The 144,179-nt window shown below is 39.7% G+C and overlaps 4 protein-coding genes across 14 annotated transcripts; 2 read left to right on the top strand and 2 right to left on the bottom strand.

Annotated features, from left to right (window-relative positions):
- Positions 1-59,270: 59,270 nt before the first annotated feature.
- LOC131240802 (mitogen-activated protein kinase 10-like) lies at positions 59,271-70,941 on the top strand. 3 transcript variants are annotated; one of them, XM_058239283.1, is made up of 11 exons: positions 59,271-59,876; positions 60,879-60,972; positions 61,758-62,166; positions 62,798-62,925; positions 63,181-63,240; positions 66,341-66,490; positions 66,583-66,738; positions 67,213-67,424; positions 67,528-67,629; positions 69,782-69,954; positions 70,169-70,941. In XM_058239283.1, the coding sequence occupies exons 3-11, from the start codon at positions 61,770-61,772 to the stop codon at positions 70,612-70,614; spliced, it is 1,824 nt and encodes a 607-aa protein (XP_058095266.1). In that variant the 5' UTR covers positions 59,271-59,876; positions 60,879-60,972; positions 61,758-61,769; the 3' UTR covers positions 70,615-70,941. The 3 variants fall into 3 exon arrangements, with proteins under 3 accessions (XP_058095266.1, XP_058095265.1, XP_058095267.1); XM_058239282.1 differs by lacking the exon at positions 60,879-60,972 and having other exon boundaries at positions 59,273-59,876; XM_058239284.1 differs by lacking the exons at positions 59,271-59,876; positions 60,879-60,972; positions 63,181-63,240 and having other exon boundaries at positions 61,739-62,166.
- Positions 70,942-72,565: 1,624 nt separating this feature from the next.
- On the bottom strand, positions 72,566-81,172 carry LOC131240800 (large ribosomal subunit protein eL32z-like). Of its 3 annotated transcripts, XM_058239280.1 has the most exons (5): positions 81,017-81,172; positions 80,785-80,890; positions 73,465-73,646; positions 72,794-72,954; positions 72,566-72,761 (listed from the first exon to the last, which is right to left on the bottom strand). In XM_058239280.1, exons 2-4 carry the CDS (start codon positions 80,872-80,874, stop codon positions 72,825-72,827), a joined length of 402 nt encoding a protein of 133 aa, XP_058095263.1. In that variant the 5' UTR covers positions 80,875-80,890; positions 81,017-81,172; the 3' UTR covers positions 72,566-72,761; positions 72,794-72,824. The 3 variants fall into 3 exon arrangements, with proteins under 3 accessions (XP_058095263.1, XP_058095262.1, XP_058095264.1); XM_058239279.1 differs by having other exon boundaries at positions 72,566-72,954; XM_058239281.1 differs by lacking the exon at positions 81,017-81,172 and having other exon boundaries at positions 72,566-72,954; positions 80,785-80,909.
- A 14,501-nt stretch (positions 81,173-95,673) lies between these two features.
- Positions 95,674-112,758, top strand: LOC131240794 (laccase-1-like). Its single transcript, XM_058239265.1, has 5 exons — positions 95,674-95,819; positions 95,941-96,092; positions 98,029-98,267; positions 99,591-99,719; positions 111,512-112,758. Exons 1-5 carry the CDS (start codon positions 95,688-95,690, stop codon positions 112,633-112,635), a joined length of 1,776 nt encoding a protein of 591 aa, XP_058095248.1. The 5' UTR covers positions 95,674-95,687; the 3' UTR covers positions 112,636-112,758.
- A 118-nt stretch (positions 112,759-112,876) lies between these two features.
- Positions 112,877-135,049, bottom strand: LOC131240796 (uncharacterized). 7 transcript variants are annotated; one of them, XM_058239272.1, is made up of 7 exons: positions 135,022-135,049; positions 126,522-126,774; positions 126,044-126,198; positions 124,397-124,499; positions 116,722-117,249; positions 114,216-114,553; positions 112,877-113,402 (listed from the first exon to the last, which is right to left on the bottom strand). In XM_058239272.1, the coding sequence occupies exons 2-7, from the start codon at positions 126,688-126,690 to the stop codon at positions 113,244-113,246; spliced, it is 1,452 nt and encodes a 483-aa protein (XP_058095255.1). In that variant the 5' UTR covers positions 126,691-126,774; positions 135,022-135,049; the 3' UTR covers positions 112,877-113,243. The 7 variants fall into 7 exon arrangements, with proteins under 7 accessions (XP_058095255.1, XP_058095253.1, XP_058095257.1 ...); XM_058239270.1 differs by lacking the exon at positions 135,022-135,049 and adding an exon at positions 134,441-134,503 and having other exon boundaries at positions 126,522-126,701; XM_058239274.1 differs by lacking the exon at positions 135,022-135,049 and adding an exon at positions 134,441-134,486.
- Between the last annotated feature and the right edge of the window lie 9,130 nt (positions 135,050-144,179).

Raw genomic sequence — 144,179 nt, 5'->3', positions numbered from 1 at the left:
CTGGCCATCCATTTACCCATACAAAGGTGGCCCATTGGATGAGTGGACCAGATCCCACCTAATAAATGACGGTGATCTTGCACATATGCTCCAATTTAGCCCGTGTGCTAGAGATGACCTCCTCTCTCTGTCTGTTGTGATGTCTACCAGATTTCTGGCATCAGTTCATCTAGACGGCTGATGTCAGTGGGTTGGTGACCCTTTTCTAAACAATGGATCCAAAGGTGTCATGTGGACAACTTACCTATATTGGTTAGCCTCCACCAAGGGAGTAGTTGTTTGGAATCACATTACATCACCTTTGATTTATTTTAGATTCCATCTAGACTCCCCATACAGCTTACCTTCCATTGTAGACGTGGCAAGTAGGATGGTGAAATGGAGCCATCCATCATACATTTGTTCATCCTCACCATCTGATTAGCGGCCATCGAATGGACGGTCAAAAACTGGTCAGCTGTGGACATTCATTGAGGGGAGAGAGAGGGAAAGTGATGTGGAGAACCTGTCTAATCATTGTACCTGTTGTACTGAGGTACATGTGGGTCCACCAAATGGAAGGTCATGATCCATCAACCCCCTGACATGTTTACGGTGGAAGGTAGGTCTGCCAGAAGATCAGCTGTGCCAAGGATCTTCTATACTAACCACTACGTTTCTCGTTCTACCTCTTACTTCTTAGATTCTCACGTTAAAAATAAAATAAAATAAAATAAAAGCTTTTTAATCGGCTCCTAGATCAGATACGTATTAGGTACTCTCCCACCTCTACCGAGTTCCTTCTCTTCATGACGTGGCTAGATTTGATTGGAAGGTAGTAACGGGCACATGCAAAGTAAAAGTCATCTAAATTGAGTCCTTATCATTAAAGCAACCTACCATTTAATCAAATCTCACCAAATTAAAACAACTTGAACAAGTGCAATACGTCGTCATCGAAGTCATCCAAGATGGCCCGTAACATTGGAGAAAAGATATATATTCCTATATCAGTTTAGCACCATTTTCAAAAGGGTAATGACTCATCCTCCGTACACCTAGCATTGATGTACTTCTATCAATGCAGGTCAAATTGTGGGACCTGTTGGATGGAGAATATATCTACATCATAACGATGAACAGATCCTAACAACTGAATTAATGGCTATCAAATGTAATCTTGAAACTTAAAACTATGTAAATGAATGGTTCAAATTCAAAGAGAAAATCGCAGGGTTAATATTAGCTTCTTAGCACAATCTTTTGATTATGCTCCATTTACCGTTGGGTAAATTTGGGTCTTCTAAATTATCGTACGACCATGCCATGTGTACATTTGAATATTTACTATCACTTTTGAAAGGGATATTTTTATACTTCATTAATTTAGTATTTACTTTCCTGTTCTTATTTAAATTAATTTTTGATTAAGTTATTTTATGAATTAAGCTAAGGGAACATTTGGATAGTAAATCACTTAAGTTATTAATGTGTCAAGTAGCATATATTGATTTCTACTTAATAAATTGAAGTGATTAAGTGACTTTAAATATAAAAAAATTATTTAAAATTGATTTCTACTTTTTTCTTTTTCTTTTTTTTTTCTTTTTTTTTTGTTTTTGTTTTTTTACACACCCCCACACGCTCACACCATAGTGGGCTTTCACCACGTATGGATACTTGAACCCTTGACCGAGTGTTGAAACTCCTAAGAGTCTGCCACCCAAGCAAGAGCAAGGACCTGTCTAAATGGACCTTAAATGTCATGTAGTTTGTTAGAACTAGGGGTGCACAAGGTTCGGTTCGGTCCGGTTTTGGGGTGAAATCGGAACCAAACCATTCCCTACGATTCTAGGATTTTTAGAATCAGAACCGGACAGTTAGCACCTTAGAACTAAACCGGAACCGGTTCAGTTCCAGATCGGTTCCACGGTTCTGAGCATCCTGGTGATTGGGAGTCTGGGACGGCGAGAGAGAGAGAGAGAGAGAGAGAGAGAGATTCGTCTTCTTCTACTGCAGCAGTAAAAGGTTATGGAGATAAAGTAAGGAGTGACATGGATGGATTTAGGGATTAGAGAGGGAGAACAGGGAAAGATCTTAGGTGTCGGAAGATGGAGAAGCAAGAAGAGCTATAGGAGTGACATTATGCCTGCTGATTGCAGGTTAACCCGTAGATGTGTTCTCTGCCGACAGCTCAACCAACGCCAATCCATCTAACCCTCTACATATATCTCAACAGCCTACACAGGTGAGTTACCTAGTTTGATTTCCATGGAAAGAGGTTGTTGCTGTATTTGCTGGGCACTTGGGTCTTGATGTGTTGGTTTTATTTTTTTTAATATCATTCTATATCAATCTTTGAAGGGCCTATAGTAATTGCATCGTGTCATAAGAATCTTCAATTTATCCTATGGAATGGCCTATAATTGCTTGAATGTGTGACTGCTACGAGCTTTATCACAATCCAGGGCATACATCGGATAGACCCTCAGGCAAACCTTTTGTTTTAAGGCAAACTTCGCGCATCCTAGCAAAATTAAAGTGTTTCATGCCAACTTTACCTTTAAAGTGTCTGTAGTTGATAATTTCACCTCATAGATCTGGCTCTTATATCTCTGATATCACCATCGACATCATCTTGATAGCCTTGTCCCAGATATTAGGCACCTCTAATATCCGAACATCTTTTCATAGCTGATTTGGAATCCTGCATCACATCAGTCCAACGAGAGGGCAAGGGCAGGGTAGGGCGAGAGGGCAAGGGGCGCCAAAGCCTAAAGGAGTTATGGTTTTTTATTCTTTATTTTAAACTAAAGCTCGGATCCATGGTTTGTGTCACGGTTTGGGTAACTGTTTGGATCAACGGTTCGGTTCTACGGGGCCCTAAACTGGAACCGAACCATAATCAACGGTTCTGGAAATTTTGGATCCGGAACCAGACCGTTAGCACCCTAGAACCGGACCAAACCGGACCGATCCAACGGTTCCGGTCCAGTTACATGGCTCCAACGGTTCGATGTGCACCCCTAGTTAGAACCCTTTTATTTCGTAAACAGTAAAACTACCCTTGCATATAAAGAGCAGAGCTAGATCGTATGCTGGCTCATGTCTACCTCGAAACACAAAAAATTATGACCATCCAAAACTCAGGAAAGGTTAGGATGGCACACCCACCATTAGTGTTGTGTAACTCCCACCATGGTGTTTATCTGCCATCCAATCCATTCATCTGATGTGTCATCAAGATGAAAGAAATACATGATATACTCTTTGAATTGGACATTTTGGATTGCGTAAATATATCCACCATGTGATCATTTTAAGTATTCCACATGGTAGAGATGGAAGAGAAGCAACAAGCATAGATTCACAGTCCCTCTTTACCCTGCCTCAGCTATTCAACAGTTCCAATGGAACGTAGCACCTTTGGGTAAGATCCAAAAGTAGGCCTGATCCAAGAGTAGGCCCCATCATGATGTTCCTTGGCATGAAAACAAGACTGCTTTTGTGAATTTTATCACTCTATTAACAAAAACCCATTAGATATTTTAGTTCTTATAATTTTAGGTTTTTTTTTTTTTTTTTGGAGAGGTCTTATAATGGACCAAAGCAGGTTTAACCGGTTGAACTAAACTGCCGACAAAAATGGGTCAAAATTCCAGTTAGGGTTTTGAAACATTGACAACAATTTACAAATATTTAATATAATAAATAATATATTTAACTAGAGTTAGGTTGGATTGGCACGCTACGCTTATCAATAGTGACCTGATGTGTCCAATATTTTTTTAATAATGTGATTACTAACCAAGAAGTTGATTGGGTGGTCCATCTCTCATTATTCAATTGACACTGGCATATTTCTTTTATTTGATATTATAATCCCAACTTGCATCACATGCATGGGTATTATGATTGGATTATTGATTTTCAGACATGGCCTAATATACATCCATGAATGTGTATTGACCCTGCCTTTGAATTTTTCATAACTACCATTCTCCATTGGCATTGCAATTTGCATGTTGTATTGAATGGTTGGATATCTAGTCATCGATCTAGACCGTCCATTTGGTCCAAACCACTTTTTCTTAGTGACCCAATCAAAATTATACTGATTGCATAATCCTAACCATCTGATCAAAGGCTTCAAAAATGGACAGTCTGATCAAGTTAAAATAATAAGGGTGCAATCATCAAGTTAGGCATCCTATCCGGTAATTCCCAGCGTTGATTGCTTATGCCTCTCGGGATTAACTTCGATCCAATATCCTAACCATACAATCAGTGCCTTTGACTACAGAAATCTATAACAGAAGAGGACGATATAATAATGGTCCAGGAAGAGTGGGCTGGAGTATCTGAACGCTCCATGTTGACATTTTGGATTTTCTATGACCCCATCAGAGCTCATTTGTACCGTTTAATGGTGCACCGTTTAATGGTGCAGACTAGTTGTACAGATCCTTCCCAACTATTAGAAAGTCTAGACTCCTCTATTAGTTTAGCACCATTTTTTTTAAATGGTGTTGACCCATCCTTCTCACACATTCCACTGACCTACAGCCATCCAGACCATCTAAATTGTGTAAACCACTGTATATAAGTACCATATCTCCAAAATCACACTGATCAAATCATCCTAATCATCCAATTAAACCCTATCAAATTGATGGTTAAAGGTAACATAGTAAGTGGTCCAAATTTGAACAAAAAAATGAGATAGTTAATCAGCATTATTTATAGTTAATCAGCATTATTTCTCGGTTATACTCCATCCATAGCTGCGTCATCAATCTGGATGGTCTAGATTTCTGTACAACTATACCATCTGGACGGTTGAAGAGTTATCACCATTTTATAATTTCTCCTTTCCATGGACAATTTGGAGCCAACCAAACTATTCAATAATGATGCAAGTGGAATAGGCAGTGTGGGAGCACGATACCAACCATATATCTTTTGAATGGCACATGTGTCCTCCCTTTGTTGGAATAGACAAGACACTTATTTAAGTGGTTCTCCTTTTCTGGGTCCCACAAAGGTTAATCAATCAATGTATTTGATGGTAGGCTCACCAATTGATAAGGATTGCCCTATATAAAAAGATAGAAAGGAGTTTAATGTTAAATAAATCATATAATTGGATGGCCCACCTCTTAAGTGGGACCCACTTAGCCACGAAAATATCCTCAGTTAACTTTAGCTCAGTGCCGACATTTTAGTTCTAATAATTGGACGATTTGTAGGTTAAAACAAAGTGATGAGAGGGATACAAGATATATTAATTCGTCTGCAAGATCCAGGCCGTTTATCAGGTGTGACATACTGGGGTCTGATGATTGGGTCAGTTTGGTCATCAGGCCGCGGGATATGTTCATGTAAAACATACAGAAAAGATTGACCAACGGTTCACATTTCTGGTACACTTGTGGCCCACCTGATGAGTGTGATGAACGGACAGGATTGCTTGAACAGTAGGGGAGAACAGGATTCAGAAAGAAAAAAGAAGAATCACTACATCAAAGAGAATGGCAGAAATTTGTGACTTTAGATGATATTGTCAAGATTAGCTGCGCCATTAAGGGTACAGTTGAGGTAGGAAAAGATAGATGAAACCATGCAATGAGAAACGTCATTTGATGACTCCTACGCTCATGGAGATTTTCATGGCCCGCCTAAGTTTCCACGGCACCACTACCTAACAACATGTCGTTTTCAATGCCTTTTTATGTCATTTTCTTCTTAGTGTGCCCCACCCCCAATCAGCCAAATGATGCCATACATCTTGTTTGTGAGCTGTATTGATCAATTTCACACTATGTAGGTTGTGTTTGCTGTATAGGGTAACTTATCATAGCATTTTGATCAATGATCAGACATTGATAAGAAGTGGGCCCCACTTCATCCACCATCTGCCTATTATTTTTGTTTGTAAATCCAACGGTGGAAGTAAGGTCTTCCTATTTTTTATACTTTGCATTTGGAATTTCTTTAAAATGGCAAGGCACGGAGCTGGGAAGTACTTTCGTACTAGATTATGACCAAATGCTGAGTTCTTGTGGAGGGGTTGGATAGAATGCTCTGGGGCCCATGTCACAAAAACCGAGCAGGGCCTCATTCCCACTATTGGATTATGCACCAGTGATCGATTTGGGCCATTCATTAGGTAATCCGCACGGTTAACATGTCAAAAATTACGACAGGACACTCATCAAAAAAAAAAATCAAACACGCCCACACGTGCATTGAACCATAAGTCACAACTCGACTAAGGGCCAATTGAGTCAATATGAGTTGCCGAGCCATTTAGGGCCTGTTTGGCCGGGGAGATTGGAAGGTAAATCCCGGGATTGGCCGGGCGTGCCAAACAAACTTGGGATTCTGATCCCGGGATATAGCAATCCCATGGGATTGCCAGCAATCCACTAAGGGCATGTTTGGACGGGCAGCGTTCGTGGGAGTAGCTTGTATTAAGTTGGATTGGGTACTCAAATCCGACAGCGTCCGAGCAGTTGCTTGTTTGGATGGACAGTGGATTTACGGCTGAATAAAAATCCGCTGGATTGTGAGGGATTTGGACGCTGGATTGTGGTGAGTTTGTGAGCATACGGTGCAATCTTGTAGGATTCAATGCTGAATAAGGGTTTCATCCTTTCCGTTCATCCATTTTTACAGATCATTTTATGGCTTGATCCAAAAAATGAGAGGTATATGCATTTCAGTTGGACCACACCACGTGAAAACAATATTGATTGGACATCCATCATTCAAATCCTTGTAAGGCCCATTGTACTGTTTTTTTGACATCCAATAGGTTGATTAGGTCATACAGCCTCAGATGAAGGGAAAAAACAAAAATGACCTTGATCCAAAACTTTTATGGCCCCAAAATGTTTTTTCAAGGTCGACGCTCATTCAATAATGTTTCCTGTAATGTGGTCCATTGAAGATTGGGATATAACTTATTTTTGTTGTCAAATCATAAAATGATCTGTTAAATTAGATGGACAGCATGGATGTGACACATACATTGTGGTGGGTCCCATGGAGCACCAACCAGCAGCTCGTCCCAACACAATCACTGGATTGCCATCCGCCCCTCCAAACACGCCATACCTGGGCCGCTGGATACAGCAATCCAGTGGGATTGCATGTAATCCACTGACACTGTCTTGAAAAGCGTGCAATCCACCCTAATACTACCCAATCCCATCCAGTGTGCCTGTCCAAACACGCCCTAACATCACCATCATTACCTTAAAATCCTTCCAATCCACCCTAATCTCATTCAATTTTTCCTTGGACATGTTTGGTTCGGCGGATTGGAAGGGATTAGAAGATGCAATCCCGAAATTAGACGGGCGTGTCAAGCAAACTCGGTGATCTAATCCCGAGATATAGCAATCCCATGGATCTTGCACCAATCCACTGATGCAACCATTATTACCTTGAAAGTGATGCCATCCACTCTAATACCATTCAATCTCTTCCAATCCGCCCGGCCAAACATGCCCTTAACCAGATCAGTGAATACCATGTATCGGTTCTGTTTCATACAAGAGTTGTCAACATCTATCTTCGGGATTTTGGGCTACGAGATGTACACCCGGGGGCATGTTTGGGACCGTGGAAGCACACATATATGAATCCAACAAAGTATTTCAATCTTACTATCAAGCCCAAACACAAGGAATTCAAATTTAACGTGGAAAAATCATTGCGAGAAAAAAAAAAAATTATGACACAAGGTGACGGATATTACTAAAAAAGCAGAAATTGCAAGAGATAGAGAGAATATTTGATTTGAACAAGCATCTAATCTCTCCCTACAAGCTCTTGAAAACACTTGAAAATGATAGGAATAAATCTGAGATACCCCATAATCTCAATTACACTATATATATATATATATATATATATATATATATATATATATATATATATATATATATATATAGCTACCAAGTGAATCATAATCGAAATAGGAAATAAATTCCACACTTTCGCAATTCTGTGTATTTGATGGCACTTTCGATGGGACTTCGATGGCATCGACAGACTATTGACGATATCGAACCCACTTCGATGGCTTCGAAGTAAAAACTAAATATTCCAGCGACTAAACATGAATTTTCAAGATATTGCTGATAGCATCGAGCAGGCTTTCAATGTCATCGAACATCCTTCACTGATAGCGAACAAGACACCTAAAGTATCCAGCAACCAACTTAATAAATATCGTATTTTATCGATAGCATTGAGCCAACTTTGATGGCATTGAAGCCTGCCCAATGGTATCAAACTGTCATCAATAGATAAGTTGATTTAAAGATTTAAGACATCAATCATCAGTAAAGCTTACCTGTTGAACCATTTAGACCAGACACAAACATTTTGCAATGGCATGTGATGATGGTATACGCTGCATTTACACGGTCCGTACCAGCTTAACATGCGTTTTTCACTGTAGATAACACGAGAATGGCCGATTCCCGTCTAATGGATGAGCTAATTAGCTGATGCCAGAGTAACCAGCCATGTTTCAGTGACTCGGATTCGGTAGTGGCCCCTCTACTACCAAGGTCGGTATTGCTCGGTCTTTTGTGAACCCCACCATGATATACGTGTTTTATCTGCTCTGTCCATTCATTTCCCTATCTAATTTTTGGGTATGAACCCCAAAAGGAGTTAGATCAAAATCTTAGGTGATTACACCAAATGAAACAGTGGTGATTAAACACCCACCATTAAAAAAATTTAGCTGCCACAAAAAAGTTTTGGATCGAGATGATATTTGTGTCTTCCTTTCATCAAGGTCTTTGCAGCCTTACGAACCGGTTGGATGGCAAATAGTCAGCCCTAAGAAGTCTTTAATTGCAAGTGTTCAATCACCATTGTTTCATGTGGTGTGACTCACCTGAGATTTGGATCTTCCTTATTTTTGGGTCATACCCATGAATGATGGATAAAATACAGACATCATGGTGGGCTGGGTCATACCCATGAATGATGATAAAATACAGACATCATGGTGGGCCCACAGCACCGACCTTGGTACTGGAGGGGTCACTACCAAATCCGAGTCCACGTTTCACTACTAAAATCTCATTGATATCTACTTCGGCCCACGCATCCTTACCGTTTGTATTGTACCACATGTTCTTTAAGGGGTTGGAAGATGGGTCCCATGACGCAACCATTCCTTCTTCTTTTGTGTTTGGTGAGGTGGCAGCTTCGAAGATGGTGGGACCTTCTGACGTCCGGTAGGTGAGCTGGCAATTGCGGGTGCCCCCTCAAGAAATGAACCGGGGGTAGGTAACGATCAGATAACTTACAAGAAGAGAAATGCAACGTAAGAAACCACACGCACGCATGCACCCATCATACAGTGGCATACATATACCTAAAATTCAAAAAGCTAAACTGGTGTTCCCCACTTAGGTAGGACATACATTCAAAATTAGATTGATTACGGAAGTGGATTGCCACCAAATCGCCTGATGTGGATTGTCTTGTCATGACCTAATGTGGCGAGATTTTATTAGGCCATATGCCACTATCATGGTCATTCAAAACATGTTCAAATACCTACATGATCCAATCTATCTCTAATAAGCCCATCATATTTCAATGGGCCATGTGTGGTTGTCACAGATGGGCCCACACAAAACCTGTTAGAAGGCTGTTTAATAGAGTATATAAGTAGAACCAATTATTTTAAATATTAGCATGTGGTCCAATCAAATCATTTCATCTTTATGATTTGGTCACCAAATCAGTTTCTATAATCTTATCTTCAGATCGGTTGACATTTGTTAGTGAAATATCATTCATTGACGACTTTCCATTTAAGTGTTTATTACATGATCCCAATCTTCTAGTTGAGATTGTGGTGTATTGGACGGTTTGGATTGAGGAACACTCGTGCTACTAGGACAGAGTGAAGATACCCTACCTTGGCCGTGGGGCAAAATCCCTTCTTTATGAGTCAGATCTCGCACATTGCACATCCTGCGCAAGAACGATATCCAACCGTTCATCCGTTGGTCCCACCATGGATGGGCAAAACCAATACAACCGGGTCGAATATTCTCCTAAATTCTAACGTGGTTGGGTTGCAAATGGACTAAAACAAAAATTACAGATGGACGGTTAGAATCATCTGACCATTGCATAGCTATTCCGAACCAAGGCGTGGCCACGAGTTGAAAGGTCTGGAACTCGTACACGTGTGACTTGTGTTATATAGCTTTTAATGATGGCTGACGGTGACATGCTCTACAGGGAGCGGATTAGGTGCGGCCCCGCCTCACCTAAGACGGAGCGGCCCTTACCGTGGGCCCCATCATGATGTATGTATTCTATAACGATGCCGCCCATCCGTTTTGACCGATCATTTAACGGCATGAGCTGAAAAATGAAGCAGATCCAATTCTAAGGTCGACCATACCATAGGAAATAGTGGTGATTGACTATTAATGAGCCACATAACTTTTGGATCAGGCTAATATTTATTTTAGCTTCATCTAGATTTATGTGACCTTATCAACGGGTCGGATGGCAAATAAACATTACAAAAACATTAAAGTGAGCCTCGGAAGTTTTTAATGGCAGGGAGTTCAACTAACACTGTTTCCTATATATATGGTACACTTTAGATTTGGATCTTCCCGATTTGTGGGCTCATCTCCTAACAGGATATAGTAAAACAGATGGACGGTGTGGATATAGTATACATGTACGAAGGTCGGTCCCACAGTAAGGGCCGCACCGTTACCCGTAGGAGGGAGGAACGCGGATTTCCTGAAAGCCTCTCCCAGGAAGTTCCTGCGCTGGAAACTTAATTGGGGCCACCGTGAAGTTTGTGAGAAATCTAACCCGTCCATCCGTTTTGTGAGCTAATTTTAAGACTTCTTACCAAAGTTGAGCAGTATCCAAGACTCAAATAGGCCTAACTAAAGTAAAATGTGGGTAGGAAAACTCCTACCATTGAAACCTCCCTCGGGTCAACAGTTATGTTTAAATGCAATTCATACTGTTAATAACGTCACTCCTACTGTTTAAATGCAATTCATACTGTTAATAACGTCACTCCTACTGGATGAGCTGAAAAAACAAATATTACCCTGATTCAAAACTTATGTGACCTCATGAATGTTTCAACTGTGGGAGTTCAATCCTCACTTTTTCCACTTATGTATTGGATCCGGCTCATTTTTTATCCATTTTACTAAAATGAGCTCACAAAACAACGGATGGATGGGATGGATTTCTCACAGACTTCACGGTGGACCTCACCTAGTTTTCCAGTGCCAAACTTTTTTCAGGAAATCCCCGTCCAGGAGGGAGGAAGCCGATTGCGTCCTTCCCCAGCCTGGACGAATCGATCAGGCCGGGATATGTGGGGCCCACCGTAATATATGGGTTTTATACATGCCATTGATTCATTTTTTTTTAAAAAAAAAAATTCATGTAAGGATATGACTCCAAAAATGAGACATGGAAGTTTAAAGTGAACCACAGAGTGTGGATTGAATGCTCACCGATCGAATTGAAAATTTTCGTTTATCCTCCATCCAGGTCTACATGACCTTATGACCTTATGAATGGTTTATATGGCAAATAAACATTACAATGGGCCCTAGGAAGGTTTCAACGTTGGGAATCATTATCACCACTACTTCCTGTGGTGTGGTCTGCTTATGCCTTGGATCTGCCTATAGTTTGGGCTCAAACTCTAAAATGATATGAAACAATGGATGAATGGCATGAATAAAAACTATACATAATGGTGGGCCCCACAGATTCCTTGTATAGCGTCCTGAAAAATTCTATACTAAAACCCTAGTACTTCCATGAGCGAAACCAGCCGAGGACCGTACTAGCCCAACCAGTCACCCTAATATCATAGGGATTGGTAGATTTAGGTTAATTCGAGTTAAATCATGTTTCCATAAATCATGAACAGTTACTGTCTCAAACTTGCTAATCCCGACACAAACCAAAACTTGTCAGAAGTTTTGAGGATTAACTTCCTCCAGAAATGCCCCGATTTGCCAAATTAGATTTAGGCCGCGCGTTGGTGGTCTGCTAGACTTGAAACTATTAAATAACGCCTGCCTTATCAAGCTTGATGTCCATCACGGATGTCGAGCTAGGATAGTGTGTAAGACCTCTCAACTTTGGGCGAAAGCTGAGTGCATGAGTTGTGTAGATGCCTTAGTTAATAGCTTGAACTTATTGAAGTTATGACTTTTGGATCGTTCGATCACAGACAAAATCCCGGGCACCTACTTAAGACATTTCGCTACACATATCTGTACAGTCGCAGCCTCAATCGACCCTTGGTGACCATCGAACTGAGTTTGTACCTTATCCATTGATCGACACATCCGATCATCGGATGGTTTTATCCAAATATAAATCCCTTGATGGGACACTTATTCTATGGCACAGATTGACCCGTAAACCTCCCATTAGGTCTCATTGGTTGAAGACAACCTCCCTTAGAACTAGTATAATGAATAAATGGTCATTGGGGCATTTATGCACATTCTAACACTATAAATAGCCACCAAATTCAGACCCCTTCCCCCATACGAATTTTGAACCCTAACTTAAAGAGAGAGAGAGAGAGAGAGAGAGAGAGAGAGGGGGGGGGGGGTAGAAGAAGAGGGAATTGTGTGTGAGAGGGAGACCGCTTATGAGGGTTGCCTTCTTTCCGTCTGATTGGTGATCTAGCCACGACCGAATCCTTCTTTGGATCTCCTTCATCAAGTCTTGAAGATAAACTTTGAACCAAAATCCTTAAATCTTATGGTTGAGTTGTCACAAACCTTACAAAGGTTTATTTGAATTATTTAGGTTTTGTTTATTCTTCCCAACAACCTAACCTTATAAGCAAATCTAAGTCGGGCAAGCTAATGCAAGGTGCAGACCATTATTCTTAGGTTGTCGTTTATCGACCCTTGGGGGTCTTATTTAATGATTTCTCGATATAGATAGCTTGAAGCATGCTAACATGTCTATATTTTGATTCTTGGTTTAAATTCATACTTCTACTAACTTATGTATCATATGCTTGATGAAATGCTTAAGTGATTAATTTGTTAGATTTAGAATTATTCGAAAGCTCACTTGACTACCTAATGCATGGTTAGTCCGTGTTGATATTTAGAATTGTGTAGGATGTTGGTCAATCGGAAAATTGATCGAATTAAATGGTGGTCCGTGTTTAGTTAGCCATCCCAGGCTTATTCAATCAACTCGCGGTTGAACACGGATGACTGTTAATGGCTGGATTACGTGGGAAGCTTGCACCTAATGCCTGTTGCGTCGAGGTTCCCTTGGTCAATCAAATTATTCCCATAATCGATTGATTGTGTATGTTCACAATGTATGATAACGACCGATTGAATCTAAAATACCCCATTTTCGTTGGATGAGTTTACTGAAAACCATTAGCAAGAGCCGAGCATGATGGTATGAGACACCGTGTTCGTGTTGTTGGCTTATGTTGTGGTGATGAGCATTCCCGTAGTGTCCATTAAGCAACATTTCGACAATCTGTCTATCGTATGTGTTTGATTGGGAGTGACGGACCCAAACGGATTAAGGGACATAGGTAAGGAGTTGCTACAACCGCTTCCTAAGCCTAACGATCTAATTAAGGCCAATGATAAAACGGTAGTACTCTAGCCTTCCTAATATGTTGGATGAATGAGACTTAATAACTATTTGACTAATATACATATCAAACGTATTGCATTAGTTAGGTTATTACGATTTAGCATTGTGGTCTCTTACGAGGGAGTGTAGGCATTTGAGAAATCGGTGTTAAAGTCGCTTATGAGGGAGTACTGGATTTTAAGGGCATGCATCATGTCATAATTTCATACGTACATTTAATAAAAGTATTTAGGAAGTGATTATCTACCAGTGTTGATTGAATTGATAGCATGTGTAACTTAAAACTAATGGAACTATTGAGTTAATCACTCACTCTCACTCTGGGATGGAGTTTTAAAACATCAACCAGACAATATTATAAATACAAGGGTTACTGAAGCGGATGCATTGGAAGACGTGTATATGGATCTAGATGAGTTTTCGTACTTCCAGTTGTCTGACCAACCGATGTAGCAGACGCACTGGTTGGCGAGATGTGGCGGATATTTTGGGTATAGTGTGGACTTTGCAATTGACACATTTTGCTTATTTTTGGAACTGTATATTGGGCTCCAACTGTGGACCCGTGCTCTGGATAGACGCGCATCACATGTTTAGTCAATTTACTTATTTTAGTTGTGTTTATCTCAAAGTATATTACATTGTTTAGTTTATCTCTATGATTATTTGGATATCAGGTTAAACACAATGAAAGATCACGCTTACGCAAAGCATAAGTGACACCCAAAATATCGGTTATCAAGTATGTGCTTGACCCCTAAAATTCAAAGCGACATGGTACCCTTCCCACCAAGATATCTCTGGTGGCATGACATGGCCCAAGTTATGTGGGTTCTACCGCATCATTTTTTCAGCTCATTTTATGGCATGAGCCTAAACATATCCAAAGCAAAAAAATGGACCGTACTAGAAGAAATAGTGGGGATTGAAAGCTCACCTTTCTAAACTTTTGAGGGCCACATATATTTTGGACCAAGCTGATATTTATGGTTTCCCTTCATCTAGGTCCTTATGACCTTATGAGCAGGTGGATGGCAATTAAACATCACCACGGTCAGCCTTTGGAAGGTTCCAACAGTAGGCATCATCATCCCCACTATTTCTTATGGTGTATAGAGGTGTACATGAACCGAGCTAGCCCAGTTAGCTCGCTCGACTCGACTCGAAAAAGCTCGCTTCGACTTGGTTCGAAACTGAGTTCGAGCCGAGTCAAGCTGATTTTTTGAGCTCGAAAATGAGTTCAAGCTGGCTCCAGCACGACTTGACTCGGATCGAACCCAACTCAAATTTAACTTGGATCAAACCAGTTCAGTGACTCAATTACTTTGATATTGATGTTGCTCACCAAGTGTTTGATGAAATGACCCAACGAAGTGTGGCTGGTGGCAAGGAAGGTATGTATATGAAACCAATATCATTTTTTTTTCTTGATTTTTATGTTACTTAGAAGGTGTTTGATAAAATACTTATAAAACTATTGTTGTTGTCTTAAATATAATAAGATTTTGAAAGGTGCAATCCAGGTGTTTGTGAAAATGCTGCACAGATGAACTCGGCTCGATCTTGGCTCAAACTGGCCGGAGCTATTGACCGAACCAAGCCAAGCTGGCCAGTCAGGCTCGAGGACCGAGCCGAGCCAAGTTCGAACTGAGGTCAGTTAATAGCCAAGTCAAGTCAAGTTAAGGCCAGCTCAACTCAATTCGACCCGATGTACACCCCTAATAGTGTAGTCCGTTGGAGTTGTGGATCTACTCATTATTGGGATCACATTTTATTTTTATTTATTTTTATTTTTTTTGGGTTAGCTTGTTAGTGCACACCCATGTCAGTACACACATTCCATGTTAGGATTACATTTAAATGAGCTGGAAAAACAGGTAAACGATGTGGATAGAACACATCACAGTCGGCCTATTCTGCATGGGACGTCGTGCCCCTAGATTTCCCTCATGGGTGTGCGGCAGGTAATCCACTCAAGTCGCGGTTTGGCCAGTGCCCCTACACTAAATAGTTAACTGGTGTCAAACCTATGTGACCCCACCAACGATATATGTGTTTTATCCGATGTCGTTTATCTTTTTCTTCTTTTTTTTAAAGGTCATTTTAAGGTAGGAGTCCAAAAATAAAGCATATCCAAATCTAAGTTGAGCCACATTGTTGACTGATCATTTATCGTTGAAAACTTCTCAGGGCAGAAGTTTTGGATAAAGCTGATATTTATGTTTTCTCTTTGTATAGGTTTATATAACTTTATTGTCGGGTTAGATGACAAATAAACATTACAATGGGTAGTTGTAAGTTTTTAGCGATGAACATTCTATCAATGTTATCAATATTGTTTTTACGTAGTGTGGTCCACCTGTATCCACCTCGGGCCAAACCACAGAAGCTTTAACCTTTTTACGGTTCGAAGCTCGTGATTCCATCGTGTTACAAGCGATTGAAAGAAAGCTATCTTGCTTGTCGGTTCTCCTCGCAAGGAGATATAAAGGGGGGGGGGGGAGGGGGGGCATATAATAGCCCCTGCAATGGACGACTTATATTTCGAAGCTTTCAACTATTAGACGATCCTATCTCCATTTTCTCGAATTTCCTTCATTGAATGTGCACCATTAATCAGTTTTATTTTCTACAGCCAATTTTAATCTCACTTATCAGACGGACTGAATTATCTCATCCATTCATATTTTAAAATATTTTCCATCAACAAACTGGACTACCGTCAGTCCAGAATGAAAAAGTCACCTTCCCACGTGGACGATGGAGAGAGCTCTTCCCATTTATTTCCTTGCATTTCCTTGGAAGTAAGCTTTGTTTCCAGACTGTTTACCAGAAAAATTTTCAACTGAGATAACACTAGCGTGTCCACCTGGACAAACAGAAAACTTTATGTCGTTTGTTCAAAACCGTACATGCGACGCATGTGGATGAGATTCTGACCATTCATTCCTCCGCTATAATGCAGAGCTACAAAATCACGAGTTTGTTTTGCATCTGTCGCTGCTGCTCACCCTCCAGCCTTTATCACCACCCCACGGGGCCAAATAACGACTGGTCTGATGATCCTAACCATTCATGATGTGGACCCAGATTCGGTGGGTCCAGGAACCACCGAGCTTGGTCACCGTTATGTATGTGTTTTATATCACACCGTCCATCCGTTTTGTCCCATCATTTTAGGGCATGGGCCCTAATAGGGTCCAAATCTCATGTGAACCACACCACGGGAAACAGTGGTGAATGAGCACCAAAATATATATATATATAGATAGATAGATAGATAAACTCCCTGGCCGCTTGGATCAGGCTGAAGACGAACGGTATGTGCCTCTTTTACGTAAGTGGATTGGCTGCAGCACCTGCACAGCGATATCGCTTGTGGTGAGACTGAGATGTGGCCTAATCTACCTGTCCTTTTTTTTAAATTCAAGCTTATTTTCTAGCATAAGTTAAAAAATGAAGCAGATTCAAAGCTCCATTCTACTAGAAATAGTGGGGATTGGGTGAGCCTTAGGAAGGTTTCAACACGGCATCATAATTCCCACTGTTTCTTGTGGTGCGGTCCACTCAAGCTTTTGATCTAACTCATTTTTTGGCTCATACGCTAAAATGAGCTAGCAAAATGGATAAACAGCATAGTTGTAAAACACATACATTGTAGTGAGCCCTCGATCCACATATCAAGCTTCATTGGTTCCAGATCCCCCAAAGCTCATGACTATAAAAATCCCTATATTTAGATATCTTTAAAAGAAAGAAAATTTTCAACGGCTGACAATCAACATTAAAAAAACTCAAAGGTTATGATCATCACTCAAGGATGATTGTGAGATGACAGAATATTTACGGTACTAACTAGAATATTATGGGACATTTCAATTAATCAAACTATCTCAGTATGTGGTCTCCAGTTGTCGGCAACATACTCCAAAGTTACAAAAACCCAAAAATCACTCCCATCATTATTACGAAGGTGGGCCATGGAATGGGTCACTTTTCTTTTCATGGTCCTTCAAAGGGCGCGGATTAGCTACTGACAGGTTGAGTAGCAAGACTCACCGTTGACGTGACGTCACTAAGTTCTATGGTTCCCACCATGATGTATATTTTGTATCCATGCCGTCCATCCATTTGGATAGATCATTTTAAGGCCAGATTCAAAGAATGAGTTAAATCCACCCAGCATAGAAAACAGTGGGGACAGTGACACCCACCATTAAAAACTTCTAAAGGCCACAAAAGTTTTAGATCAAGCTGATATTCATGTTTTTCTTTTTTTCATGTATTTTTTTTTTAACTTTTGAACAGGTTGGATTTCAAATAAACATCATGGTGGGCATTAGGATAGTTTCAACGGTGGGAATTACTCTCCCCACTGTTTTCTGTGGAGGGGTTCACTACAGATTTTTATCTACCTCATTCTTTGGCTCATGCCCTAGAATGATATCTCAAAATGGATGGACGGTGTGGATATAACACATACATCATATGTGGCCCACAAAACTCGGTGACATCACTTGAGTCCCGCTGCTCAACCTGTCAGCGGCTAATCCGCATCGTAAACGGATTGGCTGCTCCTCCTGCAACAGCAAATGCTTGATGTTGGGTGCCCTGTGAGCCCACCATGATTTATGTGTTTCATTCGTGTCGTCCATCTATTTTTCTAGATCATTTTATTGTATGAGACAAAAAGTGAGGTATATCAAAATCTAAATCGGACCCCATTGCAGGAAACTGTGCTAAATGAACTTCCACTATTAAAAACTCTTTGGGGGCGTAAAAGTTTTGTATCAAGATGATTTTTTTTTTTCCCTTCATCTGGGTCTATATGACCTAATGAACATATTGGATGTCAAAAAACACTACAGTGGGTCTTAGGAGGATTTTAATGGTGAATATCCAATCATTATTGTTTTCCTGTGGTGTGGTCCACCTAAGACTTATATCCCTCTCATTTTTGGGATCAAACACTAAAATTATATTTAATAATGGATGAACGGGATGGATGAAACACATTCATCATGGTGGGGCCCACAGAGCACCGACCACCTGTGGGCCCCACCATGATGTGTGTGTTTCATCCATTTTTACATATCATTTTATGGGTTGATCTAAAAAATGAGAGGGATATAAATCTCATGGGGACCACACCACAAGAAAACAACAGTGATTGGATATCCACCATTAAAATCCTCCTAAGCCCCATTGTACATTTTGTTTGACATCCAATATGTTGATTAGGTCATACAGGCCCATTTGAAGTGAAAATACAAAAATCAGCTTGATCCAAAACTTTTGTGGCTCTCAAAATTTTTTTAATGGTTGACGCTCATTCAACACTATTTCCTATAATATGGTCCACTTGAGATTGGGATATACCTCATTTTTTATCTCATACAGTAAAATTATCGGTCAAAATAGATGGATGGTATGGATGAAACACATACATCATGGGAGGGCCCACGGAGCACCGGCCATCAGCCATTGTGTCAGGGGTAGTAGCCAATCCGTTTCCTTTTAAATGTATTGTCCATGGAGCCGCCCATAACTCATACGTTGGAAGTAGTTATAGGTCAGTGCCACCTGCGAGAGAATGAATCACCGTCAATCATTAATGGATAGACCAACCTTCTCAGTAAAGTCAGTCTCCACCATAGGACTCCGTTAGTAAAAGTGTCGCCCTCCGCGTGCCATGCTAGGCACGCTAGCGCGGTGCTTTTTGTAACCATGGTCAGCTTGGGTGTAACCATGGTCAGCTTAGGTACCATGGGCTCAACAAGAGGCTACCCCAACATCAAGTAAGGTTAACTCATGGCTAGAGTCAACCCAAGACATAAGTCACGTAACGGAGCTCCGAAACACGAGTCTAATATGGTGTAGGTAGTTTTTGAGCTGCTGGTATCGCTACAAGTTTCATTGGCCGAAGATAAAGATATAATATCGTTATCGCTGATAATATCGCCGATAATCGAAAATGCAGGAAAAAAGGAGAAAATATGGAGAAAATGGTGAAATTTTTTAGTGAAACTTCAGGACATTCCTAAATACACATATTTATATATTCAAGAATAAAAAAATTTAAAAAAAGAATGCATTAAATTAGAAGTTTTTATTTAATGGGGGACCAAAAAACATGCGTTGTCATAAAAAATAACTCAAATAGTAACTAAAATGAGTTCATATAATACAAATACAGCTGGCATACAACAATTAAGACATGTAAAAGTAAATGAGCTCAAAGATGTCAAATCAATGAAGGATTAGATTATCCAAGCAGTGTGGTATCTAATACTTTGGCTGCGTATGACACTTGATACCTAGCATTTGAAAATGATACATGGCAAATTCTAACATAATCTAAACCGTGTTTTCACTTCATCAAGATCTGTGTAACCTAATCAAGAGGTTGGATGGCATAAAAAAATAAAAAATAATAAATAAATAAATAAATAAATAAAAACCATTACAATGGCCCTATGAAGTTTTTAATGGTGGGCATTTAATCACTACTGTTTCCTTTAGTGTGGTCCACCAGAGTTGCAGTCATGTAGATCTATCTCATTTTGGACTCATGCCTTAAAATTATCTATCAAAATAAATGGACGACATTGATAAAATATTTATCATTATGATGGCCCCACATAACATCGACCCATCAATCCACAGATACAAACAAGTGACCCGTGCGCACCCTATTAATCAGTACGCTTATCGTATTGAGTCAACTGTGTGGGGCCCATTATGATTTATGTATTTTATCCACCCCATCCATCATTTTACAAGATAATTTTAAGGCTTAATCCCAAAGATAAAGCATATCCAATGCTCAAATGGACCACACCACAGGAAACAATGTGAATTGAACATGCCTACCATTACAAAATCATTAGGGGCGACAAAAGTTTTAAATCCATGTCATGTTTGTATTTTACCTTCTTCCATCCCCGTGTGATTTTATGAACAACTTGGATGACAAATAAACACCACTATGGGCCATAGAGCCTAGGAAGGTTTCAACGGTAGGAATCATTGTCCCCACTGCCTTGGCGATGTGATCCACCCTAGCTTTGGATCTGCTTAATTTTTGGGTTCACTACCTAAAATGATCTTGCTAATTGGATGGACCATGTGGATATAACACATACATCATGGTGGGGTCCACAGAACTTGGTGACGTCCACACGCCACTTACTTTCGCACCCACACACCTCGCAAAAAGGAAGCGGTGTTATTCGAGTGACTCAATAGGTTAAGCGTACCGAGTTAACTCTGTGAGGTCCACCGTGATTTATGTATTTTATCTACTCCATCCATCCATTTTAATAGATAATTTTTGGGCTTGAGCCTAAAAATGAACTGTATCCAAACCTCAAGTGGAACACACAATGGGAAACATTGTGAATTGAACACCTATCGTTGAAAATGTCTTGGGGGCTACAGAAGTTTTAGACCAAGCTTGTATTTGTGTTTTCCCTTCATCCATGTCTGTGTGATCTTATGAACAGGTTGGATGACAAATAAACATCACCATGGGCCCAAGAAATGTTTCAACGGTGGAAGTTGTTATTCCAACTGTTTCCAATGGTATGGTCCACTTGATCTTTGGGTATGCTTAAATTTTGGTCTCAACCCCTAAAATAATATGGAAAAACGGATGGACGGCGTGGATGGACCAGGTACATTCATGGTGAGCCTAATAGAGTTTACTCAATACAATAAGAGCGTATAACTCAGTACGCAATCTGTTTTTCGTGTAAAAACCGGACGCGGATTAGATACTGACAGGTTGAGCAGTGAGACTCGCTACATGTTACCAAGTTCTGTGGACCCCACTATGATGTATGTGTTATATCCACAATGTCCATTCATTTGGAGATATTATTTTAAGGCATTACCCAGAGAAAGAGGCAGATCCAAAGCTTTAGTGGACCCCACCATACAAAATAGCGGGAAGATTGATGTACACCATTGAAACCTTTCTAAGGACCACCATAATGTTTTCCATCCAATCTGTTCATAAGGTCACAAAGACCTGAACAAAGAGGAAAAACAAATTTCATATTGATCCAAAACTTCTATGACTCAAAAAAGTGTTTCAATGGTAGACGTTCAATTTCCCACTGATTTTTGTAGTGTGGTCCACTTGATAGTTAGATCTGTATTATTTTTCTTCTAAAGCCTTAAGACGAGCTCGCCAAATGGATTGACAATCTGGATATAAGACATAGCTCATGATCAAACCCACTGAACTTGCTGACGTCAATATAGTAGGTATACAACTGGTGTAAGGTACACCAGCCAATCCGTATCCTTATATTGAGCCTGGAAATAAAGAAAAAAGAGAGAGAGAGAGAGAGAGAGAGAAGAAGAAAACCCTGAAATGTCGTTCGCAAGGGATTGTTGCTGAAGAAAGGGGGTTTTTGAGGGAGGGTTTCGAAACCCTATACCATTGCCAAATCGCGAGGAAATTGCCAAAATCACTGATTTTTCGCCGAAATTTCAAGCTTCCAATCGAAAAGGGAAAGAGGATTTTGAGGTTTTTCTTACCGCTTTGCAATGTTCGAAGATCCACAGGAGGCATTCTTTTGAGCTGTGAGTTCCGATTAACCAACTACGCGATCACTCTCACATATTTACAAAAACAGCGAAATCAAAGCGATTTTTTGATTTTTTTTCCCCCTTATTTTTACCTATTTATCGAAAAAATAGGTTGTTGGCTACATGGTTGGTGGCTACGGTTGATATTCTCGGCAATAATTCAAAATTATCGATAATATCTCCGATTTTTCGCCGATAATAGGGAGAGAAATGAAAATTTAGGGTTTTGGTATCACTAGACTAGCGACACCGATATTATTGACATTTCGTCGACAATTTGAACACTGGGTGTAGGTAACAGTTTTGTAGGTGATCCCTTAGAGTGGGGCCCACCTTGATATATGTGTTGTATATCTACTTGGTTTATCAGTTTTTAGAAATCATTTTACAAATTGGTCTAAAAAATGAAGCATATTCAAATCTCTAGTGGACCACACCACAAGAAAAAGTGGTCATCGAATGTTCACTAATAACCAGAATATGCTGGGACAGTTCAATTAATCAAACTATCTCAGCATGTGGTCTCCAGTTGTGGCAACATACTCCAAAGTTACAAAAACCCAAAAATCACTTCCATCATTATCATGAAGGTGGGCCATGGATTGGGCCATTTTTCTTTTTATGATCCTTCAAACTCACACATTGCATAGTTCTATAGATATTTGAACCATCCAATTCTCTTACGTGAAAGGATAATAACAAAATATTACCCGGAAAAGACAATATTGAATTTAATCCGTTCATTACTTCTAACCATCCTTTGGCGGCCATTTATGGATGGTTATGATTGATTGAAGTCGTTTTAAGGACACGTTTGGGAGCGCGGATTCGAAACCCCATGATTGGAAAACCCCTGGATTTGCAATCCTCCCATTGTAATTGGTACTCCGAGTGTGAATCAACTTTAATCCAAAAAGTACCCATGCAATGCATGGTATACTTTAATATCTGTAATTAGTAAGATATGAAATTTTTGATACAATGGTTGTGATGAGCCCATTGAAATATATGCTTTGCCTGAAAATGATGAAATTTCAAGTCTTGGATAGGCCGCAAGCACAAGAACGTGTCTGAGTGACTAACCAATAATTTTTCATCGTTAATTAATATAAACAATGCTTAGACAATGCTGAACAATGTTTGGATAGTACTGATTTACATGAACAATGTCTGGACGGTGCTGATCATCATTAGTAGGCAATGAGATTTGAAACCCCTTGCACTCCACGGTGCCAAACGACCCCTATCCATGGTTCCCATAAGTTATGCGGTGGGGGTAGTTGTAGGTCAGTGTCACGTGCGAGAGAATTGAGTCACCGCCATTTATTAATGGGTAGTCCATCCTTCTCGGCAAAGTCAGTCTCCACCATAGGACTCCATTGGTAAAAGTTGCGCCTGGCACGCTAGCGCGGTGCTTTTTGTAACCATCGTCCGCTAAGGGGCCACTTGGGCTTAACAATAGCCTGCCCCAACATCAAGTTAGGTTAACTCATGGCTAGAGTCAACCCAAGACATAACCTGAGCTCCCCAACCTAAGTCTAATATGGTGTAGGTAACAGCTTTGTGGGTGATCGCTGAAAATGGGGCCCACCTTGATTTATGTGTTCTATATCTACTCCGTCCATCAGTTTTAAGATCTTATTTTACAAATTGGATTAAAAAACAAAGCATATCCAAATCTCTAGTGGACCACACCACAGGAAAAAAGTGGTCATCGAATGTTCACTATTAAAAAATTTCTAGGGGCCGCTGTGATGTTTATTTGCCATCCAACCGATTCATAAGGTCACACGTACCTGGATGAATAAAAACATAAATATCAGCCTGATCCAAAACTTCTTTACCGCACAAGAAGTTTGTAATGATCAATGACCAAAGTTTCTTGTGCTGTGGTCTATGAAAGATTTTAGTCTGCTTCACTTTTGTTACCGTACATTAAAATGATCTGGAAAAACTGATGGACGGAGTGGATATACAACACATACATTAAGGTAGGCCCGTGGTCAGGGACTCACCCACTGAGCTGTTACCACGGACTCACCTAATCCGCGCCCATTTCGGATTGGACGGCGGCCAAGGGTTGGTTTGGTCCGGTTTAGTTGAGCCGGGATGGGTTAGTCGGACGTTGTGTGGGACCCACAGAGATGCCCGTGATGAATCCATTCGGTTCATCAGTTTTTCAAGACTACAATAGAACAGGATTATAAAAATCAATCTGATCCAAAACCATTGTGAGCCACACCACACGCAAACAGTGGTGACGGAAACGTCCGTGTTAAAACCTTCCTGGAGCCGACCATGATATTGTTTGCGATCCAAACCGTTCATAAGATTATTACCACTCAGACAAAACTGTAGGCACAAATCTCATCGTGATCCAAAACTTCTGTAACCCCCACAAAGTTCCAATGATGAGCGTTTGATAACCACTGTTTGGTATGGTGTGGCCCACATGAGTTCTTCATCTGCCTGAATTTTATATTCCTGTCCTATTGTTGTCTTGCACAACTTATGGACGGTGTGGATTTATCACGGGAATCTCTGTGGACCTCACACAGCCTCCTACTACAGGAACTCCTGTGCCTAGGGGCACCAGCAATCCGCGTCCATCAAAATTTGGGATGGGCCAATCAGATCCCTAATCCTTGGCCGACACTGACTTTCCACTAAAATCCCTCCAAAAATAGTAAAAAATTAAAATCTTGCAAGATGAGACCCTTGGCAATGGTGTGGACGGAACGAATGCCACGCCGTACGTTTTGTGGCGACGTGATGTTGCCTCTTTTTTTCTTTTTTTTTTTATCTTCTTCTTAAGTTGCGATGTCTAATCTACATCTGCATCGTCGTACTCGTGGCCCCCATGTGGGATGAATCATACTCAAAGTTCCCATGCATGGGAACAACAGAACCATGTGGTTTTTCTCGTTGAATTTGGACCATTGGCAGTTCTATTTTCATCTTTCCATTTGATGCCCCAGCCATTGTACGGTTAGAATTGTTCAAACCATCTGATTTTTGTGCCAAGCACCATCCCCAGTTGGACCTACGGCTTGGAAGGTCTGGATTGACACGTGTGTATGCCACGTATGCAATGAACGGGAGGGACACCACAACTCTGAAAATGAATGGCTGTTTGTACACCATGTATATGTTAAAGAGAGAAGGTCTTTATGGAATAACTTCCTACCTGTTAAATGCATGTGACATCCAGCCCTTGCAGTAGATTAGCCTCATTGTAAGGATCAAATGTGCAAAAATCAGCCCTATCTACTCGTCAGGTGGGTTATACCTCAATAAACAAATTCTAACTAATGTATCAAAATACAAGTGTGGTCCAAGCGATGAGTGGATGGTGCTGATTTTTTGTAAAGCAATCCTCATGATAAGGCCAATATATTGGACGGATTGGATGTCTCACGAGCATAAAACGTTGGGAGTTATTCGCTGGGTGGACCAGAACTAATGGTCCAACACGTTGGACTTGAGACTTTTATTTTATATATAGTCTATGATGGATAGGGAAACGTTGCCGCGTGATAGGGAGACTTTGCCGCGTGATGTGGAGCCCACGAGAAGCAAGAGAGGCCCTGCAATCCACGTGCTTTGGTTTGGAGGCAGATCACGTGCTCGTCGCATTAGGCATGTGCCTGCGATTCTCACCTCCCACCTTTCGTGACTGTCGAGTTTTATCTTCTTGAAACGTGGAGTTGACTTAGTTGTTAATGCTGTGCCTTTTGTCTCGGACGGTGATTATTATCTGTCGCGCTGGATGGAGAAAATTCATTCGTTGCCTAATACGTGACACATGGCAGGGGAGGGGATAGATCCGGACCATCCGACTAGTGTTCCCTGTTTATATAAAGCCTTCGGTTGAGAATCACATCCAAACACTTGTTGTACCTTAATTTTTTCCTTGTCAATTAAGAAGATACATGTCATTTCGATTTTTATTTTTTTTAAAGCATAACAAAGATCTTCAAAAATATTTGCAGCTGGTGTTATAGTGGATAATTCACATCATATAATGATAAGGCATGACAAATAAGACCAAAAAAAAACAATTAGAAGAAGACGCATCGGGAAGAAATGAATGGACATAAAACATCATGCGTGGCAACGACTAAACTGCTGAAAAGCATTGAAAAAAAAACGTGGATAACCAGAAATTCAGCAAATCGAAACATTGCATACTATCAGAATAAATTAATCACTTTATCTTTTTTAATCATAGCTTTAGTTCTATTTTAAGAGTAGCAATAATTTTGATTATTGATTTTTTCTTGTAATCCAAGCCTACACGCTGGCAATAAAATGTTTTCGTTTTAATATAAATAATTCTTCATTTAAAAAGGCTCATTATATTTTTATTTTAATTATAAATATTTCTTTTTTGTATGATTGTTTCAGATAGCCTAACCTATCAAAAGCCCTTTTATAAGTAAAATAAAATATAACTCATCTTTAGAGGAAGAAACCTATCTTTTATAATCATTTAATCATCTTATAATAATTTTGTGTGAGTTGGTGAATAGATGATTGATTTTTTCAAGTCTCAATCATACGAGATCACATTCGAAATATCTATTTATCTTAATGCATGGGGTTAGTGTTATTTGGCTTGAATCGAGCCACACAATCAATTCTATCACACTTACACATTACTAGCGACGAAAACAAATCAAGAGCCAACAACAGCATCTCCACTGCCATTTTTGGTGGAATTTCCATTTTCTATCTAGACTATCCTTTCGGGCTACCTTCCATTTCGATAGGATCATCTGAACAGTTTGATTTTTGAGTATGTGAACCAGACCCATTAAATGGATGGTACGGATCCATTGTTCACCAAAACCCCTATTTCCAACATGGCAAATTAACCAGTCTTAGACCACCACATCTTAATCTTTGTACGGTATGCCACACCTATCCGTTGCGGGTAACCACACTAATGTGAACCAAGTCCGTACACATCATACTCGCACATTTATTGCGTGGCATACACATGCTTTTCGTGGATGCCACAGGGTGGGGCCCACCGCTACATATCCACATTGTTTGTATCTTCTTGGCATAAAAATCAAACCATTTTACACCACAAATGGCCCGTTGCATGTCAAAATAAATAAACGGCTAGTAAAAAGTTCAACAATTTACTTTGTATAAAGTGGCATACTTGAGAAGTGTAAAAGTCTGATTTTTTTAGACAAATGATATAAGCATAATCTCAAGTTTAAGGGTGTATTTGGATTCATGAGGAGGAAAGTAAAGAAAACATTATTTCTCATGAGATTCACTTGTTTGCCGAGCACCCCTTTGCCGAAATTTGTTGTTTTTTTACTTTTTTTAAAATTAAAATAAATAAATTTTTTCACCTTCACCCTTGTTTCCCCGGTAGAAGAAAGATAAGTTTTTCAAGAATTAAGCTCAATTGAGGATCGTCCAATGAGCTAATGTGTCAAATGAGTCATTGTCCATCTTTTTTTTTAAAAAAATATCTTTTACACACACCCACATCGTAGTGAGATATCACCACCTATGGGTACTTGAACCCTTGACTAGATGTTGAGACTCTTAAGAGTCTACCACCGGAGCAAGAGTAAAGACCCAAATATGTCATTGTCCATCTTTGATTCGACCTAAACATACAACTATGCTATGTATTTCAATATGACATTTGTCAGCATCCATCTTCTTTTTCACTTCACATGTGCAAAGCATCCCAAATGTAGCTCCATATATATTCTCCTGTATTCCACATGTGTTAATGTGGCACCACATCTACCAACATTCATCTTCTCTTGCACCCCTCCATGTGCTAAGTACTTCACATGCGCACAGGTACACCAATGTGCCATCAACCATCTTTAATTACTCCAAATATGCCACATGTGCAATCATGCCAATGCACACAAGTGTTATTATCTACCTTCAAATGTCCCCATGTTAAATATGCCACTGTCTCTTGTGCCACATGTGTCACCGTATATCTTGAAGTATACACCGCATGTACGACATTTGTGAAAATTCATCTTCAACCTCCCACATGTGCTACATATGGCAAATGTGCTACTATCCATCTTCAAATATCACGTGTGTCACACCCATAATTTAACACATTGCCAGTGCTTGCTTGAAATCTTCTCTCTAAGTTTAATTTTTCATTTTTTTTTTTTTAGTACATCTAACAATAAATTTGAAAATAGATTCTACACTTTTTGAAAATAAAGAAAAATAATGTTTCTGAAAAAATATTATTTCCTTTCCCATACTATTCATTGGGAGTGGATTAGCCGGTATTCATTTTATCCAGGTAACGTCTTAGTGGATGTTACCCTAACCATGTGGGGCCCACCTTAATTATTATTTTTTATATCCATGCTGCGTATTTATTTTTCCATCTCAATTTAGGATGCAATCCAAAACCTTAAGGAGATCCGAATCTCTAGTGTTAGAGCTAGTGATGAATGACTATTAAGGCCACAACAGCTTTGTGAAATGAGACTTTACACGCTCGTGGAATTAGCAAACCTTAAATCTTAGATGGAAGCTTACTGGAAAACATGATGACACATAGCTATGGATGCGTCAGGAGTTGAGCCTTTGGCGTCATTCATCCACCGTCCAAACTGTTTGTACGATGAGCATCACTTGGATTATGGATAGCCTCGAGTAGAAACTCTCATGTTCCAATATTTTGATCTTTGAATATCTGACTACTTCTATTGAAAATTAACAATCTTCTTCAACTTTCAAAATCAAAGGGTTGAAATAATCAATCAAAGAACCATCTACGGTTAGGTCCATTGCATGAACCGTTCTGGTCATTCAAAAGGACCCGTTCAAAAGTATAATCAAGGGCCTGTCGTGCTGGAAACCAAAAGCTGCACAGAATCCTGAATACCCACTACCCAGTACGTGGACATCAACGGCATGGAATCGGAAACATCAACGATCCAAATTTAATAAACGACCTCCATAAATAGAACGCTAGAATCTTCCTGTCAATCTGATTCCGTGTACGTATCCCATCTAATCAAATTGAGACACAGGACGATTTGCATTGAGACGAGTGTATGCCACGTGTACTTAGATGTGTCATCTCGATGTCTGTTAGAAATCCACCCCCATCCCACCCATTTTTTTCGGCTGCATTGGTTAGAAATCCACTCCCATCCATTCAATTTTTTGGGCTTAAGACAGGACGTGTGCCTGAAAATGAAGCACATCCAGAACTCAAGTGGAGCACACGACAAGAAAAGTACAGAGAGAAATGCGTACTAATGAAACCTTACGGGTCCGCCATGATGTTTATTTGCCATCCAAACCGATCAGAAGGTCATTCTCCTGGGATGAAATGAAGAAAAATATTAACCTGATTCAAAACTTCTGTGGCACTACAAATATTTTACTAGTGGGTGCTCAATCCCCACTGTTTCTTGTCGTGTGGTCCACTTGAGTTTTGGAAGCATCACTTTAGAATCGGATTGCGTAGTAGAAAGCACACCACAACATCTGAGCTTGAGGATAAGGTAGATCCAAACCTCAACCACAACCTAGGAAGTAGTGCAGGTTGAACACCTACCATTGAAAACTACGTTGGAGCCATAGAGTCTCATGTTTGCTTTTTCCGTTCTTCCAGGTCCATGTGACCTTGCCAACAAGTTAGATGGCAAATAAACTTTAAGATGGACTCTAAGATAAAAAAAAAAAAAAACACATACATTATGGTGGGGTGCATGGAGCCTTTCTACTTATAAATAATAACATCATCAACAAGTTGTGTTCTTAATTGGTGTCCCTCATTTTTTTTTGGCTCATGTCTCAACTTCAACTAGTAAAACGGTTGGATGGGTGGTGTTTCACAAACATCACTGTGTGCCCCCACCTAGCTCCAACTACAGAAAACTTCATGCACTTGAAGTCGTAGGCAATCCATATCTGGTTGTATGCAACTCGTCCATGGTATCAAAAAATACCACTGTGTTCTTTGGGAGTGAATTCAGTGAAGCCCGCTCACCCTCATAATAGACAAAAAATCCCTAACATGGCAAGGTTTGATTGGGCCAAGTCTTCTGAGGTAAGTCGAATACTTACTCCACCGAATCACTTTCAAAGGAGTAGATTGGGTGAGGCTCAGGCCTGACTTGGCGAGATTTAATTAAGATAATCATGTGAATATTTAGGCCACTACCTACTTAACCTAACCACTCTCAAAAAAGCTTTGCATAGCTATCTGGTACATTGCCTAATCAAATCCTGCCGCATCTGTTTTACTGTAACTTCACTTTCATACATGCCTTGTGTGATTATTTTTTTTACCGTAGTATGCGGCCTAGTCAAATCTTACTAAATCAAGACATTGCTTCAGCGCTTGTATTGCGCACTAAAATCGGTATTGTTACCTTTCCTTTTATGATCGGCTGACAGTTGCGTTTTAACGTATTCCTAACCAGGGTCAAGGGTCACCATTTGCTGTTGATCCGTAGGATAAAAGTAAGGAGCGCTAGACAGATCAGTCCCTGAGAATCCTAATCAGGAAAAGCAAAAGCGTTGCTCTACTGGGAATCAAGAAGCGGGTAAGATCGTCATTTTCCGTCTCATACGAATTGAGTATTACGGGTTCCTGATGAGCCAGCTCCTGTTTAGGTGATGATTCAGACCGTTGATGTGATTTCCCCCATTATGCATAAAGAGTTCTATGAAAATTTTCCAAAGCCGGAATATACTGACTGCTGATTATTATCACGCAAACCAGACGGTTAGAACTCAACACAACTGTTCAAAGAGGCCACATATTAGATGTCTAGATCTATAATGTGTAGAAGATTTTCGGGACGCCCTTCATCTGCAGTATTCAATCAAGTCAACGGTCTGGATCACTGAACCAAGGGGCCATTAGGAAGTACTTGGATTATAAGAAACTATTCACGTCCATATGCGACCTAATGAGAAAGTCTCCGGTTTGTCTTTTGTATTTGTATTTTCAAGATCGGGTGTGGATCGTCTGTGTTGAGGGCAAAGGATAATTCAGTGGCGTCTCTTCTCATCGCGTCATCATTAATGTAGCTCACAAAATATGCCAATTTTCTTCTTCAGGAATAGATTGCTTACCACGCGATCCAACTTTTCACGTGCGAAGCTCCCTTAGCCTAGCATGATCTATATATATTAGATACACACCTCTTTTCCCTTTGCTTTATATTATTTTTAAGGAGTGTTTGGCGCATGAAATTGGTTGAGATTAAGTGGGATGGAATTAATTTTTTACAATAATGACATGTTATCAAAGTTTATCTACAAATCACATGGTTTAGAAGATATTGTATGTTGTGTTTGGATTGTAAATATTGAAAAGTTAAATTCTATTTGTTTGAAATTATGTTTGGATTGATATGTGGAATCAGTAAAACCCACCATCTACAAAAAACACAGTTTGGAAATTAATATCGTAGACTTTTCTACTGTGTTGACTTCAACAAGTTACATGGACCCCACTGTGATGTACGTGTTATATCCACATTGTCCATCTATTTTGCGTGATCGTTTAATGGCATGGGCTAACAAAATAAAGAAGATCCAAAGCTTATATGGAGCATACTAGAAATTAATAGAGATAATAACATCGACAGTTGAAACCTTCTTAAGGCCTATCGTGATGTATTTTTATCTATCAAACCTGTTCATAAGATTAGATAGACTTAGATGAAGGGAAAACACAAATATCAGCATGATCCAAAACTTCTGTGGCCCCCAATAAGTTTTCAATAGTATGCGTTCAATCTCCATTGCTTTATGTGGTGTGGTTCATATGAGCTTTCAATCTACCTCATTTTTGGGCTCATGCACTAAAATGATCTTGAAAAATCGATGGATGGCCTGGATATAGTCTATATATCATGGTGGGACCCATAGAACTTGTTGACATCAACATACTCTTGAGTTAAATACACACCGTGCACGGTCGAGGTGGCTTACTACCTTTCAAATTTCAAACTGATTTAAAACGCTTTTGCCATCAATTTCATGATAATGGATTCTGTTCTTGATCCTCCTCCATTGATGAAAAAATTAAAAATCTTAAGAGAATCAAAGCAAAACCCGATGAAAAAATCAAACAAATCTTCAAATCGGATGAGGAAACCTGTAAGAACCGATTTGTTCTTGATCTTCTTCTGAGATAGTTGATTTTAGAGTTTAAACTTAAAACTTATATATATATATATATATATATATATATATATATATATATATATATATATATAAAATATTTATTAATCGAGTCGAGTCGAGCTCGAGTTGAAATGCTCCCTCCCACTTAATTCCATCTAAGTTCTAAGACCATGCGCCCAAACGAACCCCAGAGCATGGCCTAAAGTTCAAGTGGAACATTTAAAGTTCAAGTGGAGCACAAAATGTTGATTGAATGACAAACATTAAAACCAGAATAGGGTACACTGTAAGGTTTATTTGCCACTTAATCCCTTCGAGAAGTTAACATGGACCAAGGAAAAACACAGCGTATGTGGCCTCCGGAAGTTTTTGACTGTAGGCATTCAATTTCCACCGTTTCATGTGGTGTGGCGTAGTTGGCCCATTGATCTGCCTTGCTTTTTTGCCTCATATCCCAAAATGTATGAAAAAATAGATGAAGAGTGTAAATTCAATACACATATCATGATGAGGCTACGGAAGTTCAATGTCTTCTTCTCTCTCAAATGCAACCTAATTTCTTGGCATGTGAAATTTAGGTGAGTCCAAGATGAAGTATCACTTAGATCCACATTGTCTGTTCATTTTTTTAAAGATTATTCTAACATTGGAGCCTAAAAACAAGGCAGATCTAAAGCTAAAGTGGATCACACCACACAAAACAATAGGAATTGATGATACTATTGAAAACTTTCAAGGGACAGATTGTTATATTTGATGTTTTAAATCTAATCAAATTCTGTATAGTTTTTTTGGCACAACTGCAAAGGTGTGGGATTTGTTTTCGATTTTATTAATGATTCTTCCCGATTTTGTTTGAAATTCTTTCTAAAATTATATATATGGGTGTAAACGGGATTATGATGTATTGTTCTAAGGAATTTTAAGACTTTCTAAAAGGGTGGAGCAAGGGAGAGATTTGAGGATCGCTAAGTTTGGTAACTCCTTCCTCTTTATAATTGTTGCTTCATAATGAAGATTTATCACTTCATGTTAAATATCTGTATTATATTGTGTTTACTTAGTGTGCTTGGATTGCTATTATAAATCCATCTATGTGTGACTCCGCAGCACAATCTCCGACACAGACAGCCTCAATCAAGAAGATATTTGTGTTTACCTTCATCCAGGTATGGCTGGCCTTATGAACATGTTAGATGCCTAATAAGCCTCATGGTTGGCCCTTGGAAGGTTTTCGACGGTAATTTGTTTAATCCCTCTATTTTCTATTTTCTATGGTGTAGTCCAATTGAATTTTGGATGCAACTCACTTTTGGGTTTATACTAGAAAATTATTTGGAAAAGTTGATGTACGCTGTGGATCAAATACAAAAATCATGGTTGGTCGGGAAAAGTCAGGCAATCTAATCGAAATTATGGGTATTTTGTGAGATGGTGTCAACGGAAATCAGTGCATCAATGAGACCCCCTACTTACAATCGTCTTCTTTCAAGCTGACCCAATGACAGGAATACCCTTGTTAAGAAATACGGTCACCAAGCATAATCATTATTGGATATTTTGGCCAAACAAAATATCTCCATTGCCCTGTTTACGTGATGGCTGGGCCCAGTTGAACTGAATCAAATGGCTAAAATCTCTAAATCTAGGAGATTTTTTGAGGCATGGTCCATCTTCTGTCAGATGCAACTGACAAATGGTATGGATTACTAAAGCATGGCCCCAGTTTGTACACTACGTATGGCCTCTGGTGGGGTACGTTATAATGGGGCACCATTTTGACGTATACATGAAATCCAAACCATGATCTGGGGTCATTCCTCATGATCACCGTACATTCCAAGAATCATTCTAATTAAATACTCGGGTGGGACACCACAGAGAGAAATGTACAATCACACCTAAAACATATGTATTCACTAGTTATTGTCCAGCTAAATTTTGTAACGGCTAGACTTTCAGCATTTCCATTCTACTGGTGGGTGGCACCCGATGACCGGGTTGGATGACATGCAGAACATGGTGGACCCCGCACATCAGTTAGAAGATTCTACGGTTGGTGCTCCCTCTCCAATTTCTCCCATTGTTCCCAATGGCGCGGCCCACCTAAGTTATTGATCGGGCTGGATTTTGGAATCTAGGCCTATATATCATTGGTTGACGCATCTGATGGACGGGTTAGATGGCAATCACGCATTACAGTGGGACCCACACGCTTGAATGCCAACACGTATTCATGAGGAACCATACGATTTAATCCGTTGGACCCACCCTTGATGGAGCATGCCCCAAAAGTTTCCAGTTTGGAAGATCCTAACCGCAAAAGCAGGCATTTTTTTAAAATTAAACGTGCATTATTTCTTATTCGTCTCTCAGCCCGTCTATTCACACGCTACAGATTTGCACTTTAAAATAGCCCCATCGAGTAGATTTTCTGGTGTAGGGTCCATCCATATCATGCATTAAGGGCGTGTTTGGACCAGCAGCATGTGATGGAGTAGCCCATATTAGGTGGGATAGGGTCCTCGAATCCCACGGCGTCAGAATAGCCGTCTATTTAGACGGGCGGTGGATTTGCGACTAGTGAGAAAATCCCCTGGATTGCGAGGGATTTGGTCGCTAGATTTCGAGGGTTATCGTTAGTACGGTGCAATCCTGTGGGATCAGTGCTGGATAGGGTTTTTTTCTCCCTACCATTCTCCTTCCCGATGTCCATCGTACGACTGAAATTGGATCGGTTTTCAGGTGCTAGGATTTGGTGAGAGGGTCAAGAAGAGATGGTGACGGAAGATGATTATTGTCGGCGCGAAATAGGGTTATAAGAAGCTGTTTCAGGTCGCGATGGCTGTCACCAGTCGAGCCGGCACTACCATCGAGAACTGACAGTCTTCTCGGGCAGTGGTACATCTTCTTCCTCGCCCAAATTCTATGAGTAAACTCCGATTTTCATTGCATGTACCAGTATGACCCGATTTGTGTTGCGCCTGAGAGGGATGATGTGGTTTTGCATGCATGTGATGTATGCGGCTTCGTCACTGGCGAGACATGCCCTTCGATATGGAGTCGGCCTGTGCCGTTGGCTGCAACGGCATTGTTTGACGTTCTGATTTATCCAAGAGTGGATTTTCAGACAATACGTCATATACCCTGATGTTTCGCTTCCTATTGTTATCGCCTTTCATTGCATGCATCTGATTAAGTAAGCCTTCTTGCTGGATTTTCTGCTGTTGGTATATTTCAGATGGGTTTTTGGTTGTTGGTATATCTCAGATAGTTTTACATACATGTATCTCATGTACATTTTCTGTTGTTAGTATATGATATGGAACACCGAAACATTGCTCCACCTATAAAAACTCAAAATCTAATTTATATGTGACTGTCCTCATTCGAGAATCACCAGTAGTTATACGCTACAAGGCCTACATTGTAGTGGACACGAGCTCCCATTTCTGACAAGTGGGGCCACGCATCGATGGAAAATGATCCACGGTCAACAACTCACGGAGGTCTAATATCAGTCTCTGGAAGATTTTTGAGGCATGCCCAATCCACAATGGGACCCACCAAATTAATGGTCTGGATCATGGAATCATGGTTTCACTTTGTTAGAACTGAAATCCTCTATGCACGGTGAAAAGTTGTGAGCCGCCTATTAGACAATTCCTCCAAGGATTATTTAACCGGTGTTCATGTGCATTGATCTAACGGTTAGAATTATTGAAATCTAATAAATGATTGACCGATTAGGTTCATTCATGAAATCAAGGTATTTAATGGCCGATTATTAATGGTGGACCCACCTCTTGAAACGTTGTAATCACCGACCCACGTGGTCCAACCGCTCGAGAACAACGTTTTTGCATGCAAACGGTCGTAATCGACTAAAATTACTCGACCGAGTAAAATAAATGCACGTAAGAGCGTCGGTGGGACGGAAAGCAAGAGTTTTTAATTAAACCGATACCTCCGACGTCTCTTTATAGGAGATTTGGAGACATGTTTCCATCATCCGAACCGTTTATCTGCTGGACCTCGCTATCTATGTAGATGAACTAGTAATAATTAAGATAGTGTATTTCAAACCTTTTATCATTTATATGTACCATTTCTCGACCATTGTTTCGGAGAGCAAGGTTTTTATTTTTCTTCTCATAGTTAAATCTTGATAATTTCGGACAGAGCTGCCGTTAGCTGAGAATCTCTTCATATTTAGCGGTTTTGGCCACTGAAATATGATCATATATCCAGCAGATGTAGTGCTGACGTATACTAAATTGTGGTGTATAAAACATCATTTATTTCTTGTTGAGATTATCTTAAGGGCAAAAGAGTAATTAGAAGCGAAGCTCCGAGGCTTCTTCATATCACGCACGTTTTCTCAACAACTTCACGGGAACACCACAAATACTTTTTTTTTTTTTTTTGTTTAATGACAGTGAAACATCACCTGTATTCGGTTGGCTGAAAGCTCCCTCCAGGTGCGTGCGGACTCGTATTGGGTGCCGCCCTTCCAGTTGCGTGGTGTGCTGCACACCACGTGGTGGGTTGACGTCATCAAGTTCTGTGGTTCTCATCCTGATGTACGTGTTATATCCATGCCGTTCATCTATTCTGCTATATCATTTCATGGCACAGCTTAAAAATGAGATAGATATAAAGCTTAAGTCGGTATTTAATGGCCATCATTGAAAACTTTTTGAGGCCACAAAAGTTTTGGACCAAGTTGATATTTGTGGTTTCTTTAATCAGTTTTATTTGACCTTATCAACATGTTGGATGACAAATATACAACATGGTAAGATGTAATAAGGTTTCAATAGTCGATGTATAGTTATGCCTACCACTTTATGGTACGTAGTTCACTGAACTGTGGATCTCCTTTATTTTTTGTCCCATGCTCTAAAATGATCTTACAAAATTAATGGATCTGCCCACAAGCACCTTCCTACTCCCCGCGGTATGCCACACATCATTGACATATGTGATGTATGTGTTATATCTAGGCTGTCGATCCATTTTTCTAGATCATTTTCGGACCCATGCCCATAAATGAGGTAGATCCAAATCTCACCACGAAAAAAAAAAAAAAGAGTGAGGATTGAATGCTTACCATTGACAAATTCTTAGCATACGAAAAAACTTTGGATCAAGTTGATTTTTGTGTTTTCCCTTCATTCAGGTGCACATGACCTTATGAACTGGTTGGATGTCAAATAATAATTATGATAGAACAAAGAAGGTTTTTGTAATATCTCGGATTTTCGCTATTCGGATTTCAAAAATCTTTTTTTTTTTTAATTGCTATAATTAGTTGATGTTACATACTTGCGCTTAACACTCGATGTTAGTATATATGCAGATGTTACCAGTAAAGAACTATGTGAATTCAATTAATTAGAAGTCAGGAGTGTAAACTATAAAAACATAGCAGCCAAGAGTGTACGCTATAAAAGTGTGTTCTAGATACGGTTTTTTGATTTTGTAAGTCCAAGCCCACATTTCTCTGATTTTGGAGAAGAAGCTTATTATATCATGGATGCGGATTTACCATAACCCTCTTACAAACCGATTTAATCACAATAGGGTGCGAATATCGTCTTCAAGATAGCAACATCGTAACATGCTTTAAGCCTATCTTTAACTAATTGTTATCTATATATATATATATATATATATATATATATAATTTATTTATTTATTTCCGTCTAAACCCCTACAATTTTAAGGCGATATAAGGGTGTACACGAAAAAGCTCGATTCGACTTGGCTCGAAGCTGAGTTCGAGCTGATTTTTGAGCTCAAAAATGAGTTCGAGTTGGCCCCAGCTTGACTTGACTGGAATCGAACCAGTTCGGTGAAGTGATCAATTCGATATTGATGTTGCTAAGTGTTTGACGAAATGACTCAACGAAGTGTGGTTGGTGGCAAGGAAGGTATGTATATGAAACAAATACCTTTTTTTTCCTTGATTTTTATGTTGCTTAGAAAGTGTTTGATAAAATACTTGTAAAATCACTGCTGATGTTTTACATATAGTGAGATTTTGAAGGTGCAGTCCATGTGTTTGTGAAAATGTTGTACAGGTGAACTTGGCTCGAACTTGGCTCAAACTTGGCTCAAACTGGCCTAAGCTATTAACTGAACCGAGCCGAGCTGGCTAGTCAAGCTCGAGGACCGAGCCGAGCTGGCCAGTCAAGCTGGAGTCAGCTAGTGGCCGAGCTGAGTCGAGATAAGGCCAGCTCAACTCGATTCGACTCGATGTACACCCCTAAGGCAATATCATGGTTTCTTCTGTTGGTTATCCTGACTTTATTCAAATAACATCATTCAACAGCTCAAATTTTCTTCGATGGCAGTAGAGAGTACATCTCTTTCTCATGTCACTCAAGTTGAATCACGTGCTCACTCAAGCTCTTCATTCACCGCTACTTAACCATGATACGGTGGAACCAATTTAAAAGTGACGAGATTAGGAGCGTAAAGACTACTTATGGAAAAGTTACATCCTCAACACTCTTTCTAAGTCATTGTACATTGTTTACCATCAAAAGAAGATAGTTAAGGATTTGAGTGGCATTGCTCACCAAATACTCATTAGATGACGAATGCAACAAAAAATTCCTTATAAGTTAGTTTTTTAAATTCAAAATATTGAATGAAAACTTGTGTAAAACCTGTACCGTTCCGTAGACTTCTACGGTCTTCCTAGTCGAATTCCGGCAACCCGTGACCTGTAATCGACATTTACACGCGACCTTAAGTCGCATGTTATATATCTATGTCGATTCAACTCGAAACTTGTATCCTAGAGACCGCACTGTCACCGCAGTTCCAATGCCGCATCTCACACGCTGATGCGATACCTAGGTTAGGAGTTGTAGGCCGGCATTTATTTCGAGAAAAACGCTGCGCGTTGTGAATCTTGAGAGAATCTCTACAACACATCACATCAATCAATCAAAGTACAACCCATCACTCTATCCCATCCCCAAGTACACAAGTCATCCCCTAAGTTAACCCTCATGTCATCTCTCCTTACACCACCATACCTCTCATCCCATCCCTCTTACACACCAATCCCTCTCTCCTTACATTTCCCATCTTTCACTCATTCTCCAACATTTCTAAGCAACTAAGGAGAGAAAATCCTAAGGAGAGAAAGCTTAGTGTGTGGCCCACTTCATACCCCAAGATCTCCCATCCTAGCCCTTCAATCTTCATCAACCTCCATCAAAGAGAGAGCCAAGGAGTTTGGCATTCCATCGAACCAAGAAGATCCTTAGGTGGGTGTTTTGGTAGGCTTAAATTTTATTTTTGATGATGGGCCAAATGGGGCTTACTAATTGATGGTATGGATCTCACTTTCGACCCTAAGTGTGGCCGATGGCCCACCATGATTCACATGATCATTCCATGATGGGGCCATTCTCCATGGACCCCATCATGATGTTTATTTTTCTAGTTTGTAAAAAGGTCATTTAGACCTTGCATTTTGGTGGAGAAAGGATCTCCACCGTTGATTTTGATTGGTGGGCCCACATGTAATGGGACCCACTTGATGTATGTTGTAATTCATAGAAGGGAGGGCTCATAGTGTTGGGGTCCCTCCATCATTCATTCTCTCTCTCTCTATCTCTCTCTTCCTTATTTTAAATGTATTTTATTCATGCCATCCACCGCGTGGGCCCACCTGGCAGTCCATTTGGACGAGCCTGATTGGAGGAAAAACACAAATATCAGCTCCATCCAAGGATGGTGGGTCCAACACATGTGGACCCACCTATGAAATATAGGTTTCATTCATGCAATCCACCGTCCAACGTTCCTGAACGGTGGAAATCACTGACCGTCCATGTGGTGTGGCCCCCACAATGATGTATGTGTGGTGTCCACACCATCCAGGCCTTGGACAGTGGGACCCACCATCACGTATGCGTTGTTCATCCACACCGTCTATTGTTTAGGACTGTGGGACCCACCCCACGTGTGGGGCCGTGCTTTGATGTATGGATTCATCCAGGCCGTCCCAGGCCTGGACGCTGCCTTTTAAATAAATATATATATATATATATATAACCAGTGGGTCCCACATGTGTGGACCCACCTCTGATGGATGTATTTTATCCCTGTTATCCACCGTCCATTGCTAGACAGTGGGACACAGGTGATATATGTGCCTTATATCCTGGTTGTCCGTCCAGGGTGTACGTGAGGTCAGCCACGTGGGGACGTGGGCCCACGATGATGTACGTGTTGTGCGATCCACACCGTCCATTTGGATGGTGCAGTGTGGGGATCCACCGTGTTGTATTTGTTAAATCCAAACCGTCCATGTCCGTGAGGACCACCATGATTTATATGGACGGTGGGGACCACCTGCTGTACGTACGTCAGCAAGTTCTGCGGGTCCAGCATGATTTTTGTGTTACATCCAAACCGTCCATCCAACAAGCTCATCTTAGGCCTGAGATTAAAAATGAGGCAGATCTATCAGGTGGACCACACTGCAGAAAACAGTGGAGAGATGAACGCCTACCATTGAAATCCTTTTAGGACCACAACGGTTTTGGATCAAAATGATATTTCTTTTTCCTCTCAACCAAGTCTTTGTGACCTTATGAACAGACTGGATGGAAAATAAACGTAATGGTGGGCCCTGAAATTTTTAAACGGTGAAAATCATTATCTCTACTGCTATTTGTGGTATGGTCCAGATGATCTTTCGATATGAATCATTCTTTTGGAAATGCTCTAAAATGATCTCTAAAAATAGGTGAATGGTGTAGATGGTGCGGCCCATTTGATGTATATGAGGCCCATTGGTGCAGCCCATGTGATGCGGCCCACTTGATGTATATGAGGCCCATTTGATGAGGCCCAGGTAATGTATTTATGACCTATTTGGCGAGGCCCAATAAGATGCATTTAGGGCCCATTTGTTGGGGCTCGATGTGATGTATATTGGCCCATATATGAGGTCCATTGTGTTGTATGAGAGGCCATGAGATGAGGCCCATTGTGATGTATATTAGGCCCGTGTAAGCGGCCCATTGTGATGTATTTGTGGCCCATAGATGTGGCCTATTGTGATGTATTTGCGACCTGTGTATAGGGCCCATTGTGATATAATGCAACCTGTGTATAAGGCCCATTGTGATGTATATATGGTCCATGTGATAAGGCTCAATATGATGTATTTGCAGCCCATTATGATGTATATTAGGCCCTTTGTGTGAGGCCCATTATGTTGTGTATGAGGTCCTTATATGAGACCATAGGCCCACCATATGTTCGGCTCTATGTAGGCCACTCCTTAGGGCAATGTTGGTTGAATGTTTGTGACATTCCCTTAGACCTTTATTATGCCCATTCTCACTGTTCTGGGTCAACCCAAATCATCGGGGGCCATTAATGTTGCATGGTTCATCATCGCCGTAGACGGATATCTCCGTGCTACCGGATTGGGCATATCCACGGCCGAGGGCCGATCTTTATGTTTTTGTTTAGATCAGCTATTCATCTACATACCCCACCTTGCATATAGGCCGATTATCATTGTCGATTATCAATGCTGATTATCGGTGCTGATTATCGAGGTCGATGCTGCTCATCGATGCCGATTGTCAAGACCGATTATGCCGATTATCGAGGCCAATTGTCGAGGCCGATTATGCTGATTATTGAGGCCAATTGTCAAGGCCGATTGTCAAGGCTGATTATGCTAATTGTCGAGGCCGATTATGCCGATTGTCAAGGCCGATTATCGATGTTGATTATCGAGGCCGATTATTGGTACCAGTTATCGATACCGATTATGAGTATGTGACAGCATAGCATCATGATACATACACATATGCATCATCTATATGTTTGTTATGAGATGTGATTGACCCTTGCATATGTCATAGGGCAAGTTGTTTATGGGACTCCCTGATCGGCGGAGTCGTCCCACATGAGCACACGGTACGTGCAGGATTGATGCATGATTAGACTATGTGACTCTTGCATCTCGCATTTGTGTGACGCGATTATTTAGCGCCCTATCGATATCAAGGCTATGGCCTCCATAGGATCATCGTGGATGGCTAGATGGGATACCGAAAATATTTAGTTCTAGCATTTGGGTATGTTGGATGTCCGTAGGTAAAAGTCTCTAAACCTCCGTGGCCAAGAGACGTATCAACGTCTAGACCGAGTGGATACATGAGTACCCGAGTACTGAACACTAGTAGGCCGCGTCTCCCACTAGGTCATGATCGGTTGGAAGGGGTTGTGGCCTTATCTGCCCGAGTGAGGAGGCTGTAAGCTAGGCTGAGTTTGACTAGCTCGCAAATAGGTCCGCTATCAACAAGCCGGGTAGGCATTGGTATACTGCTGGTAGGTGGATAGTATGGTTTTTTTCACTCGTTGGGTTGTGCTACTGAGAGGCGGTAGTCAATGTGAAGTGTACTAGACCCCGGTGATAATCCCAGAGATGTACAGTACTGATATGTGGACTTATTGGGCAAGAGTTGCATACTCAGTATTTTACTCATTCATTCATTCATTCACTATCCACTCGGGCTGGTGGTGCGCAACTATTTGTTGTGTACCTTTGCAATGGTCAAGATTTCGGTTGGGGGGCACAACTAACCTGAGATTAGGAGTTTACTACATAGAGTCTAACTATCCAAATTTAGTATGGGATTGGTTTGGATAGAAGTCTCTTGTGATAAATCTCATAGCTTGCGATGCTACGTACTATCATCCCGAATTCACACTCCAACTTGGTCGTTTCATCCGCACCATATATTGCATTACATCCGCGGTATATGGCATTTTGAGTTGCTATATTTCAGCATTTATATGACTTAGATGAGGTTGATGATATTCGTGGACTCGTCAAGATTTGCATATTGTGTTGCATCCTTAATATATCATATTTGGCTTACTATGACTCCGCATTGCATAGCTGATCTACATTGTTTCCTTAGTATATGATATTGGCTTATTATGTTTTACATCGCATAGCCTGGATAAGACTGATGGTAATTATGGACTTACTGGCATGTTTCCACATTGCTTTAATATTGCAAACTTGACACTTACCTTGCGCATACACTTACACCACCCTTTAAGCTTTCTATAAGCTTATGCATGATAGATGTGTGCAGGTGGCACCAAGACGCAGTCGTAGCTTATTAGGAGCAGGAGCGTGCAATCGAGCCTCAGGAGTTTCATTATTATTATCATTGTATTTCCTTTTATGTGTATTGTACCTTAAAGTTTTTTATCATAGTGGATTTTGTGATGGTGTCTTGGTTATTGTTCGTGGGTTATGCTTATTATAAATCAAATTCATATTAAAAATCCTCATTTTAGGATCAAAGGATCGAAACCTGGTATATGGGTGCTAGGAGCCGAGAATGGGGTACTACGGAAGCCGTCTGCGCTAGATTCAGTGATCGAGAATTTTGTAAGCCCGATTTCTGAGTTTGGGGCGTGACAACTTATCCTTAATCAAGTCCATAAGTAATAGGTCATCATTCAATAAATTATTGCCAATGACACTAATCTCGACGAATCCTTTTAAGTATCCATCATTATAACTAAACTTTCATCTAAATGGAATGATACTATAAAATAGGAAAATGATAAAATGTCTTTAGAGAATCTCCTAATATTCCTTCATAAGAAGAATCTAAGCTTCATGCTAAAAATGAAGAATAACAAGAGGCCCTAAGTAACAATAATATAGTTGAGAATAGTGTAAATCGGGAATCGGAGAAGTCACCTTTCAAGAAAGATGATTGGCTCAAACCTAATAACCAATGGTTAAAAAAGAACACTTCCAATAAGGGTCTATGGTTCTTTTGCAAATCTCTGGCCATTTTAAGAAAGACTCCCAAAAATATAAAAAGAAAACACAAGAAAAGAAATGATAAGTTAATATGAAAGAAGATATGAATCTGACAACCATCGTCTCTAAAGTTAACATGGTGAATGAGAATGTTGAACGGTGGGTAGACTCTAATGCTATTAAACATGTTTACAGAAATTATAACATGTTCAATTCATATGAAATAATGGGGGATAATCAATAACTATATATAGGAAATGCCTCCACATCAAATGTTGTAGGAAAGTGGAAGATACTGCTTTAGCTAACTTTTGAAATGTCCTTATTTTGAATGGCGTGTTACATATATGTAATACCCTGTACCTCTGGTACACGGGTGTTACCTCAGAGGTCTATGGTTATAAGGACTAAGAACGATTAAATAGAATAGCTTAAACTTTACACGTGTGGGTTGGAACTCCCATCCAATGATGAAAGCTGACCACCAAGAACTGGAGGGGCCAAATCAAACCTAGCGCCAAACCGAAAGGTAAAACTCAACAAACCCTTAGATTAAAACAGTTTATGAACAAGTTAACTAAGTTACATTGGCACAATACATCCACTAGCAACTCTTAAAGACTTATTTATGGCCAACCGAAAAATTGATGTACTCTAGAACCACGTTCCACCGTTAAATCCACCCACCAGACCAATCCAACCATTGGATCGCGATGAATGGGCCAAATAGCACCCCAAAAGGCACGATACAGCCTACCTGGGCCTCACATATGCCCCAAACTGGGCCAGGGCTCTTACATTAGGACCCCTAAACAAATGGTCAGTGTAGATCCATCACAAACATCACACCAGACCCCACACAAGGTGCGTGTGCACCTTGGGCTATGGTGCACGATGAGCACTGGACCAAAGAGGAGCGTTCAAATGACTGTTGATCGACCATTTGCAAAATGAGAGAAAACTCTCTCCCGCCACTTCCAATATTTGAAACTGGTGGGTTTCAAACCCCTAAGTGAGCCACCCCGACCACTTTCTGGGTAATCTGGGCCGTCCATTTTATTGGTGGGGTCCACCCCAACAAAACCGTATAAGGATGAGGCCCCCTAAAAACAAACGAAGGAAATTGCTATTAGCCGTCCGTTTTTATCATGAACAGCTGGATCCGTAGAGGGCGATCAGATTGCTAGCATAAAGGGGAGAGCAGCGTCGGTTTACCTAGAGGATTGCCGGCGTACACACACCAGCCAGGGAGGGTCCTCTCTCTCATACCAAAAATAACCAAACACAGATGAATTACAAGCAGAACTTTCCGTTTCGGGAAAACAGAGACTGGCACTGACAACCTTTGCTTGGGGATTGACAGAACCGATCTCAGCCACTGGACCTCTAACTTCATGCCTATAAAAGGGGAATGTGGTGCCCTTAGAATCAACACCTAAGAAGTAAGGAAAAGAGGAAAAAAACAGAGAGAAGGAGTGGGCGTTTGGTGACCTCGGCACGTACTGCCCCAACTCAGTCCGTGAGAAACGGACCGAGTCGAGTCAATGTGGGACTATAGCCACACCACTTGAGTGAGAGAAAGAGAAAGAAAGAGAACAAAGAGGAAAGGGAGAGGGAGAGAGAAAGTGAGAAAGAAAAGAAGGACAGAGAGAGTTGGGGCATCAGCCACCTTGCAGGCTAAGCCAGTAATGGCCTAACCACCGCCCCTTGTTGTTTCTCCCTTGTGTGGATTCCATCCACGTTTCGTGCTCTAAATAGGCCGCACTTTCGGACCAAAGTCAGGCCCTGCACCAGACTGAAAGTGAGTTATTTGTCAGGCCGTTGAGAGGTCTGAAAACATAGGAAAATCAGGCCATGAAAATGACCTACAAACATCCGATTTCCAGTCCGAGTGTGACGGGAAGAATGACCCGATAGCGGCAGGTTCCTCAGCTCGGGAAACAGGCTGATATCCGCTGATGTTCAGCATACGGACAGGCTGAAAACACAACCTACGTCAACTGCATTTTCGGTTTAAAAACGGCATGAGAACGGCTGAAATCTCAGATTATCGGCACCGAAAAACGGACACCTAGCTGGGCCAGTCCTCAGGTCATGAATAAGGCTGTAAGAAGCCTCTGATGGATGCCCGTTCTCAGCCGTAACCGGGCCGTTTGGGGCTAGAAACACGGCAAGGAATAAGCCCCTATTTGAGCTATAACGGTTTGCAAAAATGACCTTTCAATGGGCCGTGGCCCGTATGTGAGGACCCAACATGGGCCTCACCAAATACCAGGTGGGCCGCACCCTGCAGCACACAAGTGGGCCGCACCTTGCAACCCCAATGGGCTGCATCTGGGTTTTCCCTTTAGACCAGGTGGGCCACACCATATAAATCACAGTGGGCCACACCACGCCAATATGGGCCCAACGCCATTGCTGATGGGCCCCAACCAATACTAGGTGGGCTGCACGTTGAGGGCCATCCCAAACGAGTAGCAGGCTCTAGACGTGCTTGTTAAGATAAATAAAATAATATTTTATTATATATACGTATGTAAATACACAGCTGGTGGGCCACACGGGTGACCCACCTTAACGCATGGGACCCACCTGCACCGTCCAGCATTCTGAACGTGGAAAATCTCCCATGTGGGACCCACGTCTTTGATCAGATTGCCAGTGTAGTGCAGCAAACTGCTATATTATCATAAGCCAATCCCATGGCTCTGATCATGAGGCATGTTGTCCCAAGCCGTCCAGTTGTTGGACGTGATTGTGGGACCACCATGATGTCTTGTATATCATCCTCACCATCCAATCTGCTGGATGGTGGGATGCACCGTATTGCATGTGCCTTATCAACACCGTCCACATGTGGGACATGTGGACCCCCACCATGATGTGTGGGTTTTATATCTACACCGTCCATTGTTGTACGGTTGGGACCCACCTTGATGTATTTATTCTAATCCAGGTCGTCTATCTGCCTGAAATCCAGACCGTCCATCTGTGCAATGGACCCCACCATGATATAAGTGTTTTATCTACACTGTCTGTGCAGTGGATCCCACCATGGTATAAGTGTTTTATCTGCACCGTTTGTGCGGTGGATCCCAACCTGATGTAAGTGTTTTATTTACACCGTCCATATGACGGTGGGCCCTACCATTGATATATGTGTTCTTTATCCACACAATCCAGCCCTCTGGACGGGTGAAGCCCACCTTATGATGTGTTGCATATTCTCACCATCCATGGGACTCCACTGTGATGTATCTGTTAATCTAAGTCGTCCATCTAACGCTGGGCCAGCATCCCACCACCTATTTAGCTGTTGTATTAACGGCAGCAAGTTATGGGGCTTGCATGCCCTGATGTGTGGGACCCACCTGATACGTATGAGGTCCATGTGTGAAGCCCAGTTCAACCCCTAATAAGGATGAGCTTGAACCCTGTAGGGCAATCTTACTTGAATAAGTACATGGTGGGCCTAACACAAGCTTAAAAGGCCTTGTTGTTGCATCCCTTTTCATGTTAGTTGGACAAAACCGTAGGAATACCTGACAAATATAAACTATGATTTTAGCAGATTCTTTAAGTGACCTTCAGCTACAAGAAGAGTTGGACCAAGTTTGCAAACACGACCTTATAGGTGATGACTTTCCCCTTGGGCATTCCATTTCTAAGATAGATAAACATAGTTGTACTAGATTACTACCATGAGTTTAAGGTCATTATATTCATTGTAAATATCAAATCTGTGATACCATGTTCACACTGTATGGTAGGCTCACTTGCTAGTTAACCATTCAAATATGACTATCATTCACATGCCTTGATTAACACCTCATCGATCGTTATTATGAAAATTTTATGATGTCTCCTAACATGTCGTATTATCACTATTTAGAATCATATGTTGTCACATGTTAATATGATTGCCTTTCCATATAACTCATAGCGCTACACATGGAGGATTCCATTATTGTACGTGTACAAGCCACACTTGGGATGTAATTAGATAGAACTGTGGAAGAATAGGGCCCTTGAACTAGCGTCACTTCTTTTTATCAAGGAATCTTATTGAAACATCCCAAGGTGAAAAACCTCATGAGCTGATGATAGTTGTTATGGGACACTATGTTCGAGCTGTCGACTTACGCTGGGTGACGAGCCCCCCGTACTGACCATTGAGTTACCCAAATTGGTTAATTGTAACTGGAATAATAATGGGTTGGTTAATCATGCATCCATAGCATATTGGCGATGACGGGTGGCTAATTCTGGATATTGTAGCACGTACCTTTAGGATCATCGGAGTATCATTTCACTAGCTCCCAGACCATCGACTATTGACCTACTGTTCTGACTAGACGATCATTCCCAGGTCGATGATTGCATGGGTGACGAGCCTAAGTCCGACTGGATGAGCATCCCCAGGTCGATGTACATTCATACATCCATGCATCCAATAAGACTGCATCTTATCTGTTTTGGATTATTGTCTTGTTTTTCTTTAAACTATGTTTGTTAAGGCAGCGATGTGAAATCTTGAGGAGAATTCACACTGAGCTGGTCACTCATTCATCCATTATCCAACCATACAAAATATATAGGGACGGATGTAGAAAATGACAGCACTAGCCTTGATGGCGTGATCGCCGAGCCCGAGGAATGATACTATGATGACGAGTTACAGTAGGAAGGGGCGGCGTATTTCGGGCTAAATCAGTAGATTAGTATTTGAATTTCAGTGGTTTAGTATTTTGAAACTTATGAAATTTTGTAACTAAGACCCCCAACTGGGTGGGTCAAATACTTGGGTTTGAATGGTTATTTGCGCTTCATTTTGCTATCACACTTTGAATTTATACTTCCGCTAGTTCTCTGATTTATGAACTCTCGGATTTCTGAAGCGAGTCTCATACTCAGGTTTTGGAAACCGGGGCATTACAATATACCAGATATTATGATGAATCTTATGTATTAACTAGTCATCTGACTAAGTTTAGTTTCACACTCTTATTTGAATTTGATAAACTGATTATGTATAAAAATAAGATATATGTAGAGAAGAGTTATATATCCAATAGAATATGCAAGTTGAACTATATGACTAAAAATTCTTATTTCGTTTATAAGCTTAATTCATATAATTATTGGCATGCTAGATATGATTTCATAATCTTTATATATGATTTCTTTCATTATACCCTAGTATAACTATCAAAGAATAAAAATGAGGCATTATAAAAATTCAAGATATATAAGGCAGAAGTAAAGAATCAATTAGACTGAAAGATTAAAACCATGTAATTGAACAAGGGATGTGAATATCTATTCTTAGAATTATCAGAGTTTTGCAAAACTCATGGTGTAATTTACCAAATTACGATTCCCTATTACCCCCAACAAATTGGAGTCATAAAACGAAAAAATAAGTCTCTTATAGACATGGTAAACTATATGCTCAATAATGCAGGTCTAAGTTCAAGATTTTGAGAAAAAACTTTATTGACTGCTTATCATATCTTGAATATGGTAACATCATTTTAAGATTCATAAGACTTCATATGAACTATAAAATAATATTATTCCAAACATCTCATATTTCAAGATATGGGGTTGTAGAGCTTTAGATAGGCTTATTAAGCTTAAAATACCCAGTAGATGTTAAAGATCTCCTGAGTGCATTTTCATATGATATGCACAAAATAGCAAGGCTTATAAGTTTTTGGTTTTCGAATCTAATGACGCAATCTTAGTAAATACCACAATATAATCTAGAGATGTAGGGTTTTATGAAAACCCATTCTCTTATATAACTAGAAAAAATATAAGATTTTAATATCTTAGTACAAACAGTAGCTCTTAGATACCTCAAAATATTAATAGTCTCGATAAAGAGAACATAAAACATATAAGGATCAATAAAATCAGAACAAGTACATTTTTCAGACCCAACTTATACATTTTGTCAATATAAGGATACAGTTAAAACATAACAGATGAAATAATGTTGATATGTAATATAGAAAATGATCAGGTAACAATAAATGATACCATTAGATCTTAAGATGATTTTTTTAATTATTATTATTATTATTATTTTTACAGAAATGTATAAATGATGAGTAGATTCTATATTGTAAAATGAGACATGGAAACTAGTGGATCTGCTTCTATGATTAAAACCAATAAATTGTAAATAATTTTTTAAAAGAAAACTAAAATCAAATGGAACCATAGAAATTTTTAAGGCTAAATTAGTGGCTAGTGGATTTACACAAAAAGAAAGTATTAACTTTTTCGATATTTATGCTCCAGTGGCAAAGATATCAACTATCCGAGCTTTAGTTGTTCTAGTATTCATGTGCAAGTTAGAAATCTATCAGATGGATATAAATATAACTTTTCTAAATGATTATCTTGATAAAGAGGTTTATATGGAGTAGCCATAAAGTTTTATAGTTATAAGACAAAAATAAAATGTGTAAATTGATCAAGTCACTATATGGAATTAAATAGACACTTATGCAATGAAATGAAAAGTTTGATAAAATAATCACATCATATAATTTTAAGATTAATTAATCTGATAAATGCGAATATTCGAAACTCTGATAATAAAGGAGCAATCATATATTTATATGTAAGTGATATGTTAATATTTGGTACATGTTTATAAGTTATAAGTGTCACTAAAAGATATTTTTATAATCGATTTTTAACATAAAGGATATGCGTAAAGCAAAAGTAATTTTAAGTGTCAAGCTATTGAAAAACCACAATGGTATAACTCTATCTTAATCATATTATATTGAAAAGATAGTTAAAAAGTTTGATTACTATGATAAGAATCAACTTTCTACTCATTTTGATTCTAACATCAAGTTAATTAAAAATAAATGTCGTAATGTATCTCAGTTAGAGTATTCAAAGGTGATTGACAGTCTTATGTATGCTATAATTTCTACTCAACCTGATATTGCTTTTGCAGTAGGTAAATTATATATGTTTATAAGTAATCTAAGTTTAAATTATTGGATGTTGTTTATAGAGTACTCAGATACTTAAACAAAATAATTAACTATAGTTTAAAATTTTCTGGTTACCCTAGTGTGCTTGAAGGGTATAGTGATGTAAGTTGGGTCATTAATTTTGATAAATTGAAGTCTACCAGTGGATCAATTTTTATACTTAGAGAAACCGCCATTTATTGGGAAGACAATAAGCAAATTTGCATATCCTACTACTTACGATGGAATCTGAATTCTCAACTTTGACGACTAGTAGTAAAGAGACAACATGGTTACAAAATCTGTTATTAGAAATACTATTATTGTTAAGGCCTTTGCTACCGGTCTCTATATATTGTGATAGTGAAGTGACACTACTAAATGCATATAAGAAGACTTATAATAAAAAATTTAGACATATTAGTTCAAGGTATAATTTTTGCACCAACTACTTGGTAATAGTATTATAACAATATAGTTTGTGCGATTCATCCAAAATCTAACGCACCCATTTAGCAAGGGACATGCATAGGATATTGTCACTAGAATATCAAGAGGAATGAGACTTAAACAAATTTCACAAACACTAGATGAGGAAAACCCAACCTGAGTTTATAGATTTAATGTGCAAAGTACCTTATATGAAGTGGTTGAATTAGTATTGTATATTTTTTATTGTTTCATTCTTAAATTTGTATATAGTATCCGGTACCTATCATGATTAAAATGAGGATGTGCTTCTGTTCTTAATGAGTAATTTAAAGGGTGTTATTGTTACATGAGCATTTATAAGTACTCACTTATATAAATATTAAAAGTAAGGCCGCTTCATTATATTAGAGAGTTTTAGCTATTCTCATGAAATCATGAATCCAGGATAAAGCACAAGGTCGTTAATGTACTATAATTTTAGAACACATAACAATTGAAATATGTGTGTGTGATAGTCTGATTGTGTCATATAGAATACTTAGTTCAAGATCATGGTCATTAAGAATTCTGATGCAACTTTAATTTGTTCACACTAAGTGAATGATTAAGTCCACAAGACACACATTCTCCTATGTACATATCTTCCTTATATACTCTAACTTATTCATTTTGAAAAATGGTGGGGGAATGTTGTGTTTTTTCAACGTAAGAAAAAAAAATGTTTAGTTTCTTTCAAAAAAATTTTTTTAAAAATGTAGGAAAAAGGGTTATGGCTTTTGGTGACCATTCATTTGTAAATGGCAGTGCCTCTTGATAAATATATCATCATTTGAATTTGAAATGATGATAAAAGTATGACATTAATGGTGGAGGGATACCATTGTTGAAAAGATACTATAGAAGATAATGTCTTTCAATGAAAAGTATCTTAAAGCAATCCCTTGTGATTATATATAAGCCAATCTAAATCCAAATTATAACAACAATTCTAACAATCTCTTCTCATTTTTCGGTGCTTTTTAAAAGTTACAGTTTTTTCAAGCAGTAAAGTGCAAACATTCTTTATGGGGTAAACTGTAACAATATAGAAGTCAAGGATGTATGTTGTAAAAGTGTGTTCGAAGTACGATTTTTTAATTTTGCAAGCTGAAGTTCACATTTTTCGATTTTAGAGAAGAAACATATTGTATCCTGAAGGCAGATTTACTGTAACCCTCTTGCAAATTAGTTTAATTACCAATAGGGTGCAAATATCACCTTAAAGATAGCGACATTGTAACACGCCTTAAGCCTATATTTAAATTTTTATTTTTTCTATCTTTCCGCCTCAACCCTTATAGATGCAATTAATGCAACTAATATTTTCTTTAAAAGGCATGGTTGCATGGTTTACCTAGTTACTTCAAATGACGACATAAAAATTTCTAGTCACTTCTGAAAAACTATATGAAAGCAATTTGATACAACATTGTAATGCAATGGCATGTACTATTGCTGGACAAACGACCAAATGGAGATAGTGAACTGAACACTAGGAGTGTTTACGAGTTTGGTAAGATTGAATATCTTTTTAAGGATTTTTCTATTTTTAAAGTGTTGAGAGTTTAATTGTGGTCCAACGTCTTTATTTTAGTCTTATATGTATTGTTTTACAAGTTTTGTAATATTAGATGCCTTTTTATTATTTTAGAAAAATATTTTATTGTAAGTAAAATTAAGTGTTTAAGTATCATTTTGCTTATATAAACATATTAGATACCTCATAAGAAATACACTTCTAGCAATAATATTAATTTTATTTTTATTTTTTAGAAAATTTTCTCTTATTGTATATTTAAGAGTTATTTTTTTAGAAGAAGAAGATAATTCTTCTCTTATACCATGCACCAACTACACTACATCGACTCCATCCATGATTATCACACTGCATGAATCTCAAAATCAGGATGAGTTGGATGATCTTGACGTCTCATATTGCTACTTCGAAATAGTAGTTATTTCGCATGTTTCAAGTGAAATAAAGTTGAGAGCAATAGGCAAAAATAAACAACAGAGATAAAAGTCGTTGTGATCTTATTATACAATGCCAACCACATTGCAATCCAACTTTGGCTTTTTTAGCCTTTATACAACGAACTATCAATATTCATATGAATCACTTTAGTCTGTTGGGCCATACACGAAGTATAAAGAAGGTTAAAACCTCTTCATAACTATTGACAAATCGAGTTGGAGCAAGGTTGCCAAAAGCTTAGGTGGCCCAAACAAAAGGGATGCCCTAGTGTTGTCTAATGAAATTCAACCTACTAATTAGGCACGACATATGAGGATGAGGTAACACCTAGAAAATCATCTCAATCCAAAATTAATGTAAATTACACATGAATTGCAAAGTTTTACACATGATTTTCATTATGCTCGTAGTGTGGCCCACTTGAGTTTTATATCGAATTGATTTTTGTCATGCACAGTGAACATTAATGGATGGATGTAGTGGCTATCACACGTACATCAACATAGGTCCCATACGACTTTATTGTTACATGCTTACCACAACAAGTGTTATATTAACTTGAAAACTTTTAATCAAATGTGAAGTTTTGTGGTGTTTCACTCATCAATTCTTCAAAAGCTTATAAAATTAAAAGGTTAAGAGTCTATATGACCAAATAATATTATTGGATTAAAATTAACTCTAAATTTGATTTTTGATATGCTCCGTGCCCTTGAATAGGATTTTCCATAGTAACGTAGAGCTTTCTTCTGTGAAAAAACTTCCGTAAACAAGTAATGGAGACAATACAAAAGAAAAGAATCAAATAAAAAATTCAAATGCTAAATAAAAAAAGGAAAAGAAAAAGAAAAAGAGATAAGAGGCATAGAGATTTATATAATTCAGTAATATTTATATATTTAAGATAAAATAAGATAAAGTAAGAATACAAGACTTAACTTTCTGCCACTATTTTTTCGTATAAAAACTTTCTCATCAAGGAATACTCTTGAAGAATAATACCTTCTTTTTACTGTTGGTCTGGAATTTGAAATAGAATACTCTTGAAGATTTGTGGGTGTATCAGGACCGATTTACGGTCTAATTCAAATCAAATGCCACCGACCCCTGGCATTGAGATAGAGCGATGCTTGATCAAATGGACTAGAGACCGACCGTCTATTCAGCCAACTATCGTTGCAATAATAAAGTGATTTACGAAGGTTTAAGATCTTCATCTAATGAGTTTTCTTTTTTAAAAAAACCCTTAAAAATCAAGAATTTTTCAAAGGTGTAATGATTGTATAACCAAACGGAAAGTAAATATAAAGGAAGAAAATTGAGACTTACTACTAAAATGGGATCACCGACCTAGCTAAGAGCAGCGGGATGCTTGACCGAGCAGCGCACTGATGAGCGAGAGATATGTAATGCCGAAGTTAAAAGCTATTGTTGACCTAATATATGAACGTAGGTGGACGATTCCTAAGACTACAGACTTCCTTCAAATCCGGTGCGCAAGCACAAATGGAAGTGAATTACAACTACTACTTACGAATAAGTTGGTTTGACTTGAAGCAAGGATAGACTAAGCTACTCCTACTGTACGAGTTCTGCAGCCGAAGAGCGGTGGAGATGATAAGTGTCCCAGAAGACTGAATAAACAACGTTTGCACTGGATTGATTGATTGTTTGTAGTTGAATTTTGGACTAATGCTGGGTTATTTCTTTGAATTCTTTTATGCTATTTATAGGCTCCTAGATGATGTTGTGATAATTATCGTTGCTCACGAATGTGCACTAATGTTGATGTAGCCCTAACGGTTATTCATCCTTATCTAAGAGTCACTTAAACGTTATGACTCCTTGAGAATTTGCTCATCAATAAGTAGCTTTTGTATAAAGATATTGTACTTGCCACATAACTACTAATCTAGTGCCGTCAAATCTTGTCCAAACATCTACCTATACTTCTTATATAGATTATACAAATGTGGAGAACATTATTTGAAGTAAAGAAAAATGAAGGGGTTGTTTGGCACTGTGGATTGGAGGGGATTTACAATCCCCTAACTGTTTGGCAGCATAAAGTAACTGAGGGTTTCAAATCCAGGGGGTTTCTAATCCCGTCTTTGAGGGGGTGTTAGGTGCATGGATTTAAATGGGATTTGGTGGGAGTGGGTTTTAAGATCCCATGGATCATTGCAACGTCTGTTTGGGACTCACATAAGGAATGGGTTGTGAAGACCCTTCTTGGAATTAGTGCCGAGGCAAGGGTTTCTACAGTCCTATTTTAGGTTTCGTGTAGCTAGTGGTCGGTGCTATATGGACCCAACTATGATGTATGTGTTTTATCCATACCGTCCATCCATTTTGAAATATAATTTTTAGGCTTGATCCCCAAAATGAGGTAGATATAAATCTCAGGTGGACCACATCATGGGAAAACAATAGTGATTGAATTACACCATTAAAACCCTCCTAAGTACAACTGTGTGGTCCACTTGAGATTTGGATCAAACTCATTTTTGGGCTCATACCATAAAATGACATGGAAGAATGGGTGGACGGCATGGATGAAACACATACATCATGGTGGGGCCCACAAAGCACCAACCAGTAGTGGCAAGATGAGTAGCCAATCCGTTTCCCAAACATGAAGTGGGATGGCCTCCAGGCCATGGGATTAAACGTCCTTGACACAATGTAATCATTACATTCTGGTAATTCCACCTACAACTACCCCCACTGTATAACTTATGGGCACTATGGATAATACATTTAGGGGTGGTTTGGCACTATGGATTGGAGGGGGTTTCAAATCTCTTTGGTTGTTTGATAGCATAAAGTAGCCGGGGTTTCAAATCTAGGGGGTTTCTAATCCCCTCTTTAAGGGGTTTGCAATCAACGATGAGAGCTTGGATTACACCTAAAATCATTTCAATAGTTGCAGGTGTAACATGTTTGTTATTGTACACTATCATTCTATTGGGCACATGGCCCACTAATGATGATCAGCACCGTCCAAACATTGTCCATGTAAATCAGCACCATCCAAACATTGTCCAGTGCTGTCTAAACATTGTCCATATTAATCAACGATTAAAAATTGTTGGTTAGTCACTCAGACATGATCTTGTACTTGCAGTCCATCCAAGACTTGGAATTTCATCATTTTCAGGCAAAGTATGTATTTCAGTAGGCTTATAACAACAATAATGTCAAAAATTATATATCTTACTAATTAGGGATATTAAAGTTGATTTAGTAATTAAATTCAAACTCCTATAAATATACCATGCATAGGTTGATTCACACTCTAGGGTGCCAAACACAGGGGGAGGATTGCCAATCCAGGAGGTTTCCCACGTTCCCAAGCAGGCCCTAAGCATCCTCATACAATCAAATATAAGGAGAGAGCTGAGAGAGTCCCTGCTTGGACACTTTCCTCTTCGTAAATGCAATTACGAAAGTTTTAAAATATTTAAAATATTGCTAATGTAAATTATGCGGAGAAAAGTACCCCTTTTGTTTAAGAGGGTGGGGGCCACTAAAATTACAATTAAACTTAATTCCCATCAGACGGTGTCCTATGCCTGTCCTATGCCTAAAAAGACTAACACGGGCTAAATTGTTAAACATAGACGGAAATAGAATTCGAATCATAGCACTTAATCTTTTCTTCTCCTAAGACCCCAGAATTTGTATGCAAGATGAGCCAACATGAGCGTCAATCAACCAAGCCACCGGAACCCCACCTGTCATAATTGAAATCCATGGCTGCTGTGGACATGGATTACCAACTCTGAAACATGCAAATGGTCCCTTATTCAAGAAACTTACATTGTCCAATTGAAAATCTCCTCATCCCAACATGACTGACACGTTGGCCAGCCTAGCCATTGAATATTTTCATCTTTACGATCTGGGCCGCCGTACGGATGGACAAATTCTCTCACACACTTCCACTGTTGGTGCATGTGTTGCGTGGAAAGTAGGTTTGTAGAGAGCGTGAGCACCCGGGCTTCCCCAGACCTCTCATTTTTTAATATCCTTATCCGAGGGGATAAACTCAAACTTCCAAAAGCATATTCGGTCATTCCGATACCCATCTAACCCTTATCCTAACTCCAAGAAAAGGGAAAATCCAATATCTACACTAAGAGGAATTTTCAATCGTTTAAACGCTAGGATTAGCTTATAAGTGTGAGTAAACCGAATATGGACGGTTCAAATCATTGCACCATCTCAGCATATGGGTCCAGTGTGGCGACACATGTTGGTAACCTTAGTCGCGACGGAGACAAAAAGAACTCAGGTTGAAAATAGTTTGAACAGTAGTTGTCGGTGAATAGACGCGGCACCGGAACAACCCTCCGCCGCTCGAAAGGTGGAGTTATTTGATAGTCTGGCGGAGTATGATGGTTTATAAGGCGGTACTTCCAAACTTTACATCCCATAAACTAACTTAAACGGTTCAAATTGCAAAATTCATTTGGAATATGTCACTACCCATAATTCAGATTAATTTAAAAGTCCTAAGTCCTGATTAATGGGCATTTGTCCCTTTAATCTCAGCCGTTGACCATTTTCATTATGTCCACCAGCCACATATCAGGAAAACAAATCAGTGCAGTTCGCATCCTAAAAGGCATCTAAAATGGGACCCATGATTTGGACCAATTTATTTAAATTACATGTATTCCACGTATTTAAAGGTTTAGTGCCTGTCTATCAACAAAGCCGCTATGCCAGAGTATCAAAGCTTTTTTTTCTCCCCCTGAAGACCCCAGTAAGCAAAGAATATCACCCTGTTCCTCCGACGGCTCGGCACTTGACCCAGCCCATGGACCTCTATCCACACCCGCGAAATGAACTACCGGAACAAATGCCATTTCAGTCCGGCACTTGTTTCTCATAGATGGGAATCACCTACCAATGATCCAGACCGTTGGTGGCCGTGGAATCATGTTTAAATAACTTCCATACATTTCTGATTGTTGGCCCGCCATAAATGGATGGTTAAAAATGTATCATGTTTTCTTTACACAAGAGAAAGGGTCCATGCATCGACGGACTGAATCATCCATGTAAGGTCTTTGGTTCATCCGTCTTCCACAATGGGGTCATCTTAGATCAACGGTTTGGATCACCGAAAGGTGGGCAGCAGCTGAACAAAATGTCCCTTTCGTTGGACCAAGCAGAACACTGACGTTTGATAGCTTGACACATCTCCCACGCGATTCACCCTGCCAATGTGGAATGTGAGGGGGACATCTAGCCGTGCATAAGACAGGCCTCATCATGGGAATGATCCAGCGCCACTGATCAGGTAACTGCGCAGAACGGACGGTTAAAAGTCAAGCCATTTATCCACATTCAATACTGACACGTAATTCAATTTACCAGTGGCCTGGCCAGGTCATTGATAGGTGCAGGCCCACCTTAATGCACGGATGAGATGTACAGAACACGTGCCGACGCTTGCAAACATCCATAATACAAATACCCATCTCACCCACATAAACAAAAACGCTCTCCAAACTCAACTTAATTACGGTATAGAGCCACTGCCGTACTCTTACATGCCGCCCGTGTATACGGTTCCGGATTACAAGTACAAAAGCCTCTCCCTAGATTGTTACCAGATCCTCCTCCATTTCCATTTCTCAGCTATCTCTCTCTCTTTCTCCGAAAAAAATCCCCTAAATCTAGGGTTTCTCTCCTCATTTTCGTCTATTTCTCAGTAGAGATCTCGCAAAATTGAAGATCGGAAACGGCTTTTATTCTCGTAAGCAGATCTCATCTGCCCGTATACGCGCCTACAGTCGAATTCTCGCATCTTGAGCCGACGATGCAGGAGCTGCGGCAGCAGCAGCGGCTGCGTCTTGTTCTATGATCGTTGTTGCCGTTGGCGTTCTTGATCCGAGGGTTTTGAAGGGGTGCATGAGGGATCTGGTCCGGTTTCTATGTTTCGTGGAGAACTCGAAGAGAGCAAGGAGAGATTGCGGTCTTGTGATACGGAGCAGGGGTAGGTGGGGGAAATGTGGCTGATTTTCGTTTGATTTTTAGCATATCCAAGTCGATCTGAGTGGAAAAAAAGACGCGGCTTTGGAAGGGTTTGGGGTTGAAGATTGGGGTGAAAATGCAGCAGGATCAGCGAAAGAAGGTTAGGATTTCTTGATATTTTCTTTTTCTTTTTTGATTTTATAGTCATTTTTCATTTTGTGCCTTGGAAGATGAGATCTGTGCTGTTAGCGTTAGGATTCTCAGAATTTGTAGTATTGTCGGATGATCTGAGATGGCAGCCTGGATCTTCTTCTGTTTTTATTATTATTATTATTATTATTTTAATTGTAAATCAAGAGCGATCTGATGGCTCGAATTGGGCAACTGTGGTTTATGGCTGCGGCTGACTGGCTCACATTAGCGAACCCATTTTTCTTTCTTTCTCTTTTTATTCTCTCTCTTTGTTACGTCCGCTTGTGGTTTTCTTTTCCTTTTTATGGATTATTCTTCATTTTTTTTTGTCCATTTTCCACATTATAATTTATGTTTCTGGTAATCGTCTTTACCAAACAAATCGTGGGAACCATTTTTTTTTTTTTCCTTCCCCTTTTTTCAGCAATGGGCTTTCCTTTGCTCCTTTTTCTTTATTGTTTATTTTTATGCAGATTGTTCTTTTTAAGAGATAAATAAATGTTCTTATTCCTCTACACGAGCATCTAAGATTCAATTTTTGCTGCATCACTATTAACCGCTGTTTTTGTCAATCCTGTTTCCGCAGAACCTGATTCTGTTCCCAAAAGGGGTAGCTTTCTTTCTCCCATTTGCTGTTCTTCTAGTCTATACCTCGTGTCGCCCATACGCTTCCTTGTTCTTCAATTTGGTTTGTGGCGGTGCATGTTTTTAGAAAGCACCTGGCCTTTCTTTTTTTGTGCGTTTCCGTGAAGTTGCATTTGTATACGGATAAATTTGCAGATTTGGGGATTTCTCACCTGTTTTCAATGAAACAGTTGGTAGTTTTTGCTTGCTAAAATTGCAGAAAGTGGTGAGGGCCATCTGTATTATTTTATGCAATAGATGGAAACTTATCTAATGCAATTATGTAAGTCATAGAAAATAGTGTTTTCTCTGTTGGTTGTTGAAATTTCTTCATACCTTTTAACAGAAGAAAATTTCAAGCTATTGTTTGGCTGCTGAGGGTTCGGTGTGACTGTTTGTAACTCTGGGTTGGTCCACTATCAAGACAAGTCATTGAGCAGGTATTTTTCGCTTAATGAAATGAACCTTGGAAGGTAGTCTATCAGTTGATGTCATGATTTTCATGCTTTCATTGTGGAAATAAGCTTGTACATGGATCTACTTTCCTTCCATGTTTTTTTTTCTTGCTCTGGGTCTTTGTTGTTGTTGTTCCTCTTTTTGTTTTTTGTTTTTTTTTGTTTTGTTTTTTTTTGTTTTGTTTAGGGTTATTAGTAAGGTTTTACAAAGGTAAGACAGCCAGGGGATTGAACCATGGCTCGCTCACACACACTACACTGTCTCTACCAGCTCAACTAACAAGCAGGAGATAGTCTTTGTTGTTCGTCAATGCCTTATTTCATTCCATACGATATTTTTAACACTATGAAGCTTCTACAAGGCAGACAAGCTCAATTAGTTTTGCCGTTTTCCTGGATAAAATGCAATATAATTGGAATATATTTATATATAGTTTCTTCATCAAAATATTTTTGTATGATTTTATGTATTGTTTTTTGGTAGCTGTCATTTCATCGTCGTCAGCTTCCTCATGTTCAAAATAAGATGATAGTTGTTCTTTACTGCATTCCAATAGTCAAATGAAATATTTGTTTTTTGTTGCAGATAATTATAGTGTTTGGTTTTCTATTGACCCTGTTTCCTTCTATTTCAATTTTGGTTGGTTGATTTTGCAGGTGGATTGCTTTAAGTTTCATTTTCTGGTTGAATTGTTTGTTAGAAGCTGCTTCAGGCAACTGACATTGACTTCATTATCATGAAACTTAAATGGCCTTTGCTACATTTGCAGAGTCAAGCAGAGATGGACTTCTTTACTGATTATGGAGATGCCAGTAGATACAAAATTCAGGAGGTCGTAGGGAAAGGAAGCTATGGTGTCGTGTGCTCAGCCATCGATACACATACTGGAGAAAAGGTGGCGATAAAGAAGATACATGACATCTTTGAACACATATCTGATGCTGCTCGGATCCTTCGCGAGATCAAACTGCTCAGGCTTCTGCGCCATCCTGACATTGTTGAAATCAAGCATATTATGTTGCCACCTTCAAGAAGAGATTTTAAAGATATTTATGTTGTTTTTGAGCTCATGGAGTCAGATCTTCACCAAGTCATCAAGGCTAATGATGACTTGACAAAGGAACATTATCAATTTTTTCTTTATCAGTTGCTCCGTGCGCTGAAGTATATTCATACGGGTATGAATGCCTTATTATTTTGGGAATGAATATTGCAGTTCATCGGTAATTATTGAAATATATGAATGCATCTTCCTTTTTTCTTGTCCGATGATCTCTCTAGCTGAAATAAATGATTATACCACTTGGATTTCGCTTAGATGAGCTATGTTGTAACCAACATTTCTGAATATGGATTCTGTACATGCCATTTACTGAACCTATTTTTCATAGGAAAACCTGTACTTGAGGTCATCCAGATGTTTTTTTTAGTCACAGAAGGGCAAAAACATGTTTCATGTTAGGAACACTTGCTTCCTGTACATTCAACGAATCTTAAGGTTGACATCATAAGAGATTTCAACGTTTTTCTTTAGTCAAATATTAATCTCGAGTTTGTTTTCAATAAATGGCTCAATGGGACTCTATGAATTTGAAGTTTTGAATGCAATTACTGAAGGGACTTCACTGTGTCTTGGAAGTTGAATCCCTATTCACTTTTTCTTAATTAGAAATCTGTTGTTAATTTTCTATATTAGTTCATATATGATGCCTCCTGATACTGTGTTCTAGTATTAGATGGGTTCTGTTGTAGTACTTTCTTTGCTGAAGAATGTGTGGGTTCTCTGACACCAAAGCTATTTGTCTGCAGCAAATGTTTATCATCGGGATTTGAAGCCAAAGAATATATTGGCCAATGCAAATTGCAAACTTAAGATTTGTGACTTTGGATTAGCAAGAGTTGCATTCAGTGATACCCCAACAACAATATTTTGGACGGTATGTTAGAGAACCTTGGAACTTCATATTCAAATTTTGGTCTTTTCTTTTTCATTTTGGTTTGCTTATTCAACTTTTTGGTCTGTTACCAAACTTTTTCCATCTCATTGCCTTTCTAGCATTTAGATTTTGTCCTGTTATTTCTTTGATATCACAATGTGGAAGAAGGAAAAAAAAAAAATCATCTTCTAATTGTAGCAAGCACAATGTTGTATTCTTCTAGCACTGTTTTTGAAGTATAAAAATCTTTTGCAGGATTATGTTGCAACGAGATGGTATAGAGCTCCGGAGCTATGTGGATCATTCTTCTCCAAAGTATGTATCACCATGCTCCTTGATTTGCTCTGTGCATCACTTATCATATACATGTCCAGCACCATTATGGCAGCCAAAATAATTAGAGGAAGGTCCATGATTTCTTAGATTGAATATATGATTGTTATAGCATGCTTAAGAGTACATACTAAATTATTCTGTTATGGTGGAAAAAAATAGATGCAATAAAAAAAAATTCCCTGCTTTTAGTGCTCAACACTCCACCTACAAATACACAGGCATTGTCATATTCCTGGTATCTTACACTTGCTGGCAGGGGTGTACATCGAGTCGAACTGAGTCGAGCTGGCCTCAGCTCGACTCCACTAGCTGACCTCAGCTCGAACTCGGCTCGGCTCGGTCCTCGAGCCTGACTGGCCAGCTTGGCTCGGTTCGGTCAGCAGCTTGGGCCAGTTCGAGCCAAGATCGAGCCGAGTTCGCCATTGCAGCATTTTCAGAAACACCTAGACTGCACCTTCAAAATCTCACTGTATTTGAGACAGCAGCAATGGTTTTACAGGTATTTTATCAAACACCTTCTAAGCAACATAAAAATCAAGAATAAAAGGGTGTTGGTTTCATATACATACCTTCCTTGCCACCAGCCACACTTCTTTGATTCATTTCATCAAACACTTGGTGAGCAACATCAATATCAAAATAATGGAGTCACCAAACTGGTTCGATCCAAGTTTGATTCGAGCTGGGTTCGATCCGAGTCGAGTCGAGCTGGGGCCAGCTCGAACTCATTTTCGAGCTCAAAAAATCAGCTCGACTCGGCTCGAACTCAGCTTCGAACTGAGTCGAATCAAGCTTTTTCGAGTCGAGTCAAGTGAGCTAACTGAGCTAGCTCGGTTCGTGTACACCTCTACTTGCTGATGCGTATTAATATAAAGCCTAAAATTTTGGCCTTTTCCAGTGGGTTGTCCTATCACCTAGTTGAGGCTTGCTTGGTTGACCTTTTTGTGACATTCTCTTTTGGCCATGACGTGGTTGACTCCCTCCTCTTTCATCTTTTTTGTTTTTTTTTCCCCCTATGAAGTTCGTAACCTTCATTTAGTTTTCACCATCCAATCCGTCCAATCTTTTTTCCTGTGAATCTCAAAATCTTTATCACAGACTTAGCTGAGTGGTTTGCTTTTGGTGAGGGGGTGAATCTGAAGCTAAGCCTTTGTATGGATGTTGATGCGTACAGTATTAACAATTGTCTATTTTGTGCCCTAGAAACATTGAAATCTTTTTTCATTTCTTATAATTTATTTTTTAAACGACGATGTGTATTCAGTCAGAGATATGAAAAATAACATTGAAGATCGATGATCAATAATAATAGACTTGAGGTGGGCTTCTGAAATTAGAGATTCTTTAGTTGGCTGTTATGTGAAATTGACAGACAAAGGGATTTTGGGGTTGTTCTTTGCAACTATTATTTGTTAGTGTTGTTTCTGTTTTGGGTATCTCAAGTCTCAAAACATTGTCTTGGTTGTATTAATGCTCCCGTTTTGCTTCTATTACCTTCTACGTTACTTGTATAGTTCTGATGGATTCCCAAAGGCGTATCAAGGATTGAATATCCATATTGTTGTACCGTACCATTCACCATTGAGATGGGATTGTATTGCCCTGTATCAGTCTGTTTCTGGCTGACACAGCCATAACATTTATGGACGAGACTGGTATGTATTGGGCAATATGCTGGTTCGGATGATACTTCAACCATTGTTGACAACTGTGTTTTAATTTAATTGTTACTGTTGATCTTAGTGGAGGCACTTGCCAGTATTCTGCAGACACCTGTTTGGAGATCTGCTCAATTTTCCAATTTCTGGGGTGCAAAATGCAATGTTGGACAATGGAAAATTGGGTGTAAGTGGTAGAACATTTGTTTGTGATAGGAACTAGATTGTTGCGAGTCACTAATTTGTATGCTTTTCCATATCACATCGGTTGGGTCTAGTCAAGTTTTGTGTGTTTTAAGGGTTTTCACTGAAAGAGGCTGATTGTGTATTTGAGGCATTTTAAACCATTAATCAGCACAAGGGTGAGCCTTTTTTCTTTTTTTTTTTTCCGTTAGCTTGTCAGTACACTCCACTGTCAGTCACCCCCACTAGGGATCGATACCAAGACCTCAGTGTTGAAACGAGGTATCTTTCACTCAGTCTACCACTTGAGCTATGGATCAGTGTGTGCAGAAGGGTGAGCCTGTGGCAAAGGGGGTGCCCTGAATTTTTGTCGTTAGAAAGTATGGTAGACTTAGTATTGTTCAACTTCAAGATGCAGTCCTGCTTGGCTGACATGCATACCCTAATAACCTTAAAATAGCCTTTAGAGGGTTGGCAATTTGGGACGATCAAGGAAGTTTTCAATTTTGAGAGGGAAATAAAGCAGACATATGGAACCTAAGAGGTTTTGCGAGTTCACTGTGATCCTGACACACTGCTGTTTGGCTAACATGCATACCTTAAAATAGCCTTTACAGGGTTGGCAACCTGGCACTTTGGGATGATCAGGGAAGTTTTCAATATTGGGAGAGTTTAAAGCAGAAATGTGTCAAACTAAGGTTTTGGGAGTTCACCGTGATCCCTATATGCAGAACCTCAGCTGCTAGAGGGCTCAATAGCATTATGTTTTATTTGTAGTTTTTGAGGCCTTTCTTTTTTGCTTTTGTTTTTGTGTGTGTTTTTTTTTCCTCTCTTTCTTGGCCTGTCATTTGTTTCGTTACAGTCCTTGCAACAGTCGTGCCAGTAGGAAATCTGATGTTGGCATACCCCTCGGCACATTTTGGATGTGTTGGCAATCAGCACAGTTCTCACAGTTATTATGTCTGATAGCGTTGATTCTTAATAGTTGCAATTTTTTGGGAGGAATATCTTCCTCCTTTTTTAAGGCAGTAATATTGCCTAGTAATTAAATAAAATTCTTCTTCAGGAGGGAATTTTGATCTCTCCTGCAAGTTGAAATATCTTGCGATTCAGGTAATTATTGTATTGTGTCTGCCATTAAGCTTCTCCGGACAGTTTATACTGCACAATCGGGCTTTTTTTTTAAAAAAAAAAAAAACCACAACAGGATCTAATTAGTGATGGTTTCTTATGTGTAGTATACTCCTGCAATTGATATCTGGAGTATAGGTTGCATCTTTGCTGAGGTATTAACAGGGAAGCCACTGTTTCCTGGTAAAAACGTTGTTCACCAATTGGATTTGATGACTGATCTGCTTGGGACACCTTCCTTAGACACCATTTCTCGGGTAAGCTGCAACTTTTGGATCTCAAGCTTTAACCTGGAAGTGATTCTTTTCAAAGAATGATATTTACCATTTCGCTTTTCTTCTGAATCCAGGTGCGGAATGAAAAAGCAAGAAGATACTTGAGCAGCATGAGGAGGAAGCAGCCCGTATCATTTTCTCAGAAGTTTCCAAATGCAGATCCTCTAGCACTAAAACTGTTGGAAAGACTTTTGGCATTTGATCCCAAGGATCGGCCAACTGCTGAAGAGGTACGTCTTAACAGTGTGAAAGAAACAGAGATTTTGATTAAAATGTTGCAGAAGTTCCATAAATCAATCCGAACCCTTAGTCAGTTACTCAGTTTCCATATGGGATATTGATAAGAAATTCGGGTCTTTGTTAAAGTGAGAAAGTAGTTAAATTGCTTCCCAAACCACATTTCCATAAGAAATGTCTTGCCTTGCTAGGAGCTATAGTCTTCCCTAAATCCATTTGCACTCTTGGTAGGATTCCATATGGGATACTTACTAGAAATTAGGGCCTTTGTTAAAATGAGACATGTTAGGTAGTTAACGTGCTCCCTAGTTTCGTTTTCATAAGACATGTCTTGCCTTGCAAGTCTGCTGAGGCCGTTGCTTGGTTTGAGTAATTGTTTACCAAAATTAGATACATGGACAGTTACGCTTTTAATACTATCAGTGGTTGCTGGTGAGTTTATGAGTGACTGTGTTTGGTTTTACCAGGCATTGGCCGATCCTTACTTCAAAGGCCTGGCCAAAGTGGAGAGAGAGCCATCTTGTCAGCCAATCACAAAGATTGAGTTTGAATTTGAGAGGAGGAGGGTGACAAAAGAGGACATTCGCGAACTTATTTTCAGGGAGATACTGGAATACCACCCTCAACTGCTCAAAGACTACCTGAATGGAACTGAAAGGACAAATTTCCTCTATCCCAGGTTTAAATAGCTGCCTATTTGTTTCCAGATTTAACTACGTATCATTGGATTATTTCATTTTCCTGATTAACGGATTCATTTTCCACACGTCTTTGCTGTGCAGTGCTGTTGATCAATTCCGGAAGCAGTTTGCTCATCTTGAGGAAAATGGTGGCAAAAGTGGGCCAGTGATTCCGTTGGAGAGGAAGCATGTGTCTCTCCCAAGGTAGGGGATTCAGCTTCTACTGTTAGCTTTATCATTTTCACCACTTCCATGCTGTATTTTGAAATTATGGGGAGTAGAATAATTTCTTGCAAACATGAAGAATCCCTTGGCTCACTTCTCTTTCCTCCATGCTAGAACTTAGTGTAATACATGCTCCATACTTCCATATGATTCTGTATGTTAGTGAAAAACTCATTATCAATTGTGCATGCATCAAGATGCACATAGTTGTTGGCTGTAGCCATTAAACAGTACAGCATCCTCTCTTTTTTCTTTTTTATTTTATTTTATGTAGTAACTGACATTTTATTAACAGAAAGAAACAATGCCAGCTTAGGGAGTGGCCAAGAAGAAGAGCCAGTGGTAAGGGACCCTTTTGTCACCCTGCCTTTGGCAGGGGGATCAACCATTTCATTTCCCTCGGAATGTAAGAGAAAACCACACTCCTGTTAGCCACTATGGATTTAGTTTCAGAAATACAGAAAGCTTTATGGGCTCTTTACTTCCAAGACCATTTTCCTTTGATGAGGCCAACTTATGGCATTCGAAAAGTACGATACGGTCGCCGTGTATCAATATTGGTCCGTATTAGACCATATCAGCTCGTGTCGGTCGATTTTTTATTTATTTATTTTTTTTAAAGCCAAAGAATCAAGGAAAATATCAAGTAAAAAAAAGTATATTTAGACATTAAAGAATCTATCATTTATTATTATTATTTTGTTTTGTTTTTTTATTTTTAATTTTTAATTTTTAATTTTTAATTTTTTTTTAATTTTGTATTTTGAACATGCATATGATAGTGTATCGGACCATTCTTTGATGGGAATGTTGTTTATCAGTTTGACTTGTTGAAGGTCAGCTAAATGCGCCTTAATTGAACATAAATCAAGCATGATTTGATAAATTAGGTCCTATTACATTGAAATACAAGTCAAACTGACGGTTTTCCCTTCTCTCTGATTTTTCCCATAGCAGTCCACATCACTTCAATTTGTCGAAACCCATTCAAATCATTTGTTTTGATCCCAAAATAGGTCTAGGTCTAGACTAAAATGAGTTTTTAAGCTTCCTTCATGGTTTAAATGAAAAATAAAAATAAAAAAATGGGAGAAGACATGAGTGAAAATTTGAAAAATAATAATAATTCAAAATTGGTCTTTTATGAGCATATCATCCTATGTCGACCCTTACCGGCAATGTATCGGCCGGTGTATGTCAGTTTTTCATATGAGGCTGATACGGTTCCGTATCGTGTATCATCTCGAGCTGATACGGATACAATATGGCCGTATTGGCCGATACGATACCAATATTCATATCTATGGTGGACACTCATCAAAGGCAGCACACAGTACTCAAGGCCCCAGAAGGTATGTCAAGATTTTGCAGTGGTGATTTCCCAAGTCCTCTCCCATGCTAGAATGGCCAGGGTTGCCTGAGGAGGATCCATCAAAATTTTACTGAGCTCCCCCTCCCCAAGGAATCCAGCTAGCTTTAATAATTTGGTGAATCCCTCATCCCTGCGGTGCCCATCTCCAGTCCTGAAGAACATTTTTTGAAATTCCATGCAGCTCAGCCTGAGGCAGACTCCACTTGATAACCAGCATTGTTATCCTCTTCCTGGGGTGATTGAAGTCGCCTTACCCTAAAAAATTCTGCTCCTACCCCATGATATACATTTACGTCATCATATCGTGTATCTTGTTCCACGTTGCAAGCATATAAGGATGGATATTAGGCCTGTTACAAGTGGTATGCCACCAAATTGCTGAATATGCATGGAGGGCAAAACATGAATATCCATATGAATACTTAAATCTGGAAAACATGGACCCCATGTGTTTGCCTCTGGACCTGTAGGCATGCCCTTGTAGAAGATTGTATGTGTGCGGATCAGGGTCTGTAGTTTTCAATTTTAGCTAAGATTTAGCCCCTATAGCTATGCTGTTTCCTTGACATATTATCTTCTATTCGAGTATGGTAAAGTCATTGTTCCATACGTAGTTTTCTGGAGAGATGTGCTTCAGCAATGTTGTTTAGAGAACTGTCATCCATGTGTTACGTCGTTATTTTGATTGTTATTGTTCTTGAGGTTTTCTTCTTGAACTCCTGATCAATCTTCGACTTTCAATTGCTATTTTATTTGTAGATCTACAGTGGTCCATTCAAATACAATCCCCCCAAGGGAACAGCCAACTTATGCTTCATCCAAAGATAGGCAAGTGCCAGATGAGGCATGCAAGAATTCCCGAGATACAACAGATGGGATGATGGCTGGGAGTCTATCAAGGATTTCACATCCAGCACAGAGGATCCCTTTAGGTATGGTTACTGGCAAAAACTGCCTTTATTATCCTGTTATTAGAAATTTTCAACTGTAAAATCAAACTGGTGTGACTGGCAAAGTTGATTTGTGCAATTCTGGCTGCTTGAGGGCATCCCCATCCCAAGCTCTCTGCTTTTTAAAATTTCTTTTTGCTCAGTATCTTTGTGGCAATGCTAATATTCATAACATTTGGGATTATTTTCTGTGCAGCCAAGCCAGGAAAAGTTGTGGGACCGGTAATGCCCTATGAGAATGGAGGTATCAAAGATGCCTATGATCCAAGAAGAATGATCAGGAATGCAGTCCTCCCTCCTCAAACCATTCCACCCCCATACTGTTATGGCAGCAGGAGCATGGCAAAGCTGGAAAGGTTAAATACAAGTGCAGAGTCAGAGAGGGACTCGTTGTCGTCGCAGCCTAAACATCCCCAATGCATGGCAAGCAAATTGGTACCAGATGTAGCCATTGACATGAATGCTCCACCATTTTACCTGACAAGAGCAGGCAAGGCGGACCTGGCAGGAGATAGAATGGCCATGGAGTCAAACCTGCTACAAGCAAAGTCTCAGTTCAGTGGGATAAGTGCAGCTGCCGCAGCAACCGCAGCCCACAGAAAGGTGGGTGCTGTTCAGTTTGGGGTGTCAAGTATGTACTAGGCGAGGGAGGGAGGGCCCAAACCTTGGCATTTGACTCGGGAACATCCCATATGGTAGAAGGCTCTACCTTTCATGATGGAATCGGCAACACAGTATCTTTCATCACAGTCATTGGGTCAGTGTTGTAATGCACCATGGACAGAGAGAGAGAGAGAGAGGTGCAGATCCTTTTAGTTGGAAACCTCATGGGGTGCTCGTAGAAGCCCATATCAATAGAGTATATATATATAAGTAGCAGGCTAGCAGCACAAGCAAAGAGTCTATCACGCTTGTAATTAATTAATTGTTGTGATATATGTTCCCTGATGCAAAATGCGAGTTATTTTTTATTTTTTTTCTGTTTTAACATTTTTAATCCCCTTTTCTCCACTGCCCCATCTACAGAAACAATCAGCTAAAGTGCAAGATGGTAAAAACGTTTTTTTTTTTTTTTTTGGCAGCCAGAATGGATGTATTTGTGGCCAAAATCAATTCAATTTAGAGCAAGGAAATCCGAGTGGCTCTAAATGAAATGAATGGATGTTACTGTCACTGTATTTTTTCTGCAACGTCTCCAAAATCACTCAAAAGAGGGACTATGCCTTTCAGCTATTTTTCCCAGGATGACATTATATTCAACTATGCTTGCCATTGAGAGTATTTTGGCCAACTTCAGATTAGCAGTGGGCAGGGCCAACCAGCGAGCCACCTTTTTAACAAGCGTCTTTATGCCATTAAATCAGTGGGCTCACTCGGTGAATCAATTGGACCAAATGGAGTGGTCAGGTATGAGCAGGCTTCGGTATATGATAGGATAAGGAACTGCACGTCTGCCTCCCTCAAAAGCTACTGGTACTGCTATTACAACCTGTCTCAAACGCCTTATCTCGATCAAGTCAACATCTGGAATAGAACAGACTGCAAAAGCAATGGAATCAACTACTCCAACTGGATCGACTGCCCCGTACAGGTCAAATCCATTCTCGGCACAAATGTAACTAGATCTGAACATGAACTCTGCACAAACGAAACTAGAGCTGGGCATCTAGTCGAGAAGAGTCCAGCATGCCTGATCCAATCTGAGTCTGGGTGTGGCCCGGTCTAATCCAGACTGAGTCCAACCCAGTCACAAGCACCAAGTCAGGTCCGGGTTGGATGCAGGGTATCCACGGGCTGAAATCAACTCAAAACCTAAGTGCATTTTACAGAATTGCAGCCTTCTCCATCAGCAACGGCATCTCAGATCTGAGCTTTACACACACACATGAGTCCAGTTTCTGATTAAGCCGAGTCAGTACCGAGTTGAGTTGAGTTACTGGTTGACCTGAACTTGACTCGGTTTGAGTTCAGATTGAACAAAGTCTACTCAGTTCGGATCAAGTCGGGTCTGAACGAGTCGAGTCATCCCATACCCAGCCCTAAATGAAACGGCCATATTGAAATTTTTTACCAATGGATCTTTGGGGCAGACCCCATTGGTGAGACCTGCAGTCTGAGAGTGGAAACATTTGAAGCCCGTTTTCTGTTTTAAGTGTTCCATTCCAGGACACTCTGAACAATGGTTTGCTCAAAGCGAATGGTGGAACTTACGCACTGACACCATCATAAGTTCATTTTATCAAAGTCCACCCCATCCCAGCAACAGGTGCGCTCCACGGTGGTCCCAAGTTACATGAAGGGCCCATGTAATGTCAGAAGACCATCCATAACAAGGGCCCCAAATCTGCCGGTACAAGCACTGGTGTGCACCCCTTTCAGCAAAAGCTCCGAGCATGTCTGGTGGTCCATGAATCGGGTGAAGTATGCATCAGAAGGATTTTCACCAAAAAAATAAATCAAATAAAATAAATTGTATAACCCCGATAACAGGAGAGCTCCAAGGGTCTGTCTGTGAGCCTGTAAATGCAAATCTATGCACCCTATGTGAATTGGACAAGAGGCATCAACAAATTCCTCATCAACAAGCATGGTGTGCAAAAATAGCTTAGAACATTACCCCTTCAAACCATCTTGCACATCTCATAGGGCATATCCCTGCATCACGAGTATTGGAGGCAGAGCAGGCAAACCACAGGCATCCAGCATTAAAAATACCATAACACTAAAAGAACTGTGCACAGTGAATTCATGCAGATAATCTCAGGGAACTAAACTAGAGATTTAAGAGACAGCAATCCAACACCAAAATTTGCAGACTAGAAGCAGCTTGTTGCAGATTAAGACAAAGCTGCTCATTCATCCTCCTGGCTGCGCAACCTCGCCAACTTGTTAGTAACAACAACATCCAGCTGTGCAGCTCGCTCCACAATTGCTTTCCTCTTCCTTGTGGACACATTGTGAGCAATCTCCACACAGTAAGTCCTGAATTTCATTGATTGTAAACATAGAGCAGTAGATGATTAGTTGGGAATGTGATCCAGTACTTCAATCATTAAAAAAAATAAGAATGCTAATACTGGGTGGCCCATCTTCAAGTGCCAGACATGCACCAACATGGCAGAGCACAATCCGATACGTGTCCATCAGGTGGTCCCTACGGTCAATGTCCATTAGCCCAAAAGTCCAGCCTGTCCAACATTCCATGCTCGAAGTGAATGTGTAGATCACTTCATAAGTGGGTCAGAAAGGCTTCTAGGATTTGGAGGACACATGGGCTAGGGACCATCTGATGAATCCTCAGGATCCCAGATGAGAGTGCCATGTTGCCACATATGCATTTGGATCTTGAAGATGAAGCTGAGTGCCATGTTGCCACATGTGCATTTGGATCTTGAAGATGAAGCATCTGGAATTATCATAGGCAGATACGTAAACTACTGACAAAGCATCATTGGGACTGGCTACAACCCTTCTCATATAAGGAAACCGCACCTGTTATGCATCATCAACAATTCAAGCTCATTAACGTTGTGCACCACAAACTTCTTGAACCCATTAGGCAGGTAATGGCGGGTCTTCTTATCAGAACCATAACCAATATTGGGCATCAAAGTACATCCCTTGAACTTCCTTCTCACACGAGAATCAATACCCTTGGGTCTACGCCAGTTTGGCTGTCATATATACAATCAGTAGGTAGCATTAGATCAATCTGAAAAGGGGGGGAATTTGCTAAAAGGTGTTGTCTCACATATTACCACTAGTATTTAAAACATTGAGACATTTAAATCTGTATTTATTTGAGTGTACAACTGCATAGGAGGTCAGCAAATGGAAATCAGAAGAGGGGGGGGGGGCGGCGCATGTGAGAAGTTGTCTAGTAGCAAGTAGAAACTGAGGAATCCAATGCCAATGGAGGCTTCTAATATTCCACAATCCATGGGCAGGAACCCTTGGAACAAACCTTTTTTTTTCTGTTCTTGACTGTTGATTGGTATTTAAGGCACAACAGTTGTACATATCAGATTTCCATAACCTCTTTCAACTAAATAAGACAGATAAGGTTGAGAATATAAAATGATCATTTATGTATTTTTACCTTCAACAGATAATAATAAAATTTCATTGAACAGGCAAAAAGGAAAATGCCCCAATGGGCCAAGAATCCAATGGGCCAAGAATCCCACATGCAATGTGCATCTCTCGCACTGTGGTTCACAATATTGTCCGACACAACTTGGTTTTGCCTGCGTCACATCAGTTTCAGTGGGGAATGAAATAGAATGAGTTGGAGCAAGTTGCACCAGTTTGTCTCCAAACTCCATGCAAATTGAACTCCATAACCACAATCTAAAACCATGCTCAAGACATGTTTACTTCACAAGAGACTGCACCAAGTCTCTCTACAAATTTAACCATGACAAGTCAATCCTGATAACAGAGGAGTTCCACGCATGCCAAACTGCGTAATAGATGGAGTAGATGTGAATTAAAACATAGAGTATGTTTGGATGCATTGTAATTGAATTGCAATTACCTGTCTGCTAGAGTGCAAATAACCAAATTGTAAATATCGAGGAACTGGGCTGCAAATTGCAATTATGTTACTTTCGAGTTGGACCTCAAAGGAATGTAACTGGAGTTTTAAAGGTACTTCCTTGTTATGATTTCAAGTGAATACCAAATTCATTTGTTCATCCAAATGCAGACTTAGTAAACTACGGTACTTGCAACATCATCATACCAGCTTCTTTTTTTTTCCTCTTGATTTCAAGTGAATGCAATTAACTTTTGTCATTTCCTCTTGAATTAACTGAATTTGTAAATGAATTCATTTGTTCATCCAAATGCAAACTTTGTAAATGAAGGTACTTGCATCTTCTTCTGTTTTTGTTTCTGAGATACGTTAACTCAAATTAAACTAAATAAATTGTGGAACCCACTGTCACTAAGTCACAGTCCCATAATCAAATTGGTTGAGCAATCCTATCCTCCGATTCATGGATACTCGTTTGATGGAATGGGACCATTGGATTTAAAAAAAAAAAACTTTTAACTGCCAAATATTGTCCACCAAATCCAACAACCATCTGTAACTTTTGGTTCATGATAAATCTAATCCATAATCCACAATCCACAATTTGGATAGTTTAATTTGACTGATATGCCGGGTATGTGATCTGAGTGTTGTGATATGCAATTGCATAAGCAATCATGTGATCGCAGATTCGATTCTGGACCACAAAACTGCGTATGGACGGAGAGCTAATCACTTCTAAATATGGCACCCAGAATGCTGCTTTGTGAGGTCATCTTCTCACTCTGTGGTCTCCCCCTTGCCAAAGGAGCATGACGGATGAGGAGATAGTTGAGTTTCTTGGCCTGTGGGACTTCTTAAAGAACATCAAACCTAATATCCAATCAGATGATCGGATCTTTTGGGGAATACATCAATCCGGGAAGTTCTCTGCCAAATCCTTATGCAGTATGTTTACTGACCCAGCCCAAGGTCCTTCCACATCTCATCCTTTTCACCATCTGGGGCTCCAGAAATGGGCATTGTTTTCATAATGAGCAAGAGGGACATGTAGAGGTCATTGCTAGGGTTAAGGGTATGGTGTCGGATTGGGCATTGTATGTAAAAGAAGCTCCAGCTTGTCTCCAGCTTGTCTCCAGCTCATCTATTTTCTAAGTTGTTGGGTTCTCTTCATTGGTAGTTTTCTCTTCTTGCGAGCTGTTAATAAATTTCAGTAACCTTTCCAAAAAAAAAAAGGAATGATAGAAAAACTAAAATCCAATACATTACTAAATGGTTATACCAAGCCCTTTCAACATGTTAAATTGAAATGCTTTAAAGTTATGCCTAAGCAATATGCCAATTTGGACCTGAACTAAGGTCCCCTTCATATCATGAAGGGAAGTTCGCCCCAAAAACAGAGGTGAAGTTTACTAGAAACTTTATCGCCAAATACAAAGTGGAAAACTTATGTACTCTAATGGCCGATGAATGAACCGATATATTCGGTTGGACATTAATTAACTTTCTCATGAATTATTCCGTTGGGACTATATTTCAAAGTCTTTGGATACATCAACTCATTCTCACACTGCTGAATACTTGTTTAGATTAGTAGATAGCATAGTTAAGAAAATTAGAAAAGAATATGTTTTTTTTTTTGAAAGATCACTGAATATATTAAAAGAAGGGAGGGGAGAAGAACGAGAGGAAACAAAAAGGGGCGAATGAGGGTTGCCGAGCAGGCAAAACTAGCCATTACACCCCAAGAAAAAGAAAATCTATTTGATTAAAACCTAAAACATAGACCATCCATTCAATAAGGAGACGCTTGGCTTTACTGGCTATAGCCGCGGCAGGATTAGAGACATCCCTAAAACACTTGTTGTTTCTTTCTTCCTAGACCGACCACCAAATAGCTATGATCGCCATGCACAAGATCCTCGTCTTCTTCTTACCCAAACTGACCCCGTGCCAGGCTTTGATAAGGAGGGAGACCGAACAAGGGAAACACCACTTCAAATTGAAGCAAATGAGAAAATCTGTCCAAATTTCAGAAATGAACAGGCAGGAGAGTAAGAGGTAGTTGATGTTTTCTTTGTTCTTCATACAACAAGACAGATGTTGACAATAGACATTCCCATTTTTCTCAAATTGTCTATCATGAGAATTCTTTTGGACCCCACTAGCTAGGCGAAAGCAGTGTGCTTGGGAGGAACAGAGTACTTCCAGAACTTGAAAGAAGGGTGGACCTCAAAGAAGATCGAGCCTTGGTCTAGTTGCTGATAAAAAGATTTGATAGAGAAAGTGCTGGATGATTTATCCGCCTTCCAAATTAATTTGTCCGGGCTCAAAAGTGTTTGGCGTGCTCGAATTAATGAGCTGAAGAAGACCCACAAGCTCATCAATCTCCCAGTCCTGAAGGTTCCTCCTGCAATCGATGATCCAGTTGATCTTGTTGTCCAGAATTGAGTAGCAGTCAACTACAAAGCACTTGGGGTTGGAGGCGAGGCGATGAATATTCGGAAAATCAACTTTCAAGGGAGCTCCACCCACCCAAATGTCTTCCCAAAATTGAATTTTGGCCCCATTTCCCAGGCTGAAGCCGATGCTTGGAAGAATTGCAGCCTCTGATGTAACTCAGTTATCATGGACAACGCAGCCTCCGATGTAACTGTTGGGCACCTTTTTATGAAGAAGTGATGCCTTCTATTTTGATACAATGTAGGGAAACAGTGGAGAGGTTGGATCCGCAAGTGTGGGTTTGACATGTCTCAGTTTTGCTCAATGGCTCCCCTAAAGGCTTCTTCAAATTTTCTAGGGGGCCTTCATCAAAGGGGCCCATTATCTCTCTTTCTCTTTCGCATTGTTGTTAAGGCTTTGGAGATGATGCATTACAAAAGGGCGGAAGGAGGGCTTCATTAGTGGATTGAGGTGTAGGGGATGCCTTCTGTCATCTCCCACCTCCAATTTGCGGACGGCACTCTTCTATTTTGTGACGCTTCCCATTTCATGGTAGACAAGCTGAGAACTATCATCCGATGCTTCGAAGTCATCTAGGCTAAAGCACAACATCGTTAAAAGAAAAATGTTTGGAGTGTGCATGGGGGTTGAGGAAGTGGAGTTGTTGGCCGAGACTTTTGGATGTGTGGTTGGGGTGCTTCCCCTTTGCATTGGGAAGTTGGCTAATCATCTTTGGAACAAGGTGGAGTGTTATGAGAGGAAATTGGTAAAATGGAAAAGTCTCTCTTACTAGGCGGTCATATTACTCTAATCGAAGCAGCCCTATCAAATCTCCCTCTTTATTTTATGCCCATCTTCAAATATCTGATCTAAATTCTCTCTAGACTTGAGAAACTTAGACATGAATTCTCATGGTGAGAGGTGGAAGATAAGAACAAGTTCCTCTTGGTGGGGTGGAATGATGTTCGCATGCCATATGAAGAGGGCAGTGCAAGAATCAAGGACCTTAAGATCATGAATGCAGTGTTGCTTGGGAAAAGACTCTGGAAATTCAGGGAAGAGAATGGGGCTCTCTGAAAGGAGGTTATAAAATGCAAATATGGGTGCTCGGTTGGAGGTTGGTGGACTAGACATTCATTTATCTATAGAGCATCAACTTTCTGGAAAGGGGTCTACTCCATGAAGTCGCATTTCTTGGAAGGGGTTGGCTTTTCTTTGGGGAATGGTGAGAATATCCAGTTTTGGGAACATGTTTGAGGTTGGAAATTGCCCCTTAAAAGCCGACTTTCCTAGGGTCTTCCCGTTTGGCCCCAGATCATGCCATGGTGGTGATCAGATGCTTCTCCTTCATTGGGGACGTGGTTGTTTGGGATCCCCCTTGTAGAAGGTACCTTCAAGGTGACAAAGTGGCTGAATTTGTTGCACTTTTGGAGTGCATCCACCTTGCTCCCCAATTATTTCTAATTCGGAAAAGATGGTATGGAGGATCAACAGGTCAGGTTCCTTCTCAGTTCAGTCTATTCCATTATTTGTGACTATGGTAGGCATGGGGAGGCGGGAAAAACCAAGTTTGTATGGCACTATGATGTTCCTCCCAAAATAGCCGTCTTTGGATGGGTAGGGAGTTGGTAGGAAGAAAGTTTAAACTATTGACAATCTTTGGAAAATGGCAATGGTGATCCCCGAACATGTCTCCTGTGCATGAATGACAAGGAAACGATCGATCATCTTTTCGCGCATTGTCCCTTCATAGGATCCATTGGGGAAGATTTGCCAAGTCATTTCAAAGTTTCTTAGTCCTTTCTGGAATCGGGGGGTGATCTTTTAATTGAGTGGCAAAGAGTGGGCTTAGCAAAAAGCTAAAAAGTTGTTGTGGAGAATGGCCTCGCTAGCAGTTTGGTGAGCTATTTGGGAATAAAGAAATGCAAGATGTTTCAGGAATGACAGAAAATCAGTATAGGGAACCTCCCAAAGGGCTAGATCACTTGTGATCGAATGGGTTTTTTGTGTGCCTAAGCTTTCGAGTTGTAATTTCGATTTTCTTGGGATGTAATAGGGTCGCCCTCTTGGCGCCCCTGGTTTGCTTCTTTGCTGTTTTGTTGTTGTTTTGCTTTTGTTTTCTTTCAATAAAATTTTCATCTTTAAAAAAAAAAAACATCTTAGAGAGTTATGCTAACTTACGATAAATTTTTTTACGAATTATAAAGTCTAACTTACTCTATTTGTCAGTTAAACAACTCACTAGTGGGGAATGTAGATAATAGACCCGAATAGGAAGGATCCAGCACAAAGTTGTCCATGAATATTCTTGGCTTCACATGTTCTGCAAGCAGTTACGAGCGCAACTGGAGTACGTTTAAGGCGGTAAGATTTTGAATTCACTTTTCAAATGTTGCATTTAGATTTTAGAGTTAATATTAAAACTATCTAAATTAATCACTAATGCACATTCAATTTAAACGTTATACAAATTCACATACAAAAAAGAAGAAGAAGCAAACTTCTTAAACAAAAGAAGCTAACTACCCCCCGGTCATATTCTAATACAACCAAAAGTTGCAGGAAGGAACAACTTCGAGCTAGGCGAGAAAAGCCTAATAATTATGATCCCATCAACCTACAATTTGAAAGCAGACAATGAGTGGCTTGTAGAGATAGAGGACACGGCCTTTGCAGGTAAGGATCTAACATGGGCTCAAGTAGAAGATGTCGTATTTGGATTGGCACCTTAAGGAAGTGCAAGTGAAAGGCCGGAGACGACGAGAGAGGCCTAGTAGTGGTCAAAGTCAAGAAGAAGATGAGATAAAGCCATAAAGGAGATACAAGAAGAAGATGACTAATCACTGGATGTGGCCGAGCAATTAATGGGAACTGGTGATGAAGAAACAGAAGAAGAGGAAGTATACGTTGAAGAAGAGATGGAGCTTATGACGATGACAGCAATGTCCCACAATGGATTAGGGATCAATGTGTATAACCTATTTTGAATTTTTAAAATTTGAATTTGTAGTTGAATTCTAAAGTTTCACTAGTTTGTACAATGTATTTCTACATCAAGTCATCAAAAAAAAAATTATATTCTTTTTTTCCATAATTGCGAGTACATGTATCATTTGAATAATTATTAGTTAACTTGTTGTGCTCTAATAGTATAATAGATGAAATGTTAAAAGTAACAAAATATGAAAATATTAATGAAATAGGTTTTAAAAAAACAATTCCAAATGCTTGTACTAGTTTTACACTTTTTTCATAAATTTTTTTTGTACTTTTTCTACTTTCCCTAAATTTTCAGTATTTTATAAAAAAAATTCAAAAAAAATATATATTCAGGGGGCTATGCAACCACATATGTGATTACATATGCGCACAGCCAACGTTGTCTCACACGGTCCATATGCGATTTGACAACATTGGTGACCTCTACATAATTTCGAAGCACATGCACGTCCATCCATCACTCTGCCAGAGTATAAATTTTTTTCTCATTTTTCAATTAGTGTAAGAGAAATTTTGTGATCCTTGACCCAAGGTTAAGTATATCATTCTTGAGCACATGATCTGTACAGATGGGTCCCATGTTTCAGCAATCTCCACCATAGATCTAACAGTCACTACCACCGTGGACAGACCACGTCCCTGAAACCTCTTGGATTTGAACATCTTACCCATCTCATTTTTTGGCCTTCTCGATTTCGACCATCAATGCAAGTTAGAGAAAACATGTCAAAGAACATCTACATAACTAACACTGTTTGCAATCTTTATAATTCATGAATTCTATCGAGTATTGAATGATATAAGAATTGAATCTGGAGAGAGAGAGAGAGTACCTTCACAGAGACCTTGCGGTCGCTCTGGGGCCTCTTGAACTTCTTTACACGCTTCTTCACAATCTTCTTCGTCAGCAATGGAACCGCCATTTCTATACTCCTACTACTGTAACATTTCCATCAATGTATCAGAAGATTTCTATACTCCTACTACTGTAACATTTACATCAATGTATCAGAAGAGAGAGAGAGAGAGAGAGAGAGAGAGAGAGAGAGAGAGAGAGAGACTTACAGGGTCTAGGGTTACGGCTGCCAAACTTCGCAACGCTTTCCACCCCCTCTGAAAAAAACCTAACCCTAGGAAGGAAGAATCCGCCCTGGTTTGGGTGGGGTTCTTATGTTTCGAGGCTAGCTAAGCCTACACGCGTACATAGCCCTGCGCATCCATACATCTATACATGCAAGCATGCCCGCCAATATGGTGTACGTGTGCGAAATCCGAGCTATCCATCAGCTGGCAGACGTGGTTTGTATCTTCTGTCGTAATGTTCAGGTTGATCCATTCCCGCCTGATTTTCCATTAACAAAAAAAAAGATGTAATTAGTGTGGCCCACCTGAAGGACATCTCGGATCTTGCAGGGGTATTGGCATTTTGCATATGCTGTCCGTCTAAAGGACGCGGATTGCCTTCTGACGCTTCCAGCGCTACTGGTCGGTATTATGTAGGCCAGCATGATATATGTGTTTTATCCACGCCGTCCATCCATTTTCCAGCTCCTTTTAGGGAATTATTCTGAAAATGAAGGAGATCCGAATATAAGGTGGACCACACCACAAGAAAAAGTGTCAATTGAATTCCCACCATTCAAAACTTCTTCGGGGCCACAAAACTTTTGGTGTTTTCATTTTCATCCAGATCCGTGTGAGCTTATCAACAGGTTGGATGGAAAATAAACATTTAAGTGGGAAATAGGAAGTTTTTAATGGTGGGTGTTCGATCACCACTGTTTTCCTGTGGTGTGGTCCACCTGAGATTCGGATCTATCTCATTTTCGGGATCATTCATTACAATGAGCTGTAAAAATGGATGGAAGGCGTGGATAATATACATGCATAATAGTGGGCCAACAGAGCAGCGTCCAGCAGCGACCGCGTCCCTTCTAATTCGGTACGGCTCCACACGCGCGAGGGCTAAAAAAAACTGGAAACGGATTGGCTCCTCCCCCTGCCACCAGCCAATGGCTGGTGTTCGGTGCTCTGTGGGATCCACGATGATGTATGTGTTTCATCCATGCCGTCCATCTATTTTTATGGATCATTTTGTGGTATTACATAAAAAATGAGATATATAACAACCTCAAGGGACCACATTACAAGAAACAATGTCGAATTAACATTAAAAACAAATTTGGGGCCATAAAAGTATTGGATCAAGTTGATATTTGTTTTTTCCCTTCATCTGGGTCTTTATGAGCTAATCAACCGATTGGATGTCATCTAAACAGTACAGTGGGCCTCAGGAGGATTTAAATGATGAATATCCAATCACTATTGTTTTTCTGTTGTGTGGTCTAGAGAAGAGTTATATCCATCTTATTTTCAGTAAAAAGAAAAAATCCCTAAAATTATCTTTACAAATGGATGAACGGAATGGATGAAATACATACATCATCTTGGGGCCCACAGAGCACCGACCACCAGCCCCGGGGTTCGTGTCAGGCGGAGTAGCCAATCCGTTTCCAAAAAACCTCTCGCATTCTCAGTGAAAATGAATAGATACACAATATGTAAACATGCACAATCAATATATCTATATAACGTATTTTTTTCCATGAATCTAACCGTAGGGCATCCCCTTACTATCAGATTGATTGGTTATTTCAAACTTGCAACTAGCGGACTGAATTTCCGATTGGCCGTCCAAATCAACCAAATATTAAGGAGTCTCTCATCCGAGAAGTGGTTGAACCGTCGTGGCAGAAAAGTTTACCATTTTTACACTATAAGATCTCAGGGGTACAATGACAAGGTGTGTATTGGACCACAATAGTTCGTTGCTCATGCCTCAGTGGTAGACTCACTGTGATGAAATGCATTACACGTTCTCTGCGAGCTGTGCCCAATCTTCTTCATTTTTTATTTTTATATTTTAAATTTGAAAGATGGACATTGCATTTGGTTTGAAAAGCATAGTTTTCTACCGTCGGCCCCCTAGACTAGTCTAACTAGGCTAGCAAGCCCTTTCGGTGGGAACACCAAGATCCATAGCTCAAGTGGTAGATTGAGATGCACCGAACACCCAGATCCATAGCTCAAGTGGTAGACAAAGATACCACGTTTTAACACTGTAGGCTTGGTATCGATTCCCTGGAAGGGAGGCTAACAATGACGTGTGAACTGACAGTGGGTGTACTAATAGGCTAAAAAAAAAAAAAGAGGAAAAAAAGGAAAAAAACTCTTCCAGTGGGAAACAAGCCACGCCTTAAACTTACGAGAATATAGAAAGCAAATCTCCTATACCAAGCTTCGAAGACTTGCACTAATCAATTCCACCTTGGCTAGAATCCCCAAGTACCTTATCTCCTGTGATAGAATCAACAAGTTTGTTATTTTCAACATCAAAAGAATGTTCAAAGATGCTTAGAAGAATGCAATTGAAGGAATTTAAAAGTAGTGCTAATGTATAATAAAATGAGGAAAAGCAGATTTAATGTTTTAGAAATAGTCTTTAGATGGAGTAAATGTGTCCAAGTTGAAGGCTCTGGAGAAGGTCAAGGAAAGGTACGAAAAGATATAGGTAAATGTGGTAAGAAAAGACATAGGGATTGTTGAATTGTAAGTTAAAATAAGTTATTTATGCCTCAAGTAATATTACTTATTAACTTCCTTATCTCAAATAAGTTATTTATATACTGTTGTAGGTATAAAAAGTAACTTATTTGGTAGTATCCAAACGGGACCCTAATGAATAATGATTTTATTAAGATTATAACCTTTGATTGAGTTGAGTAGCGAAAAGAATTTATGCAGTCAATCAAGATTAGTTAAGGGAAGGCTTAAATGACAATGATAATGAAAATAATGTTAAAGAAATTTATGAAATAACTGGAGTATGAACAATAGCAAATCATACTAGCAGAGCTTAAGGGGCATGGAAATCCAATATATCTCTATCTATAAAAACATTTGTGGCTAAATTGAGAGGGAGAACAGAAGGCATCTCATAATGCAAAGGGATGAGATGACATGTTGAAATTCGGCCCAACCTCTCAAACTCACGTTGATGACAGCCCTTGCTCTATATCATCGTGTAGAACTAAAAGAAAGATAGTATAAGATAGTGTGATGATTTATACCCATGCAATAAGAAATCGCATAGGAAGAAAGCATGTAAATGAGTCGATCTAGACTGTCCAAATGGCAACATCACTAGTAGATGCAGCATAATCCAAAACTCACTCAAATAGAATAATCCTAACTAATTGGTTGAAATAAAATGACCAATAGTCTAAGTCTACTGAAAAAATTATAAAATTATGAAAATCCTATCAATGTAAACATGGGATTATGATACATCGAAAAGGAGTTCCATGATTTGGATTGTCCTAATTTCCATGCATGAAAAAAACACAAACTCAAATAACATGAAACCTTATACATCCACACACACGTAGACATTGTCCTCTGGCATACGCATACTCATCAAAACCGTTCAAATCATCATCGATCAAAACCAAAAGTCACTCTTAAAAGATGATTCTGACGATATATGATTGGTGGCCATCAATGGCCGGCTGGTTAGTGGTGGATATGTTTCTTTATTTTCCTATTTTTCTGCACTTTTTAATATTGTTAATTATTTTCGTAGTGAATGGGATGAATCCGGGTATTTGTTATGTAAAATCGTCCATGCAAGAGTGCAGGTCTACCCAAATGGGTGATTCGCGCAAATCATTTTAGCATTCCTCGATTGTCTAATTTGTGTGAATTATAAATATGGATTGACCTTGATGGGGCCCACTAGATTGGCAGTCATCACCTGGTCACCCATACGATGGAGCGATCGCTCTGCCATGTTCTGGTTTCAATTTCCGGCCGTTGGTTAATCTATATCATTCATCTGATGGGCTAGAATGTGGATCCATGGAATTAAGAAGAACCACATGGAGGCAGTCCTTGCCATTCCATCTGGGCCGTGCCTTCTATCCACCGAGGTGGCTGGATCCCTGAGCCCACTGTGATTTGTGTGCCTTACATCCATGCCGTCCATACGTTTTGACAGATCATTTTAGGATATTAAACCAAAAATGAAGAAGATTCAAATCTTAGGTGGACAACACCACAGTAAACAGTGGTGATTGACCATTAAAAACTTCTCATAACCCACAAAAGATTTGTTCGAAGCTTGTATTTGGGTGGTCCCTTCGTCCGGCTCTTTGTGAAATTATCAATAGGTTGGATGGAAAATAAACATTCTGGTGGCCCCTAAGAAGTTTTTAGTTTTGGGTATTCAATCTCCATTGCTTCATGTGATTTGGTGCGCTTAAGATTTGGATCTACTTCATTTTTGGGATCCTGCCCTAAAATGAACTGTCAAAATAGATGGACGGCGTGGATGTAAGGCATATACATCTCGATTGGCCCTACAATGGGGGGTCCATCGAAGCCACGCCATTCGGTCTGCATTCCCAAAAGTAGGGCTGTCAAGGGGCCAGGCTGGCCCAATGAGCTTACGGGCCTGGCTCGCATAAGGCTGGGCTCGAGCTGGAGTATCCCCATTTATTGAGTCGAGTTTAGACTTGCCTGTCCAAAGGCACGTAAACTTGGCCAGGCCATAATTATTTTAAAATTCAAAATTTAAATAAATTTTCTTCTTTCTCCTCTCTCCCGAAATGGGACGTAAACCCCATGCCTAATCACTCTCTCTTGACAGTCGGACTTAAAACGCATCTCTCTTCTCTCTCTTTCTCTCTCTTGAAATGGGACTTAAAACTCATTTCTCTCTATATTAAAATGGGAGTTAAAATCTCTCTCTCTTTGCTTAAATGGGGAAGAGGAAGGGTAAACCCACCCACCTTCTCTCTCCGTTGAAATGGGACCTAAAACCCATCCCTATTCTCTCTCTCTCTCTCTCTCTCTCTCTCTCTCTCTCTGTTGAATGAGACTTAAAACCTCCAGAGGCTCAACAAACTCAAGACACCCTACCTCACATTATTAACAAAATTGAGGCACTAACATTTATGATAGATTGAAGACATCCAGACAACACTGGTCAGACTAATCGAAGTATGCTGTGAAGTTTTCGGTCAACCAAAGGACCATTTGGGTTGACCGAACGAGTGCGTAAGTTTTTACGTGAGGGTTTTGTTTCATAATTCTGTACGGTAGTATAAAAGTCCATCCGTTAATGTGATTAAAGTAATGCCAGAGACAATCTAGAGGCTAGTAAAGATTTTCTAGGGTTTGAAGGGGAAAGTTAGGGTTTATAGTATAAGTTGTTTCATCTCTTGTATTCTTTTAACTATAGTGGAATGATAGACACTTTGAACTGTGGTTTTCCGTAAGGGTTTTTCATGCAAAATCTGTATTCTTTGTATTTTATTATTCTTTTTCATTCTTTATTGCGTTGCTTGATTTGATCTAAGGTTGCTTATGCGCCCAACAAGTGGTATTAGGGCTTAGGTTAGGTTATTAAATATAATTTGGAAACATAGCATTGAGGGAATCGAATGTGAAGTTCGAGACAAAAGTTTACAAGAAAAAATAATTTCAAACTATGGAGGTTGAAGATGAAAGCCATCCTAGTTTAGCAAGGGTTATAACATGTACTCATTGAGAAAACAAATCATCTAGAAAGTACGAAGGAAGATGATTGAGATGAAATTGATTAGATGACGATTAGAACAATTCAATCATGATTGGTCAATGAAATCCTGTATAATGTCATTGATGAAACAATTATCGCAGGCTTATGGATGAAAATGAAGAGTATCTATATGATGAAGTCGCTCTCCAATCATCTATATTTGAAGAGAGAATTATATACTCTGAAGACGGTGAAAGAGTCGGATCTCTCTTCTCATATTAACAACTTCAACTAACTAATTTGCAAATTGACAACTGTGGAGGTGAAGATTGATGAAGAAGACAAAACCCTAATTTTGTGGACATCTCTCCTGGAGTCCTACAAATATCTAGTTGATTTTCTATACTATAGTAGAGATACCTTGGACGTCAAGACTATTACGATGCCCCTTTATCCAAAATCCACTCCTGATAGAAGCAACCGGTGTTCAACACTAACAACATGTCACCAGCACTCGATCATTCACTTGATTCTACTGAATTGGCTTCATTCGGTGAATTATCTAATTTCTCGGCCTCCTTTTAAGTTTTGGGATATTGACAATCATTCTTCATATGTCACACCCTCTGATAATTCCAACTCTTAAACTTGTATTTGCCTTTCGACTTTGATTTAGATTGTGACTTCCAATTCTCAATGCATCTGTAGAAGCGCCTTCACCTCCACTCTTCATTCTCAACTACTTCGACTTAAGGGTATAGCGAGTATGATAGTAGCTAGGTTCTTATAGGCAATGATCATACCTATAAGATGGCCAGAATTGGTTTAGTTCACATCAAGATATTTAATGGGTGGAGTGTACTCTATCAGATGTAAGGCACGTTTCAGATTTGAAGAAGAATTTGATTTATATAGGTGTTCTAGAGACACTTGGGTGTAAGTTTGCTGGTTATAAAGGTGTCCTGAAAGTTTCAAAATGAACACTCAAAGTTATTAAAGCACAGAGGAGTATAAATCTTTACAGGTTAATCGAGAATACTATATCGGATAGAGCTGCAACGTCTGTAGCAGAGTTCACATTAGCAGGTTTGTGGCATGCATGCCTAGGACACATAAGCGAGCAATGTGTTAAGATATTTCTTGTTCGTCGTTTGATTCCTAGTTTCGAAAGTTTTGATTTAAATGCATGTGAGCATTGCATATACGTGAAACGATCAAGGTTAAGCATTAAAACCATGAAATACGTTAGTAAATGTTAGCTTGACTATGTGCATTAAGATGTGTGGGATCCATTACCCGTTGATTGTGAAAGAGGGTCATCATTTGTTGTTACATTCATTGATAACTTCTTTAGAAATATTCGAGTTTATATTTTGAAGCATAAATCCGATGTGTCCGCTACTTTCAAGACTTGTAAGGTAATGGTTAAAAAACAAACAAGCCAAAAAGTGAAAATTTTGATGATAGATAATGGCAGAGAATTCATTTATAGAGAATTTAATCAATATTGTAAGAGTAATGAGATAATGAGACATAACACAATGAGGCACACACCGGAGCAAAATAGTGTGCCTGAAAGTATGAACCAGACACTTTTAGAAAGGGCCCGGAGTATGTTAAGTAATTCTAAGTTGGCTAAGGAGACATAGTCTAAGGTTGTCCCTACGGTTTGTTATTTAATAAATCGATCTCTCTCTACTACTATTGATTGTAAAATTCTAAAAGAAGTATAAAGTGGTCAGGAAGCTAATTATTCGATGTTGCGAATATTTGGTTATGATGCTTACTTTTATGTACCGTTAGTTAAGAGAGATAAGCCAAACAAGGGCTAAGAAGTATATTTTTGTCACTCTAGTGATGGGGTGAAAAGATAGAAATTGTATGACCGGGTTTCACGAAAAATCATATTTAGTTGGGACATCAAGTTCGATGAAAGTTTCTTGTTTCGAAAGGATGAGTACAAGGAAAATGGAAAAATCAATAATTGATGTTGAAACATACAAATGTGAAACACTTGAAAAACTTGAGTTACAGATAGAAATATAACAAAAGGTGGAGCAATCACCAATCATTATAAATCCATCAAGGGATCCCAATACAATATGAAACTAAAACAGTTAGATGTAAAGTTTGTGTTTCTATATGAGGAACCAGAAGAGTAGATCTACATGAAGTAACTTAAAGGGTTCGAGGTGCTGGGAAATGAGAATATTTTTTATATGATAAAGATGTCGTTGTATGGGATGAAACAGTTGCCTAGGCAATGGTACAAGAAATTTGATTCTTTCATATTGAGTTAATGATTTATTAGAAGTGAATTCGATCATTGTGTTTATTTTATATCGATGAGTGACGGTGAATTCATTATTCTGGTGTTGTATGTTGATTAGCCATAACATGTTGAATGCTCAGTTATCTAGAACAATTGATATGAAAGATTTAGGAGTTATAAAGAGAATTCTCGACATTGATATACACGTGAACAGGGAAAAGAGCATGTTATGGTTATCTCAGGAGGAGTATCTTGAGAAGGACTTAGTCAAGTTTGGACTGAAAAAAGCTAAACCGGTTAGCACAACCCATGCTGATTACTTTCGATTTTCTTCATATTAATGTCCTGCTTAGATGAAGAAAAGCGGTATATGTCTCGTATGCCCTATTTGAGCATAGTTAACAATCTTATTATGTCATGGTTTATACAAGATCGAATATTTCACATGTGTTGGTTATTGTGATTGTGAGTGTGTACATGTCAAACTTCAGTAAGTAACATTAAGAAGCAGTGAAATGGTTACTTCATTACATATGAGGTATGAAAGACTATGTATTGGTTTTCAAAAATTTTGAGGAGAAACTTATAGGCTATGTGGATGCGGATTATGCAGTGAATGTGGATAATAGAAGGTCAATTTCCGATTACTCATTTGTGTTAATGGGTAGAGCTATCAATTTCATGTCTAAGCTTCAATTTCTAGTTGTTATTTCCATAATCGAAGCTAAATACATGAAAATGACGGAAGCATTCAAGGAAGTTACTTGGTTAAAATGGATAATGAATGAGTTGGGGACTTCAGTAGGAAGTTGTACATGTACATTATGACAGCGAGAGCACGATCAATTTGACAAAGAACTTTGTGTATCGATCACTTTGGACTAAACACATTGATGTGAGTTATGATTTTATCCAACAAATGTTAGAGGATTGAGGTATTACTCTTGAGAAGATTAACATAAGCAAGAATCTGACGGATATGCTTATGAAAATTATTCATGCATAAAATTTTAAGTTTTATTGGACTTCTCTAAGCTTTGGTAAAGAAGAAATGAAGACAGAGTGTTCACAAGAAGTGCTGATGATGGTATTTTTATAAAGATGATTAGAGTTGGTGATAGCAACTTGAAATAGTGGAGATGGAGGATGAAAGCCACCGTGGAGATTGTTGATTGTGTGCCTTTAATCTATTATAGTTTTCTTTCTCGATTCAACAGAGGTATGTTTTGATCGACTGTTGCATGTTATGATGTATTTGGTCAACCGAAGGTCCAGTCAGGTCAACTAAAATATGCTGTGAAACTTTCAGTCAATCAAAGAACCAGTTGGGTCGATTGAACGAGCATGTAAGTTTTTCCATAAGTGCAAGTTTTGTTTCTTATTTCTGTGTGATAGTATATAAGTACGTTTGTTGATGCTATTAAGGTAATGTTAGAGATGTTTTAGAGGCTAGCACGGATTTTCTGAGAGTCGAAGGGGAAAGGTGGGGTTTGCACTGTAAGTTGTTTCATCTTATGCATTTCTTTTTAATAGTGAATTGATCGTCGCTTTATGCCATGGTTTTTTCTACAAGGATTTTCTACATAAAATTGATGTCATCTGTGTTTTCTCATTCTTTTTCATTTTCTATTGCATAATTTGATTTAAGGTTGCTTTTGATCCCATGTAAAATCCATGTTCTTTGTTTGTTTGAATTTTTTAATTTCTTTATTACATTTTTTAATTTGATTTGAAGTTGGTTAACCACCCATTAAAAAATATGTATGTCCAACGAATCTAATGGCATAGAATGGAAGAGAAACACATGGATGTTGAAAGTGGGTGGGCATCTGAAGATCAAGCTGTTTGTGTTTTCCCTTCATCAAGGTTTACGCGACTTTATCAACAGGTTCGATGGAAAATAAACATTACGTGGACCCTAAGAAATTGTTAATGACGGGCGTTCAATGGCCACTGTTTCCTATGGTGTGGTCCACCTGAGATTTGTATATGTTTTATTTTAGGTACTATGCCCTAAAATAAAATGAAGTGGTAAAACAGATGTACTGCGTGGATATACAACACATACATCGAGGTGGGTCCCACGGTCAGGGACTCACCCACTAAGCTGTTACCCCGCCGTTGAGCCATGACGAAAAGAATATTTGAGAGACAGTCGAGCTACGCAAGGACTCGTCATCCCAGTGGGCCCAAGTCAAAAGCAGGACTGGGCCATTAAATATTTCAGCTAATTAGAAAATTCTGTAAGCCTAACCTTTGGCCTGAGCCAGTTATCGATCGGACCTGATCAAAACCAGGCATGGGCCCAAATCACATGCTCATCTCAAAAGCCTGAGCCGAAAACGCATCAGGTCAGCATTCCAGACCAGACACAGCATTCCAGACCACACAGACGACCCGGCCCATTTCCAGCTTAGGAAGAGGAATGCAGTAGCTACTAGTTCCCACATATTAATATGGCACGTGTAGGAAAGATCTAGATCGTTCACCCGATGGGTCTCACTATATATATGTGGCATGACCAATTATCATTCTGGTTGGATCATCAGGTGGGTCCCAGAAGAAATGAACCGTTAAACGGTCTGCATTGAACATGCATGGATTGCCCCACTTGATAACTTTAACTGGCTGATTTTCTGGCCATGGCACAAACCAAGTGGACCCAACTGACAAGCAGCCCAGATCTCTCGCATTACATGCCACACGTGTGAAGATTGGGGAGAGCAGCCATCTAAGTGGCTACTCGCGGGAGCAGCCATATCACATCGCTCAGACAGGAAGATCAGCTAAGCACCTTGACTCCTTCCGCTGTCTGTTTTCTTCAACAAACCTCCATCCCATAAACGAACCAGTCAACCGGTTCAGTAGTCTGCGGATGTACCCGAAATTGTAGTCTTGATGGTAATTTGATGTTTAGCTCCACTCCTTTTATTGGAAGCATTCGTATGGTAGTTTGTCAGGGATGGTCTACTGTTAAAAAACCGAGTTCATGGACTTTCATGATCTTCCAACTAGTGGAAATTTGCTTGTACAACGATCTTCGATTTAGGATGGCCTTCTTTTGTAGTCATCCTTTGTCTAATACGTGGAGTGGATGGTTAGGATGGCCGATTGACGCAGGGAAGTACGTGTTGAAGTCGAGCACCATTTTCCTCGAGGGGTTACCACTCCGAATCAAAGGACCTCGAGTCCACGGGAAAATAAGAAACTATAAATAATTTTTAAAATTTGGAATAAATTATTTATGATAAAAAACGACTTTACAACCTCTTAAATAAAGACATGAACCCTCTCGAAGTTTCCGAATTAAACTACATTTTTTTTGTTAGCTTGTTAGTACACCCACTGTCATTTCACACTTCACTGTTAGCCATGTAAATAATAAACTTATTATTTATAGACTATCATGATTTCCACTGGACCTCAGTTTGCAAAAAATAGTACTGTCAGTTCACACTTCACTGTTAGCCATATAAATAACAAACTTATTATTTATAGACTATTATGATTTCCACAAGACCTCATGGTTTTCAATAGAGCTGGGCATCGGTCCGGATCGGATCGGATTAGGTCCAACTCAACTCGATCTGAAGTCTCAATATCCTAACCCGAACTCAATCCGATCCGGGATCGAGTCTGGGTCACCTGACTCAGACCAATCCAATACATGGTTGGCCTGACCCGAACTGAGTCGGATCGGGTTCGGTAAGATTCGGATCGTATGAATTTAATCCAACTGTTTCATGTGGTGTGGTCCACTTTAGCCTTTAATATACCGCTTTTTTGTGCTCAAGGCCTAAAATGATATGTCAAGATGAATGAATAGCTTAGATAAAACATATACATTAAAGTGGGCCCTGCATGACTCTGAAAGAACTATTCATTTACATATCCTTGCTTTTATCGAATATATGTTAAATATTTTAGTGTTAACGTGCTCTGACGTTTCACAACATTTCACGCAAGTGCAGCTGTGCACTTGACTTGTTGTATTGATGTTAGTAAGTTCTGTAGGTTTGATCATGGGGTATGTGTTATATCTAAACCGTCCATCCATTTGGCAAGCTCGTCTTAAGGCTTGAGACGAAAAATAAGACAAATCTAACTATCAAGTAGACCACACGAGATGTTTAATGGTGAAAATCATTCTCTGCTGCTATTTTTGGTGTGGTCCAGATGATCTTTGGATATTATTCATTTTTTGGATTATACTCTACAATGATCTCTAAAAATATATGAACGATGTAGATATAATAAATACATCACCGTGGGGCCCATATATCTTTGATCTCCTTTGAACCGTTCGTACAACTAGAAGCTCAAGGAGCATCAATCTGGTCTTTGCACGCCACGTACCTAGCCAGCAGCTGCTAGCTAGCCTAGGCTACGAAAGCGGATTGCGTACTGAGTAAACTCTGTGGGGTCCACCGTGATTTGCATATTTTATCTACTCTGTCCATCCATTTTAACAGATAATTTTATGGTTTCATCCCAAAAATGAGATATATCCAAATCTCAAGTGCACCTCACCGCAAGAAATAGTGTGAATTGAAATTCTACCATTGGAAATTTCTTGGGGCCCACAGAAGTTTTGGATCAAGCTGATATTTGTTTTTTACCTTCATCCATGTCTGCGTAATCATATGAATGGGTTGGATGACAAATAAAAATCACTGTGGGGCCTAGCAAGGTTTCAACGATGGAAGCCATTATTCGCATTGTTTCTTATATTGTGGTCCACTTGAGCTTTGGGAATACTTCTATTTTAGACTTAACCACTAAAATGATCTCGAAAAATGGATGGACGGCGTGGATAACCCACATACATTCATGGTAGGCTCAACTGAGTTTACTTAGTACGATAAAAGCGTATTAAGTAACTCAGTACGCAATCCTATTTCCTGCTATAGTAGTAGCTGTTAGTTGGTGTGTGGTACTGACGCCTGACTGATTGGCTACTCCCTGTGTTCGGTGATCTGTGGGCCCCACCATGATGTATGTATTTCATCGATGCCGTTCAACCATTTTTACAGATCATTTTAAGGCTTAATACGAAATATTAGAGGGATAAAAATCTCACTCGGACCACACCATAGGAAAACAATAATGTTTGGATATCCTCCATTAAAATTCTCTTAAGGCTCTGGATCGGGTCAAATCTGATCGGATACGTCCAGATTGACCATGATCCGATCCCGATCCGAAAATCATTCGGATCTGAAATACCTAACTCGATCCGCACCGATCCTAGCCGTCAGTTTGGTTCTGATCGGGTTTGATCGAATCATATCTGTTTTGCCCAATTCTAGTTTTCGACAAAAAATAGGACACTATCAGTTCACACTTCACCATTAGCCATATAAATAGTAAACTTATTATTTATAGACTATCATGATTTCCACTAGACCTCATGGTTTTTAGCAAAAAATAGTAAGTGTTCTATTTGGCGCAACCATGTTATTCTCCTAATTTTTCTAAGCACTTTTGATGTTGGACACAACGCCTGGAGCCCAATGGATGAAGAGTTACAATCAAACTAAAACTTATTGTATATAGCAAAAACTAAATTAAAATCAGTTTTCAACCATTGGTATGATGGAATCTTGAAAAATTTTGGCATGGGCAACCCAAGATAGTGGGGTTGGTTGGCTAAAGTAGCTTCTCCTACCCCAAATTCATAGATGGCATGTCGGATAACTCATTTCTGTTTGCAAGATATGCCCATTTTAAAGTTCCGACGGTCCAGATCACTTCTGCCTCTGATGGGGCCTTCTCTAGTACATTTAGCTACGAAATTGTCCACAACCCGCTCTACATCACCGATAGATGCAGTTCTTAGAATCATAACCGATCCATGTTGGCCCCTGACAAATAGATGGCTCGAAATTTTGGTGGGAGCCAATTATATGAACACAATCTTGACCATCCATTAATGAGATATATCAGATGGTTATAATCATTCGAACAACGTGATCTTTGAATGGTATACATAAAAATCTTTTCTGAAACTAATGGACTGTCCAGATCAATCAATTCTGCTACCCAAGTATCACAGCACAACCTAGGAGTACGAGAATGCCAGATCATTTCTCATATTAAAAACAGAAAAGAAAAGAAAAAAGAAATGCATGCATGATACTCGTTTATACATCCATTTATAAATAAGATTTTTTTTAATTTTATTTTATAATATATATATATATTTGGGTTAGCTTGTTAGTACACACCAATGTTAGTACACACACTCCATGTTAGCCAGTACCCCCACTAGGGATCGATACCAAGGCCTCAAGTGTTGAAACGAGGTATCTCCACATATATATATATATATATATATATTTATATATATATATATATATATATATATATATATATATATATTTGGGTTAGCTTGTTAGTACACACCAATGTTAGTACACACACTCCATGTTAGCCAGTACCCCCACTAGGGATCGATACCAAGGCCTCAAGTGTTGAAACAAGGTATCTCCACTCAGTGTGCCAGTTGAGCTATGGATCTGGGTGTCTATAAATAGGATTTTAATAGCACGTCGGCCCCACATGACAGCTCCCTCCCCAGGCAATCGGATGGATATGTGGCAGAGATCTGAGCCATTCATCAGGTAATATACACAGTGAGCATCCCCTGGACAAAAAACCAACGTTGGGAAAACATTCCAAATTCAGAATATCTGTGGCTCACTTTATGAGTGTACGACACTTACTTTTAATATTCGGCACGTGCACAGTGCGTAATACCTAATGAACGGCCTAGTACCTAACACGTGTGCCGTAATGTGGGGCCACATTCCATGAGAACCCATATATATATATATATGAGAGAGAAGTGGTAATACATTCGACATATTAGAGAGTTTGTGAAAATGGAGAGCTGCTGCAACAAGAGTCATGGGTTTCTGCTCATGGTTCTCTTGTGTTCAAGTGTTGGAATCTCAGTTCAATACAGACAGTTACGATCGACACCTTCCCCAACCAAAAGGCACTTCCATTTCAATGTAAGTCTCTTGGAGAAATGCACATACGTTCACATACTTACACATTTGCATACACATCCCTCTGTTACATAACATTCATTGAAAAGGAAATTACTCTAATATCTGTGGTTTCTGATTGCAGGTTGAATGGAAGAACATGACCCTTTTGTGCAGTACCAAGCCTCTCCTCACCGTAAACGGCAAGTACCCGGGCCCCACGATCGCCGTTTATGAGGGCGATGACGTTGAAATTATGGTCACAAACCATGCTGACTGTAACACTACCTTCCATTGGTTAGCCTTTCTTCCTGGCTAGTTTATTTACGTAGATTTCATGCATGACCATTTTAATACGAGAGTCCTTGTTAGAGATTCATGCATGCTTGAGGTTATTAAAGAATCTGGTGCATGACCATTTTAATACGTTTCCTTTCCTCAGTCTACAGCCGATGGATTGAGTCAAATGTATTTGGTGAACCCAACCTTTTGAACGGATCAGATACTTCCACATGAGTAATTTGTTGATGGGAAACAGACCTCTGTAAAGAATCTGTATTTTAGCATGAAAACGAGGGCCTGATCAGACCGAAAAGATGGTTAATGATCCAGCGCGCTCAGAAGTTTTGGTGCTGCTAGTTGCATTAATGAGACATTTGGATGGTCCAGATGATTGATCTCAACAGCCCTTTAGATCTAGCATACAAATCATTGGCTTCCATGTAAAAATTTCTCTGATCAGTAGCCTATAAAAGTACAATCAAGGTCTTTTACATCAAAATAGGTCACATAAGCAATTTGAGCCATCTATTTATCAGTGCACATCAGGATTGCTTTGTGGTTCTATTCCATCCATCCATGGGCTGGAAAATGGATTGCTATGAAAGAAGGTGGCCAACTCTAGATAGGATCATTCAATTATAATGTTATTTTTCATAGTCATCCACCAATCTGTGTTGGACCAAATTGGTGGTCTGGATTTTTCTTTCATTTATTTTTTAAGATAAATCTTTTTTTTTTCTCCATAAGTGCATGGAGTATCACTAGTAATTACACATCGCTATTATATCAATTTATAACATAAAAGGGTTTGGGGATGTTAGCAATGTACCCAATGCTTTTAAGTGACACATGACACGTCTAACTAGTAATTTAAATAACTGGGGCAAGCATGGTGAAAAAATCATGCGGATTGGATGATTCTAAATATCCATCAATAGTGTATAAAATGGACAGCCAAGATTGAGTTGAGAAATAAAATAGGTTCAAACATTGTCTTGAAACATATACTCAATTGATCAAGTTTATGTTGCTTATGATTATAAGGTAGCACTTTGGTTTGATACTTCTAACCTATGATCTATCGTTCACAAAAAAATGGACCATAGTAAATAAATTGGCCCATTCGTGCTCATGCCATCCGCGGGGTTTTTAATTGCCTGCCACCAACTGTAGGCAAATGAACGGCCTGGATTAATGATTGAACATCGTTGGTAAAGGTGGAACCGATTACAATAAATTAGAAAAGCAATATTAACTGGTAAAATGTATCCATTACTTGTGTTGAGACCATTTGGCCCACATGAAAAGATTGACGGATGATCTGAACCATCCATCGTCGTGATTGCCGTGGATAGATCCTATTAGGAAATAACACCAACTGTATTATGTGATATTTTATCTCTACCGTCTGATATTTTTCATCTCATTTGAGTATTATGTGTACTTTATTCATGAGGATTCATCACCTACAACCTGCTGTATGACAACTTAGAAAGATGCCGCATCTTTCCAACCGAACGTGTCACTTATGCGGAACATCGGATCTGTACAAACGATGGACCTCACCATGAAGATCATCTAGAGTGAAATCAGGCCCATCCACTCGTCAATCAGGCCACATCAGTTGTAATGGTCTCATGGGTGTGGTCCACACGATGAGTGGGTTAGCTTTCTTTTTGAGACAGGTGATCTTTATGGTGGGGCCCATCGTTTACATGGTTCTGATGTCTTACCCAATTGATCCTTTGACTATCTGTAAATGGTATGTCTTGTCTACCCGTATGGTCTACTTCAACGAACAGATCATGTGCCTGATTTTCATGCCAAGGCATTTCATCAGAGGCACTGCTTGATGAATGGTCCAGATCTCTTCGAACAGCCTTCAACTGATTTTGAACAGCTAATTTCTTACTTTTTTTTCTTTTTTTTTTTGTCTCTCTTGGTGTATTAGGCATGGAATAAGGCAATTTCGAACAGGGTGGGCTGATGGGCCAGCATACATAACACAGTGTCCCATCCAAAGCAAAAGATCCTACACCTACAAATTCACAGTCGATCAGAGGGGCACGTTTTGGTGGCATGCACATATATCATGGCAAAGGGCATCCGTTCATGGGCCTTTCATCGTCTACCCTCGAAAACCATATCCTTTTCAAACCCCAATTAAAGCTGATATACCCATAATAATCGGTGAGTGTTGACAAAAAAAAAAAAGAACAAAGAGTAGATAAGAGACAGAGAGAAACGTGGTGCTTGTGTAATATCAGAGCCGCTCATCAAGCAATCCCAGCTTCATTGAGGCGATTCAAAAAATTAGGCTGATGTTAGTCATGATGTGGTTTCCAGAATTTGGACGCCAGGTCAATACTCTTGGCTGTTAATTTGTTGCGTGAATGTGGAGCCCACTTGATGATCACATCGGCCTGGTTCTTTGTACATGACATCTAAACTGTCCAGATCAGACTGATGAGCGGTACCGATAGCATTTCTCAATAATTAAAATTTGTATTTCACTAGCTCTTATTTTATTTGGTCCACCAACCACGATTTATGGCGCCGAGACACTTCAAGCTGGATGTCGTCCGGACGCGGATTGAGACATCGGTCGTGTGTTGACGTGGCAAAGTTGTGGACCCCACCAATATGTATGTTTTATATCCACACTGTCCATCTATTTTGCCCTATCATTTTAGGGCATGTGTTAAAAAAGGCAGATACTGGACCACATGACATAAATCAGTGGGGACAATGACCCCTACAGTTGAAACCTTCTTAATGCTCACCGTGATGTTTATTTCCCATCAATCGGTTTACAAGATTATAAAAACTCTATAAAAAAAAGACACAAATATTAGCTTGCTCCAAAACTTCCCTCACCACCAAAAAGTTTTAAATGGCTGGCATTCAAATTCCCACTGCTTTGTGGTGTGGTCCAAGATCTGCCTCGCTTTTGGGCTCATGCCCAAAAATTATCTTCCAAAAAAATGGATTGACAGTGTGGATATAAACACATACATCAGGGTTGGGCCCACATAACTTTGCAACGTAAACACACCACCCAATCAGCGTCTTGTCCACTTTTCTATGCTACGTGCAAATGCGGGTGCCCCGCGTGATGCCTCGTACCAAAGCAACGCGCCTCACGTGCTTGCCCTGCATTTAAAAAAGAAAGGAAAAAAAAAAGTAAACCATGGTGTACCATAGATCACTCCACACGATTGATCCAGGCCGTTCATCCGGCAGGCCTCGCTGTGGATGTGCTCTGACACAATCATCAGACCGGTCTACTTAGGTGGGCGGCTACTGTACAAAAACGTAAACGCATACTCTACATCTTATATGCACGTGTGGCGAATCTGAATAACAGAGCAGCCTGACTTTTGGCAAACAACAAATACATTGAAGGGCCCGTCTAACGGGCGGCCAGGATGGGGTTATTCTTCCTTCTTTTTTTTTTCTTCTTTTTCTACACATTTTCTGAAGGTTTTCTTATTGTAATGTATTTACATGCAGGAGAATGGTGGAAGAGAGACATCGAAGCCATGCTAGCAGATTCCATGATGTCGGGGGCAGCAGCCGATATTTCAGATGCATATACCATCAATGGTTCACCTGGACCCCTCTACCCCTGTTCTGCCAAAGGCAATCTCTCTCCCTCTCACACACACACCGTCCACCCCTGTTCTGCCAAAGGCAATCTCTCTCCCTCTCTCTCTCACACATACACATGGGAGGGATTCAACTTCGTTGAGAGAGGGAGAGTCTTAAAAAAAAACAAAACTCTCTCCTACCCTCACAGACAGAAATTTGGAATTGCAAGAGAATTATCTGCGAAAGCCTTTCACATGTGGGGCCTACTATGATGTTCGTGATAAATCCAACCCGTCCATCTGTTTTTTGAAGTCATTGTAGGATATGCGACCAAGAATGAGGAGGTTCCAAAAATTGAAATTTCTGCGAAACCCTTTCACATGTGGGACCTACTATGATGTTTGTGATAAATCCAACCCGTCCATCTGTTTTTTGAAATCATGGTAAGATATGCGACCAAGAATGAGAAGGTTCCAAAAATTAAATGGGACACATGAGAGAAAACAGTGGGAATTTAGTGACTACGGTTGAAATTTAAGGTGTTGAGCCCATAATTGAAGCACATACACCAATCAATTGGATCATACCCTTTATAGCCCCGTAGTGATGTCTATTCAGTAGCACGACTCTCCGGAAACGGATTGGCTACTCCCCTGCCACCGTGGCTGGTGTTCGGTGCTCTGTGGGACCCACCATGATGTATATATTTCATCCATTTCTACATATCATTTTATGGGATATAAACTTCAGGTGGAACACACCACAGGAAAAGAATACTGATTAGATATCCACCATTTAAATGCTCCTAAGGCCCATTGTACTGTTTATTTGACATCCAATATGTTGATTAGCTCATTCAGAACCAGATGAAGGGAAAAAAACAAATATCAGCTTGATCCAAAACTTTTATGGCCCTTAAAAGGCTTTTAATGGTCAACATTCATTCAACACTATTTTCTCTAATGTGGTCCACTTGAGATTGGGATATATCTCATTTTTGGTATCATACCATAAAATGATCTAGAAAAATAGATGGACGGCTTGGATGAAACACATACATCATTGTGGGGCCTATAGAGCACCGACCACCGGCCAAACGCTAGTGGCAGGGGGAGTAGCCAATCCGTTTCCGGACTCTCCGGGCGCATATTAGATACTTACTGGTTGAGCAGCGAGACTTACTACTTAATAGACATCACCAATTTCCATGGGCCCACCATGATGTATGTTTTGTATCACGCCTTTCATCCATTTAGAGAGATCATTTTAGGGTAATATCCAAGAATAAGTTAAATCCAAATCTCCAGTGGACCCAGCATAGAAAATAGTGGGGATAGTGACACCCACCATTAAAAACTTCTAATGGCCACAGAAGTTTTAGATCAAACTGATATTTGTGTTTTCCCTTCATGTATTTTTTAGCTTTTAAACAGGTTAGATTTCAAATAAACATTATGGTGGGCCTTAGCATAGTTTCGACGGTGGAAATCACTTCTCCACTGTTTTCTGTGGTGGGTCCACTACAGCTTTTTATCTACCTTATTCTTTGGCTCATGCCCTAAAATAATATCTCAAAATAGATAGACAGTGTGGACACAACACTTACATCGTAGCAGGACCCATAAAACTTGGTGACGTCACTTCAGCAGCGGACTCCTACTCAACCTGTGAGTAACTAATCCACGTCCCGACTTTCATGCTTTTCTCCCATGAACAGTGATTGGTTCATCTCAATCGCCGAAGCAATTGCACAATCATACGGTCCAATTAAATTACAACAATACGCTAACAAAGGATCCGTATTCTAGGCGTAATCTGCTTCCCATATTGTAGCCACCGTATGAATCCGGGGAAGCAGATTGGCTAGTGTACCTCACAGCAGCTATACAGCTGCTGTATCTACGTAAGTAAGTTTTGTGCATCATATCATGAGGTATGTGTTGGATATATACAGATTAATGTATTTCTGTATAATGTGGAAACGAAAAGTGCAAAATAATCAGAAATCAGGACAGGCTGAAGCATGTCTTAAACGCTGTCCGTAAAGCGTTATTTGCCCCTACTCAAGTGAATTAAGTATGCTGGTAGGTTACAAGCAAATAGCTTCTAGGATACGACGAGCCTGGTGTGGGTCTACGTTCAGTAAACACGAAGGCCCACCAAATGAAACTCAATTACACACTTTCTGGCAGTATTACAGTATAAAGGAAAAAATCTCAAAAGAAGAAGAAAAGAAGAGAAAAGGAGTTTTGCCTTCTGCACAGGTCAGTTCAAATCTTCAGCCACTGGTTCAGTTGAACCGTTCTAGACCACACCGCTGGTCTGTTCTTCAAGCTAAGGTTTAAGCCTTGCTATGTTGCTGGAAACACTAGAATATATGAGTGGAGAGGGGCTGGCTGTCTCAGTTCATATGGGTTTGCTGGAGTGAGTTGAGATGGTTTGGAAACCCACCCAGGTCCTCTTTTTATAGGCTATGGTGGGTAGGGGGTTATGGTCCAGAGACTTAAATTCCATTAAGCCATTTCTGGCCGTTGGAAAACTAGTCGTTTTCTGACTGTTATGCATAAACCATTAAGCTGCTGCATACTGATTGTTGTGAGACAACAGCTATCCGTTTTCTAGCTGTTGGACTAGCCATGTAGCAGTTACAGCTGGACCTTGCACTAATGGCTCAGCTGTTACAGTTTCTGCTGCAACAGCTCTTTTCAGTCTCTCTATTTATATTGAGAGATTTCTCTCTCAGTCCTTTAGTCTCTCTGCTAACCAACCACCCGCTATAGCCACTTAGTCGCACCGTGACTCACACACGTCTCGCTCCGGTTCGCTCAAGGTCGTGAAGGAGCGACCCTCTGCGACACAATGCGAACGTGCGAAGTGTGCCACTAGCGTCTCTATAGCCACACTGCCTCACATGCCGACGCCTTCGCACCAAGTCCGAGCCCGAGCTCCTGCCCGTGCCCGTGCCCGTGACCGAGACCGAGACCGAGACCGAGACCAAGACCAAGACCGAGACCGAGACCGAGTCCGAGACTGAGACCGAGACCGAACCCGAACCAGTGCCCCTGCCCATGCCTGTGCCCGAGCGCGAGCGCGAGCCCGCGCGCGGGTGTTCCAGTGCTACTCACTGGAACACGTAGCACTGGAACACGCAAGGTCTATAGTCCACGGACTAGGTAGGTAAATATTATAATACTCCACATCCTTCATCTAAACCACAGGTTTTTCTCTTCTCTTTTCCATGTGGGACTATTTTCAAAAAACCCGCAGAAAAGTGTTTTTTCAAAACAATTTTTTATATTATATATTATTTTATTATTAAAATATTTTTTATTAAAATCAATATTTTTTGCAACAATCCCCCACTTGATTTTATAAAATTATTTTCTCGGTTAAACAATACTGCCAGAATAATTAGCTTATATGCATAAAGAAAGATATCTTTCGATTTTAATATTTCCTTAGTGTAAATATTTCAAAACTCTGTCGAAATGACTAGTAGCCGCAGCTTTGAACCAGTTATTCCTAGATAACAGAATTGAAAATACCACACACATATTCGCTATGTATTTATTAGAGTTTCCACAATCTTTCTCAGCACAATTAATGGCCATGTGCTTATCCTAATTCGTGAATGATCACGAGAGAAAACTCCTAACTCTCATGAGAGACGGCACCATTTCTACGTTCATATAGGTGAAATCTTTCCAACGTCTCCGTTACTATAAGATACTTGTCCTTATAGACTGGATTTCATTAAGAGTTCTAAGACTCAACCCTCTATCGTAACGCTCAGCACTTATCTATTATGGATAAGGTTTTATAATTTTAGTGCTAAAAACTTTTCACATATCAGTGACTTGTTCTTACCCATTGAACTCAAAATTAGAGATTTTCTGACTTTAAGTTGGGTTACCATCACTGGTGAAACTTTGGTTGAAGAGTTTCAATCCCATCCCTCTAGATGTAGCCTTTACTACCTCTTTCGGTAGAGGGTTAGTGAAAGGATCTGTTAGATTATTGCTTGATTTCACATAAGAAATAACAATGATTCCATCTCGAATCAATTGTCTGACATAATCATGTCGAAGACTAATATGTCTAGACTTACCATTATAAGTGCCGCTATAGGCTCTAGCTAATATGGCTTCACTATCATAATGTAGTGACACAGCCGATATAGGCTTTACACAGAAAGGAATTTCTAATAGAAGATCCTTTAGCCACTCAGCCTCTTTCCCTGTTGCAGCCAGAGTTATAAATTCAGACTTCATAGTCGAATGCGTTATGCAAGTCTGTTTCTTGGATCCCCAAGATACAGCTGCACCTCCTAGGGTGAATATCCACCCTGTAGTAGACTTATTTTCCCCTGTACTCGATATCCAGCTCGCATCGGTATATCCTTCTAATATGGCAGGAAACTATGAATAAAATAGTCTTAAGTCTTTGGTTGCTTTTAAGTAACCAAAGACTCTACTTATTGCATTCCAGTGTTCAGTACTGGGGTTACTAGTAAACCTACTAAGTTTACTCACAGTATATGCGAGATCAGGTCTAGTGCATTGCATAGCATACATAAGAATCCCTATAACACTTGCATATTCTAATTGTGCAACTATTCTTCCAGTATTTTCTTTTAGCTTGATACTTAGATCAAATGGGGTCTTTGCTTCTTTTATATTTAGATGGTTAAACTTGTTTAGTATCTTCTCAATATAATGAGATTGACACAAAGCATAACCCCCACAATTTTTTTAACTTTGATACTAAGAATTATATCAACTTGTCCAAGATCCTTCATTTTAAATACGGAAGATAGAAACTTTTTTGTTTCAGTTACACCTTCCATTTTATTACTTATTATTAACATGTCATCAACATACAGACAAATAATAATGATGTAACTACCATCTACTTTAGAATATATGCATTTGTCAGCTACATTATGCATGAAACCATGAGAAAGTATTTTAGAATCAAACTTCTCATGCCACTGTTTTGGTGCTTATTTTAATCCATACAATGATTTGACTAATCTACATACTTTGTTTTCATTTCCTGGTAGAACGAATCCTTCAGGTTGTTCCATATATAACTCCTCGTTGAGGTCACCATTCAGGAATGCGGTCTTTACATCCATTTGATAGATGTGAAGATGATGTATGGAAGCTAGCGCAAATAATATTCTAATGGATGTTATTCTAGCTACAGGAGAGTATGTGTCAAAGTAATTTATCCCTTCTTTCTGTCTAAAACCTTTAGCTACTAGTCGAGCTTTAAAGGCTTGGATAGTCCCATCAGTGTGATATTTCTTCCTAAATACCCACTTACAACCTATGGGTGTAGAACTTGGAGGTAAGTTAACTAGTTCGCATATTTGATTTGATAGTATAGATTCCATTTCATCGTTTATAGTTTCTTTCCAGAAAGCTGAGTCTCTAGAAGATATGACCTCTTTATATGTTTTAGGATCATCTTCTATAGTCATTACTATAGGTATTTTTCTTATAATATTTTCTCCATCTCCTTCTACAATATGAAAAATGACACGTTGTGAGTCTATATAGTCATCTCCTAGACTCTTCTCTATTCTTGTCCTTTAACTTCTACGAGGCTCAATAGGAGCTTCCACCATCTGTGGAGCTGTGCTATCTGGTTCTCTATTAGGAGTTTGGATTTTATTATCCTTTGACTCAAAGAATAGTGAGTTTTCAAAGAACTCAACATCTCTTGATTCTATTATTGTATTAGACTCTATGTCTAGAAGTCTATAAGCTTTACTATTTTGTGCATACCTTACGAAGGCGCACTTAATAGCTCTTGGTCCTAACTTAGTTCTTTTTGGATCAGGGGTTCTGCAATATGCAAGACACCCCCACACTTTTAGATATCCTAGGTTAGGTTTTCTACCTCTCCATGTTTCATATGGAGATATTTTATATTTTTTTTAGATGGAATTCTGTTTATTATATGGCATGCTGCAAGCAGTGCCTCTCCCCATAGACTTAGTGGTAACTTTGCTCTTATCAGCATTGAATTGATCATTTCTACTAATGTTCTATTCTTCCTTTCAACTATACCATTTTATTGAGGTGTGTATGGCGCTGTACATTGATGTATCAGTCCATGTTCTTCACAGAAGTTATCAAATTCATTGGAGAAGTATTCTCCTCCTCTATCGCTACGGAGAATTTTTATTTTCTTATTCAGTTGATTTTTCACTTCTGCTTTATATATTTTAAACACGTTTAATGCTTCATCTTTGCTCTTTAATAGGTACACATACACATACCTAGAGCAATCATCTATAAAGGTTATGAAGTACCATTTACCTCTACGAGTAAGAATGCCGTTTAACTCACAGATATCACTGTGCACAAGATCCAATACTTGAGACGATCTTTCAACACTTGGAAAAGGTTTCTTTGTCATTTTGGATCTCATGTACACTTCACATTTTTCGGTTTCATTATCTGTGTATGAGATTAAACCATTCTTAACCATGAACTTCAAGGTACTATACCCTATATGGGCTAGTCTATCATGCCACAGTCCAGCGGATTCAACCATATACACAGAAGTGCTACTTTCATTCAGAGAAAACTTAACCATTCTGTTACAAGCATATCCCTTTCCGACAAAATTTTCATTTTTGGACAGAATCAGTTTACCTGACTTATACACCACCCGTATGCCTGATTTTCCCAGAAGATCTCCAGAAACTAAGTTTCGCCTCATGTCTGGGACGTGCAGTATATTAGTTAAAATCACTTTCTTTCCAGAGGTGAATATCAGTTCGACAGTCCCTTTGCCGACGACCTTCCATCGGACTTCATTACCCATTTGGACTTCTTGACCATCGGTCAATTCCTCATAGGTTTTGAAGGCTGATTTGTCGTAGCACACATGTACAGTAGCGGCAGTATCATACCACCAACCTGGAACTTTACCTTGGATGGTATTCACCTCAGTGATCATAGCCACGATATCGCCTTCTTCTACTGCACTTGCCTCTTTTTTAGATTTGCGATAGCGGCATACTCGAGCATAGTGCCCGATTTTTCCACAGACATGGCATGGGCCCTTGAACTTTTTGTTCTTCTTTTGGGTGTTCTTCTTGAATTTTTCTTTATTAGGTTTAAGGGAATCGTCCTTCTCGGGATGTTTGTTATTAGTGTTTTCTACAGCATGTACCTTGGACGAGGTATTTCCATTATTATTTTTTCTATCGCGGTTACGAGATTCTTCCTCAATCCTGAGGTGTTTCTGGATTTGTTCCAGTGTATAGTCCTCGATTTTATGCAGCAACTTCTTTCTATAGTCTTTCCACATCAGTGGCAATTTGGCGATTATAGCCCCCACTTGGAATGATTCAGGAAGATCGATTTTTATCGTTTTGATTTTGTTTACTATTAGCTGCAGTTCTTGAATTTAGGGCAGCAGCGGTTTATTATCTACCATGCTGAAGTCAAAATACCTGGCGATGAGAAACTTGTTGGTACCTTCTTCTTCAGCCTTGTATTTGAATTCCAGAGCGGCTCAGATCTCCTTTGCTGATGACGTCTGTTGGTATAGATCGTACAGGCGGTCGAAAAGAACGTTCAGAATGTGTCCTCGACACAAGAGTTCGTCTTCGGCTCTTTTGGTGCGGGCAGCTACTTGTTCAGGTGTGTCGTTGTCAAATGCTTCAGGTAGTGCTTGCAAATTTAGATCTAATATGTAATAGATCTTCAGCACCGTCAGGAGAAATTTCAGCTTGTCTTGCCATCTTGTAAAATTGGTTCCATCGAACCGATCAAGACGTATCAAGTCCTGATTCATCAACTTGATGGATGAAACACTGTCGATTTCCATAAGAAAAATAACGCTTTAAGATTGTTGGATATATACAGATTAATGTATTTCTGTATAATGTGGAAACCGAAAAGTGCAAAATAATCAGAAATTATGTCAGGCTGAAGCACGTCTGAAATGCTGTCCTTAAAGCGTTATTTGCCCCTACTCAAGTGAATTGAGTATGCTGGTAGGTTACAGGCAAATAGCTTCTAGGATACGACGAGCCTGGTGTGGGTCTGCGTTCAGCAAACATGAAGGCCCACCAAATGGAACTCAATTACACACTTTCTGACAGTATTACAATATAAAGGAAAAAATCCCAAAAGAAGAAGAAAAGAAGAGAAAAGGAGTTTTGACTTCTGCACAGGTCAGTTCAAATCTTCAGCCACTGGTTCAGTTGAACCGTTCTAGACCACACCGCTAGTCTGTTCTTCAAGCTAAGGTTTAAATCTTGCTATATTGCTGGAAAGACTAGAATATATTAGTGAAGAGGGGCTGGCTGTCTCAGTTCGTATGAGTTTGCTGGAGTGAGTTGAGATGGTTTGGAAACTCATCCAGGTCCTCTTTTTATAGGCTAAGGGGTTATGGTCCAGAGACTTAAATTTCATTAAGTCATTTCTAGTTGTTGGAAAACTAGCCGTTTTATGGCCGTTTTCTGACTGTTGTGCATGGACCATTAAGCTGCTGCATGCTGACTGTTGTGAGACAACAACTAGCCGTTTTCTAGCTGTTGGGCTAGCCATGCAGTAGTTACAGATGGACCTTGCACTAATGGCTCAGCTATTACAGTTTCTGCTGTAACAGCTCTTTTCAGTCCCTCTATTTATACTGAGAGATTTCTCTCTCAGTCCTTTAGTCTCTCTGCTAACCAACCACCCGCCATAGCCACTTAGTCGCACCGCGACTCACACACGTCTCGCTCCGGTTCGAGTCTACAGCCACTAGCGCCTCTACAGCCACACTGCCTCACATGCCCACGCCCTCACACCGAGCCCGAGCCCGTGCCCGAGCCAGAGTGCGGCGCACTGGAACACGCAAGGTCCATAGTCCACGAACTAGGTAGGTAAATATTATAATACTCCACATCCTTCACATAAACCACAGGTTTTTCTCTTCTCTTTTCCATGTGGGACTATTCCCAAAAAACTCGCAAAAAAGTATTTTTTCAAAACAAATTTTTATATTATATATTATTTTATTATTAAAATATTTTTTATTAAAATCAATATTTTTTGCAACAGTATGTGTTATATCCAAACAGTTGAGACTAAAAATAAGACGGATCTAACCATCAAGCAAGCCACACTGCAAAAAGTAAGGGAGATTGAACGTGTACCATTGAAACCATTTTTGGATCACAGAAGTTTTGGATCAATATGATTTTGTTTTCTCTATATTCAGGTCTTTGTAACCTTATGATCAGATTGGATAGAAAATAAACGTTATGGTGGGCCCTACGAATTGTTTAACGGTGAAAATCACGATCTCCGCTGCTATTTGTGGTGTGGTCCATATGATCTTTGAATATGATTCATTTTTTGGATAATGCTCTAAGATGCTCTCTAAAAATAGATGACCGGTGTAGATATAATAAATACATCACCGTGGGGCCATCTTACTTTGATCTCCTTTGAACCGTTCGTACAACCCGGAGCTCGAGGAGTGTCAGTCTCGTCTTCGGGAGACACGTACTTACAGCAGCTATGTAGGGGGGACGTGGATTGCGTCCTACCCCCGCCCGTCTCTAGCCCCGAACGGGCAGTTCTGTGGGCGGGCCCACCGTGATGTATCTGTTTATCCAAACTGTTCATTCCTATTTTCAGATCATTTTAAAGCATAAACATGAAAATGAGTTAGATCCAACGCTCAAGAGGACCACACCAACTTATAAGCTTGGTTGCATTAAATGCACAAACCATTAAATGTTCGTTGCATTAAATACAAGAGTAATCTTTGGTGTGGTCCATTTGAGCATTGGATCTGTCTAATTTTTGTGCTAATGAATTAAAATGATACGAGAAAAGAGATAGACGGTTTGGATAAACAGATACATCACAGTGGGCCCGCCCACAGAACTGCCCGTTCCGGGCTAGAGACAGGCGGGGGTAGGACGCAATCCGAGTCCTGCAGGGGGTGTGTGGTACACGGAAGCGGATTGCGTACTGAGTAAATTCTGTGGGGTCCACCTTGATTTATGTATTTTATCCACTCCATCCATCCATTTTAACAGATAATTTTAGGGCTTGAATATAAAAATGAAGTATATAAAAATCTCAAGTGCACCACACCACAGGAAACAGTGTGAATTGAACATATACTGTTGAAAATTTCTTGGGGGCCACAAAAGTGTTGGATCAAGCTTATATTTATTTTTTTTCCCTTCAACCATGTCCGTGTGATCATATTAACAGGTTTGATGAGAAATAAACATCATTGTGGGCCCTAAAAAGGTTTCAACGGTGGAAATCATTATTCCAATTGTTTCCTATGGTATGGTCTACTTGATCTATGGGTATGATTAAATTCTGGCCTCAACCGTTAAAATAAGATGGAAAAACGGATGGACGGCATGGATAGACCACATACATTCACGGTGGACGGCATGGATAGACCACATACATTCACGGTGGGCCCAACAGAGTTTACTCAGCACGATAAGAGGGTACTGAGTAACTCAGTACGCAATCCCATTTCGCGGTACATCAGCCAATCCGCTTCCGTGAATCCGGGGGTTTTTGCCCGATTGTCCCTTCTTTTTATGGTGGTGGGCCCAAAATATTATGTAATTAAGGCCACACAGACTATCTAAATTGTGGGGCATATTAAGGATGGCACAAATGTAAGAGAAAATCCTTTGTTAGATGGACACATCACATCTAACAACATCCAAAGCTCCCAATCGAGCTTAAACTGGTAACATTGTCATCAATGTGGCATCGTCTACCTTAAAATATGCATCTAACGTCCTCTCATGCGGCCCGTTTAATTTTTGGAACCTCCTCATTCTTAGTCGCATATTTAAAAAATTTATCACAAACATCATAATAGGCCCCACACAGAAAGGCATATAAACTCTTTGCGGTACAGTGCGCAAGAGACCATTATATATATATATATATATATATATATATATATATATATATATATATATATATATATATATATACAAGTTTTATTCAAATTAAACTATCTAAAAGTTATGGGTCCAACTTCAAAAAAAAATATAAAAAAATAAAAAAGGAAAAAGGATATGGGTCCCACGAGACAGTCCTATTTCAACAAACAAGCAGCCATGACTCAAGAGGTCAGGATTGTTCTGCCAATCTTACTTTGGGACAGTAATGCGTTCAACAATTTAGATGGTTTAATTTATGTCATGCCATGTGTACAATTTCTGAGTGCCTGAGTATCAAGTGCGACACTACGCTGGAGTATGAATTAACTCCCTTTTTTGTTATCTCCATTAGAAAAAGAGAATCCAGGGGCAACAAAGACCCCAATTAGCTGTAGAGAACAGCTAAACCCTGATCCTCTCCATAATATTAATAACGACAATAAAAGAATAAAAAAATAGAAATACTTAAAATTTGTACAACTCAATGCGTGAGTTGTAAGTGCCAATTTTTGTAGACGGGGTATCATGAAAATTTTTATTCTCAGCATGGTAATTTCTCGGCAAGATTTTCAGATTTTGACATTTTTCTCACGATATTATCATGAAAATATTGCTGAAAATAAAGTATTTTAAAAATATGTATGATAATTTATTTATAAAAAAAGTTTAAAATTTAAAATCAATATAATTCCACAATAAAATTGTGAAGGGGAAAAAAGTAAAATAAAATTGCTGAGATTTTGAAATTTTCAGGATGATATCATTTTTATAAATTTCCTGCAAAATAAAAAATAAAAAAATTTCTCCATAGGCTATATTTTTCACAAAGCAGTGTATACTAAATACAGTGGGAATTGCCACCCCTGCGTAACCTCTTCTTTTTTTCAACATACAGATACGTTTGTACAGACTGTAGAGCATGGCGAGACTTATATGCTCCGGATCATCAATGCAGTCCTTAATGAAGAGCTCTTCTTTGCCGTCACCAACCACTCACTGACTGTCGTTGAGATCGATGGCACATACATAAAGCCCTTCGTGACCCCGGCAATAATGATTGCTCCTGGACAAACCACCAATGTCCTACTCACCACAAACCAAGCAACCTACTCCAAAAGTTTCTCAATGGCTGCAAGGCCATATGTCAGCAGCATTTTCCCCTTCGACAACACCACCACTGTCGGTTTCATCCATTACATAAGGACCAAGAAGACAACGGAGATCCAACAACCTTCTCCTGATTATCCGAGCAATCCTCAAGGCATTTCTCTCCCTCACCTTCCTCCCTTGCAGGACACCGCCTTCAACACTGAATTCTCCAACAAACTTCGGAGCCTTGCTTCCCCTAGCTTCCCATGCAATGTGCCCGAGAAAGTCGACAAACAGGTCTTCCTAACCATAAGCCTCAACCTCCAAAACTGCCCTCCAAACCGCAAGTGCAAAGGCCTATACGGCAAGCAGTTCTCTGCTTCCATTAACAACCAATCCTTCATTCACCCAACCATTTCTATCTTGGAGTCACATTACCGAAATCTCACTACGCACCCCCTTTCCCTGGACTTCCCTGAAAAGCCAGTGCATCCCTTCAACTACACTGGCACTTCATCTCTGCATGCGAACATGAACTCAGAGTTCGGCAACAAACTCCTGTCTGTACCTTATGACACTTGCTTGGAGTTTGTGCTGCAAGATACAAGCTTCCTCAACTTGGAGAACCACCCAATCCACTTCCATGGACACAACTTCTTCATAGTGGGCAGCGGCTTTGGAAATTTCAACAGCAAGAGGGACCCGGCAGGTTTCAATCTAGTGGACCCACCAGAGAGGAATACTATAGCAATTCCAAGAGGGGGATGGGCGGTGATCAGGTTCAAGGCAGATAATCCTGGGGTTTGGTTTATACACTGCCACATAGAAGAACACAGCACATGGGGCCTAGCGATGGGATTCATCGTCCAAAATGGCCCTGACCCTTCTCAGTCCCTCCTCCCTCCTCCCAAGGATCTTCCCCAGTGTTGATACTTTCATGTCATGACTACCCATGGTGAACGTTCTTTTAATTACCATACATATAATGAGCACTCTCATACCACGCAGCCAGTTTCATCGTCTACTCAGAGGAAAACCCCAGTTCTTCACCCATTGTAATACATTTGTTCTATAAACTTTATAAATCTGATAGTGCATGCCTCCTATAGTAAGAAGGAGAATGTCTTTATTTCTACCATTGCTATAAAATGCATATTAAAGAACAAAAGTATACACGAGCAAAGCAAGGAGTTCCATCACAACTTTTTTCCACTGTAAAATCATTCATATACACACCATCACAATAAACACATTGTCCTAATGCATGAAGAAGACATACACAAACAAGAGACAATTTTAAAAAAGGACACTTTCGCAACTAGCTTTTTAGCATAACAGTAATACAACTCTGCTAAGAGAGGGTAACGATAAAACTATAGTTGACAAACTTATTGAGTAATTAATGAATCAGTTTGTAGAGATGGATCGAGAGTTGAGAACTTATGGATGGTGATCTGACAGCCGCTTGAGAAAGAGAGACGACATGAGGGGATGCTGACCGTTGACTTTAAATCAATGAAGGAGAGAACAAAGGCCCGCTACTCTTTATTATTGAATCTCTTTGCAATGACAGGGCGGACATCATCAGCATCAACGAGAGTTTCTAGGAAGGGAAGCAATGAAATTAGTGCACAGTCTGATGGGTCGTCAAACCAACTCTTGATAGGGATCCCATTATTTACTTGTAACCGGAAAACCTGAAATTGGAAGAGAAGAACAATGCTTTAAATAATCAGTTGCCAGAGAGAGTTTCTTGGGTGTGTGTTTGGATGCAGAATCAAACTGAATTGAAATCACTAGTTCGATGCATTCATATTGAGAGACTGGGCTCCGGATTGCATGTGTGTTACTTTGAAGTTGGACTTACAACGAAACACAACTGCAATTAGAGGGCATTAATATTTTTTGACATTCCTGCTTGACAAAACTGAATACCACAATTCAAATCAATTGTGCTCAGCCTACTCTTCTTGCTCGCAAAAATGAAAGTCAAAACCTAATGTTCGAGAATATTGCTCTGTACGCAGCTCGGCTGCAGAGCCTGACCCACAAAGTTGTTGTATTGAAGAAATATCAAGATGGTGAATAACAAAAAAGGTACAAGTTTATCAAAAAGATAGAGCCTGAATTGATTGAGGCCATTTTTTGGGCTCCCTCCCACATTTCAGGGTGGAAATGGAAGAAAAGGAAGAATACAAGATCCAATATCTGCGTCACCAGAATGCATGGGGGAATGGGTTGCCATCTGTTCAGCTGATATTAATACATCTTCCTTGCGATTTATAGCACATCTCCAAACACAACGTAACAGATCGACAATTTATCCAGGCATTTTCCATCATTGAACATCAACTGTTCAAGTATGATGTGGCTACAAGATGTTGCTAACGTAAGAAAAAGAAAGACTATTTACTTGTTTTACATGAGTAGAAAGGCAATACTTAGAAGTCTATAAAATATCTACTAATCAGTGTGCATAATCCAACCAATGAGAATGCTTGGAGTAGTACCTGCGGAGAATTATCAATGATGGCCACTTTTGCCAGGTCAAGTCCCAAGACTGTCAGATCTTTCGTATAGCTGCCATCTGAAAATACGCATGACTCACGATAAACACGCCGAGAAATAAGCTTCCCATCTGGATCCAGTATATTCAGTAGCTGCTCAGCATAGATGCTTTGACTAGCTGTGAAGACGATGATTTCAAACATCTCTGCAACTCTCTCTAGGAATATCTGGAGATGGGGCCGCTGGCGTACATACACAGTGTGCTCCTTCATGTTGAAGTATACTGGAAATGTGAAGTCTGCATCATCACAATGCTCCAGGGTAGAGTGGACAAGTGTTTCTGTGCAAAAAAAGAGAACAAGCAAAAAGAAAAGAAAAAGAAAAATAAAAATCAATTACAGTCACAAGCACTAATAAATATAGCTAGAATGATTTGATACTACTACAGCAATCATTCAATAAAGTACAAGGAGACAACCAACAGAAAATACAAGATTTTCTAACCCCACAATCTGAGAGCAAGGTTCAGGTGGAACCTGCTGTGGGGACTGTGGACTATATGAACAACACAATAGGCTGTTGGCATGTGTATCCATGTTAAGGGTGCACTTAGATTATAGAAATACATATAAGTGATTTCCAACAACCGATTGCTCAAGTAGTTTTTCCAATCCATTTTGCACTCATCCTGAATAATCAAGCTTGACATTCTCAGAGTTTTAACTGCAGGTTTCTCTAACTCAGCATTATTAAGGTTGCACTTGATGGTACCTTGACTTTGATTTTTAGTTAATATGTTGGTGTGGTTACTTTGTTTTGAGCTAACTGAGCATTTTGGATTGTATAGAAAATGACACATGAATGAGAAGGTTATCGATTTTCAGCTTTTCTGTCCCCAAAATACTATTTTGTTCATTCCAGGTACTACTTAAAACTAGACACTATTCCAGTGGAAAAGCAACAACCCACCCCACTTCCTAAGATACTCCCACATCACCCTAATTGTGTTCATTTCTAGCATTGTTTACTTTTAATTTCTCAGTTTTATGAGTCACAAAATGAACATAAACAAATATCAAACAAACCGATGGGGACATCACGCGCACACGCGCACTCACGCCACCCCCCCTACGCACATACGCCAGAAGGAGGGCCCCACCGTCGATCTGGATCAATGACGACGTCCAAGGAGGGCCTCCTAGCTAAAAGACGAAGTTTTGATTCAAAAGAGTGGGCCCGTTAATCAAGAAAAGCCCATCATGGGATTTCATGATCGTGGCCCACTAGTCAGATTGATTTCATATTTTAGGTTTTGCTTATTAATGTTATTTAGAATATCATGGACGCTTTAGATTTCTTTGATTAGTTTTTATTTTGGTTTACTTCATCGCCAAGTAATAGGTTGCCCACATGGTGCGGTTTTAGGGTATAAGGTTTTCTTATAAATAGGCACCCCTTGTAGCGTTTTTTCATTCATTGAAGTTAATAAAAAAATTCCTGCTTTATTTTTCTGCTCTCTTCATGAGTTATGGAAGAATTCAAAAGTGGGTGCGAAGCCCTCCCTTTTCGAAGGGCTAACTACCGTGGTGCGAAGCCACATTGATCCCAATTCACCCCCATCCTCCATCATCTTTTTTTCCATCTTCCCCCACCATCCGTACTTCAAATTTGCCCCTTTTGTTGCATCAGATTTCTTCATTCCAACAGGTTTTCAGATTTCGGCCTGCAGACGAGCTGAAACTTCGGCGGAGCACCACACTCAAACCAGAGCTCGGATCGACGTCAGATTTGGGGGTTTTGCAGCCTAAACCTGGCCGACCAAGGCCTAGGAATCCATTTCTGGATTCCGTTCCCCACCACACGTGCGGCCAGCCTCAGGCGCACGTGCGCCCGCACCTGGCTCGCTGTCCACACGCAGGGACTGTCTCGGGTTCAGGTTTATTCCTATTTTCCTCTCTTTTGTACATAATTTCATAAATCCTGACCCTATTTTACATTATCCCTAATTGATTTGCCCATTTTCTCATCCTAGGGTTCCTTGAATTGAGATTGGGGAATTCCATGGATTAGGGACTGATTCTTATGCATGTGTGGTTGATTTCTATTTCCCTTTGAGTATTGTTTGGTTCATAATTTTCATTGATCCAGCCCTAACGTGTATAGGCTGGATCCGCATAGATTCCCCTTTAATTGAATGTTTGGATTTTCATGTGGGATATGGAATTTGTGTAATTGTTTCTAAACTAACGTGATCTTGAGCCTGAAATCTCGCATATCATATTTAATTTTCATGTCCTGCATCACAAACCTACAAAAAAATCAACATTCATTAAGCAAAAGTCAAGAGTGCAGAAATAAATATGAAATACAAGTGCATAGCGGCATACTTTTAAGGAAGATCAGAGTCGAAATCGAATTACATTCAGTCTTCAAAAACATCAAAGGGAAACAATAAGCATATGGGAGCCGATATAAACAAACTTGGAGAAAGGGGTTAAGTTTCCTTACCATCCAAATCAAGGACTAGGGTAACAGGCTTCCTTTTCCGTGTTTCCTTTGGTAACAATACGGGCCAAAGCGATGGAACCACTTCAGAAAGGTCTGGTAAGTTTCTCAGGAATGAATGTGGATCAAAGTCATCCACTTCATCCAGGTCTCCACAGTGAGAGCTAACTTCAGATGGTTTCATCTGCTGAATTGCTAGATATAAGCATGCATCATCAGAGTTTGTTGCTGCTTCTTCAATGGATCCCCTATCCAGTAAATTACTTGTTTCGACAGTTTCCTCAAGGAAAGGCAGCATCATGCATCCCTCCACCATATCAAACATCATATCAGGATCTGTACATTCATAATCAGGACATGCATCTGCAGTTATTATATCATCAAGTCCTGTATTTTCATCAAAGGGTAAACTAGCCACACTCATGTCAGAAATGTGGAAATCTGATACATTGCAAGTTCGGGAGTCACTGGAGCTACTGCTTCCATCGTCACTGTCATCGCTTGCCGCATCAGGGTGTTCATTACTCACAACTGCAAAACAGGAAAATGTGAAGAACATTGGATCCATATTTTTGAAGAAACAACAAAAAATACCTCTATGAAAACAATGGTCAGAACAAGTGAACCTATGGATTTTCTCAAACATGATGAGCATCCCGATGGCATAGAATGGAAGATAAATGCATGAATGTTGAAAGTGGGTGGGTATCTGAGGACACATCTAAATGACACGTGAAACACGATGAGGCAAGTAATTTACTGGAGAACTTGATAATAAACATTTGTTCAGATTGATAATGCAGGAACAAGTGTAGCTATTTTGGGAAGTTGGAAATTGTTACAAAATGAAATCGATTTCCTCAGAGAGTGTGTTTTTTGCTGTTTTCATATTGTAAAAAGTAGCTATGAAAATTGATTGCCATTATTATGCTTTTCCTCAAAAAAATAGTCTCCAAAAAGCTAATCTATGGGCATTTCCACGCTAATGAGAGATGCCTCTCACTGTTGACCATTGACTTCTCGACATTTCCGTGGAAATCAACCATGAAAAATAATGTATATTGACCACTGACCTTCAACATTTCCACAATTTTCCACATTGTCAGAGTTCCAAGGGGGTTTTCTACATCCATGTTTTGGATTGTTCCTAGCCAAACACCCCCTGAACATGCAAGTGAGAAAAATAATGACCATCTTCATGTATATAGTTGAAGAAACAAGCAATGCAAAAAGGGTATACATATCTTGAAGACAAATTGAATTTGAGTTATGAAGTATTTGTATATAGCTTGTAGGTGTATGTGTGTGTGGGCCTATGATTGAGCCCACAAGTACATAAACCTAGGCCATATATTGTTATGGGCCTTATTCCTTGGCTTTTTCCCCTTTTATCTTTATTTTATACTTTCCTTTTTGCCCCTTATTCTCTCTTTAGTTTTTCCTTCATATTAAGGTTTTTCTTCCAATTATTATAAATAAGGTAGGGTTGAATCCCCCCTCTCCGACATGGTACCAGAGCCTAAGTACTCTTAAGGTTCTTTCCTACTTCTTAACCCTACGTGTTTTATTCTTCTAATCTTTCTAAACAAGTGGTGTTTCCTTTCCTTCCCTTCATAATCTTCTTTTCTTTTCCCTTCACCATTTTTTCTTCTTTTCATTCTTTTTTTTTTATATATATTTTGAGAGTTGTGAAACTTTTTCCTCACTGATTTGTTGGACTTCGTTAGAGGGGGGTGGCTTGTGGCTGGATTTTTTTAAGGTTTTGAATCATGTGTTGTTGGATTTGAAGCCCCTTTGTTGATCGGCTGAAGTTTTTGGTGATCCGGTTGATGTATTGCCAAATGTGAAGCCTCTTTAATAATGCGGTTGAAGCCCATGCTGATTTTTCTAATGTCTGGTTGAAGATGTTGCTGGAAATTCTTATTCAATTCCATTTTTGAAGATTTTTTTTTTTTCTAAAGGATTTGTTGTTTTTTCCTAAATGGTTTGAAGTATTGTTGGACATTTAGGTTTTGCAAATTTTTAAGTCAGTAAGAGTTTGTTGGTATTGTCATTTGGACAAATTTTTTTTTTCTTTTTGGCTTCTTTCCAAATCTATTTGTCCGACCATAAGGCCTTTCCTCTCCTCCTTGGTTTTGTCATTATTTTTTGAGATTATATATAGTCTCTTCGTCGACTTCTGAAGCAGTTGGTCATGTTAATTCTAAGATGGAATGGTTGATTGTTCATTCTGAAAAATCCTAGTTTATAGTTACCGTACAGAAACTTTTTTTTTTTTTGGGTTAGCTTGTTAGTACACACCCATGTCAGTTACCGTACATAAACTTTATGAGTCCAACAATTACTTTCAATGGCTGAAAGCTATTGAGATATTTATTGGGGGAAAACAAAAATTAGGGTATATAGATGGCAGTATCACAGAACCTCATTTGTGCGATCCTTCATATGGAGATTGGAAATCAAATAACTTTCTTGTCATGTTCTGGCTTCTGAATTCAATAGAACCAGAAATTAGTGAAGACCTTTTTTTCTTATCTACTGCTCATGAGTCCTAGTAAACGGCCAATGAATTGTATGCCGATCAGAATAATATGGCTCATGTGTATAATATTTATCAAGAGATTAGATATCTAAGACAGGAGGTGCAATCAGTATCTGACTATTATGACAAGATGCGTGGTTTATCGTAGGAATTATCCTTTTGAGATGATCTTCATTTTGTGTGTTCCACAGATGCAGAGGCATATAAAAAGAGCATTGAGAATAAAAGATTTTCGAGTTATTGGAAAGCACTAATATAGAGTTTGAACCAGTTCGCACCTAGATTCTTGGTTCACCATCTTTACCATCACTTAATAGTGTCTATGCACTATTGTTGTGGATGAGATGTGTCACACTTCTGTGGGGATCGACTGTGGTTGAAAAAACCGATCTAGTGACAGGCTTTTGAAACTTTGATAATGTTAATGTTGGTCGTGGTAGAGAGTCAAGAAGAGGAGGACATGATAGTGGCCGTGGTATTGGTTGTGATTGTAGAATCGATCGATTGTGTACTCACTATGGTAAACAAGGGCATACTGGCCGTGGTATTGGTTGTGGCTGTGAAATCGATCGATTGTGTACTCAATATGGTAGACAAGGGCATACTATGGATTATTGTTGGGTACTTCATGGTAGACCTCCAAGGAGCTACTAACTCTACAGCTTCAAATGGCAGAGATTCTCACACTACTGTTGGGGACACAATTCCTTAACTTCAACTGCGATTCCATCAGCCAACGATGTTGTTCATCTCTCAAAATCTGAGTACGATGCTTTGTTAAAAGATGCCACTCAGAATAAGGCCTCCTCATCCACTTGGCTCAGGCAAGTAATAGATTTACTGCTCTTCATACTATCTCTGCATCAAGCCTTTAGATAATTGATTCAGAAGCTACCGATCATATGGCAAGTACAGCTCTTTTTCTTCAATTACTCCTAATTCAAGTTTAGGACGTGAAATTGGTAGGTGGTACTCTTAACTCCCATTAGGGGTAAAGGCATGTATGTTTTTCCATCTTTTTCCTTGTCATTTGTCTTGTTAGTGCCTAACATTATGTTTAATTTGTTATTCGTTAATAAGATAACCAAGGACTTGAATTGTAGTGCAGCCTTTTATCCTCACCATTGTGTTTTCCAGGATCTAAAGACAAAGAAATTGCTTGATGATGGACATGAGAAGGATGGTTTATGCCTTTCCATTTGCATACTTCAAGTCTGTATCTTAGTGTCCAAAAAGAAAACATTTTTATCTCTAGCATTGTAAGTTTGGTCATCCCTCGAGTCTAGTATTGCAGTCTCTATTACCAGGAGTAGTCGAGCCTAATGATGTTAAAAAATTAAAATGTGAGGCTTGTCTTTTAGCCAGAGACCATAAGTTTGTCTATCCGCTTGTGGAGAAACGTTTCAGTAGATATTTTTTTTCTTTGGTTCATTCGAATGTTTGGGGCCCAATTCTTATTGTTTCTAACGGATTTAAATACTTTATTTCGTTTATTAATGATGCATCTCATATAACATGAATTTATTTGATGAAATCTGGAGGTGAGGTTAGCTTTATTTCAAAGTGTTTTAGAGTTGGGATAAAAATCAATTTAATATGAGTATTGGTTCTCTTCGTATAGATAATGCAAAATAATATATTTCCCATACCATGATATCTTCTATTTAGAAGCATGGTATTAACCCTCAGTCCGTATGTTCATATGGCCCACAACAAAATGAAGTGGCTAAAAGAAAGAATAGACATCTTTTAGAAGTCACTCGGGCACTTCTTATTGGAATGTTTGTTCCTTTTTTTTTTTTTGTCAAATGTTGTTCTTACAGCCTGTTATCTAATCAATCATCTTCCCACTAAAGTTCTTGTTGGAAAGTCTCTCATTTGACAATTTTTCAGACTTTGGCGTTCTCCTACTTATCTTTGGGTGTGTATGTTATGTCCATAACACTGATCCTCTTAGACACGAATTGTTAAATAGAGCTGTCAAATGCACTTTCTTGAGGTGTTCGCCGTCACAAAAGAGGTTATAAATGTCTTGATCCTCTTACTAAAAAGCGTTATATCTATGGTCCTATTCTTGAGTCTGATCAGATAGTGCATGTGTCTTCTGAATAGTGTTTGTCTTCTGAACCTGACTTGCTAGAAAAAAGGTTGCTACTGATTCCATTAAGTCAAACTTGAAAGTATATGGACCACGGAATGTTTGTAAACCCATTATTTCTCATGGCACCAAGAAGCATGCTCCTTCATGTACAAGTACTCATAGTATTCCTACTCAATTGCCTATTTATGATGATCCTTATTTATAACATACCTTAGATTCACCTCTTGTTGTCTGAAAAGTTTTTTTTCTTTTTTTTTTAATAAAGAAAAAAGAAAAAGAAAAAAAGAAGAAGACAGTGTACCCCTCATCCTATTCGGAGGTTTGTTTCCCATCATTTCATGTCCCTTCCACATCAGTTCATTGTTTCGGTTATTGAGTGTTCTTCCTCCACCATTCTTAAATATCTTAAGGAGGCTCTTATTTCTCCTCTATGGTACCGAGCTAGGGAAGAGGAGATGGTAGCTCTTGCAAAGAATCATACAAGGGAGATGTTGCACTTGCTTAGCATTTTTCACCTATCTTTTTTAAAAAGAGATTCCTTGAGATGTTTAGCAAATAAATCTAGGTCTTTCTCGGTGAAATATTTCCATATTAAAATTTCTTATGCAAGATCAACCCCATCTATCGCCCATACCGCTTTTGTTTGGAGTTATGGTGCTACACCCAAGGTGGCAACCTTAGCTTGATTGGTGGGTAAAAATAGGGTTCTCACTATAGACAACTTGCAAAAGTAAAAAAAAAAATGATCCTCCCAAATGTGTACCTCTTATGCCTCCAAAGTGAGGAATCAATGAACCATCTTTTCATGCATTGTCCTTTTTCTAGGAAGATATGGGAGTTTTCCTCAACAAGACTGGGATTCAATGGGCATTGCCAGTATCCATTGACTCGATGCTAATGTTATGGCATGAAGGTGGGATAGGGAAGGCAGGGAAGAAGATTTGGCATTTATGTCTGTTAGCGGGTTTGTGGTCAATCTGGTGGGAAAGGAATCAGTGATGCTTTAGGAACAGGTCTAGCAACATTTTGGAGGTTTGCAACCTTGCGGTTGCCCTGGTTCGGGATTGGGTGGCTGACCCGTCAGTTCTGTCTTAGTTATTTTCTGTTGGGGCCTTGTATATAGCTTTACTTTCCTTTTTCTTTCTTTCTTTTTTCTTTTTTTTTGGTATTTTTTCAGCATTGGCCTTTGAATAAAATTGCCGCTTCTCAAAAAAGAACAACGAAAATGACAGAAATCTACTTGCTCGAGGGATGGCTGATGGTGACATGATATGCTAATTGTAAGGAATTTTTCGTATGGCAGATGGATTTTGGCTTCCATGAAGATGAGTATCTCTCTAGCGAAAAGGTAATGTTAATCACCAAGCCCCCATGTTCCATTCCAAATTAAGCTATCTGAATGATGAGTCATTTGCAATTGAGATCACCGTTTAATGTTCCATCATGTACGCCAATGTTACATGCCTTTTTTAAGCATACAATTGAATCTGGTGAACCATCCTAATAACAGTTGCTGATGTCAATGGTGGATTTGGGGAAGATCCCTCGTGGTATGAGGTCCAATGATTGTCGGATTTGAGGGATTGTTTTTCAATCCTATAATTATTCAAGCTAAATCTTGAGTGAAGCTATCTTGATGCCAATTGTGAGCCTCCTCAGGTGATAACCTCTCGAAGGGGCAGCCCGGAATCCAAACCCCCTTGGTTGATGACGATCTACCTCACTGGGACTTGGGGCGTTATGTGCCTCAAACAAAAGGAAAATTAAAGGCTTTCCTGAAGCATGATAACTTGTATTCTATTAGGCACTTATTTTGGCACCTAATCCTTAATCAGGAAGGTGTCTATTTCCATTTCTAAAACTGAACCTCGGTCATGCAAAACTTCAGAACCTGTAGTTAGTGTTACACTTCAAGACCTATATTAATCCAAATTTATGGTTCTGCTTCTAATTGTTTGATTTATGCAAGAGTGTGCATATAATATAACACTAGGCACGAAAGATACATCATACATGATGATAACATTCATCATCATCGTCTAAGCCTTATCCCAGCTAATTGGGGTCGGCTACATGAATCATGTTCTGCCATTCCACTCTATAAAGGACCATATCCTTCATTAAACCATTTGTCAATAAATCTCTTCTAACTACCTTAACCCACATCCTTTTGGGCCTTCCCCTTCCCCTTTTTGAGCCTTCAACTTGAACCAACTTCTAACCGGTGCAGTTCTTTTGCATCTCATAGAATTAAAGCTAGGGGGATGTAGATGCTCTATAAGACCATCCATGCTCTATAAGATGCTCTATAAGACCACATACCACTTGAACTGAAGGGGAGATTTATAGGATAGCCATAAGACCATCCATGCTTTATGGGATAGAAGAGAGTCAAGAACAGAGTCTACTTTCCCTCATCTTATTACCTTTTGGTGCTAGACCTAAATTCCCTCACATGCGTTCAAAGAAGTACCAATGGACATGTGATATAGATGCTCTATAATCCCATTCTAAATAAGTTCTCAAAAGTTTTGGAATAGAATTTCTACCGGTTTCAAAATGGTAAGGTGAAATTGGATGACATTGCCTCAACAAACACCAAGCTCCAAAATATGCATTCAAAAGTCATATTTCCCCAACCCTGGGAAAACAAATTTGAAAGAACTTACAGCTTAATTTGTCGAGGCTTTAGAGATCATCACCTAATAGGCAAGTTAGTAATATAGACAGACATCCATTCTCCAGCACAAGGGAATGCTTTAGCATGCATTATATGTCAAGAAAGGCTTGTTAGTCATGTTTGCGATTGGCTAATTTATATCTTTTTCAGAAGTATACTATCATCAATATGCTAATCTTTTTGTGATGTGTGAACTTTCCTCCTTGGGAGAGTAAAATATTGATTTTACCCACTTCTTCACAATATGCATAGAGACTGCCTTCAATGTAGCTAGCAATCTGGAGAGTTGGAGACTGCCTAAAGCAAATAAACTAACAGTGCATACTGCATGATTCACAACTGATTTGACACATACCTGGAATACTGTGATTTATTGGCTTCCAGTGAACTTCATTTGGCTCAAAAATAGGTGAGAAGATCGTTTCCAAGATGGATGGGCATGTAGCTGGGTGAGACCCCTGCACATCAATCAATCATTGGTACTACAAACATCAGTTTCTTTATAGAGAAAAGCTATATATATATATATATATATATATATATATATATATATATATATATATATATATATATATATATATATTAATTGAAAGCCCCTAATCATAACTTTCTCCAGATAACAAACGCAACCACGGAAAACACATTGAATGAGCAAAAGTATCTCACTATCAAAGTACATTACTTGCCAAAAAGTCAAAACAGCATCGATCAATCGTGCATCTTCTAACCTATCCAAAAGGAGGAGGATAACGACCACAAACAGGCATTTTCTTTATATTTTTCTGACATAGATAAAATGAAGGCATCCCCTTGAGATAAGGCCACATGACCACAAAAATTAGTTTACAAAAATGTTAGGGAAACTCCAAAAAGGTAAATAACTGCTATTTGGAGACTAAAATAACAATGGGGGCCACAAAACCTGATTCAATCGTACCTCAAAAATTAGTTTATAAAATGTTTAGTGACATTCCAAAACACATATTCATGTTGATTTAAACAAATATAAATCACGCTATTTGAATGCACACAGGCGGTATAGGGAGTCATCATCTAAGCCTTATCCCAGTTAATTGAGGTCAGCTACACGAATCATGTTCCGTCATTCCACTCTATCAAGGACCACATCCTCAATTAAACCAAAGGTCATCAAGTCTTTTCTTACTCTCTCCACATCCTTTTGGGCATGGGCCTTGCCCTTGCCCTTGCCCTTTTATAGCCTTCAACTTGAACCAACTCACTCCCAACTGTTACAGTTCTTAGTCTTTGTTGCACGTGACCAAACAATCTAAGTCTACTTTTCCTCATTTTATTACCTATTGGTGTTACTCCTAAGTTCACTCGAATGCATTCATTTCTAATTCTATCATTACTCGTCTTGTCATTCATCCACCTCAGCAGCCTCATTTCAGCTACACACGTTCTTGGACATTTATATGCACTCTAGAAGCAATTAAACAGTTTTTTAAGTTTGAATCTTAGGTCATACCTAGATATTAACCTACCAGAGAATTTGATTGACCATGCCACTTGACTATCAGAAAGATGTGGGATAAATGTAACAGTGCACATAAAGGTGTTTGAGTGTGTGCATGAACACAAGGTTAAACCACACAACAATAGCCACAAGGTTCAGACTTACATTAATATGGCCAAGCACTACACAGGTGACATCCGTAATAGGTGACTTAATGAGAAAAACGTGTAACACCAGGAGAATAGGAGAAGTAAAAGAACAACAACATCATCATCATCATCATCATCATCAAAGACTTAACCCAATAAAGTCTTCACACACACACACACACACACACACACACACACACACACACACACACACACACACACACACACACACACACACACACACACACACACACACACACACACACACACACACACACAATATGGGTTCTGACAAGTAAGCTTGATCTCTAGTCAATCATGCTGGAGGCTATTGGAAGAAGATATAAAAACATTACTAATGTCATTAACATCTTACTGATCTTGAAATGAATGAATAATCAGCGCAACTCAGGGGCAGCTCTTCATGCTGAGGGGCTGCACCATCTAACAAATATTGGCAGTCAATTTCTTCAGCACTTCTGCTGTCCTGACCACATGCTTGGATATTGGAAGCTGCTGTAACAAACGGAACTAACAGCTATTGATCAGTGAGATATTCAACCGAAAAAAGTATTTTCTTTATAATTGGAATTTGAGTTCTAAAAGTAGATATTAACAGGCACATGTCTTGATATACATGTTGAATGTTAAAGAGATACATATTGTTGAATGTCAGGAGACTAACCTTCAGGAAAGAAAGATGCACTTGGTAATAAAATAAAAGCAAATAGGAGATGACCAAGAAGACCTTAAACCCCAGAAATAATTTTTGGATATAAAGCCCAAGAACTTAAGCAGATACAAAAGGTATCTTAAATTTTAGATTGGGTAGATATAACTATTTGGTTGCTTACCATCCCAATGATTTTGAATAGAAGAATCAAGTACTGCTGCTTCTTGAGATATTTTGACTTGAAACTGTGTGCTTTTGGATATTTTAGTCGACTGTCGGCAGACATGGAGACCATCTCCTTCTCTTAAGCAACCCGCACTTGACTTTGTCTTCATTTGTAATGCTGGCATGTGGCCTAAGCCTATATCACATATAACAATCCTAGCTGTGAATGCCAGCTACATAAGAAGATTCACATGCACATTCCCGTCAATCTGCAGTAACGGAATCAATCCAAGTAGTAATATAAAATAAAGATAAACAGTTGAATGGCAACACTAGACATGCATGATACCTATCTGAAAAGAACCCAGAAAAATATGTACCATTCAAAATAAACAAATAAATTCAGGTAGACACCCATATGCACCATCTTCCTCTAATAAAATGGGAAGATTAGCAAGGTTAAATTTTGAGAATCTAGAACTGTAATGAACTGGAAGTTCCCCAAAACCATCTTAAACAGGAAAGCATCATGGGGCCAAACCCTCAAGTTCATCTATGGTGAACAAAAGTGAGCAAAATCTACCAATGTTTCCTTCACGGTGGATATGAGACACCTTAGATGGCATCAAGAACATGGTTCTGAATATAGGCATCAGGAGCATATTGGCCTGACCGAAAAAGTGTTGTGTGTCAGTGTTGGCTCATATTAGTTGATTTTTTTTTTTTCAAGTGAAAGAATTAAGGAAAAATATATACAAAGAAAGGAAATTTTGGAATATTCAAGAATATATATTTGTGTTTTGGACACATATATAGTGATGTATCAAACCATTTTTTGATAAGAATGTTGTCTATCAGCTTGACCTGTCGAAAGTCACCAAATGAGACCTAAATGAACTCAAAATCAAGCATGATTTGGTGATTTATGGCTCATTATATTCAAATACAACAAAAGGACGATAAAAACAGAAACAGAAAGGTGAATGTTACCCATGGTTCTGAATGTCGGTATTGGCCGGCATATCGGCCTGGCGGAACAATGATACGATACGGCATCAAGTATTGGTTTCGGGGCCGTGTCAGTCGTATCGATCAGAATTTTTTAAAGCCAAAATATTAAGGAATATATCAGGAAAAAATGAGAATAATAAGATATTCAAGAATCAATCTTTTTTTTTTTTCTTTTTTTTCCTTTTTTTTTTTTGTATTTTAGACATGCATAGGATGGTGAATCGGACCATTCTTTGATGAGAATGTTGTTTGTCAGCTTGACTTGTTGAAGGTCAACTAAATGGGTCCTAATTGAACACAAATCAAGCATGATCTGGTGAATCAAGGCCCATTACATTGAAATACAACAGAAAGAAGATGAAAATATCAAGAAGAAAGTGAGGGCTTACCCTTATTTCAGATTTTTCCCATAATGGTCCACTTCTCTTCAATTTGTCAAATCACATTCAAATCATTTGTTTTGATCCCAAAATAGGTATAGATCTAGTCTAAAATGAGTTTTTAAACTTCTTTTTTTCAAGATATTCAAGAATCAACCTTTTTTTTTTTTGGGTATTTTAGACATGCATAGGATGGTGAATCGGACCATTCTTTGATGAGAATGTTGTTTGTCAGCTTGACTTGTTGAAGGTCAACTAAATGGGTCCTAATTGAACACAAATCAAGCATGATCTGGTGAATCAAGGCCCATTACATTGAAATACAACAAAAAGAAGATGAAAATATCAAGAAGAAAGTGAGGGTTTACCCTTATTTCAGATTTTTCCCATAATGGTCCACTTCTCTTCAATTTGTCAAATCACATTCAAATCATTTGTTTTGATCACAAAATAGGTATAGATCTAGTCTAAAATGAGTTTTTCAACTTCTTCCATAGTTTAAATGAAAAAAAGAAGAGGAGATGAGTGAAATTTTGAACCAAAAGGAGGGGGGGGGGGGGGGGTATTGGGTAATACGAGTCAATTTTTTCATATCGGACCAAGATGACACCAAATCGTGTATCGTTTCACACCGATATGGATACAATACGGCCGAACCGATATTCATATCCATGATGTTACCCTTTTTATTCTGATTTTTCCCATAATGGTCCAAATGCACTTTGAATCGTCGAATCTCACTCAAATCCTTTGTTTTGATCCCCAAAATAGGCCAAAATCTAGTACAAAATGATTTTCTAAGCTTCTTGCATGGTTGAAATAAAAATAATAATAATAAAAGAAGAAGAAGAAGAAGAAGAAATGAATGAAAATTTAATTCATATTTGGGCCTTCATGGGTGTAGCGGCCAATAAAGCCCAATACAGGCTAATGCAGCCCATTTTTATAGGGTGGGCCATTTCAGCCCCATATCATGTACCATATCAAGCCAATACAAATACAACACGACCATATCGGCTGCTATGATACTGATATTCAAAAGCATGATCAAGAAGGGAGTGGTCTTTAATTTATTTTTTTTATGAAAAAATCTAGAAAGTGCCAAGGACAATATGGTTCATCCCGATACTAGATTCTCTTTGACTAGTAAGTTGATGAAAAAATATTTTGTAATTTGTATTCCAACGAAAGAAAGCTAAAGTTTTGTGCTGTTGTAATTCCCATTATCCAAAGTCCCCAGACAACACTGGGTTACTTCCCCTTTGAATCCTTAATGACTTTTCCTACAGAAGCCAATTGTTTTACCGCCACAAAGACCATCAAAGCTCAAAATTGTCCCATACTAATTGGGTTCGACAATCTATCGTTATTCTATCCAACCCCCCCCCCCCATGAACATTCATGTACTACAAATAATGGCATGGGAAAATCCCTTGCATGCAGAGAAGAAATAAGCAACTTCTTGGTATCTAAATCGTTTGGTTAGAACTTGTTGGGATCTTGTTCTCATCTAAAATGGGCATCTTTTCCTAATTTTCCAAATTAACCTAGTCATGGAAGGGAATCTCAATTGCTAATACATTTCATCCTCTTCACCATGGCTTCTCCCAGCCACTATGGATCTCTTTTACAATTCAAAATACATTTACACAGCAAAATTGGGGGAGAGAATACTCGCAACAAACCGTTCAAAAATCCAACTTTCCATTCTTCCTGATTATTGAATTCAAACTAAAGAAGCCTAAGTCCACCCTTTGGCCTTAGTAGAAAAAAGGGGGAAGAAAAAGGCTAAAAACCAAACCCTATATTGACAAATTTCTTATCATACATGCACAAAATCAAGACTTGCACAAAATCTGTAATTAGAGTATTTTTAAAACTCAATCAAATATATTTTTCCATACATAGCTCATTATACATCTATTTATTTGTAAAGCTCAATACGAAATATACAACAATTTAATCAAATATTTCTCTCTCTCTTTCATCTTTACATGGTATCAAAGCCTAAAAAGATCAACCCATTCTGCCATGGCCGACAACAACACCCCATCCATCCCCTCCTCTTATCTTCTTCACCCCTTAGATTCTCCTAGTTTAATTCTCGTCAATAGCCTTCTCACAGGCGACAACTACCCCAAATGGCAAAAAGCCATGACAAGAGCCCTTAATGCCAAGAACAAACTTGGTTTTGTCGATGGCACCCTCACACCTCCTGAACCGACCAAACCAGAATACACTCAGTGGAACCAAACAAAGGATATGTTCCTTACCTGGATCCTCAACTCCATCAGTCCTTCTCTCGCCAATTCCCTCGAATATCATACAAATCCCCGCGATGTCTGGCTCGACCTCTCTTCCCGTTTCTGTCATGGAAACAATGCCCGCATCTATCACCTAAAACGAGCTCTCTCCTCCTTGCAACAAACCACAAATTTTGTCTATGATTATTACAACCAAATCAAACAAATTTGGGATGAACTTGGCCATCTCCAAACCACAACTAACATCAAAGACCTTCAAAAACAGGTTGATGATGAACGTGTTTTCCAATTTCTTCTTGGGCTCAATGATTCCTTTGCTCCTCTTCGCACCCAAATCCTGACCATGAATCCACTTCCCTCCATAAGCAAAGTCCTCTCAATCTTGTTTTAAGAAGAACAACAGAGACTCTTCAACCTTCAACCATCATCCTCTGAAACGATGGCAATGGCTACTAGCACCACTGCTTGCCCACGACCCCCTTTGAAGTGCACAGCATGTGGCAAAGATGGCCACACTCGTGAACGTTGCTGGACCATCATTGGGTACCCTCCAAGCCGAGCGCCTCACACCAACAAATCACGACCGTCCATCTTAGGGCAACCTCCGTCGACTACAAATCTGGTCTCTCTCACTCCATCCACTTCAAGTCCGGTCCCTGGATTGTCATCGGAGCTGTATCAAAAGTTGCTCAGCCTCCTCGCACCGTCTCAACCTCCAAATGATCCATCCCCTACAAATTTCGCTGGTAACCTCTTCTCCCCATCTGATTTCTCCTTCAATCGGCGCCTCCATTGGGTGGTGGACAGTGGTGCGAGCCACCACATCTGCCACCAATGCGATGCTTTTGCCGATTTGAAGCCTCTTGCCTCCCCTCATCACATTTGGCTTCCAACAGGACAAGATATCTCAGCCGAAGGACTGGGGTCTTGCATTCTCTCCCCTTCTCTCAAATTAAAACACGTTTTCTATATTCCACTTCTGTCCTTCAATTTACTCTCAGTTTCCCAAATTGCCCTTCATGATTCTTGTGTTATCTCTTTTTCCTCTAACACTTGTTTATTTCAGGACCCTCAATCGATGAAGCCGATTGAAACGGTTGATCTATGCAACGGGCTCTACGTGTACCATCCCGACCCTCCCGTCATTTTTGCTACTCAATCTACTTCTAATAAGACCCTATGACATCAACGTCTAGGACATCCCTCCAGTTTTACTATTCCCAGTATTTTTAATTCTCCTTGTATTCTTTCTGAATGTGATGTTTGTGCTCGTTCTAAGTATACAAGATTACCTTTTTTCCAATTATGCTAATAAAAGTGATTCTCGTTTTAATCGTATCTTTTGTGATATTTGGGGTGGTTATCACACTGCATCTTTATGTGTTGCTCATTATTTTCTCACAATTGTTGATGATTTTTCTCGCACCACATGAGTATATCTTATGCATTTTAAATCTAAGGCTTACATCCATTTAATGCACTTCTTCGCTCTTGTCCACAATCAGTTTAACACCATAGTCAAAATTATTAGAACTGATAATGGACAAGAATTTCTTTCCCATTAATTTCAAACATACCTACACAATCACGACATCATTCATGAACGTACCTATGTCGAAACTCCTCAACAAAATGGCGTTGCGGAGCATAAACATCGGCACCTTCTAAATGTTGCCCGCAGCCTACGTTTTCAAGCATACTTACCTCTAGCTTTTTTGGGTGATTGTATCCTCACCGCAGCCTACCTCATCAATCGCACCCCTAGTCGCACTCTCCAAAATAAATCACATTTTGAAATTCTGCTCAATAAACCTCCAAACTATTATCATCTTCGGGTATTCGGATGTCTTTGTTATGCACAAACCCTCAGCGCTCACCGCAACAAATTTTCTCCCCGTGCCACTAAATGTGTCTTTCTTGGCTACCCAAGCACACATAAAGCTTATAAGCTCTACAACCTCAATACTCAATCCGTCTTCCACTCTCGAGATGTCACCTTCCACGAACAAACATTCCCTTTCCAAGATCTTCCTGACACTCCTTCCCTTCCCGCTCCTATCATTCCTCTTCCCGTCACTGAATCTATTATTTCTCCTTCTCCCGATTCCCCGACCTCTACTAACTCTCCTGACTCCCCTGATTCTCCTGATTCCTCAACCCCCACGACCTTATCAAACACATCTCCACCAGCTCCTCGCCCTCGCCGCACCATTAATCGACCTGCCTACCTTCACGACTATATCTGTCCCACCTTACATGCGGAGCCCATAACATCTACACCGGCTTCAGGTACCGCTCACCGTTTGTCTGCTTTTCTTTCATATTCCCATTTTTCCCCCTCACATATCACTTATTTGACTGCTCTTACCTCCTGTACTGACCCCTCATGCTATTCTAATGCTATCCACCACTCTCACTGGCGCGAGGCTATGTCTGCTGAGCTTCGTGCTTTAGAGGATAATTCCACCTAGACTCTTGAGCCTCTTCCTCTTGGTAAAAAACTCATTGGGTGCAAATGGATTTTCAAAACCAAACTCAAAGCCGACGGATCCATCGAGAGGTACAAAGCTCGGCTCGTTGCCAAAGGATACACTCAGGTTGAAGGACTTGATTACCATGAGACTTTTGCTCCGGTCGCCAAAATGACCACGGTCCGCTGCTTACTGGCAGTTGCAGCTACCAAAAATTGGATTATTCATCAGCTTGACGTCAACAATGCCTTCTTGCACGGCGATCTTGATGAAGAAGTGTACATGACACCACCACCTGGATATTGTCCTCTAAGGGAGACCCGTGTCTGTCGCCTTAGAAAATTCTTCTATGGCCTCAAACAAGCCTCCCGAAGCTGGTTTTTTAAACTAACCTCTGTGCTTCTTGATGCTGGTTTTCATCAATCTCAGGCGGATCATTCTTTGTTCACTCTCATCACTTCCACCAGCATCACTCTTGTCCTTGTTTACGTTGATAACATCCTGGTTGCTGGTAACAACATCTCTCAAATCGAGCTTTTTAAGAAAATTCTCTCCACTCACTTCAAGACAAAGGACCTTGGTTCCTTGAAGTACTTTCTTGGACTCGAAGTTGCTCGCTCTCCCAAAGGCATCTTTCTTAATCAGCGCAAATATGCTCTCAACATTCTCTCTGACAATGGACAACTTGGTGCATGAACTACTCTTTTTCCTATGGAGCAACATTTGAAGCTTAATACTCAAGATGGTGACCTTCTCCCTGATCCTGGCCTTTACCGTCGCCTTGTTGGCCGTCTCATTTATCTAACCATCACCAGACCAGACATTGTTTATGCAATCAACACACTCAGTCAATTCATGCATGCTCCTCAGGTCCCCCACATGACTACAACTACCAAAGTTCTCCGCTACATCAAAGGCTGCCCCGGCCAAGGCATCTTCTTTCCTTCATCCAACAGTACACATGTTACAACTTATACAGATTCTAATTGGGCCAGTTGTCCGACCACCTGCCGCTCCACCACTGGCTACTTTATTCAGATAGGCACCAGTCCGATCTCATGGCGCACCAAGAAGCAGAATACAGTTGCTCGCTCTTCCGCTGAAGCTGAATATCGAGCCATGGCCGTCACAACCTGTGAACTCACTTGGTTGAAACAACTTCTCACTGATCTTGGTGTCTCTCATCCCGAGTCATTCACTCTACATTGTGACAATCAATCTGCACTATATATTGCACACAATACTGTATTTCATGAGCGTACCAAACACATTGAGATTGATTGTCATATTATTCGCGACAAAATTCGCTCGGGCCTCCTCAAAGCCGTCCACACTTCTTCCAGTGAGCAAGTTGCCGATATCTTCACCAAAGCTTTGGGACATGAACTTTTTCATCACTTTTCGCGCAAGTTGGGCATTACGGACCTCCATGCGCCAACTTGAGGGGGGAGTATTGACAGATTTCTTACCATACATGCACAAAATCAAGACTTCTACAAAATCTGTAATTAGATTATTTTTAGAACTCAATCAAATATATTTTTCCATACATAGCTCATTGTACATCTATTTATTTGTAAAGCTCAATACGAAATATACAACAATTCAATCAAATATTTCTTTCTCTCTTTCATCTTTACACCCTAAAGCTTAAATTGAAACTATGTTCTTTCAATGCTTCAAGTTTGGTTGTTGATTATTCACAAGATCGACACATGATTTCCTAGCAGCTTGTTCTCTTATCAACTATGATTTTTGGATTTCAATACAGAGGAAAAAACAAGATAAAGAAGAAGAAGAAGAGCCCACTTAGTGCAGATTGTGCTTTCCACATCGTGTCCGCAGGTGATCCCCAGCCAACCACAATTTTGCCTTGAACCCAAATAGGCAAGTTTAATTTTGGGATAATAAGATAAAGAAAAACATCATGACGCATGATAACTTCTAAAAAATGAAAGAAAGAAACAATCTGAGCAAACCAAAATCACCGAATCAAAATTGAAGAATTGAAAATTCACAAAAACTAACTCATGAAGCCCAGTTATCAAACTAACAAAACCAAATCACCGAAACCAGAGAAACCAAAAGAAAGAAAGAACAAAAACAAAAAACACCCACCAAGTTTCTTGAGAAAAAGGATAAAATTTTAAACCCAAATCACCAAAAAATGACCCAATTCAGAATAATAATTAAAGAAACCCAAAAAACCCAATTCCCCAAAACACAATTTGAAACAAACACACAATCCCATACACCAAACAACAAATACAAGCACAAGAACAAAATTAAAAATTTAAAAAAAAAAAAAAAAACAATGAAATTTAAACAGCTCAGAAGGGAAATTAAAATAAAGTGGAACCAAATAAAATACCGGAAGAATCTTGGCATACCTGTAAACAGCTCTCTCTCTCTCTCTCTCTCAGGTGAAGAGAGGGAGAAAAGGGAAGAATCAAGACTCCAACTTCCACTTAGAACCATCACGGAGACTATGTTGACGTTCTAAGATCCTTACGGACGGCCTGGATCTAATCTGTTCTGTTTATTCTGAACCAGTCGCCTGAGGACGCGTATCTGTTCGGCGTCCGCGTCAGCATGACACGTCAGCGCGTGCGGGATCGCGGAAAGAGAGGCGGCAGAAGCCGAATTGTCGTGGACTTGTCGGCGTCCATTGACTTGCTGTGGGACCCTGCCTTGTTTCCTTTGAAGAGGAAGAAAATGGGACCACACCATACATGGCACTGTGATGTATGAATCGCGACTGACCATGTCGTGGGCCCTATTATAGATGGCCCATTTTTAAAAAAATCACACCTATCCGACAATTCGATACGTCAATTTTGTTCACGTTCTGATAATAAAATTCGACCATTAATCATTTTTGTTTGCTGTCGTTGGTCCGATTGCCACTTATTAGATTGATAACGTTGTCCAATACCATCCGCAGGAGGGGCAACGAGATGGACGGTCCCGATTGATGATTCACCTACTATGTGTGCTGGATGGAACGGCTCAATTTTATCATCGAAGCGGATTGGGTGGTGACCCAGCGCTGTTGGGCCCACCATCATGTATATGTTTAATATCCACGCCATCCATCCATCCGTCTTATCCAGCTTATTTTTTTTAAGACATTAGCCGAAAAATGAAGCAATACGGAAGCCCAGGTGGACCCCACCTATGAAACCATCCTGGTGATGTGCGAATCTGGTCCGCCACTATCAATCGCCGCAGCATTGGCTATCAAAATAACGGTGGAAATCAAAACTGCTAACGGTATGCAGTGAGATACACTGAGGGAAAACGAATATATCTGCTTCATGGTTTTTTTTTTTTCCCTCTCCATCTGCCCTGGTGCCAGTATATGGTTGGACCTGATCCATACATCACCCTGCCACGTGTCCTGTCCCGTGGAGAGACGAATCTACCGGATTCCGGCTCTACCGTATGATCTCCCAGGTTTGATGGCTCTTGGAGTCTCATTGGCTGAGATGGCGGGACCCATTAGAGCTTGGTGGAGATGTAGGTACTGAAGGACCGATCCTCTGCAACGGCTTTTGTAGGAGGAGCGTGCAAAAACAGCCGACCTCTGTGGGCCCACGGTGACGTTTGTGCGACATTCGTGCATAGGTTGCTAGCATGACGATCCAAAGCTCAGGTGGACCACGCCAAAAGAACAGTGGGGATGGCAACACACGCAATGGAAACGTTCGTGGGGCCCACTATGCTGTTTACCTTCCATCCAAACCATTCATCAGGTAATACCCATTACAGAAATAGAAATCGCGAGATTAGGCCTGATCCAAAAGTTATGTGGACCGCACAACGTTAAATTAAATGTTTTAGTTGTGATTTTATATTGTTCCCTTTTATGGGCCACATCAATTTTGAAGCAATTTGATTTCTTTTATGTACGGTGAAAATGAGGTGACAAAGTGGATGGATGGACTGGATGTCATGCACACGTCATAATGGGCCACACAGAGCTCGGACGTTGTACAACAGATTTTGCAGGAGATGCCGGTCCGGTAACGAACAATCGGATACCATTTGTCACTTTGCCCCAAAAAACGTATCTTAAAGTAGAATGTTTGGAACGTGGTTAGCAAATTCGGTCGATGTTCTGTAGTTTCAACGGGCCAGGAGCGGATTAGGTACGGCCCCGGACGCGGATTAGCTCTGGGAAGAAGTCACGTCACCAGGTTCTACAGGCCTACCATGATTTATGTGTTGTATCCACACCGTCCATCCATTTAGAGACATCATTTTAATTCATGATCCAAAGAATGAGGCAGATCAAAAGCTTAGGTGGACCCCACCAGAAAAATTAGTGAGGATTAAATGCTTACCATTAAATAAATTCTCGGGAGCCACGTAAGTTTTCTATCAAACTTATATTTTTGTTTTCCCTTCGTCCATATATTAACTTACGGACAGGTTAGATCTCAAGTAAACATCATGGTGGGCCTTAAGAAGGTTTCAACGATCGGTGTCATTGTCCCCATTATTTTATGTGGTGGGTCCACTTGAGCTTTGGATCTGCCCCGCTCTTTTTCTGATGTCCTAGAGTGATCTCTCCAAATGGATGATCGGTGTGGGTACAACACATACATCATGGTGGTGCCCACATAGTGATGTCACTTCACTGGCCAGTATGGCTACTTAACCCGTCAGCGGCATCGATTCCCCAGTGGAAGCTAACAAAAAAAACGACCCGTCAGGGGCTGATCCACGCGGATTAGCTACTCAGAGGCTTAGCGGGACTCGCTATTGAAGTTACATCATAATATATGTGTTGTACTGTTCATACATTTAAAGAAATCGTTATAGTGCATGATATAAAGAATGGGGCATATACAAAGTTATAATGGACGCCACTATAGAAAACAGTAGAGGGAGTGATGCCCAACGTTGAAACCTTCCTAAGGTTTACCAATGTGTTTTTTTGAAATCCAATTCAATCATAAGTTAACACAGACATTAAAAAAGTCAAAATACAAATATGAGCTTCATCGTAAACTGCGTGGTCAGTAGAAGTTTTTAATGGTCGACATCACTCTCTCTACTTTTTTTGTGATGGGTCCACTCGAGCTTTGGATTTGAATCAATCTTGGGATCATGCCCTAAATTGTTCTCTTAAAATGGATGGATGATGTAGATACAAAACATATATCATGGGGAGACCTACAAAACTTGATGTTAGCCAGTCGGGCCACTCAACCTGTCAGCAGCAAATCCTCACCCCCAGCTGTGGCCTACTTCGGATTCTGTATATTACATTGGCACTGTCCATCCGTTTTTCAGATCATTTTAGGGCATGACCAAAAAAATAAAGCAGATCCAACATTCCGTTGGACCATACCATATGAAACCGTGGTGATTGAACGTGCTGCCATTAAAAAACTAAATAGAGCCACCTTTAATATTTCTACTATGTTTATTTGCCATCTAACTTTTTGTTAAGGCCATGTAAACTAAGATGAAAGGAAAAAACAAATATCAGCTTGGTTCAAAAGTTTTGTGGCTCATTAACGAATAATCAATCACCATTGTTTTCTATCATATGGTTCACCTTTGAGCTGGATTTGTTTTATTTTTGGAGCAATAGTTTAAAATAATCCAAGAAAAAAGATGGATGGTGTGGATATAAAATAAATATATTAAGGTGGGGCCCCCCGGTAAGGGTCTCACTGTCTTCTTGAGTGAGTCTGGGTCGCACCTAATCCGCTCCATCGGAATCAGACATCTGCACAATCAAATCAGCCAACCCTTAACCGTCAACGCTGGGTGATCCACACCATTTAATCGTGGGTCCCGTCATCAGATGAGCCATTTTCGAAATTTCCTTGTATTAGACGAATTCCACTGAGAGATGAGTGGTTTGAATATGGACGGTTCAAAAGAATGCAACTGTCCACATTTATCAGGAAAGGTAAGTAGGTAACGGGTTGGACTTTCGGGAGGAATTTATCATCTGGTATCATCCATCTAGTTGAGACTGCCGTTGGATGGAAAATGTTAAAAATATACTACCATGCCACTTTGATCAGTGGATATCGAACCGACGGTGAAGGACAAAAGTGACTAATGGTCAAACCTTCACTGAGGGAAACTGTTCATGATATAGATTACTGGATGGACGGCTCCACTGGACGTGGATTTCCTGCAAAAGCCTTTCCCATGGAGTTCTGCTGGAACGCTATTTCAGCTATGGGCCACTGTGATGTTTGTAAGAAATCCACTCCATCCATCTTTTTCATCTTTTTTCAGATCATTTCAGGACACAGGAGTAAAAAAGTCATATCCAAAACTCAAGTGAGCCACACAACATTAAAAGTAAGTAAGAAAATTCCTACAATTGAAACCTACTTAGGGTCTAACGTGTGTGTGTGTGAGAGAGAGAGACGAATGAATGAAGGACAAACAAAAGAGAGAGTTTCGAAAAAGGAAAGCCTTCATTCTTCTTTGGGCAATAGCTGCTTGTTCGCACCGTCGTTTCGTCAAGTTCTTAGACATCATCTATCTAGAGGCCTTGTTAATTGAATGGTAGACTCGCCGGGTTCCTCTTCAGGGCTTCTAGCTACCTTTCGTCGACTAGTTTCGCGAAGCAACTTCAACCATGGAGGAAGTGGTGCAAGCCCCCACCCGGCTCAGGACAATCCATCAATCTAAGCTGGAGCGGCTCCTACCGCTCACCTGCCCGCCGCTCTCGAGCCAGAACGTGCTTCTTGCTCTAGTGATTAGGCGGCCCCGTCAGAAGCGGAAAAAGCATCCTGGGAGGAGGAACCAGCTTACCAATTACTAGAGCCCGATCCGGATGACCTCCGAAGGCCAAATCCCCCATATAACAGGGGGCCTAATGGGACAAGAGTGGCGCAAATTCACGCGCTCTTCAATCAAAACAATTATTCACTCTCAAGGCACTGACAGCAGTACACAAATTCATGACATTTACCTTCCCCATGACATTCAACGATTCTTACGAGATGAAGATGCTTATGTTAATCGAATAACACAAGGGGACTTGGGAGACAAAACAGGTCATAAAAGGCCTTAAAAAATATGATGTGCCTGGTTATGGTTCGACTACGAGGATTCACTCGATCCTTTTTTCATCAAAGAATGGGCAAGAAAGAACGACCTCCCCTTTCTATATGATCTACATAGAAGAATGGAGGTTAGCGACGACATCAACGAACTAGACGATCTATATAAAGAAATAGCAAGGATTGTTTTATTCTTTCATTGAAAGCGTAGAAAAAAGGAGGGAGAGTAGATTATTAATAGATCAGCGGCACAGTAGAGTGATTCTGACTGAGACTCCCTGTTTCGAGGCCCCCCAGCTCTAAGCTAGGTATAGGCCTATGACAAAGTGGTTGGAGGAGAAAGGGGAGTGGAGGCGGGCCTATGACGAAGTGGTTCGTCATATATATATATATATATATATATATATATATATATATATATATATATATAGGGAAAAGGTACTATGCGCTTGACCTCACGATAAGCTCCCGTGAGGTCGAGCTGTGTGGGCCCCACCGTGATGCGTGTTGACCATCAACACCATGCATTTGATGGGTCCCCTCTAATTATAGGATATCCCAAAAATCAGTCGTATACGGAACTCAAGTGGGTTATAACATCTAAAATCATGTGAAGACACCGTTAAAACATATAAAAGCACTTGGTGGGGCCCACCTGAGTTTTGAATGCTTCTAAAATTTGGTCTGAACCCTCATCCAAGTGGGACACACATAATGGATGGGCTGGATTTGCAAACCACATCTCGGTGGGCCCAAAAAATGATTATGAATGTTTTAATGGTGCACGGCCCTTTCCCACTTCTGTATGTGGTGTGGCCCACACAAGTCACGAATTGACTTGATTGTTGAGACCTGGGCCCACGATGGAATGGTGCATCTGACTGATGGGGTAGATGTTCGAAACACATCACGGTGGGGCCCACACAGCTCGACCTCATGGGTCGGACTCGTGAGGTCGAGCGCATAGTACCTTTTCCCTATATATATATATATATATATAGCTCACGTGGTAGACCGAGTGAAGATACCCCGATTCAACATTGAGGACTTGGATCAAGCTTATTTTTATGTTTTCCCTTCATCCGGCGTCTGGATGACAAATAAACATCACTGTGGGGCCTAACAAGGTTTCAATAGTGGAAATCATTATGCCCACTATTTCCTATAGTATGATCCGTTGATCTTTGGATATTCTTCAATTTTGGGCTCAACGCCTTAAATTATATGGAAAAACGGATGGACAGCATGGATTGACTACATACATTCAAGGTGGGGCCAACTGAGTTTACTCAGTACGATAAGAGCGTACTGGGTAACTCAGTACCCAATCCGATTTCGTTTAAATGGGGAATAGATCCCAAGACGCACTCCGATTTCTACGTGTGAAGCCATACACTTTGTATGACGTCTGACAATTTTCCCACCACACTATCTTGGCCTAAACTAGCATGGCATACAGCTTTTGATAACTACAAGTTGTGTCTACCTGTGTCGTTGAAAAGCTAGGCTGGCTCACCAGGCAGGGGAGGAATTGCAACCCTTAGCATCTCCCAGTAGAGCATGATGCTAAATTCAGTGCCACATCTTAAAAGTGAAAAAACCGTGTTCTGGGAAAGGTGTGCAGGATTCAGTACTTTCATTGAGCTGTCCCTCGGTCCGGTTTCCCTTTATCACGGCTGGCCGCCCACACATCTAAAAAACAGAAAATGTTAGATAAAGTGAGTCCCACCTATTTTTGGATATGTACCGTTTCTACCAGGGCGTTGGATGCACTCCATCTAGTGCCAATGGAAAAGTACCATTTGCACACATTATACATGGATCCCACAGTGAAAATGTAACTCCCTGCATGAAATGATGATTTTACCCATTGGATCACAATTAGCTTTGCCAGTCATGGCCGACTTCAACTGTCTTAACACCCCTGAACACTATAAACAGACCTTGCGAGGCGGGGCCCATGGTTCAGTCACCAACCCAGGCTAAAAACTTTGGCAGATTATGATGGTTGATAGTTGATGATAGAGATTTTTCCCACTAGCTTTTCAAAACCATCCAAAACTTTACTTTCCACAACTAAACAATTGTTGTATAGATACAGTGTGGCATACGAAAATACCCTTACAACCTTACCCGTCCAACCTGGTCATCTGGGTCCACACCCAGTTGACCCCATATTACTGTCCAACTGGACATGGATTGGCTACTAACAGGTTGAGTAGCAAGACTCGCTCCTGAAGTGACATCGCCAAGTTATGCGGGTCCCACTATGATGTATGTTTTGTATCCACACCGTCCGTCCATTTGGAGAGATCATTTTAGGGTATTATCGAAGGAATAAGTTAGATCCAAAGATTGAGTGGACCCCACCACAAGAAACAATGAAGAGAGTGACACCCACCATTAAAAACTTCTAAGGGTCACAAAAGTTTACAATCAAGTTGATATTTCAGGTCTGTGTTAACTTATGAACGGGTTGGATCTCAAATAAATATCACGTGGACCTTAGGTAGGTTTCAACGGTGGGCATCACTCTCTACACTGTTTTTTGTGGTGCGGTCCACTTGAGCTTTGGATCTGACTTATTCTTTGGCTAATGCCCTAAAATGATCTCTCCAAATAGATAGATAGTGAGGATACAAACATACATCATGGTGGGACTCACATAATTTGGTGACGTCAGTTGAGTAGTGAGTCTTGCTACTCAAACCAAGATCGGGATACCCCAACATTCTTCTCAACTCAAACTTACCTGAGCACTTCGTGAAATTGACCAAGCACTTTGTATGCAATGAACGGGAAGTGACGAACCTAGACAGATCAAAGGACATGGGCATGGGGCCGACGCGGCCGTTTCAGCCTTAGTGATTCAGATAAGATCAATTACTACAATGGAGTTACTCCAGCTTCATGAAATTGAGCGAGCTTCAAATGAAATTGACCGAGCCTAACATGAAATTGACTAAGCTTCACATGAAATTGACCAGCTTCAAATGAAATTAAGCTAGCTTCATATGAAATTGTCCAAGCCTAACATGAAATTTACCGAGCTTCACATGAAATTGAGCGAGTCTAACATAAAATTGAGTGAGCTTCACATAAAATGTATGTGGTCTATCCACGTCGTCCATCAGTTTTTCCATCTAATTCAAGGGGGTGAGCCCAAAATTAAAGCATATCCAAAGATCAAGTGGATCATACCACAGGAAACAGTGGAGATAATGATTTCCACCGTTAAAACCTTGCTAGGCCCCACAATGATGTTTTATTTGTCATCCTACTTGTTCATGGGATCACGAAGACATGGATGAACAAAAAACACAAATACAAGCTTGATCCAAAACTTCTATTATTCACAAGAATTTTTTTCGATTTAAGGTTTAGGACAAGTTATTCAAATATACCTGTAGTACGTGCTTTTTTCGATGAAGACATCATTTTCGTCCTTTCTTGACAAACTAAAATGAAGAGAAAAAAGTAATGGTTTGGTGGAAGGGTATTCTTATATAAAGAAGAGAAAAGATTTCAGAAAATAAATTTTAAATAGATAGATATTGTTATATGAAGAGGATAGAAGATTCTAAAAAATGGATTTTAGGTAGAGGGTTATTGTTATATGAAGATGAGAAAAAATTTCAAAAAATGAGTTTTTGTGAATAAGAGAGGAGAGAAGATTACAGAAAATGGGTTTATATTGTAGGGATATTTTTGTCCAAAAAAGGGCAATGGTTTGGTCGTAGAAAGTAAAGTTTGAGAGTATTTAGAAAAGCTAAAGGGTGAAATGTGAGATTTACAGTAGGAAAAATCTCTTGATAATAAATCATCCAAATGGTGAGTCCTGTTTTAAATATTGAATTTAAAAAAAGATAAGCACCAGACTGTAATGTAGCTGATACTGTAATGTAGCTGATGATTGTCAATGAATCAGAGGTCGGCATTTTCCAACCGAACTGATTTGGGATGATGACCTATTACAGCAGGAACAACAATATTGGATAGTTTAATCTGAGTTAATGTATCCTAACCTTCCACTTTCTTTATTCATGGATCTCCAAAATGATAAATGGACTGCTTGATTGCTAGCCCAACACATGCTAATGGTGGGTCTAACATAATGATTGTAAAAATCTCAAACACTAAGCACACGTAGGATCATCTACAGCATTACCCGTAGCTATGGCCAATCAACATCTTCATATGGTCCGCATCCATATTTATTATCAATGGTCAGAAATCAACATAAGGTGTGGACTAAGGCCACCTACACCAGTCGTAACTGCATGGTTCTGATCGTCGACATCAGTATCTGAGCCCATTCCCAGCGGGGCTCCACATGCTGGATGGGCCTGAGTCGCAGCAGAGGCAAAACGGATAGGCAAGAGAAACATGTGCAAATGTAAACCACCAACAATTCCTTGTTTTAACTTCATGTTGATTGAATGGTTGGGTAGAGTTTTGTGAATCTGTTACAATCCCACATTTGGATAATGAGAGTTAGTTTTCTT

This window comes from Magnolia sinica, chromosome 3 (assembly GCF_029962835.1).
Source record: "Magnolia sinica isolate HGM2019 chromosome 3, MsV1, whole genome shotgun sequence".
Lineage (NCBI taxonomy): Eukaryota > Viridiplantae > Streptophyta > Magnoliopsida > Magnoliales > Magnoliaceae > Magnolia > Magnolia sinica.
Note: the sequence above shows the minus strand (reverse complement) of the source record. Positions and strands in the feature narration are given on the sequence as shown.

What these genes read in the sequence shown, in the direction of transcription:
- LOC131240802 (XM_058239282.1), top strand. Translation starts at nt 59,853, where the DNA reads ATGCAGCAGGATCAGCGAAAGAAG. An exon ending in CCTTAGACACCATTTCTCGG is followed by an intron (nt 66,491 to 66,582) that starts GTAAGCTGCAAC and finishes TTCTGAATCCAG; the next exon opens with GTGCGGAATGAAAAAGCAAG. An exon ending in ATCGGCCAACTGCTGAAGAG is followed by an intron (nt 66,739 to 67,212) that starts GTACGTCTTAAC and finishes TGGTTTTACCAG; the next exon opens with GCATTGGCCGATCCTTACTT.
- LOC131240800 (XM_058239279.1), bottom strand. Translation starts at nt 80,874, where the DNA reads ATGGCGGTTCCATTGCTGACGAAGAAGATTGTGAAGAAGCGTGTAAAG. An exon ending in ACCGCAAGGTCTCTGTGAAG is followed by an intron (nt 73,647 to 80,784) that starts GTACTCTCTCTC and finishes TATATATGACAG; the next exon opens with CCAAACTGGCGTAGACCCAA. An exon ending in TTGTTGATGATGCATAACAG is followed by an intron (nt 72,955 to 73,464) that starts GTGCGGTTTCCT and finishes AATGAAATTCAG; the next exon opens with GACTTACTGTGTGGAGATTG.
- LOC131240794 (XM_058239265.1), top strand. Translation starts at nt 95,688, where the DNA reads ATGGAGAGCTGCTGCAACAAGAGTCATGGGTTTCTGCTCATGGTTCTC. An exon ending in AAAGGCACTTCCATTTCAAT is followed by an intron (nt 95,820 to 95,940) that starts GTAAGTCTCTTG and finishes TTCTGATTGCAG; the next exon opens with GTTGAATGGAAGAACATGAC. An exon ending in TGATATACCCATAATAATCG is followed by an intron (nt 98,268 to 99,590) that starts GTGAGTGTTGAC and finishes ATTTACATGCAG; the next exon opens with GAGAATGGTGGAAGAGAGAC.
- LOC131240796 (XM_058239267.1), bottom strand. Translation starts at nt 127,140, where the DNA reads ATGTTCTTGATGCCATCTAAGGTGTCTCATATCCACCGTGAAGGAAAC. An exon ending in CCACCGTGAAGGAAACATTG is followed by an intron (nt 126,702 to 127,088) that starts GTAGATTTTGCT and finishes TATGTGATATAG; the next exon opens with GCTTAGGCCACATGCCAGCA. An exon ending in ATTCATTCATTTCAAGATCA is followed by an intron (nt 124,500 to 126,043) that starts GTAAGATGTTAA and finishes ATTGATGTGCAG; the next exon opens with GGGTCTCACCCAGCTACATG.